The sequence below is a fragment of the Dendronephthya gigantea genome, unplaced genomic scaffold (assembly GCF_004324835.1).
Source record: "Dendronephthya gigantea isolate DGI-Jeju-01 unplaced genomic scaffold, DenGig_1.0 000166F, whole genome shotgun sequence".
NCBI classification, from domain to species: Eukaryota; Metazoa; Cnidaria; class Anthozoa; order Malacalcyonacea; family Nephtheidae; genus Dendronephthya; species Dendronephthya gigantea.
Genome location: NW_021163176.1, coordinates 2714 through 134550, shown reverse-complemented (window position 1 = coordinate 134550; position 131837 = coordinate 2714). Strand labels below are relative to the sequence as shown.

At 36.4% G+C, this 131837-nt stretch overlaps 8 protein-coding genes and 1 long non-coding RNA gene across 10 annotated transcripts; 8 read left to right on the top strand and 1 right to left on the bottom strand.

The window, feature by feature from the left end:
• The first annotated feature begins 20607 nt into the window (after positions 1–20607).
• On the top strand, positions 20608–31561 carry LOC114537872 (UNC5C-like protein). Of its 2 annotated transcripts, XM_028558982.1 has the most exons (14): positions 20608–20869; positions 22346–22684; positions 22922–23212; positions 23771–23821; positions 24253–24333; positions 24624–24671; positions 24996–25043; positions 25407–25508; positions 26264–26840; positions 27239–27519; positions 28909–29183; positions 29618–29761; positions 30237–30416; positions 30634–31561. In XM_028558982.1, exons 1-14 carry the CDS (start codon positions 20755–20757, stop codon positions 31042–31044), a joined length of 2943 nt encoding a protein of 980 aa, XP_028414783.1. In that variant the 5' UTR covers positions 20608–20754; the 3' UTR covers positions 31045–31561. The 2 variants fall into 2 exon arrangements, with proteins under 2 accessions (XP_028414783.1, XP_028414784.1); XM_028558983.1 differs by lacking the exon at positions 20608–20869 and having other exon boundaries at positions 22570–22647.
• A 24897-nt stretch (positions 31562–56458) lies between these two features.
• Positions 56459–60253, bottom strand: LOC114537850 (MAM and LDL-receptor class A domain-containing protein 1-like). Its single transcript, XM_028558959.1, has 5 exons — positions 60090–60253; positions 59292–59481; positions 58661–58803; positions 56788–56925; positions 56459–56497 (listed from the first exon to the last, which is right to left on the bottom strand). Exons 1-5 carry the CDS (start codon positions 60147–60149, stop codon positions 56459–56461), a joined length of 570 nt encoding a protein of 189 aa, XP_028414760.1. The 5' UTR covers positions 60150–60253.
• A 7680-nt stretch (positions 60254–67933) lies between these two features.
• LOC114537849 lies at positions 67934–68856 on the top strand. Its single transcript, XM_028558958.1, has one exon. The coding sequence runs from the start codon at positions 67934–67936 to the stop codon at positions 68570–68572; it is 639 nt and encodes a 212-aa protein (XP_028414759.1). The 3' UTR covers positions 68573–68856.
• A 697-nt stretch (positions 68857–69553) lies between these two features.
• On the top strand, positions 69554–81688 carry LOC114537867 (oxysterol-binding protein-related protein 11-like). Its single transcript, XM_028558976.1, has 23 exons — positions 69554–69681; positions 69850–69884; positions 70590–70695; positions 71460–71513; positions 71647–71728; positions 72105–72184; positions 73343–73579; positions 73877–73918; positions 74144–74173; positions 74448–74495; positions 74638–74720; positions 75059–75201; positions 75780–75919; positions 76239–76324; positions 76687–76768; positions 76923–77094; positions 77485–77595; positions 77685–77748; positions 78001–78223; positions 78700–78794; positions 79006–79075; positions 79444–79509; positions 80119–81688. The coding sequence occupies exons 1-23, from the start codon at positions 69577–69579 to the stop codon at positions 80230–80232; spliced, it is 2268 nt and encodes a 755-aa protein (XP_028414777.1). The 5' UTR covers positions 69554–69576; the 3' UTR covers positions 80233–81688.
• Positions 81689–84603: 2915 nt separating this feature from the next.
• On the top strand, positions 84604–86832 carry LOC114537868. The gene is made up of 4 exons (XM_028558977.1): positions 84604–84779; positions 85796–86182; positions 86305–86676; positions 86753–86832. Exons 1-4 carry the CDS (start codon positions 84686–84688, stop codon positions 86806–86808), a joined length of 909 nt encoding a protein of 302 aa, XP_028414778.1. The 5' UTR covers positions 84604–84685; the 3' UTR covers positions 86809–86832.
• Positions 86833–87253: 421 nt separating this feature from the next.
• Positions 87254–88818, top strand: LOC114537869. The gene is made up of 3 exons (XM_028558978.1): positions 87254–87427; positions 87908–88088; positions 88194–88818. The coding sequence occupies exons 1-3, from the start codon at positions 87383–87385 to the stop codon at positions 88298–88300; spliced, it is 333 nt and encodes a 110-aa protein (XP_028414779.1). The 5' UTR covers positions 87254–87382; the 3' UTR covers positions 88301–88818.
• A 13377-nt stretch (positions 88819–102195) lies between these two features.
• Positions 102196–114516, top strand: LOC114537846 (MAM and LDL-receptor class A domain-containing protein 1-like). Its single transcript, XM_028558955.1, has 12 exons — positions 102196–102312; positions 102463–102534; positions 104160–104241; positions 104762–104929; positions 105520–105752; positions 106178–106358; positions 106653–106807; positions 108811–108927; positions 108996–109092; positions 110096–110155; positions 113481–113686; positions 113918–114516. Exons 2-12 carry the CDS (start codon positions 102529–102531, stop codon positions 114086–114088), a joined length of 1476 nt encoding a protein of 491 aa, XP_028414756.1. The 5' UTR covers positions 102196–102312; positions 102463–102528; the 3' UTR covers positions 114089–114516.
• A 6806-nt stretch (positions 114517–121322) lies between these two features.
• LOC114537840 (MAM and LDL-receptor class A domain-containing protein 1-like) lies at positions 121323–124771 on the top strand. Its single transcript, XM_028558951.1, has 7 exons — positions 121323–121471; positions 122377–122493; positions 122572–122668; positions 123136–123204; positions 123588–123656; positions 124069–124286; positions 124625–124771. Exons 1-6 carry the CDS (start codon positions 121340–121342, stop codon positions 124272–124274), a joined length of 690 nt encoding a protein of 229 aa, XP_028414752.1. The 5' UTR covers positions 121323–121339; the 3' UTR covers positions 124275–124286; positions 124625–124771.
• A 3772-nt stretch (positions 124772–128543) lies between these two features.
• LOC114537841 lies at positions 128544–131174 on the top strand. The gene is made up of 4 exons (XR_003688648.1): positions 128544–128624; positions 129938–130016; positions 130635–130804; positions 131004–131174. It is a non-coding gene; the product is annotated as an uncharacterized LOC114537841 (long non-coding RNA).
• The last annotated feature ends 663 nt before the right edge of the window (positions 131175–131837 follow it).

Sequence of the window (131837 nt, the reverse complement as noted above, 5' to 3'; positions counted from 1 at the left end):
AAATAGACCGTTCTTTTCATGCTGTTCGATTAAGTTTAGATTGAATTGGGATAAGAATATATTTAATACATGTAGACCCGGTCCTATTTTGATAATATCGCTGCTATTTCGCCGTTTAACAAGATGATGTGGTCGTGTATGGGCGCGTTGACACGTCGCGTAGTTTGCACAGGATCGAAGATTTAATACAACTATATAAGCGCGAATTCCAAAGGCAAACTGTAAGACGAAGCGAATGTATCATGCGGTTTATTTACATTTTTGAACAATTGAACTTCTATACTGCGATGTGCTTCTGAATTTCGCGATCGAACATTTAGGTTCGCAAGGCATCTAAATGCGAATATGTATGCGAAACAATACGCGAACTGTATTGTTTATGTCCAGAAGCTCTATATTGAAGACTGGCACGTGCGCCGGAGTTAACGCCAGAACGGCGTCTTGTTTAATTTTGACTTATCCACCGTTTAAGCTAAACGGGCTTGACAGAACCGGCCCCATGCAGAGCTGCATATCTATAATCCGTAACTCATTCGAATTCCTGCATGCTCAGTGCTAGGCTGATTTTAATAATGGTTTAGATGACTTCCGTTAAACGTGCATTGTCCACTCAATCAAATAGTTGACAGGTTTCTTAGCGTTTTCGTTTCAAACTAAACTATCACAGTGACGTATTATACATCTGGGGATGCCGGGATCCCTAGCAAAAATTAGGCCCCTTCCATAGCTCTATCATGACCTAATAACCACACAAACTCTATATTTAGTACGGCACATTCTGGTCATGTACGAAGGAACGTATATACGTTTTTAATCGTATCCATAAAATTTATATGCAAGGAAAAATTGTGATGAATTTCATGAATCTGATGAGTGAGATGGATACGAATTAAAATTTTGATGTACACGTATTTGACGAATTTGATAAGTACGATTGACGAATTTCATGAGTAGGATTTTGGCTAAGCCTTGTCCAACAATTGTTCACAAAGGAAACAAAGTTACGCACATCGAAATATAGAAGGGACATTTGAGTGTATACTTGATTTTGGAAAGCTATATATATCTACGATTTTGCATAGCTACCATGAAAATTTTCTAGGGTGAAAACTTAAGCATTGCCTTTCGGGATTACTTTGAATATACGGGTATATAAAAATAAGCAGGCGCTATACACGGTGTCTCAAAAAACGCAACCTTAATAATTCTTAGTGGCCCACGATCCTTTGTTATTGAGTAGAAGCGAACATATATCAATATTAAGTGTTGCAGTTTTTTATACACCCTGTATATTAAACAGAATTTATACTGTTCTTTACTATATATATGCAAATAATAAAGCTCCACCTATTTAATGACTGGCATTGAATTAAGGCTATACTACGGGGGTTATCTCCTTCAAATATTAGCCGGCACTCCTCAAACAAAACCTACTATATTCAGTACAGTAGGCATTGTCTGGGCAATATCCGCAGTAATAATAAACAGGCTCTAAACCGTGTTCTGAACTTCGTCACAGCTAAAGGGCTTAGTGCTTTTACCTGGATGAACATCATCGCACTGCCAACCAGCCATGCCGACATCAATGTTTAAATTTGTTTGGATTTTGGCTGTTATGTCAATTTCCAAGAATGTCAATACGGAAGACAAATTAGTGGACGATATAGAGAAAGAGAAAGGTATAACATTCTTTTAGCGCGATCACAATATATTTAGACTTTTGTGTAGACCATATAGAGTACCACACGAGTGTGAATTGTACGTATATACCGTTGCACAGTTTTTTGAATATTCTTGTACTACAATTCGGCAATGACGAAACGTTATATCTATTTAATTGTTTAATATGATGAGTAAGCACATTATCAATTTCAACATGACGTTTTTTGATATTTGAGAGTACACGCCGAACACTCACAAAGGAATAAATAACGGTCTATTTTTTGAACAAGTATATAGGATTATGAGCAGCGAAATACGTGAAATTTCATGCGTAAATCCGACAAAAATCGCTAGTATATTATGACTTGTTTAAGGGGAATTCCCGGTTTCGTAATTTGGTTTGACATTGACTGAATTAAGAGTTTGAAAATCACAGAAAGGCTTATGACATAGTATAGTCTGGTTACTCTAGAATAACTATTGCTACTACTTCTTCGAAACACATATAAAATCAGTCCTTATATATGGCTTACATATATGCATATAATATTTCTAAATCCCCCCAGATTAATACGTACAGTTGACATCTGTTCGCTCTTTTAAGAACCATCTTAAACTGTAATTATACATGTACCTATATATACTAATTTTTCTACAGTTTTTACGACGTATACCTAGAAATACGCGCGCAACGTATACTACCCCACAATATAGGCTGCATATAACGTGTTATATTTAACACTTATTTACTGCGAACGAAGGAAACATAATGTTTCCTGAGTTATCGGTAAATAATTTTTTTATTATATACCACTTGTCAAAGAAAAACCAAACTACAAGGTAAACAACGAAATATCTATTCATAAAATACCTATATTCAAATGGATAAACAGTCTAAAGGTCGCACGATTAAAGTTGTTATTTCCCATGAGATAACACGTTATCTCACTCTGGAGGGGGTCGCCCTGGCCACATCAAAATTTCGTCACCCTCGCGTGATTCGCTCTCGACCAATGAAATGCTACGAACACCAAACTTTGACAAGTGGTATATAATAATATATAATACCTTATTATATATAATAACGCAATCACTTAGTATTCATGAATACTCGATCTTTTGTGATAGAATACACCCTGTATTTCGTCAGAATATTTAATATATTTTTGAAAGACTTTTTGTTAAAGCGTCGATCCCTCTACCCGTGCTAAATTAAGTATAAACATTTTGAATTATTGAAGCATTTGTCGTTTTACACTCGACCGTTTTTATGCGTGTGCATGCATCATTACTAAAAATGTTTTACCCCCAACTGAATATCGAACGCGCTCCTTAGCTCTTAAGTCAATCGCAATTCAATATTTAATTAGACACTTGAATATTTACGTATCTCAAACAACCATTTTATAGAAACGGCACAAGACTTGCAACTCGTGGAAATATCGTACATCTCAAAGCCAAGTGTATCTGCGATAGATGTCTCGTGTCGTGCGCAGATTGCAGCTCTCAGTTTCAAAATCGTGTGCCCGGCACTTGACGATGCACCTGCTCTCGCAAAATTTGATGGTTCAAATGTCGCCGGCGAATGCAACTTGAATAACGGCTATAGGCGAGGTCGTGGATGTTCACACAACCGCAGGATTCCCTCAAAGCAATTTAAACATCTCAAAAATTTCACCTGCTATTGCTTGATAAAACAAACATTAAAGAACAGTAAAATCACAGCGTCAGTTCAAATTATAAATGACGGTATGTACTAGATATAAAAGCAGTAAAAAATACTCTATTCTACAGCTATTCGAATTGAAGTTGTAAGCGAGAATAGTCGCATAAACAATGTTAATGAAAGACTGACGGATTGAAAGATATTTTGATAAATTTAGCATACCAGTCGTCTCATGGAAATACTTGTATGCAAATAAGGGCGTAAAGGAGGGACGTGGCCGAACAGGTCCCCCCACTTTTGGAGTAGGAGGGGTGGAATATGTAATTTCTCTTCTCCAACATGGATTTACGCCCTTCATTGTATGCAAATGAGGTTAAATAAATTCGTTGGATTGCAGTTCATTATGGAAGTGAGAAAAAGCATTCCCAGCGAATATCGCATCTATACTTGTGTAAATCCTTCCTGCGTAATTTCCCTTTAAAAATTTGTTTCGCAAAGGGAGTAAAGGAAACACTTCATGTCTCTTGACAGCCAAATTGAAGCGCATGTACAGGTAGGGTAAGCTTTTTAGTTAAAGACATCACGGAACATGGTAATTCAAGTTCTGCATGCATGTATATCTAGACTCTTGAACTCCATTCAGTTCGTCGCTGTTTGGTAGGAAATAACTTTGTTTCTTAACTTTATATATAAAATTTTTATTATAGGGGGCGAAAAATCCACAAAAACAATTTCTCGGAGAATTGACGTAGAAAGAAATATTCGCATTCCTTGTTCCATAACTGGCTATCCTCGTCCTAAAATTACGTGGTTTAAGAACAAACATCCGCTTAATATAAGCGCGGAAACCGTCATCAACAACGTGAGATATCGACAAAAGGGTCCTAGTTTGGTAATCAGTAGGACTGATGTGAGTGGTTCTGGAATGTATCAAAGTCTAGCCAGGAATACCGCCGGGATGGAGTGGGGAAGAATTTACAAAGTTAAATTTTATGGTATATGATTTATTATACTCCATTGATCTAAACATTCACCATTCTAATATGCAAACTACACAAAATGTAGTTGAGGCTTTAATACCACAGTTCGAGAGGGTAGCAATTTAAGCTTTGTTACATTTTATAGAACAAAAACGCATCTCAATGAATGGGTCTATGCGGCAAAATCAAAAGAAGACAAGTTATTTCACAGGTATAAGACAAAAAGGGCTGGAAGAAGTAATAAAATGTGGCCGGGTCTACCAATCATTGAAGTGAAAATCTCATGTATGCTCGAGAGAATTTAATGAATAATAATCAAACTTTTTTAGTCGTCCACGAAATTGAAACAACTAGAATGACGAATCTCCCAAGCATAGCTATTACTTCACAGAGCACATTTATTGGACCGGGTAAGCAGGTTTCCTGGTTTTGTAGCAAAAGTGCATTCGGATGCTGATCAACATCATACAGTCGCCGCCTCACTTCGGCTCACCTCGATCAGAGATTTTTATTTATATTTATTTACGATATCTTTTATTCAGAGTTTATTAAGAATTATCCAAATGAATCTTTAGGACAAGATAATAACAAAGGTAAGATTACTTTACTAATATATATAAGCTTAGATTACTTTGTCACAGGGCAAGACAAATCAGGTTTTTTTATGTTTTAACCAGGTTATTAAATTATTTTGGTCAAAATTTGCAAGCCGATTTTGTAATTTTTATTTGTATCTCTCAAAATAAGGGACGTTTTTTTATTTTTTTTTTCCTTTTAAACGTGCATTCCATTCAAATCGATACTTCATCTTTCCTTTTTTCATGACCAGAAGAAGCAGATGACAAAAGAAATACGAGAAACAATAACGATGGTAATATGCATGCAGTAATTTACTTTTTAAAATTTACTTTTTTGTCGCCAGCTGAAGTTACCATCTATTATTACCCAACAGTCCAATACTAATGTTTTACGTATTGTTTTCAAATATATTACAGGGGCGACTTATTTTGTGATGGCGTTTTTCATCGTAGTTGTTTTGCTGGCATTTGGATTGTTCATAGTCAAATGTAATAACTTTTTCAAGAAGGCGGGTATAACCCAAGGTAAGTACAACTATACGTTGGACTAATAGTTATAGCTATATGAGGGCTGCTTCCCATCTTCGCGTCTTTTACGCGTAACACACGCGAAAAAGTTTAAAATTAGTTAAATAAAACATGTAAAATCTGAAGCAGAACATCAGAAAAATATCTTCACCGTGTCCCGGACGTAAATTTATGTAATAAAGTATGAGTTCAACGAGTGTTTTGGTTCTTAATAAAACACGACAATTTATTGGATGGCTTAAGGCGACAACCACCCAGCTTGTTCTAAAATAAATAATAATAGCACATATTTCATCACGTGTAATATTTCATCACGTGTAATAAGTACTAATAGCAACTATATAGCACACTTGAAATCAGGACAAACCTTTATTTAAAATTAGGCCGATTACGCAAAAGGTGTAAATAATTTCTAACTTAGTTCATCTTTATTTCACGTTGACACAGATACTCAAAATCGAAGATTAATTACCTACCGTCGAGCTAATGACATCTTTTCTTGGCCAGCGCCGCACGCAACTGTTTGCAGCAATTCTTTTCCCGATGACTCAATTAACTCTAAACTTGTCACTTTTGGAAACGAGATTGAGGAACCAGATCGAGTCTTTCTGGAAAATATGAAGCCATCAGCTCATAGCGAGTGCTTGGGTTTAAATCTCGAGACAAAACATCGCGATCCTCAACTTGTCCAGGTTTTAGCAAGTTTTGATCCTTTGACCTCAAACGACACAGAAATAACCAGCATTTTTGATACACCACATGATGTTATAAATTCTACATTGTCTTCAGCCTGGTCCGAATCATTCCGTAATCAATATACCTTTACCCCTATTGTTGATCCTTCTACTGGTAGCGAGTTAAGTTTTGATGGGACGATTGATGGCAGGTGCCCACAGGCTTCTGCAACAATTGATAGATGGTCAAGAGAAACTTACTCCCCTAACATCTCTACCAACTCTAAGACATCATCATTATTAAATAGGCTGATCACGATTCCTCCGAACACGGATCAAAGGTAAATATAAATCCGCACTACCCTTTCTCAACAATAGCAGATAGTTATTTTACCAACAATTGGTCGAGTTTATACATGCAATGTTGAGAATATTTTCGTGAGGTGAAAGATGGAATGTTCCTGGCAAATCCGAGTTGAATGAACCATGAAAAATTATTACCTCAGCAGCCACATTATTCGGATTTGTGATCAAATCTGGAGAAAGCGACCGTGCAATCGAAAAAACTATTTTATTTAATGCCTGGTGATAAGAAACCAATTGAACACATTATATTAATAAGGTGCCAAGTATATTATTTTTCAATTTATACAATTTATCGTTTTTTCAGGTACATCGCAAGTTCTCTGATTGACCATACTGGTGGTGAAGTCGTCTTACCCCGTACGGGAATAAGACTGGTTATTCCAGAAGGAGCTCTAGATTTCGGAACAGCAGAAGTAATTCAAGTCGCGTTGGCAGGAAATTCCGATTTCATTCCAAAAGATTACAAAGCTAGTATGCTCACTCCAGTTGTAATGTGCGGTCCACATGGCTTGCAATTCAACAAGCACGTTCTCCTCATCTTGCCCCACTGTCTGGCGGTTGGTGATGAACTGCAGAGGGATTTTAAAGGTTTGAATTTTACTACTTGTAAAATACGAGCGGCCGATTATGTATGGGTATTCACCCTTATGAAATGAATAAATTAAGCTTAATGCATATTAGGGCATGTGTGTAACAAAGTTATGAATACTAATTAAGATTGGTTGTATCAAAGTTAATATATTAATTAACAACTCATGAGACCTTTATGGAGAATTACAGATGTATACATGTGACCAAAATAATGCGCAATGATTGGAAGTTGGTCTATTGTTAATTCTTTTGAATAAGGAGTTCGTAGACGAAACCACTAAATTTTACTATTTGTTTTTCCTTCTATATTCAAGCCATCCCTTTCAAAGTTTATTTTTATAAACACTGTAACAATTATAACCTGTATTTTTTAAACTTCAGGAAATTTAAGTAATAGCCGCTAAATCAAAGGTGTTTCTCGATTTAAGATTGAGTATAATTATACTCTTCCTTCTAGTTCATTGCAGTGACACAGCGCCAGGCGATGTTCCTGACTGGAAAGAGGTTTTCGACGCAAGTGAAGAAGAACAAAAAGATGTGTTCTGTCACATGGGAAAGCAGCATTTCAGTCTCTTTGTTCAACACTTCTCGTGGTACGTAATCGCGGGTAGAGGACGTGCAAAGAACTTCAAACTTGCAGCGTATCATACGAGCTTTCATCAACCAAATGAAGATTTTAAAGTGAGAATCTATTTCATTCCAAGTATAAAAAATTCCACTATCAATCAAGAGGTAAGTATAATTATCAAAAAATATAAAGCGATCAGAATATTTCTAAAAAAATTGCTTTTTCTATATAACGTGGTTTTGACAACCACATCAAGCACCACCGCGCGCTCGCCTTTTTTCAACTGACCTCCATACAATAACTGAATGCAACGTCAGTACATGTTTTACTATTTAAGTGCCCGGGTACGAGGCTGTGCACACACGGCAACGTACGTTTTCGAGCGTTTTCAGATTCATTTTTATGTCAAAACGGTGTAGCTAATTTAAGCAAATAGCCTTCGAGGATCGTTACGCTTCTAAATGAATATCAACTTGTTTTATGTTAAGAAACATTCAAAACATTTAAATTTATACAATTTTTAAGTCAGAAGATCTTAAATTGTTTAAGCAGAACCAATGCACAAAGCGAACTTGACTCTTGAAGGCTGCTTTCCATCAGAGTTCGGCCTTCAAAAATCTTCTAACGGGAGCGTGACGGACCTGAAATAGAAAGCGCGCTTCGCCCACGCAGGCGGAACGCAGGTAATAGGGACTCCCTTAATTTCCCAAACGAATCTGGAGGTCTCCCAAAATTGTAATAAAAAAAAAAGATATATCCGTTACATTGAAGTAACTAATGCATGGGGGCAGACCTGTGATTTATTTCTATTATTTGTAAGATTTTAGCAGTAAGGGTAAAATGTAACAGATTCTCAAAGAATTGTCTCGTCGCCTTTGGTCATTCCGGAAGACTTCCATTGCACATGGAAGTAAAGAACTTGTCTTATTTAATGACAGGACGTAGAAAAATGTGAAAAAAAGCTCAAAGGAACTCTCTGTGATGGCGAAAAAACAAAGATATTTTACGAAGACAGCGGTGATATTAAAATCAAGGCCCTTGAAGTCAGTGAAGGATGGAAGATACGGGGAGAAAATACACAGGTATTGTAACAAGGTGCAATATCGTTTTGGACCAATCAGCAAATGTTTTTCATTTTAGTTACGGGATCAGAATCCATAAATATTGACTACTTCTGGTAAAAAGGTGCAAAAAAATGCAGGCATTCTGATTGGCTTAGCAGGAAAAATGTAAACAAATGGGGCGATTAGATTAATACGAAATTCCTCCTCGTTAGGCACTGTACATCGAAAATATAACGTTAAAATTACTTAGTTATATAGGCGCAGTTCACTATAGCAAAAAAATTGAATTTCTCGAGAATTTTATGAGGATGAGAAAACAGTTTTGAAATGTTTATATCAGTTCAATTGAGCCGATCAGTACCTTGGCTTTGTCAGTTGGACGAATTTGTTACATAATCACCTGCATGCAGGAGAAAGATAACAGTATGTTCATATGAACATGCTTAGACTTTTACAATTCAGATGCAAACGTGAACATCATCTTGCAAACCTTGTCAGGATTTTGTATTTCTATACATTTTCAGATTGGAGGATATGAAGAATTGTGTCACTGTCACGAAGCTGCATCTCCTAACCTGACTTTTGTCTTTGAACACGTGGATGGGAGGCCGAAAAAAATCTTTTGCAAGTTCAGGGCTACTCAAGATGCTTGTAAATTTGATAAACCTGTTGATATTACCCTGTCGGTGAATTTTAAGGCGGAGGTAATCATTCTCATTTGAAAAATAAAATGAAATTGTTGAGGAAAAAAATTATAAATACTCAATAAAATATGTCTTGCATAAAAGATTTGAAGCTTGCATGTGGCAAAAGCGAATCGCCTGAATTAATTAATTCACTTCCCAGCATGTTCTTCCATGGCCATTTTTTATTATTTGTATGTCCTCATCTGTATATGGAGTCATCAACCCTAAGATAAATTTATCAATAATCATTAGAATTATTAGCAAGTCAAATCAGCCCACAAGGTTTCTTAGCATAAAGAGGAGAGATTCTCCTTCAGTTAGACCTAAAGCAACCACAAGCCCCAGAGCTGCAAATCTAGGAATTGCAGCTCATTGGAAATCCTGCTCAGTCCTTTTAAGGCTGATTTCAATAATGGCTTAGATGACTTCCGTTAAACCTTTGATGTTATACCCACTTTCGTATATAGACATATATAGAACATTCAATTTTTTGGCAGAAAGTCTTTAGTTCAAAATGTTCGAATTTCTTGTCTTTCAGGAATGAAATTAAAACTCGAATTTTCGCCATAATTAAAGAAGGGAACCGCGAAGAAGTTAGACTGTTTGTTGAATCCGGGATTGATGTCAACACAAAAATCAGGCAAAACATGACTATGCTTCATCTTGCTTCCCAATTTGGCTCTTTAGACATTGTCCAATATTTAGTTGCACGTGGTGCAAAGGTAACTAGCAAAGACGACGATTGTCAAGAGACCGTTCTTCATACAGCTTGTCGTGGGGAAATAACGAAATTGTTGAATACCTTCTTCAACATGGAGCTGAGAAAGATATTGATAAAGAGAATCATTCTGGATGTTCTCCTTTCAACATAGCATGCTCTGAAGGTCATACGGCCATAGTTCAAACATTGAAGAAACATCGTATTTTAGCACCAAAAGATGATGAAAAGGTGAGTCAGCTAGGTATAGTGCTAATATGAAATTTCTTCGAATATGGCTATGGCTGTTACTATTTTACTTGAAATTAGGTCGCTAAGCAGTACAGTACACTCGCTAAGGATTTTTTATGCAGATTTTCGTTTTATAGTAAGCCTTTTGTTTATCTGTAACTTGTCCATGCAGAGAGTTACTTAGAGGCTCTGGGACATGCTTGCCGGGATTGCTTTGAACATCTGAAATATTGCTAAACTTTATCGTTGACGTAAGAAAAGTTGACAAAGAGTTGGGTGCCAAGCTATGCGAGTTCAACAGAATACTGCTGCTAAGCAGAAGCGCCGTGAAAGAAAGACCCGTGCTGTTATAGTCCAACTATAGCTGCCACCATCCCATGCCCTCACTGTGAGAAAACAATTCATGCTCAAATTGGCCTGATAAGCCATCTGCGCACTTGCACAACCTACTTGCATGCTTCAACTCGGACGAAAAAATGGTCTTCGTCGAAGGCGTGGAAAAAAATTGGAAAGCATGAAAAAAAATTATTGACAAATGTTTTTTAAATGTTCTATGATGACATAACTACCATGAAAATTTTCTAGAGTAAAAACTTAATGCTAACTTTGGCATTGCCTTTCGGGATTATACTTTGATTATATAGGTACATAAAAATAAGCAGGCGCAATACACGGTGTCTCAAAAAACGCAACCTTATTAATTCTTAGTGGTCTACGACCTTTGTTATTGAGTAGAAGCGTCTGAAGCGAACATATATAAATATTAAGTGTTGCAGTTTTTTATACACCCTGTATACTAAACAGAATTTATACTGTTCTTTACTATATATATGCAAATAATAAAGCTCCACCTATTTAATGACTGGCATTGAATTAAAGCAATATGACGGGGTTTATCTCCTTCTAATATTAGCCACTCCAGACACTCCTCAAACAAAACCTACTATATTCAGTAGGCATTGTCTTGGCAAATAGCAATATCCGCGGTAATAATAAACAGGCTCTAAACCGTGTTCTCAACTTCGTCACAGCTAAAGGGCTTAGTGCTTTTACCTCGATGAACATCATCGCCGGGCCAACCAGCCATGCCAACATCAATGTTTAAATTTGTTTGGATTTTGACTGTTTTATCAATTTCCAAGAATGTCAATACGGAAGACAAATTAGTGGACGATATAGAGAAAGAGAAAGGTATAACATTCTTTTGGCGCGATCACAATATATTTAGACTTTTGGGTAGACTATATAGAGTACCACACGAGTGTAAATTGTACGTATTATACCGTTGCACAGTTTTTTGAATGTTTTTGTACTACAATTCGGGAATGACGAAACGTTATATCTATTTAATTGTTTAATTTGATGAGTAAGCACATTATCAATTTCAACATGACGATTTTTGATATTTGAGAGTACATGCCAAGCACTCTCAAAGGAATAAAAAACGGTCCATTTTTTGAACAAGTATATAGGATTATGAGCAACGAAATACGTGAAATTTCATGCGTAAAACCGACAAAAATCGCTTGTATATTATGACTTGTTTAAGGGGAATTCCCGGTTTCGTAATTTGGTTTGACATTGACTGAATTAAGAGTTTGAAAATCACAGAAAGGAAGTCTGGTTACTCTAGAATAACTATTGTTATTACTTCTTCGAAACACAAATAAAATCAGTCCTTATATATATGCTTACATATGCATATAATATTTCTAAATCCCCAGATTGATACGTACAGTTGACATCTGTTCGCTCTTTTAAGAACCATCTTAAACTGTAATTATACATGTACTTATATGAACTAATTTGTCTACGGTTTTTACGACGTATACCTAGAAATACGCACGCAACGTACACTTCCTCACAATATAGGCTGCATATAACGTGTTATATTTAACACTTATTTACTGTGAACGAAGGAAACATAATGTTTCCTGAGTTATCGGTAAATAATCTTTTTATTATATACCACTTGTCAAAGAAAAACCAAACTACAAGGTAAACAACGAAATATCTATTCATAAAATACCTATATTCAAATGGATAAACAGTCTAAAGGTTGCACGATAAAAGTTGTTATTTCCCATGAGATAACACGTTATCTCACTCTGGAGGGGGTCGATCGCGCTGGCGACATCAAAATTTCGTCACCCACGCGTGATTCGCTCTCGACCAATGAAATGCTACAAACACCAAACTTTGACAAGTGGTATATAATAATATATAATACCTTATTATACATATATAAGGTATATACAAGGACGCAATATTAAAAAAAAAACGCAATCACTTAGTACTCATGAATATTCGATCTTTTGTGATAGAATACACCCTGTATTTCCTCATAATATTCAATATAGCCTAATTTTGAAAGACTTTTTGTTAAAGCGTCGATCCCTCTTTCCGTGCTAAATTAAGTGTAAACATTTTGAATTATTGAAGCATTTGTCGTTTTACACTCGACTGTTTTTATGCGTGTGCATGCATCATTACTAAAAATGTTTTACCCCCAACAATATCGAACGCGCTCTTTAGCTCTTAAGTCACTCGCAATTCAATATTTAATTAGACACTTAAATATTTACGTATCTCAAACAACCATTTTATAGCAACGGCACAAGACTCGCAACTCGTGGAAATATCGTACATCTCCAAGCCAAGTGTATCTGCGATAGACGTCTCGTGTCGTGCGCAGATTGCAGCTCTCAGTTTCAAAATCGTGTGCCCGGCACTTGACGATGCACCTGATCTCGCAAAATTTGATGGTTCAAATGTTGCCGGCGAATGCAACTTGAATAACGGCTATAGGCGAGGTCGTGGATGTTCACACAACCGCAGGATTCCCTCAAAGCAATTTAAACATCTCAAAAATTTCACCTGCTATTGCTTGATAAAACAAACATTAAAGAACAGTAAAATCACAGCGTCAGTTCAAATTATAAATGACGGTATGTACTAGATATAAAAGCAGTAAAAAATACTCTATTCTACAGCTATTCGAATTGAAGTTGTAAGCGAGAATAGTCGCATAAACAATGTTAATGAAAGACTGACGGATTGAAAGATATTTTGATAAATTTAGCATACCAGTCGTCTCGTGGAAATACTTGTATGCAAATAAGGGCGTAAAGGAGGGACGTGGCCGAACAGGTCCCCCCACTTTTGGAGTAGGAGGGGTGGAATATGTAATTTCTCTCCCCCCACTTTTGTCCCCCCACTTTCCAACATGGATTTACGCCCTTGTATGCAAATGAGGTTAAATAAATTCGTTGGATTGCAGTTCATTATGGAAGTGAAAAAAAGCATTCCCAGCGAATATCGCATCTATACTTGAGTCAATCCTTCCTACGTAATTTCCCTTTAAAAATTTGTTTCGCAAAGGGAGTAAAGGAAACACTTCATGTCTCTTGACAGCGATATATTTGAAGCGCATGTCCAGGTAGGGTAAGCTTTTTAGTTAAAGACATCACCAAACATGGAAATTCGAGTTCTGCATGCATGTATATCTAGATTCTTGAACTCCATTCAGTTCGTCGCTGTTTGGTAGAAAATGACTTTGTTTCTTTACTTTATACATAAAATTTTTATTATAGGGGGCGAAAAATCTACAAAAACAATTGCTCGGAGAATTGACGTAGGAAGAAATATTCGCATTCCTTGTTCCATAACTGGCTATCCTCGTCCTAAAATTACGTGGTTTAAGAACAAACATCCGCTGAATGTAAGCGCGGAAACCGTCATCAACAACGTGAGATATCGACAAAAAGGTCCTAGTTTGGTAATCAGTAGGACTGGTGTGAGTGGTTCTGGAATGTATCAAAGTCTAGCCAGGAATACCGCTGGGATGGAGTGGGGAAGAATTTACAAAGTTAAATTTTATGGTATATGATTTGTACTCCATTTATCTAAACATTCACCATTCTGATATGCAAATTGAGGCTTTAATACCACAGTCCGAGAGGGTAGCAATTTAAGCTTTGTTACATTTTATAGAACAGAAACGCATCTCAATGAATGGGTCTATGCGGCAAAACCAAAAGAAGACAAGTTATTTCACAGGTATAAGACAAAAAGGGCTGGAAGAAGTAATAAAATGTGGCCGGGTCTACCAATCATTGAAGTGAAAATCTCATGTATGCTCGAGAGAATTTAATGAATAATAATCAAACTTTTTTAGTCGTCCACGAAATTGAAACAACTAGAATGACGAATCTCCCAAGCATAGCTATTACTTCACAGAGCACATTTATTGGACCGGGTAAGCAGGTTTCCTGGTTTTGTAGCAAAAGTGCATTCGGATGCTGATCAACATGATACAGTCGCCGCCTCACTTCGGCTCACTTCGATCAGAGATTTTTATTTATATTTATTTATGATATCTTTTATTTAGAGTTTATTAAGAATTATCCAAATGAATCTTTAGGACAAGATAATAACAAAGGTAAGATTACTTTACTAATATATATTAAGCTTAGATTGCTTTGTCACAGGGCAAGAACGATCAGGTTCATGTTTTAACCAGGTTATTATTTAAATAATTCTTGTCAAAATTTGCAAGCAGATTTTGTAATTTTTATTTATATCTCTCAAAATGTGGGACGTCTTTTTAATTTCTGTTTTTCTTTTAAACGTGCATTCCATTCAAATCGATACTTCATCTTTCCTTTTTTCATGACCAGAAGAAGCATATGACAAAAGAAATACGAGAAACAATAACGATGGTAATATGCATGCAGTAATTTGCTTTTTAAAATCTACTTTTTTGTCGCCAGCTGAAGTTACCATCTATTAACCAACAGTCCAATACTAATGTTTTACGTATTGTTTTCAAATATATATTACAGGGGCGACTTATTTTGTGATGGCGTTTTTCATCGTAGTTGTTTTGCTGGCATTTGGATTGTTCATAGTCAAATGTAATAACTTTTTCAAGAAGGCGGGTATAACCCAAGGTAAGTACAACTATACGTTGGACTAATAGTTATAGCTATATGAGGGCTGCTTCCCATCTTCGTGTCTTTTACGCGTAACACACGCGTAAAAGTTTAAAATTAGTTAAATGATACATGTAAAATCCGAAGCGAAACATCAGAAAAATATCTTCACGGTGTCCCGAACGTAAATTCATGTAAAAAAAGTATAAGTTCAACCAGTGTTTTTGTTCTCAATAAAACACGACCATTTTTTGGATGGCTTAAGCCAACAAGGACCCAGCTTGCTTTCAAATAAATAATAATAGCAGATATTTTATCACGTTTAAATCAAGTACTAATAGTAACTATATTACACACTGGAAATCAGGACAAACCCTTATTTGAAGTTTGATTACGCAAAAGTGTTTGTATAATTTACCTTCTTATCTTTTTTTCACGTTGACACAGATACTCAAAATCCAAGATTAATTACCTACCGTCGAGCTAATGACATCTTTTCTTGGCCAGCGCCGCACGCAACTGTTTGCAACAAATCTTTTCCCGATGACTCAATTAACTCTAAACTTGTCGCTTTTGGAAACGAGATTGAGGAACCAGAAGTCTTTCTGGAAAATATGAAACCATCAGTTCATAGCGAATGCTTGAGTTTAAATCTCGAGACACAACATCGCGATGCTCAACTTGTCCAGGTTTTAGCAAGTTTTGATCCTTTGACCTCAAATGACACAGAAATAACCAGCATTTTTGAAACACCACGTGATATTTTGGGTTCTACGGGGTCTTCAGCCTGGTCCCAATCATTCCGTCATCAATATACCTTTACCTTTACTGGTAGCGAGTTAAGTTTTGATGGGACAATTGATGGCAGGTGTTCACAGGCTTCTGCAACAATTGATAGATGGTCAAGAGAAACTTACTCCCCTAACATCTCTACCAACTCTAAGACATCATCATTATTAAATAGGCTGATCACGATTCCTCCGAACACGGATCAAAGGTAAATATAACATCCTTACTACCCTTTCTCAATAATAGCAGGTAGTTATTTTACGAATAATTGGTCGAGTTTATACATGGCACCTTATTAATATAATGTGTTTAATTGGTTTTTTATCACAAGGCATTAAATAAAAGAGTTTTTTCGATTGCACGGTCGCGTTCACCAAATTTGATCACAAACCCGACTTATATGGCTGCTGAGGTAATCATTTTTCATGGTTCATTTAACTCAGATTCGCCAGGAAATTCCATCTTTCACCTCATGAAAATACTCTCAACATTGCAAGTATATTATTTTCCATGCATCAATTCATACAATTTATCGTTTTTTTCAGGTACATCGCAAGTTCTCTGATTGACCATACTGGTGGTGAAGTCGTCTTACCCCGTACGGGAATAAGACTGGTTATTCCAGAAGGAGCTCTAGATTTCGGAAGAGCAGAAGTAATTCAAGTCGCGTTGGCAGGAAATTCCGATTTCATTCCAAAAGATTACAAAGCTAGTATGCTCACTCCAGTTGTAATGTGCGGTCCACATGGATTGCAATTCAACAAGCACGTTCTCCTCATCTTGCCCCACTGTCTGGCGGTTGGTGATGAACTGCAGAGGGATTTTAAAGGTTTGAATTTTACCACTTGTAAAATACGAGCGGCCGATTATGTACGGGTATTCACCCTTATGAAATGAATAAATTAAGCTTAATGCATATTAGGGCATGTGTGTAACAAAGTCATAAATGCTAATTAATATTAATGTTACTTATTCATAAGACCTTTTTGGAGAATTACAGATGTATACATGTGACCAAAATAATGCACAATGATTGGAAGTTGGTCTATTGTTAATTCTTTTGAATAAGAAGTTCGTAGACGAAACCACTAAATTTTACTATTTGTTTTTCCTTCTATATTCAAGCCATACATTTCAAAGTTCATTTTTATAAACACTGTAACAATTATAACCTGTATACATTGACCTTCAGAAAATTTAAATAATAGTCGCTAAATCAAAGGTGTTTCTCGATTTAAGATTGAGTATAATTATTCTCTTTCTTCTAGTTCATTGCAGTGACACAGCGCCAGGCGATGTTCCTGACTGGAAAGAGGTTTTCGACGCAAGGGAAGAAGAACAAAAAGATGTGTTCTGTCACATGGAAAAGCAGCACTTCAGTCTCTTTGTTCAACACCTCTCGTGGTACGTAATCGAGGGTAGAGGACGTGCAAAAAACTTCAAACTCGCAGCGTATCATACAAGCTTTCATCAACCAAATGAAGATTTTAAAGTGAGAATCTATTTCATTCCAAGTATAAAAAATTCCACTATCAATCAAGAGGTAAGCATAATTATTAAAAAATATAAAGTGATCAGTCTATTTCTATAAAAATTGCTTTTCTATTTCTATAAAAATTGCTTTTTCTATATAACGTGGTTTTGACAACCACCTCATGCACCACCGCACGCTCGCCTTTTTCAACTGATCTCCATACAATAACTGAATGCAACGTCAGTATATATTTTACTATTTAAGTGCCTGGGTACGAGGCTGTGCGCACACGGTAACGTACGTTTTCTAGCGTTTTCAGATTATTTTTTATGTCAAAACGGTTTAGCAAATTTAAACGAATAGCCTTCGAGGATCGTTACGCTTCTAAATGAGTGTCAACTTGTTTTATGTTAAGAAACATTCAAAACATTTAAATTTATGCAATTCTTAAGTCAGAAGATCTTAAATTGTTTAAGCAGAACCAATGTACAAAGCGAACTTGACTCTTGAAGGCTGCTTTCCATCAGATTCGGCCTTTGAAAATATTCTAACGGAAGCGTGACGGACCTGAAATACAAAGCGCGCTTCGCCCTCGCAGGCGGAACGGAGGTAATGAGGTAATGACTCCCTTAATGCCTCAAACGAATCTTGAGGTGTCCCAAAATTGCCAATTGCCAAAAAAGATATATCCGTTACATTGAAGTAACTAATGCATGGGCAGACCTGTGATTTATTTCTATTACTGTTAAGATTTTGGCAGTAAGGGTAAAATGTAACAGATTCTCAAACAATTGTTTCGTCGCCTTTGATCATTCCGGAAGACTTCCATTGCATATGGAAGTAAAGAACTTGTCTTATTTAATGACAGGACGTAGAAAAATGTGAAAAAAAGCTCAAAGGAACTCTCTGTGATGGCGAAAAAACAAAGATATTTTATGAACACAGCGGTGATATCAAAATCAAGGCCCTTGAAGTCAGTGAAGGATGGAAGATACGAGGAGAAAGTACACAGGTATTGTAACAAGGTGCAATATCGTTTTGGACCAATCTGCAAATTTTTTTTATTTTTAATTACGGGATCAGAATCCATAAATATTGACTACTTCTAGTAAAAAGGTGCAAAAAAATGCAGGCATTCTGATTGGCTTAGCCAGAAAAATGTAAACAAATGGGGAAATTAGATTAATAGGAAATTCCTCCTGGTTAGGCACTATACATCGAAAATATAATGTTAAAATTACTTAGTTATATAGGCGCAGTTCACTATAGCAAAAAAATTGAATTTCTCGAGAATTTTATGAGGATGAGAAAACAGTTTTGAAATATTTATATCAGTTCAATTGAGCCGATCAGTACCTTGGTTTTGTCAGTTGGACGAATTTGTTACATAATCACCTGCATGCAGGGGAAAGATAACAGTATGTTCATATCAACATGCTTAGGCTTTTACAATTCAGATGCAAACGTGAACATCATCTTGCAAACCTTGTCAGGATTTTGTAATTCTACGCATTTTCAGATTGGAGGGTATGAAGAATTGTGTCACTGTCACGAAGCTGCATCTCCCAACCTGACTTTTGTCTTTGAACACGTGGATGGGAGACCGAAAAAAATTTTTTGCAAGTTCAGGGCTTCTCAAGATGCTTGTAAATTTGATAAACCTGTTGATATTACCCTGTCGGTGAATTTTAAGGCGGAGGTAATCATTCTCATTTGAAAAATAAAATAAAATTTTTGAGAAAAAAATCGCATAAATACTCAACAAAATATGTCTTGCATTGCACAATGCGTATTCAGAAGAAAAATTTAACCTTTTAACTGAGTTATTCAATAGTTTTCTCGTTGACAGCGATACAGAAATGCACAATTGTGAAACAGTGGATAGATCCTCGGGATGAAATTTCACAACACTAGTCCTGAGGTGTTGGTTAAAACCTGGTTGATTCCATTGTTTTGAGGGGATATCGTCTAGGCTTCCAAATCTTTGAAATTTTTCAATAATAATATCAGAAAAACTCAGCACAACTCAATAGCTTTTCCAAACAAGACTTTTCTTATTTTCAGATTAAAAGAGCACAGATGAACGCGTCTACCGAGGCTGGATTTTCCTCTGTGTCTTCCTCAGGCTACGCTGGATCCGGTGAAAACACGACCGTGGCATTCATTCCGACAAGACTTCGTAAGGACTTGAGAGAGTTGTTAGATGTAGAAATTGTCGGGATCGAAAATTATACGATGTTAGCAGATCGCTTGGGTTATGACCTGCAGTTCATACGATGGTTGGGGTCGCCGAAAATACAAAGTCCAACAGATACGCTTCTCATGAAATGGGAGAATGATCAGGGAAGCAGAAGTCCGAGAGATGCATTACGTCATCTTCAAGAAACACTTTCCAAAATGAATAGAGTGGACGCTGTGGAGAAAATACAGGAATGTTTCGATGAATTTCTTATCGGAAAGGAAACGACAGTGTAAAGTGAAGGGAAATGACCCCCTATTATTTTTATGTACATTTTAATTGTATGGCAAAACTGCTAAAAAAATAATAATGTTTACATTGAAAAAGACTGTGTAAATAGGAGCATTAGCTACATTCTAAAATTCTTTGAGGATTCTGTTATATAGCTTCCCCGAGCTTCAAATAAGCGTGAGATGATTTTCAGGTATTGAAATAAGTCTTTAAAACAAGCGCATTCTCAGATGACTTGCTTGAAGAAAGTCTCATAAAGGCAAATATATATAATATATTCTCTAAAAGAGGAGCAAGTTTGCATTTGTCGTGTATAAGCCATATTCTCAATATAACATATTGTCAATGTTCATATTCTCAATATAATAGAATATTGACATATTCTCAATGTTTAAGACGTATATTAATGTCTATGCGGGGCAATGCCTCGCGTTTTGAAGCGTTGCTTAGAAAATGAGACATATCTAAAATTATACAGCCCGTACCTCAACTGTGAAAAAAATCAGTTCCTGAAGAAATGAAATGATAGAATATTTCGTCGTGACTATGGTAATAAAACAACAAATCATTAATTTAGGGCTTGTCCTCCTAAGCATTGTATTTGGCAATATCCGGTGAACATCGCTTATTAAATCCCAACGGTTATACTGTTAAAAAGTAAACACAGAATTTCAAACCAAACACTCTCAACGTACACAAACGGAAAGGCTGAGCCCGATTACTTCTGTGAACGTCGTCGCATTGCGCGTTGCTTTCAAGTCGCCTATATCCAGTTATGCGAACATCAATGTTTAAAGACTTTAAAGTCGTATGGATTTTTGCACTTGTATCAATTTACAGGAATGTCAATAGTGAAGACAACTTAGCGGTAGATATTGGGAAAGAGAAAGGTACCAAATCCTTTGTTTTTGCGCGATCACAATGCGCTAGAGTATACCCTAAATTGCCACGAATTGCGAGTATATTTTTGAATGGTTTTTACAATTTTTATACGGCAATTTGAAATTAAAACGATATATTAAATTGGAGATAAATTTGATGAGTAAGCATATTATAAATGCAACTTGATTTTTTTCGATATTTGATGGTATCTGCGATTATTTTCGTGAGAATAATTATAGGCCCACTCTATCAAGGAGATATAGCAGGTTATGGCGACGAAATACGTGATATTTCGTGCCAAAAATCCGACAAAAGTCATGGGTATAATCTATTAGTCTCAAGGGGAAGTCCCTTTCGTATCGTGATGACTGAATCGATTAAGTCGCTTTTAAAATCCTGTTGCACTGTGTTCTCAGTTTTTCGCAAAATGTTGTGAATTTCGTATACTATTTCTGTTGTTTCAATACGTTTGGCTAGTAGCTATATCTGATATAAATTGATAAATTTATTTTCGAATGAATTTTCATCTCTGCATTTTCATCATCGCTAATGTTGAAATCAACGAATTTCTCAATTTTTATATATTCGACCATATGTGCATGCTACGTTTCTGTATTCCTTAAAATCAATGCATATGAAAATCACATTTGTGATATTTTCTTACTATTTCTTTTATTAAAGCGATTCTTCGTTACGTCCGCTCCGCCTGCGCGGGAGAAGCGCTCTTTGTTTTTCAGGCAGGTCAAGGTCGCATGGGCAGATTTTCAAAAGGCGCGGATGAAGCAGTTCGCCCGCGCGGGTAAAGGGAACTGTAAAGGAAAATCGCGTTAAAAGCTTTATAAAACTTTATTTGAGCAAACAGGCCCGACTGAAAGTAACAAAGCCAGCGGTGGTCAGCAAGATGAAATTAGATCTAATAAATGTATAGGTTATTTTATACAAAATAAACCGGGAATAGTGCGACTTTCCATATAAATAATAAATGTATAGGTTATGTTGTAGAAAATAATGCGGGAATAGTGCGACTTACCTCAGCATGCATGGGATGAAAAGTTGTATATTTTATCTTCAGTAAGCAAAAACTAAAAAAAATTATTTAACCACCCACCAACGAACCAGACCAAAATGAGATAAAATGAACGAAGTATAAGAGTATATGTGAATGCAGTCTCGTGTATATACCATTATATTAATATTTAGAAACGGCTGTTTCTGGTAATCTAGGTCTAGATCGAGTTTCCGCATTCGAAATATATTTCTGCTTCCTATCACAGAACGGCCTATACTTATATAAATAACGTTCCCCGCTTATTGCCAATTTGAATATTTTATTAACATCGCCTTCATCAAAAGTGAACAAAATTTTACTTGCACTCTTCAACAAGATTGAGCAATTAATTGTCGTGGCTTTTTTTAAGTCAGTTACTCGCAGCTCAATTTTGAAATTCATCTCTATTATAGCGAAAACCTTATTTATTTTTTAGCACCTGCACAAGACGCGGAACTTGTGGAAATATCGTACATCTCGAAACCAAGTGTATCTGCGATAGACGTTTCGTGTCGTACACACGTTGCAGCTCTCAATTTTAGGATCGTATGCCCGGATCTTGACGACGCACCTGAACTTGCAAAATCCGATGGTTCAGATGAAGCCAGCGAATGCGACTGGAATGGCGGCTATTGGCGAGGGAGTGGATGTTCGCACAGGCGCAGGATTCTTTCGAAACAAATTGAACATCTCACAAACTTCACCTGCTTTTGCTGGATAGAACAAGCATTAAAGAACGTAAGAAGCCAAGCATCAGTCAAAATTATAAATGAGGGTATGTAAGTTCCACGAAAAAGCTGTATTATACAGCTATTTCAATTTAGGTTGTGAGTGAAAGTAATCAATTTAAATATACAAGATAAACAATAATGGTCCCTCAGGTTTTGTTTTCTTTTTGTATTCAGTCATTTATTTTCGTTGTCGCAAGTGTGTCTATATATGTGAGCAGACCGATGCATGCGCAGAACGACCTTGACTTCCACTTTAAGCTAACTTTATAACAATTCTCTAGGGGTCGAAAAATCTACAAAAGCGATTTTTCGGAGTATTGACAAAGTAAAAAGCATCCGACTTGTTTGTTCCATAACCGGCTATCCTCCTCCTAAAATTACTTGGTTTAAGAACAAACATCCAGTAATGAATAGAAGCGCGGAAAGCGTCATCAACAATGTGACATATCAACAAAAGGGTCGTAGTTTGGTAATCAGTAGAACTGATGTGGATGGTTCTGGGATGTATCAAAGTCTAGCCAGGAATACCGCCGGGGTGGAGTGGGGAAGAATTTACAAAGTCGAATTTTATGGTAATCTTATACACTTAATGTATGCTCCCGAGGGAAATAGTGAGTTTTGTTTTCCCGGGAGTCTGAATGTTTCCCGAGACGAATTCGAGAGAAACATTGAGACTCGAGGGAAAACAAAACTCACTATTTCCCGAGGTAGTGTACATTAAGTATTTTGTTATATAGGAACAAAAACATACATGTTACACAACAATTTCATTTAAAAAAATACCCACTTTACTTTGTTATGACCATAAGCCGGCGACAATTTTTCACTTGTTTCCCTGGCGGGAAACATTGCATTTATTTAAAGTCATGTGACTACGAATGAACCAATCACACTTAAAATACACAGCACCTATATAACAATACCTTTTATACTGCATATTAGATTTTGACAAGTTCTATACTAAGAATAAGAGACTTTATCAAGTTTATTAAGGGGCAAGTTATATAAAAATAAATAACAGAATAAATAGTTAGCGACGAAATTGTACATTTTGGCGGTTAACATGCAACAAAGGAAAATATGGTTAGGAGTTTTATACAATCGGCCTTATTATATACAGTCTATTTTAGAAGCGAAAGTATTCTCAATGACAATGAATGAATCTAAGGATCATTTTACAGGTACATGATTATTTAGGACAAAACAGATAAAGAGAGCTTAAAGATTATTAATTAATACTCTTTTGCAAATAATCCAGGAATTCTGTTTCCAGCTTTACTAAAGTGATTTGGAACTGTCAGTCCAATACATTAATATAACACCCATGCGCATGCATGAAAGAGATAAGCCATACAGAGGCTTGGTTTGGCTTGGTTTCCATTTAGTCGTGAGTGTCGTGAACAAGTTGTTTTTGCGGATGAAAAATAGCTCGGATTTTAATTTGTCTTTATTTCTGTATGCAAATTTCTGTATTGATTGGTCAATGTTTACTGCACGCACATATTCATGACCTTGACATATTCATGACACCCACGGCTACAAAATGGAAACCTATTTGAGAGAATTTGATGATGAATAAGAATAAATAATCAAACTTTCCTTAATTTTATAGTCAACCACGACAAAGAAACGACTAAAATGACGAAATACCCAAACATAGTCATTACTTCACAAAGCACACCTATTGTACCAGGTAGCTATAAGTGCATCAAAATACTATTACGTACAGTAGCTTAGTGGCTAAAGAATACCTTCGAAAATGCGGTCGCCTTTCGAGTTTAAGGTTCGATCAAAATTTGCTAGAGAAGTTGAGTTGCATTTATCGTCAGAGTTTCCTGTTTTCTTTTAAATTGAAGTATTCTGATCCTTAATTTGTTCTCCTAATATTTGTATTATTGTATGGATACTAATATAACAAGTCGATCGTCGATACAGTCCTTCAGATCATGTGTATCTTTCTGACCAAAGTTATTTTATATTTAGAGTTTATTAGGAATGGAAATGGCTCTGCAGGGACATATAATGACAAAGGTATGTATGCATTGCTAGAGAACATTCACACGGCCAAGACAAACTCAGACAGCGCAATTAAGATCGTATAAGGAGCATGCTCGAATTTTTCAACGGGTTCTCATGCGTTTTAAGTGGACAAATTTCCCAATATTTTGTCTTTAATTCCCAAAAAGTAATGTTAGCATGCACATATTTGCAAAATAATTTATAATTGTCTCTTAGACATACATGAGAAAAAATTATTAAATTCCAATTTCCTTTGAAGGGAAACAGTATCTGCAAACCTTAATAGATAGATGATCTTATGGCTGATAAAATTAATTTTCTTGTTGTTCTGTCCAGAAGAAGCAGATGACAAAAGAACAATTAAAGAAAACAATATAAACACAAGTAGGTAACTCTTGTTTCACCAAGATCTCCACATATTTCGCCTGTAGATTTCCAAAGTTATGGTATAGTCCAGCATGCACATGTCTTAAGGCTTTTGGGGATTGTTGCATGAAACTCTTATCGTACTGTAGTTGACACCATTAATACATTGTCATCAGTATCATGTGTCGTGCTTGAACGATGCAAGCCCCAGAACAGAGACAGATCTGCAGTTTCGAGGCAAACGATAGAACCGAAAGGTATCGACAGGACATAGCACAATTTCCCCTTTCTCAAACGTAAATAATTATTTCTAATACTTCTCTTTTCTTCTCTGTAAATTACCCCAGTTTCTTGTAATATTTTATTTAAAAAATTTTGCAGCGAAGATTGTTTTCATAGCGATAGCAATCGTGTGCCTAATTATTATAATTGGTTTGGTCAATATCAAATGCATTCTCCACAGGAATACGCGTGCATCAATGGGTAAGCAGATCTTTGAATAATACTAATAGCCAGCTTGAATATTTATGTCAAGTAAGTTCCCTTTCGTCAAGGGTACACGGCAAAATTGACGAGATTGCCACATCAGTAGTGAACAATGATGTGCTGCACCCCATCAAACAACTATTGTTAACAATGTTGTTGAACCTTGTTTAATCATCAATGTTCATGCAATTTAATTGTTGACATGATTGCCAACAAGTTGCAACGGTATTGATGGCTCAACAGCCATGCATTGTTAACAATTCTGTTCACTGGGTGCAGCACAATATTGAACATTGTTAACTCCGGTTTTGAACAACATGGCATTTATACGCATGTAGCCTACTTCATGCAAAGCCGAATGCAATAGTTGTCAAGGCATTCTGCAATCTTTTGACAGCTCATCATACAAACTGACAGTTGTGGAATGGCCATTTTGAGACTTAAAGTGTACACAAGTTTATTTATTCGGACGATTCGATTTACCGTGTGCAAGCTTCAAATCTTTTGTGCAACATATATTTTTTTGTTATAACTATTTTTGCTCAGCAACTTTGAAGCATACGTTTTAAGAATTGGGGCTAATTCTTACCAATTTCCGCGGTGTAATCTAACACTGTTGCATCATCGCGATCGTATGACTTTTTGGCACATGGCTTTAGCTAATCAAATGAAAAATATTAAAAAACTAACTTTAGCCCCTTTTATTCTCTTGAATTCTTTTCTTTTATTATTTCTATTCTAATTTTTCGTAGACATGGATCCTCAACAGTCAAGATTAGATTTTTTAGTTTGCTGCAAAGTTAATAAAAAATCTTCCTGGGCATCGGTGAACAGTATTGCTAGTGACATACATGATGTTCCAAATGATCGTGATTCAATTAACCATAAGCTTGGCGCCTTGCATGATGTGTTTGAAGAACCGATAGCCTTTCTAGCAGGCAGTTTCAACATATATCATTCCAAAACCGAGGATGCTTCGACTTCCTATGACCCAGAAATAACCAGAATCTTCTCTACACCACATATTGGTATTTTTTCATCTCAATGTATGGATAGAACATCATCAAAACAGCGTGACATGTTGGAGTCTACTGGGTCTTCGGCCTTGTCTCAATCATCCCGTAATCAATTTACCTTTACCCCTATTTTCGATCCTTTTTGTTGTAGCGAGTTAAGTTTTGATGCGACAATTGATGAAAGGTTTCCACACGCGTCAACAACAATTTATGGACAGTCAAAAGAGCTTCACACCCCTAACTTATCTACCAGCTCCCACACATCATCTTTATTGAATAGACTGATCACGATTCCTCCAAACACAGATCAAAGGTAAACTTACATATCTTTTCTGTCTCAACATTATCATGTATTTTAACGGTAAATCAAGAGATATACTATATATATATTATATATCGGTTCAAAATTTATGTCAGAGCTATAGCTCTCGAATTAAGCCCAACTACAAATTTCAACAAGTTTCATAAAGAATAACGAAATATATAACCAGTTAAATACTGAGAATCATCATCATCAATCAAACATCAATAATGTTGCAACTTGTTGGCAATCATGCCAACAAATAAATTGCATGAACATTGATGATTAAACAAGGCTCAAACTCCTGATGCGACAACCTGATAATTTTTTAATTCTTATTCCGGTGCCGTGTCATACGATCAGTGCCCAAAATCGATTAAACCTCTATCCTTTTCTAATTAAACTTTAAGGTACATCGCAAATGCTCTGATTGACCATACTGGTGGAGAAGTGGTCTTGCCCCGCACCGGAATAAGACTGGTTATTCCAGAAGGTGCTCTAGATTTTGGAAGAACGGAAGTAATTAAAATCGCGTTGGCAAGTTCAGATTTCATTCCAAAACAATACAAAACCAGCATGCTCACTCCAGTTGTAATGTGCGGTCCACATGGATTGCGTTTTAAAAAGCACGTTCTCCTCATCTTGCCCCACTGTCTGGTGGTTGATGATCAATCGCAGAGGGAGTTTAAAGGTTTGAATTCTACTACATGTAATATCGCATGCTAACAGTAACAGCAACCTTTACTAGCGAATTAAGTGAGCGATGGTTATATACCGTTTTACACAATAGAGAATAAATTCCTTGAAAGTAAAAAATGCATTAAGTATTGTTTTTTCCATCGGCATACTGTCATCATTTTTATTATGGCGAATAGCTTTCTCGTTTCAGAACAAAAACTGAAACCTTTTTGAAGACTTCCAAATCCGCCCAAACCTTCGTTTTCTTCTATATTTAAGCCGTCCATTCCGAATCCTTTCGAATAACATACTCAATATAGCAACTATAACGAAGGTAGAATTACTGAACTCCAGGAAAACCCAATTAAAAATATTGTGGCTATACCCGGTAGAGCACGAGATCAATGGTACAGATCAGGGGCCGCGGTTGTTCGAAAGATGGATAACTTATCCAACGGATAAGTCCTATCCAACGGATAAATCTGCTATCCAGTGGATAGTTATCCATTGGATAAAAACGCGTTGCACGAAGCGTGGATAGTGAAGTGGATAGCTATCCAATAGATAAGTTAAAATTTACCGGAAGAAAACAGGATTATCCTGAAATTTCGTACCACAACGTCAGCTGTTGCTAAGCATTTACAACATTGAATTCATAATCATTACGAATTCTCGAGTATAGTTACTGAATGGAAAAGACTTGAACAAGTGATTTGCTCGAACTTTGCATTTCACATCATAGTGATTTTATCAATTAAACATATTGCAATTTCATTCCTTGATCTTGCAACGCTTTGCCTTTCGGTTCCATAGCAATTTTAGGAACACTATTTTAATGTTCGTGAATGAAATTACTTAGATATTAGCAAGTTTCCTTTGAATAGGTTGAATCTTTCTTTGCATATTCGCGTTTATAAACTGATTAGAAGCGTATAGTAAATTTGCCGCCTGTTATAAATGCGAGGATATCTAAAAAATCGCCGCTCGGAACGGAATGTGTAGGCAACGTGAAACGCTGCTCCGGCAAATTGCACTTCGAAAACATTTCTAATAGTGAATACAATCAGGACGTGTATTAGTTTGTTGAAACACAGTAACAGGAATATGGCATTGTTGTCCTATTTTATATAAATGTTTACGGTGTTAGCTTGTATCTTTGAATTTATCCACTGGATAGTGGATTTAAACCACCTCCGGACCTTGGATAAATTTATCCGGTAGATAGCGATTTTTATCCGCTGGATAAAGTTATCCAAGCTTCGTGCAACGCAAATCACACGCTGGATAAAACTTATCCGTTGGATAGCGACTTATCCGTTGGATAGCGACTTATCCACCTTTCGAAGAACCGGCCCCAGAATTGTTACTAGTTGCATTATGATTAAGCCACTATTTCGTTCAGTTCTTTGCAGTGACACAGCGCCAGAGGATGCCCCCGACTGGAAAGAGGTTTTCGACGCAAGTGAAGAAGAACAAGAAGATGTGTTTTGCAACATGGGAAAGCAGCACTTCAGTCTATTTGTTCAACACTTCTCGTGGTACACAATCGAGGGTAGAGGACGTGCAAAGAACTTCAAACTTGCAGCGTATCATACGAGCTTTCATCAACCAAATGAAGATTTCAAAGTGAGAGTCTATTTCATTCCAATTATAAAAAATTCCACAGTCAGAGAAGAGGTAAGCAATATTCTAAAATCTAAACTATGGGCTCTGTATATTTCTTTAAAAAAATTATGCGATCAGCGTTTATAAACTTTTTGTGGTTTGGCGATAACCACTTTATTCATTTCGCAAAATACATGCATACCAATCAACGAGTTTGTTTATAGTAACCCAGTCGGAATTCATAGAAATTGACTACTTCCGGTAATAAGTTACCTTGTTTACCGTTTTACATGAAGTATGAAAAATTTAGGAAAATTTAGGCGGAGTGGCTTGGTCTGAAAAATGTACACAAATAGGTGGATCAGTTTAAAACGAAATTCCTTAATGTTCAGTTAGGGTAACCATTGACATATGAAGAATAAAAAAAATTATTGATTCATTGCTTTAATCATGCCAGGAGATCTCCATTGTACATTACCGCAAACACCTTTTTTATTCAACGACAGGAAGTGGAGAAAGACGAGAAAAAGCTCAAAGGAACTCTCTGTGACAGCGCGAAAACAAAAATCTTCTACGAAAACAGCGGTGATATCAAAGTCAAAGCGTTTGAAATCAGTGAAGGATGGAAGATACGGGGTGAAAATACTCAGGTATGTACATTGGAGAGATACTGTTAAAATTGCGAATTCAATAAGCGATATACAGGCGCCTTCGGCTAAAATAGGAAAGATGGCGGGTAGATCGAACTTGGAAACATGTCTGTATGTTTTCGCGAATATAAACCGTGTCAACAAAGGCGTTATTCTCTGCAAGCGAAAAGATTGCGACATTTAAATATCGACATGCTCTCTAGCAATTCATTCATTAAAACTCATTTTTCAAAATTTAGCTTTACCTTGCGGGAAAAGATCGAAAGTTCGACCAGGGGTAGCAAATTCTTGCTTTTGTGACAAATATAACATTTTAGTCTTTGATATAACGCTATTTTTTACTATCATAAAAAACGTTGATGTTTTTGCAACTAAAACCATTACCAAATTACATTTTCATCACAATTCGGCTGCAAACGTAAAAGTCTTCTCGTTAAATTTGTCATGCAGTTTTGCATTTCTACATTTTTTTAAGATTGGAGGCTATGAAGAATTATGTCATTGTCACGACGTTGCTTCTCCTAACCTGACTTTTGTTTTTGAACACCTGGACACGAGACCGAAAAAAATCTTTTGCAAGTTTAGAGCTTCTCAAGATGCTTGCAAATTTGATAAACCTGTTGATCTTACTTTGTCGGTGCACTTTGAAGCGGAGGTAATCATTCTCATTTGAAAAAATAAATCGTTATAGGTGATCATGTCAAAAGGATGAGGAGTATTCAAACAAATTAATATATCCAACCCCGTGCTGCTGGTTAAAATCTGGTTGATTTCAATGTCTAGTGGGGGAGATGGTCGGGACTAGTATAGAATACTAAAAAATTCAGCACAACTCGATAGCTTTTTCAAGCAAAAAGTTTCTTATTTTTTAGATAAATAGAGCAAAGATGAACGCACATGCCGAAGCTGGATTTTCCACTCTTTCTTCCTCAGGCTACGCTGGATCCGGGGAAAACGCGACCGTGGCATTCATACCCACAAGACTTTATAAGGACTTGAGAGAGTTGTTAGATGTAGAAATTGTCGGGACAGAAAATTATAAGTTGTTAGCAGATCGTCTGGGCTATCGAACGCCGTTCATACGATGGTTGGGGTCACCGAATGTACATAGTCCAACAGATATGCTTCTCAGACAATGGGAAAGTGATCAGGGAAGCAGAAGTCCGAGAGATGCATTACGTCATCTCCAGGAAGTACTCTCAGAAATGAAAAGAGTGGACGCCGTAGAGAAAATACAGGAATATTTTGATGAACTTCTTATCGGAAAGGAAACGACTGTGTGAAGTTCACAAGAGCTGTGGAAACGACGGTTGGGTGCCAAGAAAAGACTAACTTCAATTAATAATAGGTCACTCGACTTTTTATTTTGTCGTTGACAAATTTGACATACATAACAATAAGTGTAAAGCTCCAAAGCGTTGACATACATTGAATACAATAAGTATAAAGCCCGACGAGAAAAGTTCTTGGATACGTTTTCTTGACGCAACTCCTTCATCATACAAAAATTGAGCAAGCTTACAACTTTGCCATTATTTTTGAAGAATTAATTGGTGTGTTTAATTGTTTTACATTTCATCCTATAATACTTCTGATTATAAAATGTCCTCATAAACATGAACAAACCTTTACTATAAGACGTTACTATTACAATTAGATTTATGATATACAATTGAAACAGTGTTTTCCTAATCTAGCTTTCTATTGTCTATTACTAAAGTACTTGGAAAGAAACTCGATTAGAATTTAGAAACTTGAACGTACACGTGATTCCAGATCATAATAATTACATTTGTTATATAGGTGCCGTGTATTTTAAATGTGATTGGTTCATTCATAGTCACATGACTTTAAATATAAATAATTCCCGCCAAGGAGACAAGTGAAAAATTGTTGCCCGCATATTGTCATAACAAAGTGCTTTTTTAAATGAAATTGTTGTGTAACATGTATGTTTTTGCTTCTATATAACAAAACACTTAATGTACTCTACCTCGGGAAATAGTGAGTTTTGTTTTCCATCGAGTCTCAATGTTTCCCCGAGACGAACATTCAGACTCTTGGGAAAATAGTCACTATTTCCCCCGGGAGCATACATTAAGTGTATAATAGTGTGATGTGCGTTCAATGTTCGGGTTATATATGGCGCGTGGTTCATGTAACAACGAATTCGGGAACAGCGAAATATTCAGGTAAAAAAGGAATAATTAATTTCCTTTCAAAAATTACTTTAAAAAACATTTCTCCTTTGGAAAAAACGTTTTAACTTGGAAAATTTGTCAGTAAAGCTGAAAAGAGCAACCAAAATTTACTATAAACGTGCAAAGTTTTAAAGTAAAATGTAGTAAAATCTAACATTTTAGATCAAAAAAGAGCACTTTCACTTTTAAAGAAGCGCACATTTTCTCCCTCCACAAAACTTTGGGGTGCATTTGACTCTCCGGTTCCGCCGGCTCTGTGATCGTAAGGAAGCCCAACGAATGAAAATTGCTCTGAGATTTCTTCGTTTAATATCCAGAAGTTTTTCTTGGATCTGAGGCTCTCGGCGCTGAATTTCTCGGCAACTTTCCAAGCTGTCGCATTGCTTGACGTAACTGGTGGAGACGTGGGTCGCCCCGGGTTTATCATCCATGCCAATTCGGCAAAAAATGTCTGCAAGTTTAACCAAAGCGTCCACATACTGCGGAATGAAATCGTGCTCTTTAGCATACTCAGCAGAAATCATGTGGATGTGTATTAATCGGATATCTTTACTCGAACTCTGGATATTGGAATGAAAATCAGCAATGGCGTTGAAATATCTGAACTGTTGAACTAGAACATCCCTCTTGCCATCTTGAGGCGCTATAATACGTAAAAGCCTCAAAAGTTTGTCGCAATGAAGATCGCCAGCTTTAATATGTTCTTCGTGGTCGTCACCGTCCTCGTACTTTATCAACTTCTTTAGGCACACCAAGATTTGTCTATGGCAAACCAACTTGCTGTATACGTCGTCATTTGTCTTCTTTAACATTCCTCTTTCGAAGAATTGCCTTTTGTCATCGATCAACGCTTGGTAGAGTTTGATGGCAGTCTTCAAATCATTGCAGTGGTGTTGTTTTTCCTTCTGGACGAATTCGCCATCCTTATTCACGAAGTCGTCGTTGACCAGAAGATACAGAAGACCATTCGTTTGCGCCAAATACTCATGTAAAACTGCATCTCCAGGATTCATTCGTTCGCTTATCTTCCGTGCTAAGCAATAAGCTAGCTTTAAAAGGCTGACGTAAAAAGGAGGTGGGTGAATAAGACTGCGGGTGGTGGTCGAATTCTTGTAGAAATAATTTCGCCCCAGGGAGTAAGTTATCGACACGTACAGCTCTGGTAGAAACAACTCCTTGTAAGATGCCTCGCTGTATGCCACTCCGTGGGAAACAAGTAGATCAACATTTTCAAGGGAAAGCGGATCCGAGTATGCAATCTTTTCCTTCAAGGCCTGATTCTTTCTGACTTCTTCAGGAAACAATGCAACATCCTGTTCGTCGATAGTACGCAAGAAAACAAGTTCCTTTACATCATCCAACGGTAGCTCCGAGCTTTTCCGTGACAGCAAAGTAAACAAACGCAAGGAAACTGCCTCGTCGTCCTCGGTTATACCATACTTCTCTGGAAAGTTTTCAGAAAGTGATTTTTCTCCATTGCCTTGGAAATCGTTTGTTTGTATTTCGCACAGGCTGTGAAGTAGATTTCGAGCGCGTTGAAAGTGATCATCCGCGACTTTCTCGTTAAATGGTTTTTCCTGAGTGCAGACGAAACCGACGAGCTCCGACAAACGAGCTAATGCAATTGACGTGCGGGCGTCTTCATTCCTCGTGTTTCCCGACAGCTGCAGAAATTTATTAGCATGTTCACGCATGAGACGCTGCAGGAAATCTCCTTTTGAAAAGCGATTATCCTTGCTGAAATGCTTCGCGAGTATTCCAGCCAATCTGCAGGGGAGATTTGCACGCTCCTTCTCATCGATCAACTCACTGATCACATACTTTGTGAAACTGTTTAAAGAAAAGAAACGAATGCCCTTTTCAACAGTAATGCGAAGAAATGGCTTGAGCTGACTTTTGACATGGAATAGCTTGATCATATTCTCCTTTCGTGAGCCCGAGGACAACTGACCAATCAAAAGGAATTCTGGAATCATGTGATGATAGATCAGAGATACACAAGCAATAGTGCGGAGAATGGAGCCATCAACCTTTTCTAAACATGCGTACACGCTTGAGAAAAGTGTCTTCCCATGGTGGTCTAATTCAGTTCTACGAACATCCTCTTTCACTCTGTCATACTGAAACTCCAGATATTCATGAGCGAGAAATCCATACTCCATCATGTACCATTTGGCAACTGACAGACCAAGGATATTCCAACCAAAATGTTCGCAAAGTTTCGGGATATCTTCAGGGTTCTTAGTGTGGACGTCTTTAAGAAACGTTTCGGCCTCCTTAAACTCCTCCACTGCAATCCTTTTCGCTTCATCAGGTTCCAAAAAGACTTCCTTGCTTACGATTATAATGTAAATGGATTTCCTGATACTCCAAAGCTTCGTGAACCATCTTGGACGATTAAGGGCTGAGCCTTTTAGCTTGCTCGAGTTGTCCAACAGAAATATTATTTTCTTCTCCGTGGCTTGCTTGTTGATAGTTTCAAATAATTGATCATAGGATACACCAAGTTTTCGGGCTAAGTTGGTTAAAGAGGCGACGATGCTATCTTCAGCTTCAGATACATCTAAGAACCAGCGAATGAAAAATTTCTGCTTGTTCAACTCGATAAAATGTTCCGCTATTGAGGTTTTTCCCGTTCCTGTCGGACCATGCAGCAAAACAGGTTCACCTTTTTTAATTTCTTGAACTTCAGCGTCGATACTCTCTCTTTCAAAGTATTCAAATTGCAGATCTTCGCACGTGCTTATGGGACCTAAAATAGTTGATTGGGATCAAATTTTTAGATTTTGAGTTCAAGCTCAACAAATCCGGCATAACGGATCGCTCTAATTTGGACGTCAATGCATTATCTTTATGCTTTTACAAAAATCTATATAATTTTAACCCCAGCAACTTTAGTTAGCTCAGTATATAGCATTATATACTCCCACTGTTTGCTTATATTATATTCATACTTACTTTCATCCAAATCAAATGGTCCTGTCCCTTCGGATTTGGCCTCCGAGACGTTGGTACCTTTGAAAGAATTTCCACCGATGCTTGGTCGTGTGCGGGAAAAATCCGCTCCTTCGACCCGTGAATAATGTACATTTGTTTTAATCCACGCACTACATGTAAGACTTGACTCCATCAGATAACTGTGCACAATTGATGTGGAATTGAATGTTGAGCCAGACAGCTTTGCCTGCGATAGATCTGCAAAGAACATGCAGCAACTATTAAATATGCACTCTTTAAGGGAAGATCCTCTGAACACGGCGTGGCTCAAATCCGTTCTAGTAAGATCTGCTCCGGACAATTTTGAAACTCTAGCTTGTGAATGTCGACGAAAGACGGGTTGTAGGATATGATCTTCAGGAAGGGAGAACATGTTTTTCAAGAAGTTGGACAACGAGGGAACTGCTTTCAGATTGTCGGCAAAGGAATTCAAAACTTTGGGACATCGCACCAAAATATGGACTGGAATGTAATCCGAATGCTCTGGAGGATTATTCTCCCTGCACACTGTGCTATATTCATCATCGATACTTGATCCAACAAAATATATCCCTTGGATGAACTCCTCGTCCGAACATTTGCTACATGACTCTTTCAGCTTTCCCACTCTGCGATTTTCTTCAATCTCATCGACACCAGACTTCATTTCAAGAAACTCAGAGCGATATCCATACTTCTGAGCGTTACAACCTTTCTTGACTTTAAACAGAAATTTTCCATGATCCCCACGACGCAATCCAGGCTTTCGAAACAAACTAAAAGCTGACCATTCCTTATCATTTTCAATTTTGAATTTTTCATTATTCTTCAATTTTCCGTCTTGTAGCACCTTCCTTAGCAATGTATCCCTTTCAAACTTCTCATCACCCTTGAAATCCAACATCAATTCGACCGCACATTTAGCCAAGATTTTTACTTGGCGTTCACATTTCAAAACGTTTAACTGGTACTCAAAAATGCGAGAAAGTTCGTTTGCAGCATCTCTAACTATCGATACTAAATAGAAAGGGAATTCCTCGTGTGTAACCAGCTCGACCTTTTGAGCACGATTTTTTTCCTTTTTTTGATTATATTTTCTTACGGCATTGGAATCAAAATTATTATGGCTCCAGCAATTGAAATACCGCCCGAGAGTGCGGCACTCGCTGCAAAAGCGGTGCAACCAGCAACAATGCCCAATCCGGCAATTGAAATAGTTGCCCCATCTTCGAATTTCTGCACTAAGTTTCCACTTAATGAGCGCCTTGCCTCGTCGCTTACTTTTTCCAGTTTGTTCAGAAATTGTGCTTCAATCTCTTTCACAAATACTTCACAGAGATGCAAGACCTAAATGAAGACATTATGTTTGCTGCTTGGACAGAATTTTGAGAGAATGCACCTTTCCAGGGATTATTTTCCGAAACCAATTATAATTTGCACCCCTTATAAGGTAAAGCAAACTGAAAATCTAATAAATTGGGAGCGGAGGATAGAATGTTGATGCCCCAAAATACAGAAATGCAAATGATCTGCATGCATTTTAAAGTCTTCGCTTTCAAATAACTTAGCATCAAATGTGGTATAACAACTGCCTAAAATACACAAAATAGAAGTGTTTTTGTCTATTTTAGGAATTTTTATACCACATTTGATGCTAAAATGAATTTTAAAGATCTCAGAATTGAAATATTTCATGTAAATATAATATACCCCTAATTTTCCAAAACACATGTGCTTGGAAAGAGCACGACCTGGTTAAAGGGACATGCTCTTGTACCTCAAAGGACTCGCATAGTGATTTTCGATCGCCATTACTCATTTTTATTTAGCAGCTGCTATGATACAACGCTGTTGCTATGATACAACGCTGTTGCTATGATACAAAGCTGTTGCTATGATACAACGCTGTTGCTATGATACAACGCTGTTGCTATGATACAACGCTGTTGCTATGATACAACGCTGTTGCTATGATACAGCGCTGTTGCTATGATACAATGCAAAACTTATATATTAAATATTCAACAATATCTTATCGATAAGTGGGTAATTTTTTGTATACTTATTTACAAAATTGATTATTATAATTGTGTTTGTGTATAATCGGACTGTATCTGTGTATCAGATTGTGGTAGTTGTTATAAAATAAAAACAATCGCAATATCGTCTTGCTCAAATTGAGCGACTCTGATCTAAATAATGAACTGAAAACTGAACCGCATGAGCCCACACACCTCACCGCTTACCGGCGCCCTACATTTCTGGCCATATCATGTAAGCAATTTTTTGATGAAAAATTTACTGAAATTTACCCTCCTCTTTTGACGATTCCCTGGAACGTCCAACCACATATGGTGAGGATCAGGAGGATCGTTTTGTCCTGTACAAAATTAAAAGTTACAGCAAATAAAACAAACAAGAGAAAGAACAGCTCGCCTGCAGATAAAGCAAGGGTCAGCTTAAAGCTAGGAGTGTGTGGAGGATCGTGTATATGTTTGTGCAAAAGGATGGATGCTTACGTGCATATTTGGAGACAAACTTCATCTGTATACAACAAAGATTATGTACTCTTCTTTGAATTTTAAATTGCCTTCTTAAATTTTTGTTGCTGCATTATGACAATTAGTAGCTGCTGATGAAATGCATGGTTAAACAACGATTTCAATACCCACTTAGTTTTTCCCAAAATTTTCATTTAAGCTTGCAAATTCACTTAAAATCTGATCTTCCCCAAGCTTGTCATGGTGGCAAGGGTAAAGCAATCCCTTAAATTAAACACCATTCTCTTCAGTTCATCCTTATAAACCATTACCTGAAACAGGTCGACCGACATCCGGTAATCCAGCCATCAATGTTATGCTATTCAAACCTTAAAGCAAAAAAGAAGATGGTGCCAATCATCATCTATACTGCAGATGTGTAAATAACGCTCCAGATGTGATGTACAGAGTTCACTGATTGATATTGGTGCTCACTTTAACCGTTTTACACCAAAGCATTGGCGCTGATATTGTTGAGCTTATTGAATATGGCACTTTATCACCCCGCAATAGAGCATGCATGAATAGACAAGTTTGTAAAGATTGTAAACAACGTTTTGAGTTGCTACCTATGACGTCCCAATTACGCCACCGCATAATTATAATAGCGTATAAGCCGACATAATAGCAAATAAATAAACTATTTTAATTAGCAAAAACAGTGTGAGAGGAGAGCATTGATAGAGATTCTATGGTAGTTTTTTATCATAACAAATCAAGACAGCTACTAAATTATATAGAAAATAAGTACGTTTCAACATCTAACCAGAGAGGAGCGTAGCAACGTCTTGACTTCAAAGAAACGCTTGCAGTTTGCTATAACAACTGCCTAAAAAACTTCTCGAAGTCTCTGAAGGTTATACAAACCTTAGAAATTCACCACATTTAATGCACAGTTGATTTAAGCCAAAACTACCCTTTAATGCACAGTCGATTTAAGCCAGAGTTACCCAAAATTCGCATCTTTCCCCTTTTCCTAAACTACGAAACTCTAGTTTATATATTATATTCATTCAGAATCACATAGAGATCCAAAGTAGCGTTAATTATTTACTAGGTATGCAATGTAAACAAAGCGCCTGTCTACAATTACGTAACTCACAGAATTTTTGAAAATATAGACGAGAAAGTTATTAAGCCCAAATTATTCAACATTGGTTGAGGAAGAAAGCCTTTATAAGCATATTATCTGCCTAATAACTCAAAGCAGTAGCGAAAAATCTTGTCCTATCTTTACATAGCGATTTTATTCCGAACTTCAAGAGATGAAATTTTCACAACACGGTTATAAAGCACATTTACACTGTATATGCATAATATTTCGATTGCCCAAAAGTTATTTAAATTTTATATAAATACCAAGGCAATTTTCTCCGATTTTACTATACGTTCAATTTTAAGTTAATCGAACTGATAAAATGAGATGAAAAAAATTTGAAAAACCTGAATGATGTTCCAAATTTAACCGCGTATACCAAATCAATAATAAGTTTCCTACCAGAGTTGCCAAGGCAGAAAGTAAAACGATTACCTTTTGTAATTTGTAACTTTTCTTTTCCCTGGCCCTTATTTTGCAGACAAAACGAGAATTGATGACGTCTAGTGAATATGTAGATCGAATAGACTGGGTATTACTTCACACGCAAGCCACGATAGACAATTCCATGTCGGTATTCTGTATGCATTCGTTCTGAAAACCACTTTCATTTTGTTCATAGTTGGACAATGACAATATTTAATTGCATTCCAATCTCAGCTGTTATCCGGTAGATAACATCTTGTCCATATAAAGCCCACCCGCGTCAGCAACATAGCCAACAGGAAGATAAATGTTTTTTGAGACAATACGCACTACAGTTCGTCTCAACACGAAACGTACAATGTAATAAAACTTAAGAGGAGATATTTCAGTTTCTATGTCGCGTAATATATGCTCAAAACCTCAGTTATATCTTCATGCAACAGCACTAAAATTTTCAGCATTAAAAATGTTTTGCAAACCTGAAAAGCATCCACAAAGTATGTTTACTGTATAATCTCAAAATATTGTGAAAATGAAAAGAATTCTCGGGATACGCCGGGAAGGAAATGACACTTGAATCGAAGCTTCTTTTGTATTCATTTCAGTTATAATGGCGTTGACATTATAACATCGTTGATAGCCGCCGCATTTTATTTTTTAGTAACTCCTTTGTTTGGTGTTTTGCATTCACCAAATACAGTTCAAAACTTAGTTCAAATTTTTACACTAGTTTAAACTAGTAACAAATTTTGAGTGGTACGCCAAAAAGATTTTAGGTTTTGAGCGTTTTCCCGCCAAAATACGCGACAATAAAAATCTCCTCTTAATAATTTAAATTAGTTTTTAGCAAATCAGCACCGGGCGGAATCCTAGCCTTTCCTGCGAACTGATTGGCTGGAGCACCGGGCGGAATTTTACGGTTTCTGAAACCACAGTCCGGAATCCTATATTTTATGCTTGAGCGAAAGCGTATTTGTTTTGTTTTTCTAAAGATTTATTCGCAAACTTTTGACTTTTTTATTTTTAAATAATTTATAGACCATAATCATTATCACGATAAATTGAAGTTGATATGAAACCAATAAGGTTTTGATTGTGTATGTTTTTGTCGCCATTGCCGAGTCTACCTACACAATGATAATAGGACCGGACGCCGCTTTTTGTTAAAAAATAAACACGTTATTTACCTTTTTGGTCGGTCCGGATAAAAGAGTAGTTCTCCTCGGTCTCAAGACATTTTGATATATCGGGAAAATATTTCTCTATCCGAACCTCGCAGCCGATAAATGACATATATTCGTTAACCTTTATGGAGTATGTCAGTAATAACTTTATTTATTTCTAACAGCAAGATTGGAGGAATCATGTGCGTTTTCTTGTCGTGCTTCCAAGTTCCATCCCGGAAATCGTTTGTTCAAAAACAGTTGAAGGGAACCAACTATCGAAGCTTTTGTCACCTACAAAATGGTACAGTAAACTGAGATTGGGTAACACATTTACCTCATTAATATATTTTGGATATCTATCATTCAAATAAAATTATATGCCGCTTTGTTCCATGAAATTAGATGATATTCATGTTATATAGTTTGTATAACTAAAGGCGCGGTTACACTAATCTATACAATTTTTCCTTGCGACTTGCAATGCAATTTCAGTGAGGGATGTTAGTTAGTAAGGAGTGCTCGAAATGTTGAGAGAAGTCAGCAGAGCGTAATAAAAGGCTGTGTTTGGCAACTTTAGATGTCTCAGAAGATGATTAGATGAATTGCATTGCAAGTTGCAAGAAAGATTGCATAGTGTAAGTGCCTTTAAGTTGGGACCATTGAACTGTAAACAAACTGGAACAATAACTCTGGGGGGGGGGGGAATTGAAGCCAGTGCTTTTTACTTTTTCTGAGTTTTGAGCTGAAATCCTTGACGCCAAATGTTGAGCCGTATATGAAATTAAAGCTAATAAAACGTTATATTTCGTGTAGAAATTTCGAGACTTTAGCTTAAAGGGAAATATCTAAAAAATATTTGAAAATACAGTGCGCATATAGCCTATACTCCCACCGGTTCGAAACGCAGAGTAGATTTAATAAGTAGCGCGAAACCAAATTCGCCTAATGATAATGCAGGATATTTCTTTGGCATTTAGCGGGAGAGCAACTGCAAAGACGTCATACCATTAATTTAAATTGCGAGTAAAAGGTGATTTTTTAAAAATGTTTTGCATGTTTTGCAGACGTATACAAAAACGTAGGCTATACTAATTCCTCCAAATAAGTACTCTCCAAAGAAGAAATAGTATAAAAAGTTGAGTGAAGTGCCGAAAATCATAATTGGCTTACCCACAACTTTTACATGTTTCAATTTTGTTTGCTCGAACAACATCTTATACTGAGTAAAATCTTCAGATATTTGAGGATATTCACCATCGTGAGAAAAAGATCCCTATTTCAGCGTTTTATTACCGCTTTAGTTTCCGCTTTCAATTTCCATCTCCGCGAATCAGTTTCAGCGTTTAATCCCTACCCCATTATTTGCGTTTTTACATATATATTCTACCCCTACCCTATTATTTGCGTTTTTACATATTTATTTTACCATTATTTGCATTTTTACATACTCATTTTACCCGTTCCTCGTGCTGCAAAATAAAGTCATTCTATTGGATGAACACTCTCGGCCTGACAGCGCAACATTGCTTCTGATTGGACGAGCATAGTAATTTGAATAATATGATTAATTCTTTCCTTTCATTTCTGATGTCTAGGCTCAGGAGGAGAGAATTAATCATATTATTTAAATTAATATGAACATCCAATCAGAAGCGTTGTTGAGCTGTCAGGCCGGGAGTGTTCATCCAATAGGATGACTTTATTTTGGAGACACGAGGAGCGAGTGAAATGAATATTATGTGCTTTTGATTCCAGTTTGAGACATCACTTCAACGCTGGTCTTCGAAGAATAAAGATGAGTCTCCTCCATGCCAAGAAAATTTCAACGGAAATTGCTATCAGATTGCCATCGTCTTCAGCAGAAGAGAATTTTAATAGAAGTTTACTATCTCTGACAGACTGTCGTATACCAGGTATAGTATGTCTTTCCCTTTGCGTGTTTTATCAGCTTGTTTCATCGTGAGCTTTTGGGCTGAGGTTCCACGTGTCTTTAGTTCACGTCTTGTAATGCCTCTCTCGTAGTGTTCCTGTTGTGTTCAGCTTCAAATACAAACTTGTATAACACTAACGTTGCTTTTTATTCCTTTTGTGCAGAATTTTGACGAATTAAAACAAGTTAAACGATGAAATTTTTGAACAAGAGATGACGACCGATGAAAGGTGGCTGAACTGGTTCAAGATAACTCGCCTTTGAAGAAGGAAGCACGTCCAGGCTTTTTCTGGGGAATATTGATGATATAAGAAAGGTAATATACGCTAAATCTTACCGTTGAGCCGCTAACCTTCGCTCTAACCACACGCAAATTACGTTTGAATTGAGTTCTAAAGACCTCAGCAGTGAACTAATGGTGCCTTTTATTCTTCCAGGTGGAGTTTGAGAGCTTAAAACGAAACTAAATGAAGTGAAGTGAGCTAGAAGTCCGTTACCGTAGCTGAAATTGCCCGAGACGACTCGCGTTTGACGCGATGAATTGTGGCTGAAATGGCTCAAGATAACTTCGCCTTCGAAGAGAAAGCACGTTTAAGCTTTCTATGGGGACTTGTTGATGATATGAGAAAGGTAATATACGCTAAATCGTATGTGAAACGCTAACCTTTGCTCTAATCGCACGCAAATTACCTTTGAATTAAGTTCTAAAAACCAACTGACCAGTAAACTAAGATTGCCTTTTGTTCTTCCAGGTGGAGTTTAAAAGCTAAACCAAACCGAATATAGAAATAAGCTAGGAAAGAAAACCCATAGCTGAAATTCCCCGAGATGACTCGCGTTTAAAGAGACGGCAAGTCCAAAGCTGCTCTTCAACACTTGTTGCTGAAATGAACAGGTAATTTTGGGTCTATTTTATTCAAAATAGGATGAAAAACTTGAAACGCTTGATCAGGCATCATGCGCTCTCTCAACTGAATAATCACCGCAAGTTTTCTCCCGATATTTAAGCTCCCTTTATCGAAGGTAAATCCTTGAAATCGTTGTCTATAACAAGCATTCTTTTGGTTTTATTGCAGGTAGCGATTTAGCGGGTCAAGCTATTTAAAACGACGACAAAACCTGTTCATAATAAAACGTGAGTATTAAGCAATTAAACGTTTATAGATAAACCGAACAATGGGGAGTTTATGCATGATTCAGGTCAAGAACGACACCGACCGCCGCATGATAATTTAATGGCAAGGAAATACTTGAAATCCCAGAGGGATTTTATAGATTTTGTTTCGGATCTGTTTACAATCTCGATTTTACGCGTGTTTCTTCTCAATAACTGTAGTTTGCTTATTTCTTTAATTTTATTTCAGGTTGATGGGCTGTGTTGAGCTATTACCGACAACCCAAATCGACGGCAAATCTACGTCAAAAGTAGGCAATCTCGACGGTAAATCTACGCCTAATGTAGGCAACTTCGACGGCAAATCTACGCCTAATGTAGGCAACCTCGACGGTAAATCTACGCCTAATGTAGGCAACCTCGACGGTAAATCTACGCCTAATGTAGGCAACCTCGACGGTAAATCTACGCCTAATGTATGCAACCTCGACGGCAAATCTACGCCTAATGTAGGCAACCTCGACGGTAAATCTACGTCTAATGTAGGCAACCTCGACGGCACTCTACGCCTAATGTAGGCAACCTCGACGGCAAATCTACGCCTAATGTAGGCAACCTCGACGGCAAATCTACGCCTAATGTAGGCAACCTCGACGGTAAATCTACGCCTAATGTAGGCAACCTCGACGGTAAATCTACGCCTAATGTAGGCAACCTCGACGGCAAATCTACGCCTAATGTAGGCAACCTCGACGGTAAATCTACGCCTAATGTAGGCAACCTCGACGGCACTCTACGCCTAATGTAGGCAACCTCGACGGCAAATCTACGCCTAATGTAGGCAACCTCGACGGCAAATCTACGCCTAATGTAGGCAACCTCGACGGTAAATCTACGCCTAATGTAGGCAATCTCGACGGCAAATCTACGCCTAATGTAGGCAACCTCGACGGTAAATCTACGCCTAATGTAGGCAACCTCGACGGTAAATCTACGCCTAATGTAGGCCAATTCGACGCCATAACTACGCCAAATTGACGCCAAACAGCAACGCATCAGCGATGCCCGAGCATCGTACAGGTTAGAGTAGCCTGGTGGTCAAAAAATGTGCATGCAGGGGTTAGTCTGTGCATGATTAACTTAACGAAGTTAACTAATTTAATTAACGAACTTAAGTTAAATAAAGTTTTAAGTTCAGTTAACTTAGTTCTGGCCACCAGGAACATAGCTAATGCATGATGCATGTGAGCAAACGTTTTTTAAATTCGGTTGAATATTCTAATCGCGGTTTTGCGCTTATAGGACTGCTCGCTTGTGCTTAGGGCTGCGCTAAGGTTTAGGTGATAATTTGCTTGTTAAAACTTAAAAACATCACAACTGTTATATATACCATATTTCAACATAAGAAATGGCTAAAAAGCCATACACACTAACACAAATCACAGCCACCAATGGCAGACATAATCCCGTAGGTTCTTTTCCTCTTTCTCTATCTTGTCCTGATTGAAATCATCTTCGGCTCTTGAAATCCGGTCAATTGCGGCTTTCGGAATTAACATTGTAAAATGATAACTAGTATAGGGTCACTATTCGGTCTGGTTGTAAAATTATTTGTATGTAAATACGTTTTTGATTTCTCAGCAAACATTGTAAATATACGATTATATCTTGCCTTACTATATTCTGTAATTGAACATATAATATTGTGTATACTTATGAAAAAACATGATTTATATCAAAAATGAACAGATACAAAACATCTTGCACTATACCTCAAGTACTGTAGTTTCACATAAAATAGACACGCACACGAGTAAATACATTGCAAACCATGGCCTATAATGGCTTCTAGTTTATATCTGTTATCTCTTGCATTCACTAAAGGCTATACAGTTAATATTCAAGCCAGAAACATTGATCTTACATATCTTATACTGTCTTGCTGTTCTGAAATACATGAATTTATGCAATCAAAGTTAACACACAGTCACACACATAACACACACATGCATTTTATAACAATGTGTGCATATATAAAAAAACATGCTCTCAATTAATGAATTTGAATTTACTTAAGAAAATAAGGGGAGGAAGGATGGGGGGTGCATGCTGTTATATACCTTTAAACGATATGTGCCTTATTTCTACTATAGTTAGAAACCAATTACGAGACAAACATTGGCAGTGGCATTGTAACTTTATTATTTTTCCAAGGTCTCTGTGAGATTTCCAGTCATTTAGCTTCGTCGAGCAGTGCTTATGAGAAGTAAGGCGCCACTTTTTGTTTTTACTGTTTGACTTTGCTATGTGGTTCGAAGTGTTAGCAGGTATCTTGGGATATCTAATAACGTTGCAGTGTTATTTTCATCGCTGATTCTATAAGAGCAGCTTGCTTTGGCTTTATGCTTTAGCTCTAAAAGTTTTCAAACCAGTTTTTCAAAGAAAAGAATGTAATCCTGTGGCTGTTTCTATAAGAGCAGCTTGCTTTGGCTATATGCCTTGGCTCTAAAAGTATTAATCTGAATTGTACTCCTGGTGCTGTCTCTATAAGGGCAGCTTGCTTTGGGAATATCCCTTGCATGGTTCAAAAAAAAGTTGACTGAATTTCTTGAAAAAAAAATATTTACTTACACTCGATGCTGCCCTTGGTTTCGACACTTTAAATTGTTGCTTTGGCTATATGCCTCATGCAGCCTCAAAAATATAAAGTCAATATCTTGTATTTTTTTCTAAACCTTGTTTCTACAAGGGCAGCATGCTCTGGCTATATGCCTCGGCTCTACAATGTGCAATGAAGTTTTCAAGGACAATTGGTATACCTTCATGCTGTTTCTATAAGGGCTCATGAAATATCTTCAAGTTAACTCGATTCTTGAAAATGCACAGTTTGACAGCTTAAAACGAAACTATTAGGAACACTGCCTATGATTTGTCAGCAGAATAATTTTAGCTTTTGGACGAACGTAACTTGAATCTAAGTGCTCTGAACTCGGGCATTTTTGAGTATATTAATATATTAGGTCCTCGTTCTTATTTAAGCTTTATTCAGTACTCTACTATAGTAAGTGGGTTAAGTCTATAAAGAACAAAAAAACACATAACTTAGAAACACTAACTTACATGAATGCATGTTTTACTGATCAGTCTTGGCATTAAGAAACGCAATAGTACACTGTAAAAAGACATGCACAATTTATACAATTTATGTCGAACATTTAACCTGCACTGTTTTATAAATTTAAATGTCATCTTAAACGCACCTACTTTGTAACCGGTTTAAGATATAATAGTTTTCGTAAATGTCTTCGTATAATAATGTACTATGTGAAGAAAACACACACGCTTTGTAATACATTTAGTGAAGTATTAATAAAAATAGGGCCAAAATTGTCCGTCTCCTCTCTCTTGATTTCAATATCTTAAAACTCGCACACACACTTTGTTGTAATACATGACTTTGTTTTAATAAAATCTCAAACTTGTGTACTCTGTGTTTGATTTCCGGCTTTCGGTGAGGGTTTTTCTCCAGGCACTCTGGTTTCCCTCGTAAAAAAACAGTGTCCGTGTGTTCGGAGCCGCGTTTACGGTTGGTGTTCCATACGAAATATGAACTTTTCACGAGTAAAATTGCATGAACGCTAAACATTTCTGTTGACTATTTATATCCCATTATACTGGATAAAAAATGGAGAATGTTTTCGCAACCCAGTAGACTTTTTAACGTCTGACGTAAATGCCCTCAGAATAAAAAACATAATGGTCTAATGGAAGCTGACTTGTACACACGGTTACTGGGTTCAATTCCCGGAACACTGCTTTTTGTCGCAATGAACTGCATGTTTTCCAATTAAAGCATGCAAAGCTTCGTCTTTAGACTATAATTTCATTTGACGGGTAGTCGATGAGCACTTTACTGATTTTGAAAGACGCGTGATACAGCCACATGAAAATGCAATAAGTGTTCTTCAAGAGTTCAAGATGTTCTCTTAATCACCACCTCATCCGTATCATTTGGCTAATTCTCAAGATTAGGACGCCATGGTTGTATATCAATGCGAACGAAGAGACAATGCTAATGGCTATAAAGTGATGCTGGAGATTCCTTGGCAACAAAATGATGCGAGCTGTTAAATCCTTACCTTACTTCCTGCACCTACTGTGAAGGTGCTTCCTTCTACTAAGAACCAGCGCACGTACACTGAGATAACCGGCATTTTAACTTAATTTAAATAAATATTCTTTTTAAACTGATCATATTTGTACTGGTGTATGGCATCTTATTCCCTTTTCACGATCTCTGTTGCTGCCATGCTAGTCTTCCAGGACGAAATCTGACAAGCAGCCCAAGTTAATTCTGAAGATGATATGAATGTAATGTCATTGTTTCAGCAGTGATGTGCCCTACGGGAATCGTGTGTTTAAAGTTTTTGTTCATGAGGTTAACGAGTACTCCGGTTCCTCTTGACTCAAGGTTTTCAAATAATCACTCTGCACTTGACTGTATTGTTGTAATAAAAATAAACAAATAAGCCAAATTTTAAAAAAGCTTGAGGCGAATATTTGTCATTAACTACTTGTAAACTATTCCTTCAAAGGCTTTGCTTTGTAGTTTTCTAAATAAACATTTTAATGCTGTTGTATTCTTTGATTTGGGTGCCCTAAGGGAATGTTCTTGTTGGGTTGATTTAAAAACGCTGTCCACAAAAGGTAAAAGAAAATCGTAATTTAGCATAGTTAGCATTACTAACTGTTGAAAAAGCCTAGTTTGATAACGGTGTAAGTGTTCATGTACTGACATTACAAATACATGGCAATACCTGACAGATTTTTTCAGTAACAATGGACACTTTGTTTCATTTTGTTAGTTATTCTATCTAGTTTAAAGAATATAAAAAGGCAACTGAATTATTTCTTTCGTCTGGCCTAAGAAATAGGCTTTTCCCTAGCCTTTATTCTGACTTACGCTGTTCACGTATTCTCGTACAAATTTGAACGGTTTAATCTTTAAGATCAAATCAACAATAATCAAAATCTCACTGTTTTAATAAATATATACCTTCTTGAAAACTCATTAGTCGTTACCATGCGTTAGCTTTCTCCCCGTAGTAATAACTGCATGGCGTAGATGATCCATAAGTGCTTTGACCTGCAGTTCAACAATGCTTCTGAATAAACGATCAGAATTCTACCCTTAAATAAATGGGACCAACCATAGAAAAGTGATCTATAATATGCAACATTAGACAAGCAAATATTGAAAATAAAAATGTACAAAAATTTAGCGTGATGTTCGAAATGTTTACGAAAATAATTATCAAATACCAGTTTTGCACTGATGCATGAACATCACTTTTGTATGGTCTGACCGAAATACATATCAAACATGCATGTATTGTAATAAATCTTCATTTATATTTACTATTATTTAACGACTTATTGCATTGCATACACTTGCAGAAGTCGGAAAAATACTTATAAATTATAATTAATGTCGGAAGAAAAAATGCACTAATAATGCTAACCGTAGCTTGTGAAGAAAAATTTTAGGCAGATTTAGACAAACAATACCGGCGCAATTGTTGATGAAAATCATGAAAACTTCGCGGAGTTTATTGAAACGAAAATACCCTTAAGGCTTCCATGGAAAATGCGTGGCAGCAATCATTGAAACAAAAATTCATATTGGGTCACAACTTACATTTCGCGAACTTTGCCCACAATCGCGTTCAGGGAAGCTCGCACACGCTGGTTCCCAATTCAAGGGACTGTATCTTTCGTCTTTTCGTTTATTCACGTTTAATTCTCTATCTTATTACATTCAATTTTCGGTTCTAACAATTAACAATCTATTCACGATCAGTTCACAATCTATTGACAATCTACTCACAATCACAATCTCAATCTCTCTCTCATGCAATTTAGCTCTCTATTTATAACAACTGCATGGTGACTCCCTTTTGGCACATACAATTTGCAGTTCCGTTCTCTTTCGCCCACAAGGGAGCATTTTTGCGTTATCTTGTCATAGGTCCATCGTCTGTTCCAACATAATCTTGGCAAAAACAATCTTTTACTTAACAAACAAGTTTAACATAACATTCTACTTGGCAATAAGTCAATAACAACTATTTCACAAAACAAACAATCTAACGTAACATTCTACTTGGCAATAACAACTATTTTACTTTTACGCAACTTTTATGACAATCATCTGTTATAGATTGAATCCATACCAGCAATAGGTAAAACATATTAAACCGTGACATCATCTGTTATCGAATCCGTACCAGCAATAGGTATAACATATTCAACCGTGACATCATCTGTTATCGAATCCGTACCAGCAATAGGTATAATATATTCATCCGTGATATCATCTGTTTTAGAATCCGTACCAGCAGTAGGTATAATATATTCATCCGTGATATCATCTGTTTCAGAATCACTTTCAAAGCAGTTTGTATGAAACTCAGTAGTGCGAAATTTTCCGGGATTTTCGTAGATTTCTGACAATGGTATTACATCTTTCGGCTCCACAGTGGTTTCAATACCTGAATTTCCTGGCCAAGCGTCCTGTTTTAACAAGGCAAAAGAGAGTATATGTCATGACCAAAATTGCATGACATGCACAAACCAGTATAACACTCTTATATCACTCCTTTTCTCATGAACGTGCAAATCAGTTCCTCTTGCAAACGGAATGCAGTAATATATAGGAGCAAGGGTAGCGAATCAGGTCGGACAACAAAAAGAGAAACAAATTTTTGGTAAATTGGCGTTCAATTTTTAACCAAATTCGAATTTTTTCCTATATCCTGATACGAAATGCATTTGGAAAATTTGATAGGAATATATGACTCCTTGGAGGAGGTAATAACTTAAAACAATAGGAATAAAATCTAGCAAATGCAGGGGACGGTTGTTCGAAGGGTTGATAAATCGCTATCCACTGAGAGCCGGAGTGTGAAGCGAAGTTTTATCCAACGCATGCGTGATTTGCGTTCCACGAACTTTATTTATTAAGGTCCGGAAGGAATTTAAATCCACTATCCATGCAGTGGATAAATTCGAAGATGCAAGATAACACTCGAAACAATTACGATACAAAAGAAAATATAATTACGAAAAAAATGCAATATTCCCGCATTTCACTGTGTTTTAACAAAGTTTAACAAATGTAGCTACATGCGTGTACTTATTAGTCACTACTCAAAATGTTTTTCGTCTTTTCGAAGTGCAATCCAGCCATTCACCATTGCAATGCCATATTTGTGGCAGCATGGTGTTTCGCGTTATCTACACCTTGTGCAAATAAAGATTCAACCTACTCCAAGGGAGCCACTAATAGTCTTTGGGCAGGAGGATGTCTAAATAGGAGGTTCTGATTTCTAAATAGAAGGTTTATATATCATATATATCAATAACGTTAAAACAATTATAAATTTAATTCTGATTGATTTCAGTCAAATGTTGCCATACGCTATAAAGTAGCCCTCGCGCGCACATAATTTAATTACACCTGCTTTCAATGGTAGAGAAGCCTTGAAAACCTCATTTAAAACGTGTCGGGGACAATAACGTTAAAACAATTATAAATTTAATTCTGATTGATTTCAGTCAAATGTTGCCATACGCGCACAATAATTTAATTGCACCTGCTTTCAATGGTAGAGAAGCCTTGAAAACCTCATTTGAAACGTTTCGGGGACAGTGGCGTCGCCAGCATCGATAAGTGGTGTCGACATATTCATATATTCATGTTCACAGACCGTTTAAACAATCAATTTGAAATAATGTAAAACACGAATATATGTTAAATCCCTCCCTCCCCACTTATCAAGCTGGCGACGCCACTGGGGATAACGGGGATAACGTATGAACCAAAAGTTATTGCGTACGGTTGAGGTAGTTCTTTGTTTTTTTTCAAGTGAGTCTTTCTGAGTAGTACCAGGAATCTACGACCACAAATAATGTATACCTTATCAACTTCACATGATAAATTTACAATTCCTTCTGGTGTAATATTGACCGGATTTGATAATCTTCGATCCCGATCTTGTCTTTTCAACTTTACCAATAGATAGATAATCAGCCCGATGGTGATCAACAGACATCCACCCATTACATACGATGATATAATAATCATCTTGTTTGAGGTATCTGGCTTTTGTTTCTCTAAATATTATTAGGAATAAGGACTTAGTGAAATCTATACATGCAATTACTAAAATCTAATGATCTCCGAAAACACTAAGACAAGTTTTGGATGGCCGTTGGGTCATTCTATAAACTTTCATCTGCGGCCGCAGTTGTATTATAATAATGAAAACTTTATTTGACTTTTGTTTTTACATAGTACAATTGCAAATCTCACTTTATCAAGGTAATTTACAATCGGCTACTTGAACCACAACTAATATCCTAATATATAACAAAAACAAGAATTTATATCAAATAGACTATATATATATATATATATATATATATATATATATATATATATATATATATATATATATATATATATATACATTACTTTATATAGATAGATTTAGAAGTTCAGATATTTTAAAAAGTTAGTAAGTTTGGATTTTCCCATTCTTTATTGGAATTCTAATGTATAATCTCCTGCATACAAATTACGGTATTTGCAGTTTTTTGATACACCCTGTATTCATCCTGCATTTAAATTTACCTTTTTTAAAGACAGTGCGTATATATCATTGCACGAATCCATACTGAGACAGATGTCATCAATGGCAATATAACCATATGCATTGCCAAATAATTCACCCTGGATAACGAACTACAATTACAAGGTAACAAAGTTGAACCAAAAATATAGGTTAACACATTTTAGCCAATAGGATCAGGTAAAAATATTCAAAATAATAACGAATACATAGAAAACTGTCATCCTGCATCGTGTAAAAAAGTTTTGATCTAAAACTATGATAAAAATATTGCTGTATTTTGTAATGCCTAAAGCAGCTGTTAATCTTATTTCTTACGTGTAAGAAGTTCGCAAAATTATCAGATATTATATATATAGCTATAGTTTATGATATTTTTTATGTGTTTAGTATAATTGAGGTATTATATTTACGTGATTTCATAAGTTAGTTATTTCATAGGTAAGTTTCGTGAAGTTGAAAAGAACTGAATCCTTTACCAGCAGATAGTTTCAGTAAATAATTATAGAATTAAAGTAATTCATTTATTTATTTATTTATTTATTTATTATGCTTTGCCATTTGAATACAACATACAATATTACAAACACGAACAGCACAAAATCAATACAAATGCATGAATATTCACAATAATCGAGGCAGGGTATTGCTACAGCTCACGCCAATTACAGCAGCCCTTTCAAAACAAATAAAACAGACATCATACAATCTCCACACAATATATAGTTCACACTTAGGAAAATCTTCCTCGTGATAGGAGCAGTATAGAATTGTACTCCGAGAGTAAAATGACTGCTCACATCCCACAGGAAGATCCACCTTTAAGGAAATTTACGTGTAACAATGCTGGACATAACGAACACAAGGACACACATTTGAATTAATAGCAGCATGAGTTAGAATTAGACAAATTACGGGACGCGTTACAAGACAAACAAACAGACTTCCAAGTTCTAGGATTTTCGGCGTCATATATATTCAAGGCAGAATGGTAATAGTTATAAAGATCGTTTTTGAATCGACAAAGGCTTATGTTCTTCGTTGTCAGCCCTTTTGGAAGAACATTCCATACTCTTGCGCACCTAGAAAAGAATGACTTCTGGAATGTTACAGTCTTGCACTTTGGTGTGATGAACGTCAAACACGCGGGGTTGGCTGATCGTGTTGATCTCTCCCGGTTCTGAATTGATGGTAGAACACTATCTTTAACTTTTATCATCCCATTGATGCATTTAAAGTAGAACACTAGATCCAAAAATTCGTGCCAATAGCAGAGTGGAATAAGGTCTAACATTTCGAGTCGCCTACTGTAGGTAATGTCGCAGATAAATGGTAGATCCAAGATATACTTGCTCGCGCGCCTCTGAATTCTCTCCGTCCGTTTAATCAGTTCCACAGTTTGTGGCGCCCAGACTTGAGATGCATAGCATAGCTTTGAACGTACAAGAGACAAATATAGAGTACGACGAACCAAGATAGATTTTATATCCAGTGTAGACCTCCTAACGTATCCGAGCATTCTCGTTGATTGAGCACATTGGTATTCAACATGTTTGGACCAAGTCAAATTGGAAGAAGTCCATACTCCTAAATCACGCTCTTGATCGGTGCTTTCTAGGACGGTATCATGTAGTTTGTAGGGATATTCTATTTTCTGATGTTTTCGGGTTATTCGCAAAACTTTACATTTTTCAGCGTTTAATATCAGGTTAACGTTACTAGAAAGTTCTTTAAAATTTGTTAGATCGTCTTGAAGCGAGGATGCATCACACATATTGTCGACTGTTCTAAAAATCTTTGTGTCGTCTGCAAAGGTTGCAATGCTAGATTTGTCCACGCTTTCCGACAGGTGGTTTTCGTACAAGAGAAACAGTAGTGGACCGAGAATCGAGCCTTGTGGGACTCCAGATGTCACCGGTAATGGTCTTGATATTGCTCCACCAACTGCTGTCTGTTGATAACGATTGTTGAGATAAGATGAAAACCAGTTTAGAATGTTACCTCGAAACCCGAACTCGCGCAATCGGTGCAAGAGCTGATCGTGACTTACTTTATCGAATGCCTTCGACATGTCCAAGTAGATTACGTCTATTTGCTTACCATGGTCTAATTTACGGCCTATCTCTTCGAATACTTCAATTAGTTGGGTCACGCATGACTTTCGTCGGACAAAACCGTGTTGACAAGGGTTGATTTGTTGAAAAACGTGATGTTCGATGTTGTGGAACACGCAACGTTCGAGGACTTTGGAGACAAGAGGAAGCAACGAAATTGGACGGTAGTTTTCTACGTACGATTTTTCACCGCGTTTAAATACAGGCACGACATTTGCTAACTTCCACTCGTCAGGAAGGACACCACAACGTAGGGATTTGTTGAAGAGTGCGCATAGTGAAGCAGTGATTTGGAATGAGGTTTCCGTCAACAATCGTGCTGGGATTCCGTCCGGACCTTGAGCTTTATTGTTATTCAACTTAGTTAACACCGTTGACACCTCGTCGTTAGTCAGAGTAATGTCTTCGAGAATAATGTCCGGTTCCGGATGCTGTTCTGGATTGAAGTCGTTGGCGGTGTCGCTAGTGAAGATCGATGCGAAGTATTCGTTAAAAGTGTTTGCAATCTCAGCGTTATTATCGAAATACATTCTTTTGATTTTCGCTAGTTTTGCCGAGACTTTTAATGGAATATTGGAAACTTTCGACTTAATCTTGAAAAACGACCAGAAACGTTTTGGATTGTACTCTCGAGAAGAACATATGGAGTTGATATAGTCCAAGCGACCATCACGCAACATTCTTTTGATTGTCGTGCGGAGCTCTCGAAACCTTTTCTTGAGGTGATCACTTGGATGGCAGGATCTTTTAATCCTTGTTCTAATGGAGTTTTTCTTTTTGATGTAATGAAGTATCGTGCTGTTCATCCAAGGGAGATGGTTTCGATCTCGGAGTGTTTTTGTTGGCACAAATTTCGATACCGCTTCCAAAAACGCATTTTTCCACGCCATCCAATCCTGGTTGATATCGCCATTCTCTGATATGTGATGACTGAGATCGAGGGTTTGAAGATGCCTTCGAAGACCATCGAAGTCACTGCGTCGGTAATCAAACACCGTTCGTTTTAACTTAGGGAAAGGATTGTATGAGAGGAAGAGATCGAAAATGATAGCATTGTGGTCGGTGGAAATGTCTGAATCACTTGGTTTCAAGACTTCGATTATCTTCACACGGTCGGGATCAGTGGTAATAACAAGATCGAGAATGTTTTCGCCTCTGGTAGGAGATCTATTCATTTGTTCCAAGAAAAAGTCGTTTAATAATTTCGTAAATGGATTCTCATTAACGTCAGTGTAATTATCTCGCGAGTTCCAGCCTGCGCGCGCGAAATTGAAATCGCCTGCAATTACAATTTTTGAATGACGTGTGCAAACATCATGGAGAAAAGTTTCAAATTTATCGATCCAAGTTTTGTCAGCATCTGGTGGACGGTAACATGAGCAAATAAGCATTTTTATGTCTTTTGCAGTTGTTACTTCAGCCATAGCAATTTCGAGGTCATGATTGTGTTTGATTTCACGCACAGAGTTAAACATTGCGGTCTTGATTCCCAGCAAAACTCCACCACCTCGCGTTTTACGATCTTTTCTGATAATAGAATTCCAAAGGAATGTTGGCATATAGTTTATACAATTTTATTGTGCATATTTCGAATCAAGATCGATTCATCTTTAGCAGAATTTTTTACAAGGTTTTGCGCAATTTAACTATATAAAGCGCGTACAATTCGAAGTATGCGTGCATAGGCATAGCAAGCGTGAACAATTGGAACGAATTTTGTTTAACGAGTTCAATTTTTAATCGCTGTTCTTCTGTTCAGCGGTATCAGTTAAACAACTGCAGCTATTTGCTAGCCTTTAGTCTATTATTTAGCATGCATGGATTTGCGTCGCTCTTTATAAAGTAACAAGTTGTAGTTGTTTAAATATTCGCGATGATTTTAGTGTTTGTCAGAACAAGTTCTGTTAGTTCTTTGTTAGATTTGGAGTTTAAATCAGTGGTAGTATAACAAGGGCCAGTTGTATGAAATCCGGATAGTGTTTTTTCGACCGTTCTAAAGATGCTCGAAAAGCGATAAAATTTCATCTTTGGAACAAACAATCATTAAAGAGGATCCTTGATTTAGGAATACCAAGATTTAATAAAAGTTGTAGCATACAACAGGCTATTTCAAAGCGATTGAAAAGACCACCATCCGGTGAATAGCGGAATCCAACATTGTCGATACGAGTTTACATGTCCATAAACCTACATTAGTGTCCACAAACCTACAGTGAAAGACGAAGATAGCGCTATCAACAAACATCTAAACTCCTGTTATATAATTGCCATGCACTGATTTAATTAAACTCTAAGGCAAAAAAGAACTGACAGAACTTGTTCTGAAAACACTCACATCATCGACTACCCAAAACAACTGCGGCTGGTTGTACGAAGGCTGGATAGCGCTATCCACAGGATATTTTCAACCGTTTTAAAAATGCTCGAAAAGCAATAAAATTTCATCTTTTCAACCAACAAAGATTAAGATGGATTCTTGACTTAGGAATACAAAGATTTAATCAAAGTTATAGCAAATAACGGGCGATTTCAAAACGATTGAAAAAAACACCATCCGGTGGATAGCGCTATATATATCAAGCCTTCGTATACATGCAACCGGCCCCTGGAACTTGTTACTTCATCAAGAAGTATTGCACGTCAAACCCAAGTAAAGCCATGTTAAATAATAGACTAAAAGCTATAGCAGAAAGCTGCTGTTGTTCTAACTAGTTGAACTTTTAAAAACGTTAATTCGATTTAATAATATTCTGATTGGATGAACACTTACCTGATAAGCAGCACTTTGATTCTTTATAGCCATCATTGCTTTATACCACTCTCTTTTGGGGTATTTGCGGTAGCTTTTGGGGTATTCGCGGTACCTATGCTCCGGATATAAAACTTTTTCTCCAGACTTCACGTACACCTACAATTCGAAGGATATTTAGGAACACATTAGCAACAACCTGGTTTAATTATAGTCTTCGGATGAATCATCTTTTAAGTCGAACTTGTGGAAGGAAAGCGAGAAAGGTTTTGCTTCAGTCGCTAAGTTTCATTGGTCCATACGAATGATCCGTCTCTACTATGGATCCAGCTATTGCAACATAAAATATGAACCAGAAAAAGGCGTTATCGTCCCAATCAAAATTAGATCAGAGATCCATACAAGCAACATAGCAAGTCGAGCAAGAACAAAACAAAACCTTAAGGACAAAAAGTGGGGGAGAAGGCAAACTTTGTCATTTTGTTTTTCGTGGCAATGTTGTCGCCGACGCCATTTTTCTAACATTTATGTAGTCTTCAATATTGGTTTCATTTTTTCAAAATTCAAAATTCAAATTTACCCTTTCAGAAATCTTTTCTAAGCAAAGCGATGGTGTAATAACAAATAAACTGCACCCTAATAGCACATATAATTATACGACTAAACAAACTAGACACCGATCTTCACTTGTTCAAATTTTGTGCATTTTTCACAAAACAATTAAGGTGCAATTTTTTCAATAATACAAGAAAGATATGGAAAATATTGCCCAAAATGTCGTTTTACAAAGCGCAATATGATGTCATGCAACTTTTGAAATATTTTAGCGTTTTTGCTGACAAAATACTTGAACGGAAAACGCACATCAAACGGATCTTTTCTACTTGTATTTCCAGCTCAAAATAGACATTTGCCCCTTCATTTAGCGCAAAACCATTTGTTAGATGTTTAATTGTTTTTATATTTTACGAAAATAAGCGGTATTGTTTTGACTGAAAAATCGCGAATATCCACAAACTGCTAAACGGTGGCGGATAATAACTCCCGACCGATCACGATTTTTTTAGTCCTCGGAAGATATCGCACTACGTCACATTCTTATTTGTATTATAACATTTATAGTACGCGCGTGCTGATTGGTCGAGAAGCGTCTTTCTATTTAAGAAATAGAAAACATTTTCCGTGTTTCTATACAGTTATAGAAACACGCGTGGGAGTTTGGGAGAACGAGAAATAATCAGTGGGAAAACGAGCCCGTAGGGCGAGTTTTTCCACGTTATTTCGAGTTCTCCCAAACTCCCACAAGTGTTTCTATAACTGTATAGAAACACAGGAAAAACGTTTTCTATTTCTTTTATAATATAACGCGATAAAAAGATTTTGTACAAATATTATAATTCGATTCAATTACAAATTCTCATTACATCGCTTCGCTTGCCAAGTTCGGCGGGAAAATTCCCGTGTTTCTATACAGTAATAGAAACACGCTTCTCGACCAATCAGCACGCGTGTACTATAAATATAAATATAAAACTGTATAGAAACACGGGAATCTTAACCCACCGAATTTGACAAGCGAAATAATGTAATGAGAATTTGTAATTGAATCGAATTATAATATTTGTAGAAAATCTCTTTATGATTCAAATTATAAAGAAAACATTTTCCCTGTGTTTTTATACAGCTATAGAAACACTTGGGGGAGTTTGGCAAAACTCGAAATAACGTGGACAAACTCACCCTACGGCTCGTATAACTGTTTAGAAACACGGAAAATGTTTTCTATTTCTTAAATACTACCTATCTTACACATACTATGACATACAGGATTTTCCCTAATAAGCGAATTCTTAAAAAGTATAGTATTGGCTATTAGTATTTTAATTCTACCCACCTTAAGTCGTACATTTTTACCGTACAAATGAAAGTAGAATTGAAGGCATGAATTGGCTTTGGTGATCACTGGCGAGATGTATCGTGCTTTTTTCACCCCTGATTTCGTTGACCCTCCCATGTACAGGTACCAACCAGGCCCAGCTGTAATCCAAAACACTATTATGCTGGAAATTCATGTTGGTGGCTTTTACGTTCGATTTTAGTGTTTATGTTTAAATTTCAATTTCCCTAGCTTTTATTATGCTAAGATCTCCATAAAACAGTTTTTTCAAATTTCATAGCTTGTCATAGTTTGCCATTTTTAAATGCATGCATGTCTGATGTGGGGAAGGAATAATTTAGTACTCTACATATATAAAAAGTCAATGTTTTGGAATATCATAATTTTAACCTCCATGGAAAAGTCGTTTAAAAATTTATAACTTTAGAAGGTATTAAAAAGTCTGTTTTAGCTATAAAATGAATAGCCTATACGAAAATTGGAGTATCCTAAAGAAACCTTTGATTTTGTGCTGATTCAACCAGGTAGCAATACCTGAATGGTTGATATATAAGTCAAATGAATTTCTTACATGCGAACATCGGTTGGTTCATCCATAAGAACAGCATAAGAGATCAGTAATACTTACTGTCTTGAATAAATCTGAGACGATTTTGTGGCTGGTCACAATCATAACTAAGAACGAGCTCTTCGCTGTTATTTGGGTGAACTCGTTTACTCTTTGGTCCTAAACACATTTCCTTTTTGTACTGAAGTGATTTATTCTTTGTCCAGCTCCATGTTTCTGTATTTTTATCGCAATTTTGATAAACACCTAGCTAACAATACAAATATAACGAATTAGCAATATTTATAAAGTGATTATCAAATTTTCTGGCCTCTTGCCTCTTATTAGCCAAGCGACCTCGGATTTTTACGCGGCAAAGCGGATTTTTGAAAATCGCAGAGAATTTTTTTTGTTAAATAGCATGAATGATGAAGATATCTGCAATTTATTCTCAACCTAAAACAACGAAAGAATCGGGATAAAAGTTCCTAAAATTATCTTCCTCGTTTTGGTAAATTAATGCTAAATATAAAGGAATAAGGTTTACTCGATAAATTTCCGTCATATTCAGATCGACGTGTTTTATCTTTTTTTTTTTTTAGATAGACCAAATTATATTGCAGCTAAAGCGATTGTATGGAATTGTGCTGTAAAAAGATAGCAGTAAATCTGGTTTCGAATTTCCGGTAGATATAATACTTTATTCCAAATTTTCGGTGGATATTAATTAAGTTTTAAGATATTTTAAAGTTTTCAAGTTTTCGCCATTCACCGGTATAGCTTTAACTAGCTTTAAATAACGCACAATGCAATGCATAAAGTATACAAAGAAGATGGAAAGAAACAACAAAGTTTTTTAAAGGCAGCAACACAACTTACTGTTACTTCTTCAGTTACTGATCCTATTGGTTTAACACACATTTGATTTATGGTGTGCATCAATATTCCGTCTGACCTCAATAGGAACTGCAATCTTTCTGCGTTACAGCCCGTGTATACTACAAGTTTTTGTGCACTCTTTTGCTTTCTTCCACGAAAACGACCTTTTTTTATATGAATGCAACTTCCTCCACGAAATTGCAATGCACCTGGTCCTTGACTTTCACTCTTTACAACACCTACGACACAAATTTTGGTAACTAAAAATCGAACTTTATAATTGTTGCATATATTGTAAATTGTTTTTTAGCCGCATTGTCACGTATTGGTCTTCTGAGATTGGGACTTATCACTTCTCTTTTGAACCTGCTAGAGTTTTGTCATGACGCATGGCTTACTACGCACCAGTGTCGTTCAACTTTTCCCCACGAAAAAAGTTTCGAAATAGCTGGATATTAGGACAAACTGGACAAACAAACATGACAATCAGTGGCGTAAACGTGCAACAGCTAATTACAATAGAAATCCGTCGGGGAGAACTGAGTATATAACTTAACCCTCCCCTCTAATTATGGCTAGGTACGCTCCTGAAAACAATAAACTCTTCTCGTCGCGAATAGTTAATATATTTTTTTTACTTTAGAAGGAAAAGAATTAGCATCACATATAGTCCGTCAACCATCACCATCAAAATTATGAATACAGTTCTCTGGCCGATAATGTTTGAACATCTTAATAATGCCTTTCCCAATCTTTTTTGCTTATATTTTTTTAAAAGTCTCTAGTGTATTTTTGAAAACAATTAAGGTTTTTATGAATATCATTATATTTTATTTTCATTTGTTTTTTTCGATCTTGTAGTACGTTGTAGTACATTGTACAGTGTACTTATCCCCGAGCCGGTGCGGAGCACCGTGCGAGGGTACTAATTCCGCTCGGATATTTACACCTACGACGTCCGCCATTATGCAATGGACCTCACGCCATGGACGGTCTTCTACATTATGCGCATGCGCCAGCGTGAACTACTAAGCTCTTGATTGGTCGAGACAAAAATTTGTATTTTATAACGTCAATGAATAACTGTCATTTAGCAAAATTTTGATGAAATTTACGAATTTATATTTTCATAAATATGGAATATATGTATTTTTACTAAATTAAAGGGAAACTCGAATGAGGTCAGGACTTTACACGGTTTAACAAATAACAAGACCAAATTTTTGACCGAATTCACCGTTTATAATGAAGTCGGAAGGTTTTACATATTTCACCCGGCAAAGCTTCAAAAAGTAATTATTTTCTGGTAAAAACAACTTTAATATTCTCAAATGTATTTCATTATAAATCTGAATGTGTTATCTGATAAACGACATTGTAATTTCATTTATAAATTCCGTTTTCATAGTGACAAAAAGAAAAAAAAATCAAAACAACATTGCCGTGCAAAAACCAGTCGAAGAGTAACATAAAACTTCGGAAGTTGTATGAGACGTGTGATGTTATATTTCATGGTATTTAATAATTGAAATAATTTACCAAAACACTGGCTATAGATGAGTAACTTAGCTTCCAGAAAAAGGTAGGAATCTTGTCGTATTTTTGCCATTTTTTCAAAAAATGTGAGGGTAAACTTTGATTCTTAAAAAATATACGGCCGTTGCAAGTTGCTATGACTACAGTGTTTCCACGCGCAGAAAAATATTTCCATACTTTTCTCAAATTTCTATTTCTCACATACCATGTACCCTTCAAAACCCCCAACCCACATAAATTTTCTAACAATCATGTTACCATCCCTACACTTAACTAATTTCGTTTAACAGAGGCGAGGGGTTGGTGCATGCATGTATTTCTAGTATATTAACAATTTATCCTCGTCGCACTTTATATCGTAGTAAGCAATGTATAGAGAATTGCAGATTTGTGTTAAAATACCATATATCTCACTATTGTACGGTGACACACTGGGGTGGAAGAAAATGCAGTGAGTCAACAAGCAAAAATTTGGAATATAAAGCCCCGTTTACACTACACTCGATTTATTGGCACGGCACGGCTAAAATAGGTACCCGTACCCATTTCATCTGTGCTCGGCCTTTGTTTTGGTAGCCTGAACACTAATAAAATGGGTACGGGTACCAATTTTAGCCGTGCCGTGCTGATAAATTGACTGTAGTGTAAACGGGGCTTAAGTTTTAAAATTAAGTTTTCGATAATCTGGGGCATACATAGGCAAACGAAATAAAACGTTGTTTAAAGATTGGCCGGTATTTAGCGTTTTCAATTTTCTTTTTAATTATTCTGATTTTGATGACTCACCTAGACCTTTGGTATGATCTGCATATGGTCCATAACGAGCAAAGCCAAGGCCTTGTATACTACCTTGATTTCTCTTCCAGTTTGAATTACCCAGTTCGAAATCTTTGCCCCATGGACATTCATTTTCCACCTCGAAGTCGCAATAAGAAGTGCAATTTGCAAACGCTAGAGATGGATGAAACACAGCGTTTGAAACAACTTTGAAGGTTTAGGGCATCTCAATTTTATAACATAAATATATTATTTTTAAATCTAAGAAGCGTAATTAGTTGCATCAGCTATTTAAATTCTAATGTATGATCTCGTGCATACAAATTATAGTATTTGCCGTTTCTTTTCATACACCTTCTATATATTGGGATGTAAGAGAGTGTTACGACAGAAAATATAATGATACTATAATACTATATATAGGTAGGTTTTTTCGATCTAACGGAATTCTTTACTTTTTTACTCGGTGAAATACTACCTGGGGACTGAGGAACTGAAATTGCCATTTTGAGGAAACAAGTAAAAATAAAGGTAATATGGAGAGTCTTCTTTTTGACCTAAAAAAATTACAGAACCGGTTTAATAAACTTCAGCATTTATTTCTTTGGCAAGATTGTTGAAAGCCCCATGGACCTGTCTTATCGTTTCGCCATATTTCACGATTGGCAGCGCTAAACGTCTCCTCCGCCGACGTATCAGCAAAAGAAAAAGCAGAATTTGTTCGTCATCAGAAAATCACACTATCATCACTCTCGTTGCATGTCCATACCTAATTTCTTTTATTGTAGTGGTTCGCATTTACATAATATTGTTAAGGCCGGTTTTCACTTGCAAAGTTTCTGTGCGCACAGTGACGTCATTGTGCGTGACCACAGTGTTTGAGCAGAACCGCTGACATTTACACTGTCCAAAGTCAAAGCACAGTATTTCTGGTTGCACAGACAACAGGTCAAACATGGACGCCCGTAAACGGAAGGCGCTTTTTTATTAGCAGAAATGAATGAAACTTCAGTAGATATTTTAATTATTTTTTTTACTTTCCCCCCACAGGTACCGCTCTCATTTCCCCCACAATAGTCTCGCAAAAGCCACAAAGTGGCGGTTTCTTCGAAGTTCTGTGTTCAATGTTGAACACGATCCACTTGGGTTCAAAGCCCTTCAAAGTGCGCACAGAAACTTTGCTAGCGTAAACCTGTCTTTACTGGATGGTTTACGTGCATTTCTTCAGCGCACAGGCATCGGACAGATTTGTCACGCGTGATGGAAGATATCAAACATGTTTGATTTTACGACACGAATGACAAAATATCTCAAATTGGTCTCCGCAGACATGGACAGTGTTGGCGACAATTGCCACGAGTGACATGTGTGACAGGCCGGCTTCAAGTGCACCTGTGCGCGCTTTATAGGCTTTAAACCGGTTTTCCACTTGCAAATTTTTTCGCGCGAAGCAATAATTTTCGCATGCGCATAAGTCACGCATGCGCATCTCTCAAATGACGTCACATATGCATGGCGATAAAATTCGAAAGCTGTTCGCCACGGCGAAAGTTTTGAGTTCGAATGATTTCTACTTTTTCGCGGCGAAAAATGTCTCCAGCCAATCAGATTTCAGTGTTTTTGTTTTTGCATAATTAATTTGTCAAAATGGCGGAGGTTGAAGAGTTATCTGCTAACGATAGCAACTCAAATAACGAGTTTACTCATGAAAGGAATGCAATTTCCCAACCATCTACCCCGCAGACAGCCGATAATTTTGACAAAGGAATTTTCTTTGAAGAAGTACGAAGATATCGATGTTTATGGGAAGTAAACAGTGAGAGTTACAAACAGCAACCGATGAAACAGAATGCTTGTATTTCGCGCGTTTTTTGTCTCCTGTGGAAAACAATATTTCGCCTCGAAAATTATCGCTTCGCTCGAAAAAACTCGCAAGTGGAAAACCGGCTTTAATTAATCAACAGTTATTGTCGCCCTTTCGGTGCATTTTGGTGTACTATTATCAACTAAAGCTTGGATTTCTATTTCACTCAACTCCCCAAATCTTTCGGCTATTTTGTTTACTTTCTCTACTAGACAGATATGAGCTAATATCTGTCTAGTAGCCAACCAATGATATTGCAGCATACCCCATATCTGGCGCTTGTGTATATAATAACAGTATATGTAGTCCGTGTATACCCGCTGTTCGTTCATTCGTTGTGTCATCTGAAACTCCCTAAAATCTAACAAAAGTATCCCCACAGGCGATGTGATCCATTAAATATAATTCTTCTGAGCTTTCACATTTTATACAGTAAGTAAAAAAGAACTACAGATGCCTATTTATATGCAAATTTGTTGCGTAAACTGGCAGGATGCGCCAAACTTATGGACTTGCTAAGTTATTCGTCATTCTTATATCACGTTGTTTGTAACGTTTCTGTTTTCAGTCCCAATCTGCGTAATAAAACAGTAGCTAACTGTGTTCTATTGGACACAAGCGAATGGATCATCACGGTCGAGAGACTGCATGTTTGCAATGCAAAGGAACAGGTGAAATACTGCGTACTTGAGGGGGCTCCCAACAATCTTTTAAAATTATATTAAATACACATTAATTCGAGCAAAATTATTAAAGATCAAATTTTGGGCTAGAAAACTAGAATTGTCCTAACTCATACAGGAAACGGATTATCCGTATAGATGAACTCGGGCAGGCAAATTAAGTCAAAGATATATAGTTCGTCTTCCAGTTCGGTCTGTGGGTAAACACGCGTACGGGCAGACAGACGGATCATCTGCCACCACGAATTATCCGCATATAGTTTGTGTATTTCAACGAATTTTAGTCCTGACGCATCATCTGTCTGTTGGGTATAAATACAGGGTGGGGACGAGCTACGAAAATTCTAAATATAACAGCTCTTGGGTACTATTTCTCAACCACGTAAATTATTTCCTTACGGGAAACACAGCAATACAGCAATAACCAAAAGCTATATCCTAAACTTGTGTCTATAGTAACAAAGACCCTTTTCTGATAAAAAATTCGTTTTAGCCTCTAACATACGTTTACCATAGTTTTTGCCCCTATTTTTAACCTACAGATTCTACTGATAGAGCATCGTCATCCAAATCGCATAATTTTATGGAGTTGCGGTAATATTTAAGGTCACGTATTTTAAACTTAGCGCTTGGTTTTACTTAGTCTTAGTGACTTCACAAATACAGCTGTAAAACATCTTCACAAATCAATTAAACTCATACATTACATAACACTGTTAAAACAGGATTAATATATAGCTTACCAACATCTCTAAGTGCGATATTGGACTATAAACCAACAGCAATTAATAGAGTCAACTTCAAATACAAGGTGTCATCCAGTAGGCCCATGCACTCAAGTCAGAAACTCTTAGGCTCGCGCGTTAACTCCCATCACGTATTATTGTAGTGAATGACATGTTTTTGGCCAATGAATGCGCTAGCTGAACAAGTGCACCTAGCTTGTAAGAGATGAAACTTAGGAAATATTGACTAAGAGCAGATGGTATATCTGTTGCAACGCACATGCATGACTTCACAAATACTGTAAAACATCTTCACAAATCAATTAAATCATACATAACATAACACTGTTAAAACAGGATTAATATATAGCTTACCAACATCTCTAAGTGCGATATTGGACTATAAACCAACAGCAATTAATAGAATCAACTTCAAATACAAGGTGTCATCCAGTAGGCCCATGCACTCAAGTCAGAAACTCTTTGGCTCGCGCGTAACTCCCATCACGTATTATTGTAGTGAATGACATGTTTTTGGCCAATGAATGCGCTAGCTGAACAAGTGCACCTAGCTTGTAAGAGATGAAACTTAGGAATATACATATATATATGAACTTGTTGTATTAATGATTTCCTCAGATGCTAGTGTATATACAGGTATGTATGATTAAAAATTCATAGCTTATTTCTATTATAAACAGAAGTAATAAACATGCTAGTCACGCATTAGTGATAAGTTTTACTTAGGATAAAATTCTATTAAAATTCTATGGGTTAAAAAAAAAGGTTTCGATATATACAAATCTATATGTTAAAAATCGTTCTATATACAAATTGTTTTCCCAACACAACCGTTCAAATATTCGAAATGATGAAGAAGGAAGATATATAGAGGCCGATGAAATACAAAACCAATCTGAAGACATTATGAACGGTTGTGTCGGGAAAACAATTTGTATATAGAACGATTTTTAACATATAGATTTGTATATATCGAAACCTTTTTTTTTTAACCCATAGAATTTTAATAGAATTTTATCCCAAGTAAAACTTATCACTAATGCGTGACAGCATGTTTATTACTCGTTAATAATAGAAACTATGAATTTTTAATCATACATACCTGTATATACACTAGGATCTTAATATTGACTAACCATTCCACTGAAGAAGCCTTAACCGGCGAAACGTTTGGATATTAACACTGAGTGAAATAAATAGTTAATTTTATGTCTGAGGAAATCATTAATACAACAAGTTCATAATATACCAGACATGTTTCACAAGCATTCATATATATATATATATATTATTAATATATTATATATAATATATATATATATATATATATATATATATATAATATATATATATATTATATATATATATTTCACCATATAGGGCTCACTGTATATCACTATCCACTGATCTATAAATCTCCAACTAAGGGACTGCGGAGTAGTCAGGCAAATTGTTACGTAGTGTTTGATAGATAAAAGTAAAAAAAATTCCATTCATATGTATTCGACACCCATTTTTACTTGAGCCTGCGAACACGTAGGGAATAGCGGTTAACTGCATGATCGTTTGTACCATTTTGTGATCTGTGATTTTGTGACGTCTGCGTGCATGATCGTTTATACCACTTTGTGATGTACATGAGGATAGCGCTAGCATTTTAAGTTTTAAGACTCCGACCTACCTATTAAAACGGTAGCCGGAGGCCCGGAGTAAAGCTGGTTTTCCACCTGCGTTATTTTTCGCGCGAAGCGACTTTATTCTTTTGTATTTGGGCAATTTGTACCAGATGATTTGCAGTTGAGAGCTCTGAAACAAGTAGAATGTCGCTATGTGCGAAATATATCGCTAGTGAAAAACCGGCTTTAATAGGCCTAAATCATTCACTGGCCTAGATAGCCAGCTTTTCCCCGATCTTTTTATCTGTATCTGCTCGTCGTCGCTTCGGTGATTGCCGTACGGCATTCGGGGCAAGTAGATAATTAGAGAAGATCCATTGAAATAGGCACACGTAAACTTCAGTTGACAAAACCAAACTCTTTTAATAGCGACTGTTTTACAAATAACTCATCGTGTATCAAGAAATATGAAACGCAAAAAGAGCAACAAGTCTGAACAAGAAACAAATAAAAGCGAGAGCGAGCCTTCAAGATGGAAGTATCTAGCATTTGTTGTTCTTTTCAGCTTTCCTGGTGTTATGTATGTACTGGAAAGTCTCTCAGGTTTATCAAAAAATTTCAAATGTCGTACGTGTACGCCATTTGTACCGCTGCACTGATTATCGCAGTTTGGTTCTATTTTAGAGCATTCTTCAAGGGTTCTTATAAATATATTGCGATAATCCTTTTGCCATTTCTACTCTTCCCAAGTTTTAAAGTTCATTTATGTTCACCAGTTGTTTTGGTTAACAAAGACATAGGAACAAGGTACAAGCTTGCAACAACTGCGGAGGAAATCTTGCAAGATTTGGGTGAATCGTGTTTAAAACATTTTGGCAAATCTTTCTACAGTCTTTCTCTTGTTACGCCTCGGGTAACCTTAAAAGTGAGACCACAAGAGATTGTTGACTTGAATGCAACTACAAATTCAGCTTATGGTGACAACCAAGCAAAAACCTCGAGATTGTTTCTAATTTTCTCTCTTCGGAGTGTTCGTGGAAAGACTCACTCGTTATCGATGATAACAAAGGTGCCGTTTCGGTCAACAAAGATCCTTGAAGGGCTTCAGAAGAAACAAAGCATGGAACTGACAGGAAGGATAGTTAATATTGGGAAGGATATGTTGGAAATGAAAGCTGGTTTTGAAAGACAGAAACTGTTTGTAAGACCTGTTGTTTTCCAACCGTATCATTTTGAATTGAATAACGATGATGAATTGTAGATAAATTATGATGATTAATTTGACCTTCATGGTTTGTGTCACATACACATTGAAATTTTAAAGATGCCATTATTATAATGCTGGTAACTACTATATCAACCCCCTGAAAAGTGATTTTGAATGATTGCTCTCTCATAAAATGAGAAAGCAAATGACTGACATCATGTAATTTCATTTCAATTCAGTAGGAGGATGGTTTAATGATCCAAACACTGAGTTGATATTGCAAGGATCATTCTGATACACACATGTCAGTGATGTCTTCTTTATTCCATCCTAATGAACATTTTATGGCATAAAACAGATTGCTTATAAAAATATATTTTATTATATTAGTACAAGATAGAATAAAATAAAGAAATTTTATAAAGAATTGTTAAACAAAAATCTTTAATGTACAGGTGGTTGTATAGTCCTATACCATGTAATTCAGGCATTTTTTTGAAGGTGGCTACTCTGTACATACAGGTTGATTGATTTATTAAGCCATGGGGTCAGGAATTTGTAATATCAGCTTTGTATATACCCATGCTACTCGATAAGTATGTGTGCGTTAGCCTGAGTTGCAGCCGCTTGTATTACGGAAGTGTAATTTTACATAATACAAGCGGATGCAACTCAGGCTATGTGTGGGTGTGAAAAGCACCTGGGCACTAGTGCCTTCAGACCCAGTCTCCAATTTGAATAAGTTAAAAAAAATGGTTGATTATGCCTAATCACCTCAAAATTCAAACCTGATCCCACAAAAACAAAACCGACAGGATAAGTACAATGTTTGAGCTGCTGGGGCAGGTTGAATGTGATAATGTGAATGGTTTCAGGATTGGTATTAGAATGGGATAAGATGATTACTATATTAGATGTGAGAAATAATTCTTAATCTAAAAACTCAAACCATAATCCTAGAGCTAATCACAGTTAATCCATGAGAAAAGTAACAAAAGTCAGACCATTTCCTGGGCACTAGCTCGATTTTGTCACGGCCAATATTGCGAAATACGAAGATGGCGAAAGATTTGATACGAATGCCAACCTTATCGGAAGTTGATTTGTCTGGCTTGAGTGAGTGGGAGAAATCCAGCATTTCCTCCGTAATGGAGAAGGCAGAGGTTAGAAATTCTTTTGACATTATTGCTTTTGTGAGATAATGTAAAATATCGAACGAAATTATGCGATTTACACGTCAAATATTCATGTAAACCTTTAAATTTCGATGTTTCTGACATTGTTAAGGGTTGTAAAAAGTTTTGACGTATTCTGTTCTCAAATTTTGACAGGAGATACAAAAGAGGGAAGAGAACAACTTATTGAGGTATTGTAACACTTTTTCTTCGTTAATTTCACTTTCCTTTGACTACAATGTTTGCAATTATTGATAAAATCAATGTGATTTAATATAATAGGTTCCTTGATAATAGATCATCATTTTATATAATAGAGATCGAAGAGTGTGCAGAACAATAAACAATGTGGGGTGAAAGTTCACCTAAGGCAATGCTTATATTTAAAGCTGATGTTACTGATCTGACACTACTGGACCATATTCTACATTTCTGGGGCAAATATTAAAACCCCTACTAAATTAATCCAAACTTGAAATATCAAGAGGAGCAGCTAGGTGGGGAGGGTGTCCAGAGATACCTGGCTCCCAGAATGCCTGGGTTAAAAATACTCTGTGTTGTAAGTTGTGGTTCTGTCCCTGGCTAGCATTTAATCATCATAATAATCATCAATAATAATCATTTTGTCTGAATTTCTAACATGAACAGTCTAAATAAGTTAAAGTCTTGCTTAATCCATTTTAAAATACCAGGGATCAAGTACCACTTATAAACAAGCACACCAGGAAATTATAGCTATTATGTATCACTTTAAAAAGCAGTACTTTGAAGCTGAAATTGCCTATTTAATAATATTTATGTGGTTTAATTATTGTCTTACTTATGTTTATGAAGACTGTAAATTATCTAATATTAGTTTTTCGTGTTCACCGAGACACTTTGCTTTTTCAATTTAGGCAAAAAATGGAAGGTCAGCTAAGCAAGTGGACAAATCTGATGAAGGGTTGGCAATATCGATGGTTTGTCTTGAATTCTGAAACTGGCCATCTAGAATATTATGTGGTACTTTAACATTTATTTTTAATTTAAAGTATATTTGTGTACTGGTAGTAGGGTTGGATCACCTAGATCAACTGCTATTTTATCCAATGATGCATGTTCACATTCATTCCAAATGTAGTTGTATACAAGCCTCAGAATTAAGGAATAATTTAGTTGCAATAGATAAAATTGCCAATTGATCGAAGCACAAACAGTTTCGGATTTAAGATTGCTATATAAAAACCAAGCAGATCCAGACCTTCAAAGAGAAATTGGAGAAATGCTAATCTCACCAATTTGGCATTAAATATCACTAACAAGTGAAACTGTTATAGCTAGTTATTAGGCAGATTAAGATTGTTGGACCAGGAACTGGTCCCTAACCGCTGCTAATCTTCTTGTTGTTGTTGTTGTTAGGGGGTGACGCTCTTTAAAAAAACCCTAAGGCTCTAGCATTACTTGTTTGATCGGAATGAAACTTGGCACAATTATTCTAAGCAATATTCCGCATCGATTGACGGAGTTCGAATTTTTACCTTTTACCTTTGAAGCAAGTTACAAGCAATTCTTGATATATTTGCAGCAAATAATATATACATATCATTAATATTCAGCCTATATATAAGTAAACAGAAACGATTAGAAATACATTGTCCTCTCCATTGTTATAAATACAATGCAGTTCAGAAATTAAACTCGGTTACGCAGTTCCTGGTCCACTATAGTACGATCGTACTTGTTGAATTTAGTGGGGTTGCATCTAATTAATTGGCTTGCATTTTCAGGACAAAAGCAAATGGACTCATGGTTCAGAACCAAGGGGTTCAGTGCATTTGATGGTGAGTGAACTAAAAGAAATATAATTATTATATGTTAACTTATAATGTTATTATCATTATACTACTTAAAAAACTTATATTATGTCTGTGAAATATATTTAATTTGCATTGAGAATTGCCTTTTTTGTTGTAGGGTGCTGTAATAGCCCCAAGTGATGAAGACTCTGTAACGTTTAGTGTAAATGCAGCAAATGGTGATCTTTTCAAACTGAGAGGTGAGGATATGGTATTTGATACACAGTCCATAATACATCATGCAATGGTTAACCTAAGTCTCGGTGCAGAAGAGGGAGAATTAATTCAAAGAAAGTGTATTAGCTACATATGTATTAATGTATAAATGGTCTTTGGTACTCGATTAAGTCTGTAATCATAGATTTAGGTGAAATTGTTTATGTATTGTGATTTTGATTATGTCTATTCATTACGCTAATCATTGCTGGAAGGAATAAGCTGTTTTTAAATTAACTTGATTTGTCTTATACATTGAAACCTGGCCCCCCTGGACCTTGATCAGTTACTTACCAAAAATATGTTTTGGACCTCAGGGTCCAAAGCATAATTGCAATATACATAGTTTCTTTTTCCCAGCTTCTGATGCCCGAGAACGTCAACAGTGGATCAATAAGATACGAATGATTTCTGAGATGCATTCTACACAGCTTGTTAATGTAAGTTACAAAGGTTGTTACTGGCCTAATATATTATAATGAGGAAAAAAGTGAGCTTGTTTACTCGAAAGTCGCAATGTTTTCCACGACAAGATTTACGTACTTGAAGACAAAACACACACTTTCTCGAGGAAAAGATTTCTGCTGTATTGCAATGTTTCTCGTCGAAGAGAAATGAACTATATTAGCTAATATTTTTTTTATAAATACAACAAAAAAAGACAATATATATTCACACGGTAATTCGAAATTTTATTAAGCAATAAGTTGAAACGCAGCTTATACTAAACCTGTTAAAACTTCCTGCTGCAATTCTTGTCTCTTTTTGTTTATTTCCCTCTCAGTTACATATTCGATTCTGTTAATAATTTTGATCTGAATGTTGATTCACCTTATGTAAAAAATTTCGCCGCCATTTTGTTTTTCAAATTTTTAACGTTTGTTAACTTTTTGTCTGGCGGGAAACATTGCATGTGGATCAATGTGGATACAAAGACACGTGAACACGAGTCGGCCAATCACAATTGAGATAGGGGACACAAATGGACCAATCACTAATGTTTACGAAATAGCGGCTCATTAGTGACTCGACCGATCAAAATATAAAAGGCATGGGGTTGTAGAACCGAATATTTCAACAATTAAAACCGCCTGCAGTTTTCGATCGCTTTAGGTCACTTATTTTTTCGAAATAACTCCTTATTTTTCCGAAATAACTCCCTAACTCCATTAGGTTTTATATAATAAATCGAAAAATTTGATAAAAATACGGATAAAATAGTGCCTGCAACGAAAATTGCTTGCTGTACTGTAATCAGTAAGTAATATATCGAAATTTGTTTACTAAAATTTAATAGTTAATGTTAATGCTAAAGTCGAAGAATTGTCGATTAAAATTGTTCTCTGAAATGCTATTGACGACCGCGAAAATAGAACGAAAAGTTGAAACATATCATAAAGCTCTATCTTGCAGATTTTGGCTGTTGGACTGTTTAGCTATAGACAATCGAAAATAGTCAAAAGCCAGATATAGTGAATACATTTGATTTGCTCGCATTTATCCATGAATTTACACAGTTTTGAAACATGGTAGTGCTATGGTAACATTGCGTGTTTTAACATTACAATCCAAATAACCAATTTACTCCTCAAATTTAGAAAGTTCAACAAAGCAGCCAGACAATAGGTCAGGCGAGTGCAATTCCGTCGAGTGGTAAACAACCTCAAGGTCAAAATCTTGTCAATGCCTTAACAACGGCCGATAATACTGACTTGTCGTCCAGCAAGGAACGCATTACCACAATATCGTCTGAGGTGCTCGAGTATATGGAGGTTATCAATGAACTTCTAAATACCACGGAAGCGCAACAGATGGCATTCATAAACAAAATAGAGGTACGTGATTTTTTCACCAAAATCTCAGCACCCTATTTGCCTTGCGATAGTTGCTCAAAAACCGGTTAGCTTAACCCTAGGGTAAGCAAATCTTTACATCATCACATAAACTATTAGATTAAAATTTAACCCAGGGTTAGCGCTAATTGGCTTTACACAACAAGTTGAACAACTGGGCCAAGGTACTTAAATCTTTTCACCCTTGTACAAGCGAGAATATTAGTTAGCCGGTACCCCAAGAACTGAACTAGAGTAGAATCGAGGGATATATTGATTGAATATCATTTACTGTTGTAGGAGGCTCCGAATGATGGTGAAACAGTTAATCCTTTGAGCAAGGTATGGTAGCTTTGTACAAGGATGAAGCCGTCAAGCCGGCGAATAATTACCTCGTAAACCTAAAATTTAATGTAAAAACCACGCAAATGTAGAACAATAATAGAAAAGCTTGCATTAGGAGCACGTCATTTCTGACGCGCTTTAAAGTTCAAGTTCAAAGGTTATGAAAAGAAAACTCCAATCCAATGTTCTATACATACTAAAAGCAATTTTAATCAATTCTAGGATGTGTTGATAACGAAGGCTACCGCCCAGGTAACTACTGTCCTTATATTTGGTACCGACTTTCGACTTGAGTATCATAGTTAAAAGCCCATTCCACCAGGACCTGAGAAGTTATTGGGTATCAATTCAGGGGGGTCTACTATTAAGGGGAGATACTATTAAACAATTGCAGTGCTGTATTTTGACGTTTTATAGCTAGGGCATTTGTGGGTTAGCTTGCATAAGAAGCTTAACAGGATTTAGGAGAGGAAATGTTTCAGCATATTTCTAAATTTAGAGGTTTACTTTTGGTTTTTGTTTGTAGGCAACGCTTCACTGTCTCTATCAATGCCTGGCTATATTGCAGAAGCAGGTAAAGTAAATATACTCTATGTATTCAGGTGTTTTAGTAATGGTAGAATGGTGTCGTAATTTTCAACAAGTTTAGGCTATCAATATGCAATCTCATCGGCTTGCTATGAGGGCAGTCTTAGTATACTGTATATTCGTTCTAGATTGACGATACGCGTGATGTTGCAAGGAACTCTGGAATACCTGAAGACGCCTCAATACAATGGTTTGGTCCGCCTGATACAAAGTAAGTTCTGGACTAACGTCGATAACGTCGATTTCTATAGAAGCGAGGAATTTAGAGCCTGTTTTCAACTGGAGGCTAGCGATTGATTAAGCTTTGGTGTTTTTGATTTGGCGGACTTATTTTAACATTTTACTAAAAAGCCCCTTCTTTATGAAATTGGTTAAATTTTGAAACGAAACTCGCAATACTCGGCTACATTAAAAACACCAAGATTTTTAGAAACTGCATGTGCGAAAGCGAAAAATGTGTAACTATAACCTTGTCAAATATGAGATTTTCGTACACAATTATAGTTTATCATATCACATATGTTTAAAAAATGTGTGTTTTAAACTTAGAACAGTGCCATATTCACAGCATCCGCATCTACTACATTCGCACAGCATTCCATCAATACCGTCATCCTCCGGTAGCGTCAGCGGTGGTAAAAAGACTTCTCTGCCGTGTTGTATCGACAATTTTGTTGACGGTGTTGAACTCGGTAAGTTTTACTGACAGGTACGCTGTAGATTAGAATACCGACTTTATACTGATTACGATACGGGGAAGAAATATGTAAATTTGCTATTTATTTCAAAGCCAAATCGGAAACGAGGAATGCCTGTGTACCTGCAAGAAATGTAATAATAATATATTAATATATATTATAATGTACCTACGAGGTACGGTATCCCTAGAAAAGCAATATGCATGTGAGTTAATGCCATATTCAAAGAGATTGACAATCTCAAAGAGATTAACAGTGGACAATTGCTGAGTTTAGTGCTGAGACGAAAAAAGTAAAATACGCTGGCAATGTTTTTAACACAGGCGCGTTTGTCACCGTAAAGCTCTGTTCACACGATCCAATTTTGTCGCATCCAATTCACTTCTGACGTTTGGAATGTAATCTGTTGTTGACAAAGCAGTACTGCATTTATTTATTTTCAGTTGGTTATCTGCCCATTGCAAGTCAACAGTCCACAAAACATCCATCAGAAGTGAAATTGGATCGGATATAAACAGACAATAAATCTTGTACAATATAAATGTCACTGTACGTCACTTTGCCTTTTGTAGAGTCACATTTACATGATGAGGTAGACGACGAATCCGTGAACAATCAGGCATTTTCCTTGGAGAATGAAAATATGGAGGAGCATAAAAGCCTAATTCTTCATTTACTTTCAAAACTTAAACTTGGTATGGATCTAACCAAGGTAAATTGCACTAAATTCAATGTTTATAAAGGCTTTTGCGAATAGATTCATTGTGTTATTCGGAATAACCTTTATTTTCTATCTGCTGAAATTATCAGCTGAAAATGGTTTCATTGTTTTGTTAGAGGCAGTTATTTTGGTTTCGTTTCATTTTAAGTTTGCCGTTCAGTTTACTCTAGTTTAGATTTTAGATTTTTTGGTTCAATTTTTAATCAACTTAGTTTTTAAGCCGTTTTGGTAGGGTTAGGTGTTGTTCAATTTAGTTTAATTTAGCACGTATACACTACTTCATGTATATGTCATCTTATTTTCCCTGCAGGTTCCTCTCCCTACATTCATCCTTGAACCACGAAGCTCACTAGAAATGTTCGCCGATTTCTACGGCTATCCTGATCTATTTCTGAAGTATGTAACTCGTCGTGTATATTTATTGCAGTAGTTCCCAGCGTTGTAATCGTTTTGATTTACAGCCTGCACTCAGTGGCGTAGCCAGCCTGACGATTTGTCCCGCTATGCTAATATTTTGGTGTTTATTGACTGTGAAAACAATGAATTTCTGAAGAAATGATAATTATAATAACATGAAATTTACATAGCGGGATAAAATCGTCAGGCTGGCTACGCCACTGCCTGCACTGGGGGCTCTTGTTTAAAGAGTTACATAACAGCTTGTTCCAAATTAAGGGCTTAAGTCTTGAAACTTTGTACTGAAATGTACGATATGAATACTGTAATTGAATACGGTATAATTTCGTTTCATATTACAGAATATCAGAGGAACATTCAGCGGAAGAGCGTATGTTAGCGGCAGTTCAATATTATCTGACTTCGTTTTATGCGGCTAGAAAGGTAGGGAATGCCATATATACGAGTGACTTTTTCCTGAAATTTCATCACAATAATAATCAGATTTTAAGAATTTGAATCTTCATCAATGTGGTTTCATCACCCCGACGTCTCAAACACAGGTTCGATTGCTCGATATTTTGTCGCTTTTATATAGGGTCATTATTCTAAAAAACCGTACAACCCTGTTCTCGGTGAGATCTTTCAATGTTCTTGGAATACCTGTGCCAGGCAAACGCACGGTGACGTATCAAACACTGAGACTACCGAGGAGTCACGTGACTGCAGGCTGCGGTACGTCGCTGAACAAGTATCCCATCATCCTCCAGGTGAGCTGAATAAATAGCTTTTGTATTTACCTACATATGACATAAAATATGTTTTTCATATGACATAAAATAGAATCGTCATAATTCGTTCCTAATTCACATGTCGTAATTCGTTGTTACGTGAAATCATAATTAGTCCACTCCATTTCTTTATTCTTCATTTGGTCGATATTTTAGCGGGAAATCGAGTTGCCTCTTCCTGACACATTTAGTCGCCTATGCAGAACCATGTTTTGCGTATTACTAATGGCAACTGGATAGTAGAATACTGTCAGAATATTTCTCGTAATTGAATCTGAATTACGACGAATTATGTCATATGAAAACCAGCTTTAAACATTCATGACAGTTGTCTTCCGTTCACGGCATTTCTATTGTTTTTTGATGCAGTTTCGGCATTTTATGTTGAATGTCCTCAGAAGAATGTCTGCATGAACTGTCATATTTGGACGAAATCAAAGTTTTACGGAATGTCTATCGGAGTTGAGCTTATTGGAGATGGTGAGCCTGCATCTTTAGTATATCCTGTTTACATCCGAGACAGATTTCAGGCACAGGATGCGAGGAAATTATTTTGTTTGATTCTCAAGGTGTTTTGACCTTATTAAACCACGACGAAGAATATGTGTTCACATTTCCAAATGCATATTGCAGGTATTATGTTCGCATGTATACTTTTGTATTCACGATGGGTCGTTTGTAAAAACACTATTGTAAACACGACGATATTTTTCCATCTATTCAATATTTTGCAAATAAACTGTACTGATTTACTAATTTTGGGATTCCCTTTCTATCAGTACTGCTGAATATTCCTAATAGGAATGGTCTATGTTCATTTTTGAGCATATACAATGTACACCCTATACTTTTTCTATATAGACATCCTATACTTTTTCTATATAGGTCAATTTTAACTCGCCCGTGGACAGAACTTGGTGGTAAAGTGAACATATCGTGTTCAAAAACTGGCTATAGTTCCTCGATAACGTTTCATACCAAACCAATGTACGGCGGTGTACGAGATAATATCACAGGAGAAGTTAAACATCTTCCAAGTGGCCGTGTTGTTTGCAGGATCAATGGACAGTGGACAGAGAAAATAGAGATGATGTTTCCTGATAAAGGGGTAAGCGGTGTTTCTTTCCATGTTCTTTCTAATGTTTGCATGTAGAGCCATATCAATGAGCTGCTTCTATTAGTGCAGCTTTTTACACTTTAGCTGTCCTTTTTTCATCCTTTAGTTATCCTTTTATTACCCTTTAATTATCCCTTTTTCACCCTATAGTTGACCTTTTGCTACCCTTTAGTTGTCCTTTTGTTGCCCTTTAGTTTTCCTTTTATTACCCTTTATTTGTCCTTTTATTATCCATTAGTTGTCCTTTTCTTGCCCTTTAGTTGTCCTTTTATATTACCCTTAATTGTCCCTTCTTAACCCCTTTGCTGTCCTTTTGTTAGCAAATTTATTTCAGATACTATCTGCGAATTGTAGGTATAGCGAAATGTGAACAATATATAGTTCACAATAATTTACTTGATGATGGCATTCTTTAATTTAAGTGTTACAAATTGAGTTTACATATGTATTTGTGTAATTCACAAAAGGTGCAGCATTTAAAAGTGCTCGAACCGAAGGTGATGACGAAGACTTGTAAGAAACTACGGCCTCTGTCCTTACAGCAAGACAATGAATCCAGAAAGTAAGAACCGTCTCTTTAACATTTCAAGGACCAAGCTTTTGATATCTGACATGTTTTAAGCTTGTATTATTACAGATGGAGTGTACATTCTGCCGAAATATTGGCGTAGTCAGCCAGCTATCACAACAATCACTCCACTATATTTCCTGAAACACTTAGTTTCAAATAGAAACTCTTTACAAGCCCATATATTTTTGCAACGCTTTTCCAGATTGTGGAATCTCGTAACGGAGGCAGTGAGGAATGACGATATAGATAAGGCAGCTGAAGAAAAGCGGAAGGTACTTGTTACTTTACTTGTTCATTTCCTTCACTTCCTTCGCACACAATGATGAATACTTAAGTTACACCAAATTGAAAAAGTTAAACGAAGAAGACGCTCGTTTTCATTTGCTGTGGTAACTCGCGAACTATTTTTTCTTCTTCAACCGCCCACTTAAAACTGTCCGGCGTCCATATTTTTTCCTTGTCTGATGAAATATACTTGAAAAGCTATCTTTCAAGGTGGGATTGTTTCATTTTAACATTTTTTCAACTTTGATTAAATCATCGCCAAGCTTTGTTTTTTTATTAGATTGCGTTTACGTTAGTATATACCTGTTGTGGGAAACAGTAAATTAACGGTATAACATCGTCTTTGTTTTGGCAGCTTGAAGAGGACCAAAGAGTGGCAGCCAGGCAACGAGAAGAGTCAGAGACGCCTTGGAAAACGAAGGTTTGTTTATACTCACACATTGTGAAAATTTTCTGAAGTCCACCAGGTTTGAGAATATGCGCATTGACATGTCCCTGCAAAGTTTGCAGGTTTCCCATACTATACTTCTGTGTTTTGTGTGGGAATTATAAAATAACGCAGCCTTTAAATATTATAATGCCATAAAACGTGCTTATACATAGGTTCCTCCCAAAATTCTTGTGTAGCCTCAATTTTTCTCGGCTAATCTGTTTACTGGACGCTACACAGCGATTGATCATTTCCTCAAAAGGCAAACATAGAAATATTTTTGGGAGAAGTGCTGCAGTATGTCCAGAAGGTTGTGATTCTATATAAAGGCCATTTGAGTTTAAGCATAAAATCTAGCCCAAATTTATCTGGGCTGGAATCCTGACCAAGAGTCGTTTATTCGTGATCTCATTTATGGAATAAACATGAAGTATATAGAACACACCAGCCCTTTGCCGTCTGTGCAAACAATAGAATAATCATTTATTTCATGGTAAATACATATATTTATAAAGTATGGAAAATGTGCACTACGTTTCCCTCAATATTGTATTATTTTTGCTTCGGTATTAACAAATATTCTATTACCTGAAACTTCAGTTATTCCATCAACATGGTGAAAAGTGGCTGTACAATCATCATCTGAGCCTGCGACGAAAGAGATTACACAGCGCATCAAGAAAAAGGCAAGATACTAAGCCGACGACCACGTGACCCCTACAGGGGTAATCGATTTTATCCTCTTACAAATCAGCAATCTTCGTATGTAAAATGCGCACAGATTTAATCGTTTCCGGGTTTTTGACTCCTCGGAGAGCGGAATTGATGAAGTTCACATGATTCTACTTACGTTGACCAAATGAAGTAAATACACCTATAGAATGATCACTCTTTAAATTTTTAGTTGGATGGGCGTACACTTGTAAAATCTATGTAACCAGAAGGGTAACTCGGTCGCCATCTTTGAAGCAAATTTAAAATCGAGTTGTAGGATGCTTGTTATTGTCTTCCCATTTGACGATCGCGCTTTCCTACAATTGGGTTTCAAATATGGCGGGTAATAACCGTCACCTGCATCCCCAATTACGCGTCTTTGGACGGTCCAAATAGAACCTTGAACAAGATATCGTCATTCTTAAAAATTGTTAGTAAGTGAACTCCGTGAAAACTGAAATGATAACTAGGTCGCCATCTTTGAAGCCAATTTGAAGCTGAATTTAAGGACCATTGCTAGTCCGTTTCTATTGTTTTTTTTATCAATAATAAAAAGAGACTGGCTTCGGTCCTCAAATTATCTTCAAAGATGGCGTTTCAAAGATTCCTGTAGTTCACATTTCGGAAAGAATTCCAGTTGTATTTACTTCATTTCGGTTGGCTGTTGATTTTAATATGACACTGGAGCAAGATGTCGAATGGACTCCCGCTTGTAGAGTACGAATGACGTTTTACCGTACATTGCTTGAAATTTCTTGCTCGAAATATATTTGATGCTTCTTATGATTCAAATAATGCAGCAAATTAGCTGTAAGTCAGCAATGGTAAAAAAAAGAAGGGCAATGTCTGGGGAAGAAAGGCGTTTAACTAGCATGATTAAGTGTGGAGAAAGGAAATACTTAACAATGAATTGGATATACATTGACACATCGTAAAACGAGCTATCGAAAAACAAATACTTTAAAAAAGAAATTTCACGCCGAATAGCCTGATAGGAACGAGATCTTCCTTTAACGGGCTGACATGAAACTAAACCTAATCCTGGCTAAACCTTCTCAAATGAACAAGCCCTTAGAGGAATTCACTGGTCTGAATTCACTGAAGTTCCTCCATTGAACTTTAGTATATATCTAGGAGCCTATACCTTGAAAGGCTAAACAAGCTCAATATATTTGTCAGGAGCCTAATCGTCTGGAGGTCAAATTCGCGTTTACATCGCGCCGAAGAACTTGGCTCTAGAGTCTAGACGCTGGGTAGCCTTGCATCTATCTCTTAGTTCAATTAGTTCTTCCATTGCAGTGAACTACACAACTTATATAGTTATATTGTGATATTGTTCTGTGATCAATTTCCGTGGCGTCATACCTTTGCTGGATGCCTCCCACTGCATTCAAAATTACGCCGACTGGCGTTAGAAGAGCAATAAAGCTTGGCTCTCGTAAACATTCGCGGTCTTTGCTTGAGAATAAAGTGCTTTGGTATTTTAAATATATTTTCTGCATTAATCACCGACATGCAGTTAGCGTTGGAATGTCAGTCCTAATTTTTTTTCTTTCTCATCAAATATGTCCGAACGTGACATACGAATGCTTGTGTAATATTCCGAATGGAAGACACCTGTCAAAAGTGTCAACACATTTTTATTTGCGGATCACAAATATTCGTCAACTATAGGTTTAAGAACACCTCATAATGTGGTATTAATGATACTGTGCGATATACTGATTTATTTGGGATGATTCAAGTGTTTTCTTCTGAATTTCTTCGCTTACCATTTTAAATTTGGGTAAGTTGCGTTTAAATTTATAGTCTAATTAGTTTAATAGTTTTACGCGGCGTTCGACGGAATATAGGCTGCAGCTTGACATCCTAATTCGAACAAGTATTTAAATACAAAATTTTGATTAGACTTCGCTTTAGTTTCGATTTTTTTGCGATAATAATACGAAATGATGGGTTAAAAACTCTACAGCTGTAACTGAACTGTTTAGATATTAGCATGCAACATGCTGTTAAAGTTTAACGGTAACAACGTACGATATCCTATGGCTATGTCTCATTTTCAGTACGTCACGAGGTAAAACTTCAAAACTGCTAATAGAGAATATATCAAACAGAATAAAATGAAATATTTTCAGACAGCTTATGCAAAGATAAATGCTTCCTATAGAAAGATTTAACCATAATGTAAAGCCCGGGTCAAACGAGAATGAGAGTTAATGAGAGTTGCATCTCTCGCCTCCATTTGACTGCGAACTCTCGTGCACTCTCGTCGACTTTAAATAAATGGGTTCAAATTTTGATGAAAGTTCGTGTTTCTTTGGTCGGTCATGGAAGTTAGAAGAGTTGCAAAATAGCTAGCGGTTTGTACTTTGTTGTAGCAGGCTCAGAAAAATAGATACAAGCTACAATACATACAAAATAGTACAAATTAGTCCCTGCTACGTGCGTGGTGACACCCGGTGAACTCTTGCTTCTCAAAACTCATTCTCGCTTGACTATCGCACGAGAGTTTGGAAAACTCTTGCTTCTTAAGTCTTATCAACTCTCACTCGTGACCCGGACTTCAGTTACAAGATGCGTGCTTTTGATTGTCCGATATTGTTCTATATTTCTGCAGAGGCAATTAGCAATTTAGCAGAGGCAAATTAAAGGAATGTGTATAGTCTCGTGCCATAGTACCAAATTCAAACCTTTAGATTGTTTTATCAGATTATAGACGATAAACTACAGTATTTTAGATAAACAGGAATCTGGATAATATACTATCGCCTTAGTTAACTTAACCTGTTGACTATTGAACTTATGCATAATGACGTCAAGCCGTGACGTCTGCCGAGAATACTGGTTTTATTAGTTACGACTTCTACAACCAGAACTGATTCCTTGCCTGCGTCAAAACTTGTTACTATGCATAAGGTATATTGCACCTGAAACAACAATTAACATTTCCTTGTCGATGGCACTTTATCGATAATCCACGAGAAGTATATTAATATTTACAACAATTTTGCAAGCATGAATCACAAATGATTGAAATTAAACGTGGCGAAGTAACTTCTAAGTAATTCAAATTCTAACATAAAGAAAGAAAATAACTTTCTATGAATTATTTCCTCTAAAATCTCTTTTCAACGATTTCTAACAGCATTTCATTCCGTATACTCGATCTGTTTTTTTTCTTTTATAGGTCATCATGCAAATAACTATCCGGATTGCGGGCATATTATTGTGTCTGATCATCGAAACGCGTGGCCATGCCAATTGTATGCTTAATCGTTTTGTCAATTGCATGTGTTTAGACTCGATGTCTGTCATATGGCAGACTGATCAGGGCTAGGGGTAGATCTGATGCGATTGATTTCACAAGCACCAAAAATGAAATACAAAGCTTAAGCTTGGTAATAAACTGAGACCTAGACGCTTACCTCCTAAATTCCTTATTAAAGATACCAATGTATAGTATAGTCGCGGTCAGGTTAACGTTGACTAATCTATGGAAAGGTATAAAACAAACTGGCAGGATGAATAGTGTAGACCAAATATACCGGAATATGGTATCGTTATAAATTATTCGACATGGGAAAGGTCGAATATACCACAAAGTCAAAAACACAGCGAGCAACAAAAATCGAAATTTACGCATCAAAACATATTTATTACCGTTCAGTTTCTTTGCGATTTTGTTCAATAGAAGTTAGATATTCTTTCTGAAAGATTTGATAATGTGCTGAATGTTAAAATATCTTGAATATGAGATTTATGTTTTGAATCTTCTATATTTCGACGCCATCTTGAAAGAAAATGTAAACAAATTAATTGCCGCCAAAATTGCATACGACAATCTTTCACTGTGAAGAATATCGTACGTCCAATCAAAAGCCGTGTATGGCATTTTTTCCACCCATGAAAAACATCGTACGTCCAATGAAATTGCATAAAATTAATTTACACGGTCAAATAGGATTTTTATTTCATCATTTTGCTGTGCATAAACGTCTATATACACATATAATAAACCGGAATACTGTATATTCCACCTTGGTGGGTTTGAGTATACATGTATATATGGTATATCTTCGATCTTGCATGGTTAGGATATGCCCCTGAGACTGATCATCCTACTTCGAAATAGCGTGTTAGTTGTTAGTACCAAATTTTGCGTGGTGTTGGTTCAGAATAAGGGGAATTGCACTGAGTGAAGGGCAATTTGACAGAATGAATTAATGCTATAATTTATTAATACGCAAAAATCTCTTATATCACAAAAGAACATATACTTGTAGTTGCTGATAATGTTAGTTGGCCAACGGGTGCATATGGTCTTCCTAAGCCTATAACGGAGTGTCCAAATTGTGAGTCGGAAGTATGGCAGCAAGGCTGGATATATCAAGATTTGGAAGACAATCCTACCTATTCGAATTCCACTTCAAGAAAGTCCAACGGATCACATATGGAATTTGCTTTCTTTGACTATGGAAATAATATTCTCAGGTTTTTCTGCATGAAAAATAGCACTACCGCTCATTCAAGGCCATGGCCTAAAGGTAGGATGATTTTTATTATACAGCATATGCACTTTCTTGACATATTTTCATTTCTTAAACCCAAAGACTCGTATGTGTAGGTTGTGACATAATAGGTGTATAAGGTGATATCAGTTTAACCCCCAGGGGACAATTTCACATTCACTCGATTACAGAATGCACCTATGTTATATAAAAAATTATGATTTTTGGCACTTCACTCGATGCAGGTAAATTCTAGAGGTTTAAGGATCTTAATTTCGAGTGGAATTATACACACTTCAAATTCAAGCCAGGAACAGTTGATGGAAAAATTAGTCAACTATAGGTACTCAGGCAGGAATCACTTTTGCGTATGTCGGTGCAATGCTCAGTGACAAGAACATTGCACCGGATTCGCAAAAGCGTAGGTTCGATTTCTGCCGGAGGAACTATAGTTGACTAATTTTTCCATCAACTCTACCTGGCTTGAATTTGAAGTGTGTATAATTCCACTCGAAATTTTATGACCCTTAAACCTCTACATTATATAAACGGATATATAGGTCTAACAACACATGTATCTCCTTTCAGCCTATTGGTTATGATTTACAACACTCCCTGGTCTCACACTCATGGAGTGGAAGATCTCATTCTTCTTAACTTTTCCATGGCAGTATTTTCAGTCAAACAATAGCTTGATTTTCAATGCCACCTTAAATCGACAAAGTGATAGCAAAATTTCTATATATTTTACATAAATTTCTATGTCAAAAAATTTCTATGTCACGATAGAGCTAAACTATCGCCTGTATCCATGCACCGAAAAATTTTTTACACGAGAGCTATATTTAATTTTTTTTTAGTGGGACTCCTTCACGGTATGAGTGTGTGGTACATGTTATTACTGATCAATGAGAAAGTTCTTTCTTAACCAATGAAAAAATTTAAGATAAAGTCAAGCTCTTAATCGAGTAGAAATCCCGTGAAGGAGTTCCCACAAAACTGAAATTAGCTCTCGTGTAAAAAATTTGCCACTGAAAATGCTTTTTTCACAGGTGAATATTGCGTTTACAAGAGTAACAACCAATCTTGTCCCCCGGGCATGACGCCAGGATGGGTGTTCTGGGATGATGAAAATGAAAGTCCCCAAACTAAAGTTGGAAGAGTTTCGCCGGATGGCTCATATGTCAATAATACCAAGATTTTTTACTGTTGTCAGAATGATGGAAATTACTATGATTCGATCGAACTACCAGTCGAAGAACCGTTTTATTTATTAACAACCAACTCCACCGAGCTTCCTAAATGTCAGATGGTCAAGTGGGCGTTTAGTTACTTGGAGTATCTTGTTTTTGATACAGAGAATGACAATAATAGCGATAGTCAGGGTGGCGACCACGTGTTCATTGAAAATAATACCGTGTACTATTGTTACTACAAAGGTAACTCTGTTGTTCTTTCTTTTGATTCTTATAACTACCACGCCCAGTGGAATAATCGAAACTAGTAAATGACTGAAATTTCGTACATGTATCGTGGTCATGATAGTCCGTCTTTATTACAGATTGCCGTCATCGAATGACCGCTTCCAGGGATTCCTTTTACTCACATAAAGCATCAGGCAGTGAAATGGAGCGACACTCGCAATATTGCTCCTGGTTAATTACGGTTGCTGATCAATACGTAATTTCTTTGGAATTCAAAAGTTTGGTTGTACTTAGCTGTAATGATACATTTCTAAGAATATACGATGGTGCGAACGAGTCAGCTCCGTTGTATGGCACATACTGCGGGTCAAATGCAAGCAAAGAAGTCAAGGTTTTATCACATACAAATAGTTTGTATATCGTATCAAATTCTGGAAACCCTGAAAGAGATGCTAAGAACATCGCTACAGTAACTTTTAAAGCCAGCTACTCTTCCGAAAACCGGACAGGTTAGTAAACTGGAAAGGATTTCAAGCAATAAGGTTCAATATTTTACCAATTAAAAAATGAATTGATTTTCTTTAGAAAAATCTACCAAAGATAAAAGTTCACAAACTTTTACTAATCTTGAAGGCAAGTGAGATTTTTTTCTTTACAAACGTATTTAAATGTTCTCGTAGAATGCTTTGGAACCCACCAATTCTAAAATCCATTCTAGATATTATTCTATCCAAATAATTTATGAGCTGCAATAATTTATTTCGACTCCAAACGGCTGAATACAAACTTTTGATTTAAAATGAGAAATTATTGTGAGAATGTGAGGTCAAATAAATAAAGGACAGAGAAAACTTCGTAGAAGAGTTATAAATCATTTGAAAAATTGAGCGATCACAACATCTAGAAAAGGTAGCTTTTTATTATAGTGCTAAATATCTAAAGCTATTTCATGTTCCATCTAACCAATGTTCAAAGTGGTCCAAAAGAAAGAATTTGTGCTAGCCATTCTATGATTATACAAGAGTAAAGGTTTATAATGGCATTTTTTCTATATTCTTTTTAACGCAACGACAAACAGTGCTAGCCTTTGCACTTGGTGGATGTCTATTACTGAGCATTTTACTAAACGTCGTTTTTTTATGCGTAAAATACAATCATCGGAAGAGGACACCAGAAGCACCACCTCAAAAATCACCGAGTCCTGTCAATATTCCAATGGAAGAAGTTGAGCTGCCACCAGAGCAATCGCCTCTATACCAGGTAATTCTTACTATAGTTTTGCCATTCATAGGTCTAGAAATCTACCTAGGGCTGCTCCAGTGACTTTTTCCAATGAAAATAGAATTTAAGGATTAAAGATTAAAGATTTTGCAATCAAGCCTGCAGCAGAAGCATGCTCATATCATCGCCTTTATGTACCTTCGGGTATATTTATTTTTTTGCTCAAATTAGTTTGTCGGTGAGCACTATATAACCGATATGGTATATACTTGAAATACGAGTATGCACTTTGAACGTGAATGCAGGCCATATCAAACCTTGTTTCCAGGGACAGAATATGGTGAAAAGTGAATAATCGACAGTCTATTAGTGTACTACGACAGGAAGTTTATATAATTATGTTGGGAAGTTCAAAACGAAATTCCGAGTGATATATTTATAACACCTTTGACGTTTTCTTTATCATTAGCTTTCTAGTTCGCCATGAAAATGAATTTTCTGTTTTTTTCCAATTTCTAGGAACCGCGTTATCCGGATTTTGAAGTTTTCTCGGAAATAGAAGAGGAGGAATACGTCATACCCCCCACGTCACAAACAGAAACCGTAGAGGTCTACGGTGAGCCTAAGACACCTTCACAAAATCCTGGGGATGCTGATTTTCATGAGAATAAACTAGGGGATCCTCAAAGTAACAGCGAAGGTAAAGTCAGTACGTTTCTTTGGAAATAATGCGGATCTATCCCAAAAAAAAGGAAAACTATTGTAGACGTCAAAGTCACTACCAGGGACTGCTTTCTATCTTTAGGTATGGATGAAGATCAGTATCCGGAATACGAAAATATGGAAAACAATTCTTTACCAGCGATTGCTATGACTCCACTAAATTCCACTAAAGACCATCCACATGAATGATGTAATTTCTCGTTAACACATCTCAAGACGAACGTGGATGGCATCCAGGTTTAATGAAACGTTCGTGTTAGAGTGAGCCTTAGTGTAGAAATCATGCGGAGTTTAGTTCAGAGTTTAGTTAAAAGTGGTTAATTAGTGTCGGATTTTATTGTTTTAACTATCTACAACTAACATTCTACATACTGATGCTAGCCATATTGAAAACCTCTCTTCAGTGCCAGCTACAACAGTTTTGACAGTCTCAAACATGCAAGTCCGTTAACGAACTCCCTTCATGCTTGACTATAACTGTTTAGTGTTTGTCTGGGGTTCGTTGTACATTACACCGTTGCCACTACCTCAGACGTGTTTGAATCTTCTTTACCAAGCTTAAGCAGATGTACTACGAGGTGCTCGTCGTTATGTTTAATTTTCCTTAATTATACTTATGTAGTTTTTTGGGTATATGGGTATTAGAATAGAAAGTACAGCTCTTTAAAATCAGATGTTCTGGTTGGCAAATGTTTTTTGAATAAAGATTAAGGTGATTTTATTTTGAACAGCGAAAGAAACCTAGATATGTTTAATTGATTAAGATTGATTTCTTCATGCAACTCCTTTCAAAATGGATGAATATTGGTCTGGTTTATTTTTATTTGGTTTATATTTGTTCGCGCTGATACGAGCCATGCATGTGCTTTCCTATGTTTTCTTTTCACATCAACTCCCCTGGCGAAAGTCCTTGCGTCGAAACTTCGAGCATCGCTTTTGTCTATTGCAGTTGTTATACCACATTGGAAAGATATTAAAAGACGCTGCCGCTCTGCTTCCTGATTATATTGAAACACTAATCAATATCTGTGATTTAATTATCCGAAGCAATTGTGATTGATTCGGAAAAATATTTTATTCAAATCAGGGTCGAAAATATGCGAGGGCTTTCTCAAGCAGAGCTAGGATGTAAAACTGTAGATGTAATCGTTGATAACTTTCGCCACATTTTTAAATTTATTTTGCAATCTCGCCTGTGTGCGTAGTCCTCGCGAGAGGTCGCGTGAGATGTAATTAAAATCGCAGCGTGATATTTTTGATATCACACCCCCACCTTTGAAATCAAATACAGGATTACGACAATGTGAAAAATCAAACAGTCATGTGGTACGAATACTGTTTTCCGATTGGACAAATTTAATTTGAGAAATATTTTGAGGGTATATACATGATTGATGCATATTCCTCCATCGTATTGTTAAACCAGACGCATTGTATTCCGTTGTGATTTGGTGTTATATCTGTGTAGCATGAGGGTAAGTGCTTTGAATATGTGATATTTCCAATAATTTACCGTTAATTTACTGACCAATAGTTTCCTGGTAGTTGAATACTCCGGCAGAAAGGCAAAACCCAGGTCATAATCACTTATACCACTGGCATTTTCCACTTCCTTCGTGATATTATATGGGATGTAATTACGAATGTTGGTGGTGTGTAAAGAGAACGAATTCATAAACATCTACAATAATGTCAATTATGTTCATAATATTGAGATACCAATAACATTTAATTTGTGTAACGGATAAAATAAGTTCCTGTGTAAACCGAATCGGTGATTAGCTTAAACTTGTTAGATTGTTTTTTTGACATGTCGGTTGATATATATGGACTATATGCCTTGCCTGAAGTGTGTCCGGTTTAACTGACGAGAATTATTCTCCAGATATGCGAGATGTTAGCTCTATGTAGATGTGAAAGTCTTAACTCTAGCCTGTTCTCTGAACTGTCATCCTCCGTGCCTGAATCAGGCATGCGCACATATTTGCCGAGAGACACAAATTGGCAAAGCTATATGACAAAACAAAGACCGGATTTGGTCGCGCTACAATATTCTGTTCGGACAAAATAAATGATTTCTTTGTTCAAATATATTTGTTTTCAATTCTGTCTCGAATATATTACTCGAGATTTTTCGTTTTTCAGAGGATAGTGATCATTGACTGTCATAATTGACTGTCATGATTTTACAAAGGGAGAAATGATTTCAGAGTACCTATCAGAACGACAACTCCATTGATTTTTTTTGCGTTAGCGGATTCGTCACTCACCAAGTACCGTAAATAGAGGCGATCACCCCCCCCCCAACTTCCCAATTTTCAATACGGGCAGGGGGGGGGGTGATTCCTGCCATTAAGGTACTTGCTTAGTCACTTACGCGGAAAACAATTAAGAAATAAATGTCATATTTACATCATTTCGAAACCAAAATCTTTAAAACTGTGGTGCTGGATTTTGTTTATTTTCTGTAGATCCAAATGTAATCAGCAGTTGGGATCATCCAATACCCTGACGACTACGTGTCAGTGAGTTTTATTTCTCCACTTTATCATTAGGTTATGAAGAGGAAGATATTCTGCATCAGCTGCGTGATATTTTTGGCTTGTTTACTTGATTTGGCTATTTCTTTTGTCGAAGCCCAAGGTATGCTACTCAATACAAAACAATCTTATAGCATGAGGTGGTATGGAAAATCTGATTTGTGATATTCCAAATAATAATGATGATACACATTTACCAAAAGACCTTGTCAGCTTTTAAAACTGATTTTCTTTTCGTGATAAAGAAACTTTAAACTGTTTTTTTGACCTTGGGAAATATTTCCCTATACGGACCTCCAATCTGGTAAAAAACATATGTTTAATATATCCGCCGATTATATTGCAGATGATGACTGGCCAAGTGGAAAATACGGTTTTCCTAAGCCAAAGTCAGGTTGTCCAGAAAGTGAGTCAAGCGAATGGCGTGAAGGATGGAGGTTTCAAGATATGGAAGACGATAGAAAATATGGATCATCATTGGGCTCATCGAATTTGGACATTCAAGTTATAGGAAGGAAAAAAGATATATTGAGGAGTTTCTGCATGAAACAAAACGACGGAATGCAAACAAGATCCTGGCCTCAAGGTAAAATATTCTATTTTTGACAAGCGGAGAGTATGAAAGATCTGATGACTGATGTTGCAGAATTTGTTACAATACAGGCCCCTTAGTCAGTCCCTAACTGAACTGTCCGGAATCCATGTTATTATATGTGCAGCAGAGAAAATAATATACACAGTGGGCAGTTACAATATTTGTTAGAAATCTTTGCATGATACTTTCATTTAAAAATAGGCATTATTTTTTTACAAATCTGCAGCGGGCGGAATCCTAGCCTTTCCTGCCATCTGATTGGCTGTAGCAGCGGGCGGAGTTTTACGACATCTCGCTACGGTTCGGAATCCTGTATTTTATGCTCGGGCGAAAGCGTATTTGCTTTGTTTTTCTAAAGTTTTATTCGCAAACTTTTGACTTTTTTATTTTAAAATATATGGACCAAATCATTATCACGATAAATTGAAGTAAATTTATATAATAGTAAATTAATCGAACGAGGTTTGTTTGATTGTTTATATTTTTGTCGCCATTGCGGAGTCTGACTACACAATTATAATACGACCTAACGTCGCCATTTTGTAAAAAAATAAATACGTTATTTACCGTTTTGGTCGTTCCGGATAGAAAAATATTTCCCCTCGGTCTCAAAACGTCTCTCGGCCTGCGGCCGGGCCCCGGGGTCGTTTTTGATGCCACGTGAAAATATTTTTCAATCCCGGCCGGATCTCGCAGCTGGTAAATAACATATATTTACTTTTCTCTTGTCTCTCGTTTCAAGTAGTTTAAAGTGAAGATGCTGTTGCATGAAGATTGACGTGTCATAGTCACCGCAAAACTTATGTTTGGGACATATAAATCTGGGTTCGTGACAATCTTTTTTGTCTTGAAAGGTTCCTATTGTATTTACAAGAGTAAAGACGCAACATGTCCAGAAAATATGAATTCAGGCTGGGTGCTTTGGGATGATGAAAATATCAATAATCACAACAGGAAAGGAGGATGGTTACCTGATGGTGAATATAATCATGATACCAAAATTCATTACTGTTGTCAAACTAATGGTAATTGGTATGACCCGATTGAACTGCCAGTCAGTCAACCATTTTATCTCATGCCAACCAATTTTAAGTATGATCGATGTCAGATAGTCAAATGGGCGGTTAATTACTTGGAGGAGATTTGGTTCGATACAGAAAATGACGACAATAACGATAGACATTGGGGGAGTCATGTTCCAGTAACAAGCTCGACTACATTCGGTGTCCAGTACTGTTATTATGAAAGTATGTCAGTTTTTTTCTTTCAAATTGATTCAATTAATAAATTCTAATCAGTTCTGTCCGACGGATTTCTTTTGTGTTTACAATAGCTTACAATAGAAATCCGTCGCGCAGAATTGAATATATGAATAAACACACCCCCAGTCCAATCATCGCCCTGTCGTTACGCCCCTGGAAACAGGGTGGGACATCGACTGGCAGTCTGGGCCACAGCTATAATAAATTCCCCACTGCGCCTCTCCCTGGCTGATGTTAATTTAAAAGTATAACTATCAGTTGTCGTTCCAATCTCGGACAACACTTAAGTCCATTTCCCATTTTTCCTACCATAGAAATTTATTATTGTTTTGACGTAGTGAAGTTTGCCGTTGCAGTTATATGCATGCATATAACGTCTAGAAGTCCATCTTGAAGTAACTTTAGGTTTTCAAGATCTGGATCTTACGTGGTCACGATTTTGCAAGTTTGGTCGTAGATCTTGCTAAATCATGACCACACCGACAGCCAATACCTGATAGTTCGTTTCTTTTTTAGATTGCCGACGTACAATGGTTGAACCTAACGGTTCATTTACATCGCATAATTCAGAATTAAACTCGCAATTTTGTTCCTGGTCGATTACTGTTGCTAAAAATTGTAATGTCCTTTTGAGCATTTAGCAACTTTTGACATCAAGCTGTAATAACACATTTCTGAGAACATACGATGGTTCAAATGACAAAGCGCCTGTTCTTGCCACATATTGTGGTTCAAATGGGAGCAGCAATATCGAGATTTTATCATCTACCAATAGTTTATACATCCTGTCAAATTCTGGAACATATACAGGGAATCCTAAAAGACTTTTTGTGTTGGATGCTAAATATACTTCCATTTGTCGAACAGGTTTGTTTCAATGCAAATGTATAATGTTCCTATATTACATAAGCTCAGATTGCATTTCTCATACCTCTATATATCTATAAAGTTTTAATTTAGATTACCATGTTTGAATCTACACTATGCAACTTCCTTGCAACTTGCAATGCAATTCTAATTTTGGGGGCTGTTATTTGTGAAGAGTGTTCAAAATGCTAAGAAAACGTTAAAAGATTGTAAGAAATGTTCGTACTGCATGGAAAACTTTACATGCCTTAGGAGTAGAATTGCATTGAAAGAAAAGTTGCTTTGAGTACCACCGCCTTCATGCTTAAGGAAATGTAGCTACTAAACAATTTTATATACTCAGATTTGAAGGCATACAGTATGTAGCTATACTAATGTATTCCAGCACTCGAGCGGAGAAGGAACTCGCAATTTTATTGCGATTAAAATTTATTTAGATTAAAGCGTCCAGGCAGTACACTCTAAGTGCATGCATGCTCATTTATTCTCATGCAGAAAACGATGACGATAATGTTTCAAGCAAAATCAACGGTGTTGAGGTGGCGATTGCAGCGATCTCGTGTGTACTATTTATTATCTTGGTGATAAATATCGGTGTGTTGGTGAAATACAGACGAAACAAGGAAGCAGAGTTTTCGAGTTCGAATTCCGTAAAAGCGATCAGAAAGACGCAAGCACGATTGGAGGTTATTGAGGTAAGGTTTTTTCTGTTGCCACATTTATCCCTTACACAGTACTATGTAGTCATACCGGATATTATAAAACAGATCGACTTGTAACCTTTCCAAAGTCTCAATAGTACGTAACACGGATATTTTCATTGCTGAAACTAGATGCGATATCACTACATCGAAACTTTACCTGTAGTATAATAACCCGCTAAAACAAGCATTCTTAGAGCCGTTTTCCCAAACACGTATACTCGGTGCAAGGTCCTTGAAAACTTCATGATACTGTATAATGATTATATATAAATAGTGATCATATCATATAAATCATAGGGGTTAAAATAACAACAGTGTCACGGATAATATTATCGTAGGGGTATCCCTAGGGCGGACATTGCGAGGGGGTGGTGTGGGGATTGTAAATACAAATATTCGCTTTGATCACAAAACGTAAAACCAATTGCTTCTATATAAAAGAAACCAGTGTACACAAGACGAACACTTTAGTTTTTTCTCCTGGGATCAATCTTTAGGCAACGGAAATTATTTACGTGTTGAAAAATACAATGTTTTACAATATTAAAACAGGATCCAGTCGTGGAGGGTGATGACCCGTATGTTATACCGATAGAAAAGCAAAGAAAGTCCTACGAAGAACCCAAAGTGATATCGGTCCAAGACTCTGGCTATGCTGAGCTCGATAGGTCCAGGCTCGAAAGACGAGACGGAACAAATTATGGCAATTACCAGAAACTATTGAAGCGAGAGAATAATTCAGCAGACTGATAAGAACACAGTGCCGCACGAGAAGGTCATGGAATCAAAATTCTTGCCAAAATTCTCGTAAACAGTAATTAAATCTAAGTAGCAAATTCCATCACGCATGCAGGTTCATGGAAAATAATAAAAAAAACTTAAGGTTGCCCATGTTCCACAGTATCAATTAAATTTGTTTTGAGATGTAACTAAATAAATTATTAAAGTAGATTTTATGATTTTTTTGACGAGAAAAAGGTTTCCACACGTTGCTATTTCTTGTCCCGTATAGTCTATGTGAATAAATCGTGTAAAAACATAGTTTTCCACTTATTTTAGTATGCATTTGTTGATTTAAAAATGAACATTTAAAAACAATCAAAATTTTTCGGCGTTATACTCGCGCAAAAAAACGCGTCATTTTCGCGCGAAGCGATATAATTTTACTTTTATTTCATTTGCATGCTGCTTGTTGCTGCTGGCATATATAATATGCAAAAGCTACTTTCCTTAACGTCTGTTGATTATGCGATCCGATTTTGTCTGATCTAATTCACTTTTGTCGCATGAAATGTAGCCTTGTATATTTTTTTCGGTTAAAAATGTTCTTTCAAATTGCTCGCTACCATTTTTGAAAAATTGCTCAGTTGACTATCACGTTAAAATTCCTCAACCAATCAGAGGCTAGAATTTTCAATAGACGCATTTTTAATGAAAGACCATTGTTTGTGAACAGCTTAGAAATCTGTTGCTGTACTGCTGTTGCTGTTCTACGTGAAATTGAACTTTGAGTTCATGTTATTTTCGTCCGATAATCACACAAACGTGACAAGAAAGTGTCAAAGTGTTCACAGGTAGCCATACATGCTGAATACATGCCATGTAAATATTTCTTTACATTAAAGAACGAGTGTTTGTTGTATGAACTGATTCAACCATTTGCTGATGGATTTGGAGTATCATGTACATATCGATCATGCTGGTAAGTTACATGTGGTTCTTGTCTTAAAATCAATGAAAGCGAGAGGTTTATTAATGATTGTATACCTTCAGTATAAGCAAGCAGCCAACAACAATAAACTTACCGTGTGAATATGCTTGCATAGTGCTTTAATGAAATTGATTATAAGGTATTCGAAATTAGGTACATATTTATGGTTTCTCAAGGTATTAATGGCTTCGAAATATACCGGCGGTTACACTTACCTTCTGTGCAGATTTAGGCATTCCCGACGGTCGGTAACTTAGCAGAACCAGGCCTAAAACTGTTGTTAAGACTGGTTGTTTGATTCATTGGACTACGTTGTATCGAGCAGATAACATGATCCTGGCAGTCGTATAATCACCACAACAATATCATGTGCTTGTTTGCTGTCATAAAGACTGATTTCAATACCTCAAAGTCCTCTCACGCTTCGTTGAATCTCGGGTAACTGGGCACATGTAAACAGCCCCTTAGATCAAGCTGCATGCAGAATTCTGCCTAGTTTTACGCAATTGAACCCCTATTTTCTCGTTACTGATGTAGAACATTAGAGAGAGGACGTTTCAGTTCACCTTTATTTCTGCCTATCTCCTGGAAATTGCGACTTTACTCGTCCAATCCCAAGGTATGTATGCCAGTCGGCCGCCGTTGCTGTGATTGTCTGTACACCTATATATACCTAATACAGTTAACTACAGTTGTACAGCTGTAACTTACACAGCTTATACGGTGCAAGTGGTGCAATTTTTCTTGCAACTTGCAATGAATCTTGTAATATCATCCTTAAGCATTTCGAATATGATTGTTGTTAGAATTTGGGAACTATTTTTTGTTTAGTGCTTACAAACTGCAATTCCTCTTGCAACTTCGAAGTCAAAAACAATTGTCTTTGGAGAGAAGACCTCAGTGTCAATCTGAGATGGTTGAGACATCAAGGCGAAATACCAAGATTAACTGAACCTGGACCATTTCCAGATCATACCAAGGGACTTGGTAAGCGTTATTTCTTGTTTACCAGAGTATTACTAAACCATAATCAAGTGACTTTCGGATTAACTTTAAACGGAATGCAAAATAATGTTATCAAATGCAGTACTAAGGCTCATCTCAGACGTCGTTTCATTAGATTCAGGACATGAAAAATTCTACGTCCGAAACAGAAAAATGCGTCATTCGGTTTTCCATCTATATATCATCTATGCAGCATATTACCCATCTCGTTCTATTCATCTCGATACAAGTTAAACATTTTGTTTGCGGGTTTATAATCGCACTCAATCAATCAGCAAAGTTTCAATCAAGAACAAAATCTGTTTTCCTAGGCGTTCTGAAGAGCAAAAGTCAAGGACCTGGTGCACTTCAATTCCGTGGAGGAAAATGTATTCATATATTTAATGGTGGTTTTACCAAGCCAGAGGATGGAAGAAGACTTGTAATTCACAGTGGCTGTGGTGAAGAAAGGCTGATGTTCCAGTTAGCATCAAACGGGATATTGATACACACCAAACATGGTATGTGTGTGAAGCCAAAAGGACCGGTGGTTGAAGGAGTGAAGGTGAGTTAACATCATTGTAAAATATGGGCACCCTCTGTTGAAATCAGATCTTTTTTGTGAACCTGTTTTATATAAACAAGGGGGATTTTGTAACCCCAACATAATGATTATGCACCTGAAGAAAACAGATTGTTGTCACTTGTTCTTTAGATTGGTGTTTATAGAAATTGCACAAAAACTGACTCATGGAGTTGGACAAGAAGAGGGTCGCTTCAGTACAAGAAGAAAATGTGTCTTGCTCCAGAGAGTGGACTGGACCACAGTGATGGCGACAGTCTTGTGCTTACTTCAGTTTGCGGTTATTTACAAAATTTCGCGAAGTTCGTTCCTGGCAAGTAACCCTAATCTCAACTTTATATATTTTATCCGAAAGGCATAGTGTCTTAACCAAATTCAATTGCTCTATATACTTTTTACTCATGCAAAAGTTTATTTATTTATCGCAGGAATTCTAACGGTTCTTTGTATATAGAAATTCAGCATTACGACGTGGTTTACGGGCAAAGCATGCTTCTGATTGGTCATCCTTTATCTGAGTATAAAAAGTGACAATTTCACTCACAAATAGGATTCTCAGTGAATTTACTGGAATGTAAAACAACTTTAAGATGATTGATAGCACGGACAATGCTGGATAACCTGTTTAGTTTACTGGATGTATAATTTACACTTGCGAGATTTACACTTCATTTTAGTCGCGCTTGGCTGGTACCGGTACATGGAAGATACCAAATCATTGCGAAGAAAAGCAAGCGACGACCGAGCACGATACATCTCCCCAATGATCACTAAAGCCAAATCGTGTCTTCAATTCTTTTATCGCATGTACGGCCAATACACAGGAAAGTTGCAGGTGTTTATTTTTTTTAAATGTGCATTTCGTACTCCCTAGTTTCTATTCTGTTTTAACGGATCTATTTAACGATTATTTGCCGATGGGGAGGCTATATCGCTGAGTAAAAACCGTGAAGTCACTTTTTTGTGCTTTTAAGAAAATACTTTTGATGGAATTACTTATCTCTTCGTCTGTCACTTTGAAAAAATAACTCGCCGCCATCTTGAAAAATCCGCTCAGCCTAAGGTGATTATCGTGTAATAATCCGAGGTCGGTCGGCCAATCACTGGCCAGAATTTTCAACAATGATCTTTGTAATTACACTAAAATTTTGTGTCCTTTTTGGTTGCGAAAGTATATGTGTGGGAATGTTTGGGAATAGTCAGTAGCGTGACCAGAAAAACTTCAAGTCAACGAAGTCATTAGATTGTTTGTAGAGAAACTAAATAATCCGCGTATGATTGCCAATGTTGAAATTACTAATTACCAGGGAAACGCAATTCAAGTTATGTTTCACAACATATAATACCAACATATCATAATAATTATATAATACCTATCATCTAATTTATCACCAACGCATAAAACGCTAGTTTGCTTGATCAATATTTTGCTTAGTCAATTGTTAGAGACAATGCAACAACACCTTTCTTAATCAAATTATTTTTACAACATCTATGAATTTGTAGGTGTACGTGAAGTCTGAAGGCAGGTTGGAATTCCTCTTACGGAGTTTCAATGGATCCCGTTGTGGGGACTGGTACCAAGCTCAGGTTGCTGTAAACAACCAAAAGACTGTATATCAGGTAAGTCTTTATGCCGTCAGGAAACACCAAATCCACTGTTTCTGTAACAACAATTCACTTGCTTCCTTGCAGTACGTTATCGAAGGTGTTCGTAAAGTCGACGACGTGGGTAGTGTCGCCATTGATGATATCTGTATCAAGGATTTCTGTACTGAACCGGGTATGTATAAGAAAAATTTAAACTTTAACATGCCATAACTGGAGATTATATGCCGTATAATGACTAGAAATTACCACAGAATCATTTCCTAAAATTTCCTGCAACAAAATTATGCCTCTAGCTGGAATTGAATGGGCATTCTTACTGGCGAATAGTGACAGGATTCAAGCACACAATAGATTCATATTTGCTTTACTTTAATCCAATTAGACAAGTTTGTTTTCTATCACTAATTTTCTACCTCAATCATTGATCATTCTCAGGTACGGTTAATAAGAAAGGCAATATTATAGCAAATTATAAAATCATGCACTGACCATTGTTAAAATTTGGTATATCGTACTATCCCTTCCTTTTTCCAAACACACTTCTCTGTATTTCTCTTTATCCCTCAAGAACTGCTATACAGTTCATTCCGTCGCAAAAAACGTTGCCCTATTTGTAAAGCTCGAAAACCTCCCGACCTCAACCAATGTAAATCATCGTCTGCAACTAAAGGGGGGAGGGAGAGAATTGCACACTCTCAATCAATACCCTACTCAACGCTTTTCATAAATACACACTGTAATCACTTTCAATTGCTCGGAATGTTTGAATAACTGCGATGCACCCCTTCCTGAAACATTACTCGCTCGTCTATTATTTCGTCGTTAGTTACGGCTAGCTTCTGATGATGATTTTCACGTTTCAGAAACTGAGCAACCAAACCTTCGGTTAATTTTACAACTAAATGCAACGACACCTCCTTCCGTGCAAGGCAAGTGCGCAGTTAATTCTAAAAACTGAGCTTATACTCGTGTCTTAAATACAATGCTACTCGAATGACATCAAAATCTTCTGCTTGTAAACATAGATAACTATGAAAAAGTCATAACGTGGTGAAGAAAAATGATACAATATCTTATTTTCTCCATTCTCATTCCTTTTAAGTCGACGGTAAAGCAAATACTTCGGGCAAACTCCCCATTTTCATAGCAGCGAACACATGCGCACTACTTTTGATCGTGGTAATCAATATCGTTGTGCTGGTAAAATGCCGACGACGAAATCAAAAACCAAAGTTATCAACTACAGATCCGGTCAATAATTCACTAAATGTAGTCGAAAATTTACAAGGTCCGTCGAAGGTTACTGAGGTAAACTACTTAGTATTGTTACAGTTTCCTCTCAAGATAATTATAGTTAAGACATTATGAAGTGTTATGAAATAAGCACCTTAAGCGTGTAGGACAGCAACACATCGACTACGCGGCTGAAACACTCATTTAAGTAAATGGTATAATGGTATAAATAGATGTTATAAATTAATTATCCATCGTATCAAAGAGGAGAATATAAATTAATTCCTCCCCTCCTAATTCACTTGGTTGCAGCCCCATAGTTTTACTTTTCCTCCTCTTCCATTCCCACGTTTCTATCGTTTCGAATAATGAATACAATTCTACAATATTAAAACAGGAGCAAATCATAGAAGACGTTGAGTTGTATGTCATACCGCTCGAGAAAGAGACAAACACGCACGAAAAAGATTTAAATTCTGGTTACGATGAGCTTAATGAACTCAGACTCGAAAACAGGTATGGAGCAGATGATGGCAGTTACCAGGAGCTGGGAGCAGTTATGGAGGTCGATGAGAAGGATACAGGGACGTACGAGGATATCATGGTATATCAAAATTGTCGAAACCCTTAAGTAGCACAAGCCATGCATGACAAATTGGGAAGTTGAAGGATGCAAGATAAGATATTCATGAGTTCCAAGAGATCATAGAATAGTTTATGTTAAATTTTTCTTACAAGAAAGTTATTTTCGTTAATGTCTCTTCTAGTTCTAGTTTTCTATTTTGGGAATAAGTCCGATGTTTCGATTTATGATACCTTCCATGACAATCAAATGCACATTTCAGAACGTTAACACACGTTAACGAAGCCGTTTTATAGTGCATGCAGCCAGTTGAATACAACTTAGAAAATTCAAGTGTCGTACTTTATTTTTATATGTCGAAGGAGCTTCGACGAAAAGAAAAAAAAATTCAAAATCTTCAATTTTTCGGAGTTTGTAATTAGAATGCTATTGCATGCATGTCATTATTTTGTAATTGTTCCATATTTTATCAAATGCTCAGTGCTTACTGTAAGACAGTGAGAGTAAGTGGTTTGGAACTTGACAAACCTTTAATCAACAAGGGGAGATTGCTAACAGTGTGAAAATACTACTTACATTCACTAACAAAAAGGAATTTCGTTTCAGTAGACCAATCAGGAAATTTGTTTATATTTCTAACAAGCCAACCAGAATGCATGAACATTGACTAATTCCGGTAAAAAGACATAGTCATATTACCATTTCACACGAATTTGTAAAAATGTAGGCATTCTGATTAGCTCAGCCTAAAAAATGTAATCAAATTTGCCAACTGGTTCAAAACAACAGGTTTGCTTGTTTATACATTCACTTCTATTTTAACTCGTATATTATACACTCTAACTCCACTGACACTGTCGCGTTATTTTTTTTTCGCGGAAAAATCTAAATACTTTCAAATTTTTATTATTTAGCACATGGGTCGACAAATGCATATTAAAATATGCGGAAAACTAAACTCTTTCGAATTATTTACCTGGGTTTTTAAAATAGATTATGACATGTATAAGGATTTTGACTTTAACGTGCGTGGACGTGCTTATGAAAACTTGCAAAGAAAGGTTAGAGTTCGCTTGTGAAATATTTCCATATTTTCTTTTGAATTTAAACAGAATAAAAAAAATTAGTTCGGCTTGACTGTGCCGGATTTGCATATTTGCTTCAACTTGATCTGCGAAATGAAAAACGTTTGGGGGACAGAGCTACCGTTGAACAACAGTTAAACTGTTGTCGTCTTTGTGAATCCGGTGTGGTTAAACGGGGTCTCCCACATGCAGAAAAAGAGTTGGCTTGCGAAATATTTGCATATTTTCTTTTGAATTTTGTAGAATAGATAAATTAGTTCGTGGAGAATAGATAAATTAGTTTGACTGTTATCATTTCAAAAGAAAATATGCAAACATTTCGCTACGCCAGCAGACCATTTATCAGGAAGACTCTAGCCCACAAAAGTGGTCTCAAGGCTTCAAAGGAACATTCACCCTGGTAATTCGTACAATAAAGTACAAAAATTCAAAGATTATAAAAGGTAATCTTCCTTGCAGCTCGCAGAAGTGTCTTGCAGCCCGCTGAAGTCGCACTTCGTTTGTTTTGATTCCGATACTTAGAAACATGATATATAAGGAAGACGAGACAGGATGTGTTATGAATGCATGCCAATATTTACCTTATTTTATAGGCTATAGCACCAATTATTGTCAATATCATTCTGTTGGCGGCGGTGCTGCTGGATTTAGAGTATACTATGCTGGTAAGTTAAGAACAAACCATTATATTAGCTCAATATTTCTTAGCAAAACATGTCACAGCACACACACTAACTTATCTATCTTTTAAGCAAGTAATTCACCCACAATAGCGCCCTGCACGCGAATTGAGCAAAATCCCTAAATACACTACATCATAGTGCAATGCTGCGATATTTTTCGATTTCCTAAACAAAGAAGTGTACATTAACACAAGCTTTTGGATAAACATTACGGTTACGTATAAATATTTCCCTACGAATAAAATAAATGCGGTGGAAAGGAGTTATTGTATTATCAATCTTATCAATTTAATGAGGCATATGTGGACGTTGAACAATCATAGGTTTATGTTTAGGAACAAACGTTTTGGGCCAAAACGAAGTGGCACTCGCTGTGTCTTGAAAATTCAGTGGCGTGACTAGAACGATAATTCGAGGGGTGGCGTGTTTCGGTTAAATGCTTCGTCCACGTTCTGTTTACAACGGCAGATCTGAGATTCTCACTACAACGTCTCCATTTCAAGACACATGCTGCGAGCGTCAGGGTTGCCAGATTACTGAAAAAAAAAGCCCTTTGTCTTCTTTGTTTGAGACAAAGAAAACAACGATTATGGTAATAATATTTGCCTAATTTATTCAGCAATCAGGCAACCCTAGCGAGCCTATATGACTAGAACGATAACATATTGGGGGAGGGGGTAAATATTCATATATCCATTTCTATCAGACGGACTTCTTCTGTAAGTGCAATAGCTTACACTGATAAAAATCCGTCGGGCAGAACTGAATATAGGAATATTAACACCCCCCTAATTATCGTTCTAGTTATGCTCGCAGTGTCTTGAAGTGCAGACGTTGTACACTAGACGTGAGAATCTGAGATCTGCCGGCGTTGTAAACAGAACGTGGGCGACGCGTCTAAAACTTTCATAGCCCTTCATTAATTTGGCAAAACCCACACGATGCCGGAAAATTTTTTACGGCTACAGTTTCTGTCTACACGCATCCACTGTTTCCGCCCACTGAACGACCGCTGAACAGATACGTGTGGACGGCTATGTCGTGTATCTGGACTGTATATGGGTGATGACATTATGCTCCCGAGGGAAATAGTGAGCTTTGTTTTCCCAAGAGTCTGAATGCTTCCAGAGACGAAGTCGAGGGAAACATTCAGAGACTCGAGAGAAAACAAAACTCACTATTTCCCCAGGTAGTGTACATTAAGTGTATAATGTCATCACCCATATACTGTCCAGATACACGACATAGCTATACATGTTTCACTTAAATTTCACACAACAATTCCATTTAAAAAAAACACACTTTACTTTGCCATGGCAAGAAGCGGGCAACAATTTTTCACTTGTTTCCCTGGCGGTAAACATTGTATTTATTTAAAGTCATGTGACTACGATGATGAACCAATCACATTTAAAAGACACAGCACCTATATAACAAAACGTGATAAAATTATGTAATCATATGAACATACAAACGTTCACTTTTTGGACTACAGGAAACTTGCTGTTTCATATCCTGTTTATTCGGCTACCTGCGTGTCAGTTTAACCATTAAATGTAGTCTGAAGACTCATCAAACAAGTTAGTAACAGTTGTCAACTAATGTAGGTTACAAGACAGAAGACCTCACGGATCACCCTCATTTTTGCATGTCTGTTTGGAATGACGATTTCCGTCGTTCAATGCCAAGGTATGTACGGCGGTCAGCTCGTCTGCATGGGGACAGTATTTTTTAGGCGACATTTTGACAATGTTGTGTTGGCATGCAGCATTACCTATATCTAGTTAATAAGGTTAATACCTATCAAAGCATATCCGCGTGTATAATTATATATCTTCTGTAATCAAAAGATAAAATTTATTGAACGTAAATATAATTGTTAAATTTTATCACAACAATGCTTGGTGAGTAGTACAATTTGGAATACTTAAAATTCATATTTTCTATCCTGAATGGTGATTTGCTAGTTGTATATACTACAGTGATTTTTATTAGCTATGAGCATGCAATTACAATACGCAAAGGGTGCAATTAATGCGCAAATCGCACTCCTTTTAGCCAATTGAATTGCAGCGTTTCCCAAAGATTACAGAAGATATAAAATTAGATTCCTATATAATGTAACGAACGGTTAATGATTCTTACAGAATCGACGGTGATCAGCAGATAATTATAGGCTAATTTGCGCCCTCTATTTCTATATATTTAGCGTTCGCAAATCGAACTTACTCTTGCAACTTTGAGGTTGAAGGCGAATGCCAATGGAGCCAAGATCGTGTTAGCGATAATTTAAATTGGGTAAGAAAACAAGGCCACATAAGAGTACCCGAGGGAATAATCTATGAAGGTCCATTTGCAGATCATACGATGGGTTTAGGTAAGTGGTATACCTGCATTTGAGGAGAGTATGAGAAAGTGGCGACCCTGGTAGTTTATATCATTATGATTGCCCAATAGACCTTTTTCATAATGATGTCAAACGCGGAAAGTCTGATGTTACACGAAGTTTGATTGGCTCGATAGTTTTGTGGAGCCAATCAAATTTCGTGTAACATCATACTTTCCACGTTTGACGTCATTATAAGAAAGGTCTATTCTTTCACAAACTATAACGGAGTTAGTTGTACAGATTCAGCAAACTTTAAACATAAATAATCGGGTTTCACAACGGAATATTCAAAAAACCTTTTCCAGGAGACAATTTTGCGAAATATAAGAGAAAACATACTCGAAAATAAACATCTTGTAAACTCAAGATATGAGCTGTTAAAAAAAACAAGACACAATATTCAAGATGATTATTCGACTATTTACAAGCAAATAGTTAGGTTTGAAAACGACTTTGAAAATTAATAGAGTCGAAATATCACCTTGAATACTGTGTCTTGTTTTTTAACACCTCGTATCTTGAGTATAAGATGTTTATTTTCGGAATATTCAACATCCAGATTATTTCTCTATATATAGGCGTTCTGAAAAGCAAAACTCAAGGACCAGGTGCACTGCAATTCCGCGGAGGAAAGTGTATTCATATATCTCACGGTGGTTTTACTAAACCAAATGATGGAAAAAGACTTGCAATACACCGTGTCTGTAATGAGGAAAGATTGCAGTTCGAGTTAGGATCAGACGGAATATTGAGGCACACTAAACATAACATGTCTGTGAAGCCCATAGGGCCAGTGATAAATAGAGTGGAAGTAAGTTAATGTTACCAGTTACCTTGTCTCTTGAAATATTAGCGAGTTTAAGATGCACCAAATCTGCGATGCGGCAGTGACGTATTAAAAACAATAGTAAATCTGTTGAGGTGCATGGCTCTAATCCAGGAACCCTGCATTGAAGGATCACGTCGTTAGGGCAGGGGCGAAAATGAGACTTGAGGGGCACACATATATATATATATATATATATATATATATATATATATATATATATATATATATATATATATATATATATATATATAGGATGAGAATTAATAAAAACAAGTGAAAATCATAATCAAGGCCCCCCCCCCTTTGTTCGGCGTCCCTGCTCTAATCTATATTGCTGTTACATATGGTTCGGCACACACGAAGAGTGACGTTTGAACCAGGCCTTAGTCAACATATGTCGTCTTTAGGTTGGTCTTTATAGAAATTGCACAAAAACTGACACATGGAGCTGGACAAAAAGCGGATCCCTTCAGTATCAGAAAAAAATGTGTCTAACAACGAAGAATGGAGTGCACCATGTGGATGGCGAGAGTCTTGTGCTTAGTTCTGTTTGTGATCAGCTACAAAATTTCATTAAGTTTGTACCCAGTGAGTATGAACATGCACTTTGTAGAAAATAAAAGATGGATAGGAGGCTATAGTTAGCCCTTTTGATGACACAAACTCACTCGTTCAAGTATCCCGAGAACTGCGAATATGGCGATGTTTCTAAATTTTTTGTGTGTTTTTTCTATATTTCGCTATATTTTTTCATTTAAACCATTTTATCGAACCGTCAATTCCATAGTCTTTATGTTTTACAAACATGTACGCCACGACAGAAGTTTAATGTCTAGCTATAAATCAGCTTTTAAGATTTACGCCTAGTGTTTTTTCTTATAGTTGGACTAGGTTGGTACCTATACATGGAAAATTCTCCATTATCCGGAAGAAATCGTAGTGAAAGTGCACGATTCATCTCCCCAAAGATTACTGAAGCAAAATCGTGTCTTCAATTCTACTATCGCATGTTCGGCCAGCCTGCTGGAAGTTTACAGGTGGGTATTTTTCTATACCTTGCAAGGCCATTCCGGTCCTTTTTCATGAAATGAAAACCATTGTGATCTTATTCTTTCAATATACAGGGTGTCCCAAAAAAAACGAAAACTATTGAAATCACTCATTGTTAAAATTTGAATGCCGTGCTAACGAATTTCAGTCCGTGGGGATTTAATGCAACTTATAAAATGCTAAATGCTTTGTGTTGCTAGAGAAAGGGGACATGTCGAAGGTCATGGTCCTTGAGATGCACATCTAAATAATGTTATTCATATTTGTAAATTGTAAATATTGTTAATAAATATCATTTTTGCGAACAAGCAAATTTTACTGCATCATATGCATGCATAAAAATGAGTATGGTATACATTTATACACCTGTGTGTCCCAACAGAGTGCTTAGGCATTCAAACTCTAACAATTGCATTGTTATGGGTGATTTCAATAGTTTTCTTTTTTTTTGAGACACCCTGTACAGGGTGAGTAAAAAAAACCTGATACCTTTGCATTGAAATTCAAATTAGCTGCATAGCGGCTATAATGTGACAGAAGTGCTTAAATATTTCATGGGTATACGAAGCATATCATATTAATTAACATAAAACATAAAGTTTGTTCCCATTGGGAGTTAAAATGCATTCTAAGCTCTGTAAATACAAAAGAACAGTTTTATCAAATCGTTTTTGTTAATTGTACATAGGAATTGTCATATTCCAGCCATAAGTTTTTTTTACTCACCCTGTATACTCATCACGAATTGAAGTTAATGAGTTCACGGCAACCAGGTGTATAATACATCGTAATTATCGCCACTCTGGTTTTAACAAATGAAAGTAATCACCACGCAAAGATTAACTTTCACGACCCAACGTTTCGACACTCCGGTCTAGTGTCTTCATCAGCGGTGATCTGATGTTTAAACTCGGTTCCTTATTATACTCTCAAAATGACTTCATCTATCAATCAGGGGCCGGTTGTTCGAAAGGGTTTAGCTTAAACGGTGGATAAGTTCAAAATGGAAAACCAAATTATCTATTTATTGAACAACTGAGCTGAAATATTTCGATGTAAATAGTTTAATTGTCGTTCGAAGTACATATTAAATGCATAAGATACAGGTTCAGTCATTCACAAGATGTACGAGAGTATTTTTAAACTTTGGCTTATCCACCGTTTAAGCTAAACGCCTTTCGAACAACCGACCCCAGATGTAAATATTCTTTTGGCAAATAGCTTCCGTCATCCCTATCGCCAGGCTTCCAAACAACGCCTTTGTCCATAACGATCATTAGTGGTAATGACTTTTGAATCGTTCCACGCAATGTTATGGTTAGTTTGACACACGTGTTCTGCCAAGGCTGATTTTGAACTGTCTAAGTTCGAAACGGCCTTTTGATGTTCTTTTAAACGTGTGCCGAACTGGCGTTTTGTTTCACCTAGATATTCTTTCTCGCAATCACCACATGGTATAGAGTATACAGCATGAGTTTTCTGTTTAGTCGCTACGCGATCCTTGGGTTTTGCGAAAATATGTCCTAGTGTCTGAAAGGCAACTTTTATATCACAGTTATTCAGGATCCTCCTGATTGGTTCTGCAATTCCCTGAATGTATGGAACTAGAGCAAAACCTGTTTTTGAGGAATCACCCTCTGAGGAATTGCATCTAGTCAGGACAGGGAAGTCATACATGGAAGTCAAAAGTCTGAGTCCAGTCGATATGATTTTTGTTTGATTGACATAACGATCATGTTATAGGTTTTATTATAAAAATTGGTGCTGTTCTGATACTTTGCAAGACCTCTTTTACGTTTCAAAACAACTTTCTGGCAGAGTTAACAAGTTGTGTTAGCACATTCAACTTTTCGCTGAGATATCCCTTTATTGTTGAATTCGATTATCTAGCTTCTCTTTTCTTCCTTAACCTCTTTTTCCATCTTTGGTCCACAACAAAATAATACGCATTTCTTCCCATGCACTGTATATATGCTCTTCAAAAATCTAGGTGTATGTGTCGTCTGAAGGTGGTATGGGATTCCCCTTGAAGAGTTTCTATGGTCCCCGCTGTAGAGACTGGCATCGAGCACAGGTCGCTGTAAACAAACAAACGACTCCATATCAGGTCAGTGCTTAGGCTCTTCGAAAAATGAGATTAAGTCCAAAAATAACAATTCACTTGCATTCTTGAAGTACGTTATCGAGGGTGTACGTGGTGTCAATGACGTGGGGAATATTGCCATTGATGATATTTCTGTGAGGGATTCTTGCAATGAACCATTAGAACCAGGTATGTACATATAGTCGAATTCAAACTTTAACATGCCGTAAGTATTTAGGTTAAATAACCATTAATGATATTAGGTCTAACGATATTTTTGTACATATAGAATAGCTTACATATTCAGTTTTGAGAATTTTTTCACGTCACATGATTTATAAAGAATACACACCCCCAATCGATAAAGAGCACGTCAGTGTAGTGTCGCAGCTTCTCGCAAGAATGCATGATTTTCACTGGCTGAACTTTACAGTACATTTCTGTTTCAACCAATAGCAAAGCTTTGTTCTTTAGAAAGCATAGAAAAGCATTATCCAATTGGACGAAAGATTTCGAGAGCTGCGACATGTCCCAAGAACACCTCACCACTATTTTTAAACACTGTGAAGATAATTTATACAATATCCGTTTCATTTTTCTGAGACATTCTGCTTGTATTTCGTTTTTCGCTTTCCTGCATGCAAGGACTATTATAGCCGGCTATAGTTCGCTCTGTTGTAAGAAATCGTTAGCCTGTTGAGTAAACCTCGAGAACGCCCCGACCTCATCATATCAGTGTAGTTTACTTGGCACTAGATAGTCTGCATGTAAGGGGGGGGAGGGCTACCGACACCTCCAATCAACTCTCTAATCATGCAGTTTCTTCCAAAAACAAGGCGAAATTTCGTTTTAGACCAATCAGCAAGTTTGTTTACATTTTCAGTAATCCAATCATAATGCATAGATTTTGATAAAAAGTACAAATAAAAAAGTACAAAAGTAAAATACAATATATAATTTAAAATGAAGTATTAAAAAATGAGGTTTTCTGATTGGCTTTGCCTATAAATGTAAACAATTATGTTGATTAGTTCAAAACGAAATTACTCATTGTTTCTTCCAAATACATGGGATCTTTGGATAAATGTTATACATTCCTTTCTGAAACATTACTAACTCGTCTATTGTTCCGTCGTTATTTACAGCTAGCTTCAGTAATAAAGATTTTCACGTTTCTAAAATTAATTTTCAGAGCACCCGCCAACCAGTAGCATTTCACAACTAAATGCGACGACACATCAGCCCTTTGAAGGCAAGTGTTAATCCAAATGTGTTGAAAGACTAAAATTTAGGTGCAAATATAATAACAGAAATCTTGGCAAGGCTTTGTGAGACCCCCTTTCAAACACACAGTCTCTATATTAATAAATTCGCACAAACGGTGAATTACATTACATATTTACATAAGACTTGTGTAACTATTATTAAGAATTTTACTAGGAATTTATTTACAAAAGGTATTTAATGATATACAAGATACAAGTTAAAATAGGACTTAACTATCTAAAAGTGATTTGTTATAAAATTCAGTTATAGCCGGTAAAAGAAAATATTCTTAAATCTATCGCTCCAGACATAGGTACCCCAATAAATATTCCCCGAGCCGGTGCGGAGCACCGTGCGAGGGTACTAATTCCGCTCAGATATTTACACCCACGATATGCAAATGCAAAATCAAAGTCGTCCGCCATTATGCAATGGACCTCACGCCATGGACGGTTTTCTACGTTATGCGCATGCGCCAGTGTGAACTACTAAGCTCTTGATTGGTCGAGACAAAAATTTGTATTTTCAAACGTCAATGAATAACTGTCATTTAGCAAAATTTTGATGAAATTTATACATTTATAAATATGGAATATATGTATTTTTATTAAATTAGAGGGAAACTCGAATGAGGTCAGGACTTTTCACGGTTTAACAAATAACAAGACCAAATTTTCGACCGAATTCACCGTGTATAATGAAGTCGGAAGATTTTACACTTGATAATATTTCATCCGGCACAGCTTTAAAAAGTAATTCTTTTGTGGCAAACACAACTTTAATATTCTCAAATGTATTTCACTATAATCGAATGTGTTATGTGATAAACGACATTATAATTTTATTTATAAACTCCGTTTTCCTAATGACAAAAAGAAAACAAAATGAAAACATTCCCGTACAAAAACCAGTCGAAGCGCTGTATGAGACGTCTGATGTTATATTTCATGGTATTTAATAATTAAAATAATTTACCATAAAACTGACTATAGATGAGTAACTTAACTTCCAGAAAAAGGTAAGAATCTTGTCGTATTTTTGTCATTTTTTTACAAAAATATGAGGGTAAACTTTCATTCTTTAAAAATATACGGCCGTTGCGAGTTGCTAACTTGCTATGACTACAGTGTTTCCACGTGCACAAAAATGTTTCCACACTTTTCTCAATTTCTATTTCTCAAATAACCTGTACCCTCCAAAACCCCCAAACCACATAAAATTTCTAACAATCATTAACTAATTTTGTTTAACCGAGGCAAGGGGTTGCTGCATGCATGTATTTCTAGTTTTGAAATAATAAGTAAATAGTCCAGTTACGTTGCGAGTTCAGTGACGTCAGTGATCGCGAAGCGTAAGATATAGTTATTGAGAAGGATGGAAACTCTTGTAATAATATAAACATACTGTACGAATTTCATTCGCAAAATTTCATATCAAAACAACGAAAATCCCTCAAATAAATTATCGCAAATACATTTTAGATATTCCAACAACATTATTCCATAAAATATTTTAAACAAACAAATGAAAATGCACAAAAAATGTACAAAACTTTTGCCTATTTGCCGAAAAATATCGTGGGACCATGCCAGACATAAAATACGGTTTGTGGAACGAATCTGATTGGTCAAAAAAATAAACAAACGACGTGTGCTTGTCAAGCATCCGGGGGGTAAAGTTAAAGTTTAAGGCAAGTTCAAAAAACCGGTTTAACCTTTGCAGTCTTCTTAAAGTTCTAGCCCATTTGCGTTTAAAACGTTCGCATAGAAATGGCATTTAAATTATAAATTTTCAACAGGTATTTATACAAACTTAAATTTTTTTGGGTCTTCACGTTTTTTTTCAACTTGCTTTAAACTTTAACTTTACCCCCCGTATGCTTGACAAGCACACGTCGTTTGTTTATTTTTTTGACCAATCAGATTCGTTCCTCAAACCGCATTGTATGTCTCGCATGGTCCCACGATATTTTTCGGCAAATAGGCAAAAGTTTTGTACATTTTTTGTGCATTTTCATTTGTTTTTTAAAATATTTTTAATGGAATAATGTTGTTGGAGTATCTAAAATGTATTTGCGATAATTTATTTAAGGGATTCTCGTTGTTTTGATATGAAATTTTGCTAGTGAAATTCGTATGTATGTTTATATTATTACAAGAGTTTCCATCATTCTCAATAACTATATCTTATGCTTCGCGATCACTGACGTCACTGAACTCGCAACGTAAGTGGACTATTTACTTTTTCTTTCAACAATATTTATTGGGGTTCCTATGCTCCAGTCTCCAGACAGTACATTTAATTAAGAGTAGATTTTTATTATGTCACTTATTTTGGCGGGAAAACGCTCAAAACCTAAAATCTTTTCGGCGTACCGCTCAAAAGTCGTTTTACAAAATATAATGCGGCTATCAACAATGTTATAATGTCAACGCCATTATAACTGAAATGAAAACATAAGAAGCTTCGATTCAAGTGTCATTTTTTTCTCGGCGTATCCCGAGAAATCTTTTCATTTTCACAATACTTTGAGATAATACAGTAAACATACTTTGTGGATGCTTTTAAAGTTTGCAAAACATTTTTAATGCTGAAAATTTTAGTGCTGTTTCATGAAGATATAACTGAGGTTTTGAGCATACATTACGCGACATAGAAAAATATCTCCTCTTAAACAAGTCCAAACTCTTGTTATTGAGTATTAAATGTCCATGTGAATTATAATTCGTAGAAGGCAGGAAATGAGACAATTTTGAACTTGATTGAGTTTTAAGATCATTAGGAAGTTTCACACACAAGCCATGGCGGTTATCTTAAGCTTCGGGATTCGAGCACTCAGTTAGAGCAAGAGCTTGACGATAAAGTCATAAGATAATTCTGCGCAAATGATATAAAAGAACCTTTTTTGAATACGTTCAATCTTCTCACGACTCGATCCGACCCATAGTTTTTGAGATACGGCTTTTTCAAAAACCAGAAGTGACGACATAAAACCGGAAGTTGATCTCATACGACGTAAAATCGCGCGCTGAACATTTTAAGCTCCGCTCCGCGGACGCATTCCGACCAATAGTTTTCGAGATACGGCTTTTTCGAACACCGTTGGTCCGACAGACGATTACGTTTCAAAGTGCGCTTAAATTTAAAAAAAACGTTAACGACACTATAATGTACATGCAGGATTCCACTGAGAAGTACTAGCTCGAATTAAATCAAAATTTCCTGTTTGTAAACATAGATAAAAACATTTCACAACTTAAAAAAATTAAAAATACAATACCTTATCTATTTCCTATCTCATTCCTTTTCAGTCCTTAATGAAGCGAACATTTCGAGCAAAGTCTCCATTATCATAGCGGTGAATTCATGTGCACTACTTCTGTTATTTGTAATCAATATTTTTGTGCTGCTAAAATGCAGACGACGAAATCAGAAGCCAAAGTTATCAACTCCGGACCCGGGCAATATTGCACTAACGGTTGACGAAAGCTTAAAAGAGCCATCGAGAGTCATTGAGGTAAATTTTTCTGTTCCAGTTTTCCCTTAAACTATAGTGCAGATTTATGAGGTATTAAGAAGTTGAGGTTTTTCAACATTTTCAAATGTATCAAGAATGTTTCCTTTCTGCAAATCTGCTTGCCATCCTACCATCAACGGTATTCTAAAACAATTATTTACAGCTTCAATGAAATTTATTAGGTATTATAAAATATTTTGCATAATGCAATATTTTACATTATCACAACAGGAATCAGTCTTGGAAAGAAGTGACTCGTATGTTATACCGGCCGAAAAGGAAACAAATACGTACGAAGAAGTTAAAGATGCTTTGAATTCTGACTATACTCAACTCGATCAATCTAAATGCAGAGATGAAACAGATGATGGCCAATACCAGAAATTATTGAAGCGAATATAGGGCCGTACTAAGACGTGGTTGCGTCAAAATTACCAAGAGCTTAAGTCCCCGTTTAAACTATACCAGATTCACTCATTGCGTTAGAAAATTTTTCACATAGGCTTGATAGATCTCTGTTTCAGTTGAAGTACCCAAAAGACACTGAAATCACCATCAAGGTTTTCCACGGACTGCACGGGAACGTAAACTTTAATTCATATTTAAAGGGATATGGCAACAAGAAATATTTCTGTTTTGTTGAAAAGAAAATTTACACTTCTTATAAAGCCTTGCTACAAAATTTGTTTATCTTCCTTACTTCGCAAGTGTTGGCGATCAAAAGCAACGCCTATCGCGATACATCCGCCATCTTGTTTTATATTGAGATCTAATTACGTGACGTCAAAAACAGCGTTGAGCCTAAAAAATAACAACTACGTGTTTATGTTTTCCGGTTTAGAACTCTTACAATTCAAACGTTATAATTTGAGATACGTGCGATTGTAATACCATGAAACTATTACTTCGTTATATCGTTAATTTGAAGTTAGAAAACGAATTTTCACCCAGCTTATGACGTAACGCATATCAGACCAAAAATATGCATATCCAAAATGGCGAATTGAAGATAATTTCATTCGAAAATATCTTGAGAAGTAATAAAGATAACAAAAATTCATAAACGAATTTTGTAAATAATCATGACGATCTTTTAAGATAGACAAAGATAATTTTTATTCCGGTTCCTTTAATTTACAATTTCGTATTACTGATGTACTAACCGCTTAATTATTGATGTAAACTTGGTTAATTGCATCTTAAATTACGTCAAGAGGATTGACTTTCTGTCAATGTAAAACCTCGCTAATCTTAAATTAGAAATAACTAGAAAACATTTGTATTTGCACAAATAATCACAAAAGTTTGAACATTGTTCTCAACCATTCATTCGACGATGGATAGGGGAAAGTTAATGGATCTTAAGTGCCAAGTACAAAGTACACAATGTTGCTCAATTTGCTTAGAAAGGCCTTTTAAAAGCTTTTATCTCTCACCAATTAATAAACCATCCCTTCCATTTAGGATTTTATATGGCTGGCTTATTAAAATATGGCTATTGAGACGGTAGATTCAAGGTAAGATTTCGAGGTACGAGATTCGTTTGCAGACGATTAAGCAGAATAAAATTTTCCTGTATATAACATTCATACCTCTCAAGAAAAAAAATTTCCTTGAACGGAAAACCTTGGTTGGCCTTTGTCTTTAAGCCATTCGAGAATGACAGAATTTCTACGTCACCTGCACTTAATGAGTGTGAGTGAGCTTTTTGAATACAGGCGTAAGGCGCCTAGTGTTGCTGCATTTTCGAAGTTGAATGGAGTTTCTTCGTTGTATATCGTTTATTAATATACAATCTTCGTGCATTGTCAAAATCAATCACGTGGTTTCTTGTTGCCTGGCGACAGATAATGGGAATCATAATTTATTCGCAATAACTCATGAAAATCGTGGTTTATTCGCAATAACCCATAAAAATCATGGTTTATTCAAAAATAACAGCCTGCAAGTCTACAACTTGGATCTTCAATGCAGCAATCAATGAACCCAGATTGTATATTAAAAGTGTTAAAGACTTTATGTTTGTGTTGTTTACAAATAAACGCACTTGCTGACCATACAATGAACTCGAAATTTCGCAAGGCTTTGCGAAATGTTGTTCGTTTCAAGGTCAAACGTTGATTGGTCATTTTAGAGATGTCAACGATTTCCGATCAAGCCCGAATTTTTGAAACGTAAACAAACATGAAAAATTTAGCACGTCACATGGTAGCTTGGAAACAGCAGTATGTCTATACCATGGTTTCCGTTATTCAAGCTGATTCTGCTATATTGATTTTTGCCAGAAATTTGACGCATTTGCTTGAAATAAAGACTTCAGTTAGTCGACCTTAGGAAAATATGTAAAAAGATCAAGCGCGACTATTTGGCCAAACATTTGAATCAAGTAATACAGAACTCAGAATGCAATCTTTTTCTCCACGAAGCTCAGGAAATGATAAATGTTGGTCTAACTGCTAGCTTTTGCTGACTGCTGTATACTATGAAACTTGTCCCCAAGGTCAAAAACACTGTAAACATATACACGTTTAGGTTACGGAATGAATTAGTGTATTGATAATAATAATAATAATCAATTTTAAAAGGATTTCACCAGGCTGTCAAAACTCTCGAAACTTCGCGATGTAACATAATTGATCTCACGTGATCTCCTTGTCACGTAGCATCATTTAAAGCAGCATTCGTATATAGCATCATCGAATTATTTGCCTGGCTTTTCAAATATGACATGGATAAGGATTTAGACTTGTGTGCGTGAACTTGCTTATGAAAGGTTACAGTTCGCTTGCGAAATATTTGCATATTTTCTTTTGAATTTCTAAAAACAGAATAAAAAAATAGTTCGGCTTGACTGTACCGGATTTGCTTTGTCACGGCATTTCAAGGCGAGTTTAACACAGAAATTATGATAGCATGTTTGCTTCAACATGATGAAGTGAAAAAGTTCCAATGAAAATGTTCTGGGGACAGAGATACCGTTGAACAAAATTGAAAGATTACAAAAGGTAATCTTCCTTGCAGCCCGCAGTGACACTTTTTTTTGACTGACAGTTTTATTTTCAGAAACATGATGATAAGGAAGACGTGACCGGATGTGTATAATGAATGCAGCCAATATTTATCTTATTTTATAGGCTATAGCATCATTTATTGTCAATATCATTCTGTTGGAGGCGGTGCTGTTGGATTTAGAGTATATACTATGCTGGTAAGTTTAGAACAAACCCATATATTAGCTCAATATATTTTGGCAAAACACGTCAAAGCGCTCTAGTTATGCTCACTGTGTCTTGAAATGTAGACGTTGTACACCAGACGTGAGAATCTGAGATCTGGCATTGTAAACAGAACGTGGGCGACGTCTAAAACTTTCATAGCTCTTCATTGATTAGGCCAAATCGACACCATTTACGGCTACAGTTTCTGTCCACACGTTCCAGCATTTCCGCCCACGACGGCTGAACAGATATACGCGTGGAGGCTATGTCGTGCTATGCCTATGAATTTGCGAACTGTATAAGGGCGATGACATAACGTGATATATAATCAAATGATCATTTACTTTTTGGCTCTGGAAGCAACAATTAAACAGATCTTTGTGACAATGATCTGTATCAGTTTTGGCACTTGAAGTATGTTGCATGTTGCATGAAATTGTATTCAGTTAAGATTAGAAACTCGTTTCATTTATCCGTCTAAATGCGAATTTAAGACAAGTTTCTCGTCCAGACGAGATAACCGTCCGACTTATACCCGTCTCTTTAGACGGGAAAGTTACGGGTAAATACGGACGAGAAACCCGTCTGTGACCGGATTCACATAGTGTCCCGTCTCTAATATGAATTCGGCTATTTTCACACGAATTTGTAAAAATTTAGGCATTCTGATTAGCTCATCCTGAAAAATGTAATCAATTTTGACGATTAGTTCAAAACGACAAGCTTGCTTGTTTACATTTACTTCTATTTAACTCGTACATCATAATCATTTCCTTTTCTTGTAAGCTCCTAATATCACATCTAAGAGCTGCTCTCAACTTCGCGTTTTTTATACATGCATATACGTACGTACACGCACGCAAGCATTTCTAAATCCTTATATATGTCATATTTGAAAAAGCTAGTTTTCCGCATATTTTAGTATGCATTTGTTGACCAATTCGTTAAATAATAACAATTTGGAAGCATTTAAACTTTTCCGCACATAAAAAAAACGCGACAGTGGATTTCAATAGAGGGAACTTCAGTTTGATTTCAATAGAGGGGACTTTTTTGGGACTCTATGCATGCATGTATACCACACTTGTATTGTCACGAACATATAATTAGCCATTTCTCTTTTAACCCGAAAATTATGATAGCATGTTTGCTTCAACATGATCAACAAACGAAGAAGTTCTGGGGACAGAAATACCCGGTTAAACAACTTAAAATGATGTCGCTAGCACGGGAATCCGGTATGGTGTATGTTTATTTTGCATATTTCATTTGAATTTTTACAGAATAAATAAATATTTCGGCTTGACTGTTCTCATTTCAATAAAAATTTGCAAATATTTCGTTCGGTCGAAATATATTCCGCCTAGTGGAAAAGACTCCAGCACCCAAAAGTGGTCTCAAAGCTTTAAAGGAAGATTCATCCTGGTAAATCTACTCATTCGCACAATAATAAAGAACAATCGTTCAATAAAATGCAAAAGCTCAAACATTACCAAAGCCAAAGGTATATAATCTTTCCTTTCAGCCCGCAGAAGTGGCACTTCGTTTCAAGCGTTTGTTTCGTTTCTGGTACTCGGAAACAGGACAAGAAAGACGTGACAGGGTCTGTTATGAATGCATGAATGCCAATATTTACCTTACATTATATAGCACCATTTATTATCATTTTCATTTATTATCAATATCATGCTGTTGGCGGCGGTGCTGTTCGATTTAGAGCATACTATGCTGGTAAGTTAAGAACAAACCCGTATAATAAATTATTAGCGCTTGGCCTTGAATAAACATTATATGGTTACGAAGAATATAATCCTGTAAAACTTTTTTTTCCTACAAATGAATCTTTTAGTAAGGAGTTATTGTATATTATCAATCGTACGAATTTATGAGACATTGAAAACATCATAGCTTTATGTTTAGGAACAAATTTTTTGAGCCTAAACGAAGCAGGGCCCGCTGTGTCTTGAAATGCAGACGTTGTAAACCAGACGATGCCGTTAGTAGCGGTAGTTCACTATATTTCTAAATGCAAAATATACGATGTTTGAGCAATTCCTAAATCATGGAGTCCCCCAATGTTATGAGCAGAACAAATGCGCAGAAACCGTTGTAAGTTGATGAGAAGAAGATTAGAAAAAAATAACTACAGTAAAGGGACTACGTTGGAAATGAACTACAGGGACTACCTGTCTCATATTCTGTTTATTCTGCTAACCAGCGTATCAGTTTAACCATTAAATTTAGTCCTGAAGACCGCCAATAAGAAGTAAGTGACAGTTGTCAATTGATGTAGGGTACAAGACAGAAGACCTCCAGTATCACCCTCATTTTTGCATGTCTATTTGGAATGGCGATTTCCGTCGTTCAATGCCAAGGTATGTACGGCGGTCAGCTCGTCTGCATTGGGACAGTATTTTTTAGACGTCATTTTGACAAATGGCGTGTTAGCATGCAGCATTACCTATACCTACTTAAAAAGTTAGCTAATAGGCTACCTATTAAGCATATCCGTGAGTATAATTATATATCTTCTGTATATTCTATATAAAGATACAATTTATTGAACTTCAATATAATTGTTAAACTTTAACACAACAATGCTTAAGGTGATTTTACAAGTAACAACTTCCAACATCAACTCACAACAATGTTTTGAAAAACGTTTACGCGTCGAGTATGATATATATGAGCTAGTTTGTAACACAGAAACCGTTTTGGAAACAATGAAATGTTCATTTATTCCATACAACATTGTTGTTTAGATTTTTGCCTTTTGTTGCGTTGCGAGTTTATGTTGACAGTTGTTTCGTGTAACATTATTAATTTAGGATAATTTAAAATGAGTATTTTGCATGATTGGCTTTGTATATACTAGAGTGCCTTTTATTGGCTATGAACAAGAGTGCTATTACAACTCGCAATGGGTGCAATTCAAATAGGTTGATGAATCTTACAGAATCGACGCTGATCAGCAAATATTTATAGGCTAATTTTCGCCCTCCGTTTCTATATATTTAGCGGTCGCAAATCGAACTTACTCTTGCAACTTTGAGGTTGAAGGCGAATGCCAATGGAACCAAGATCATTTTAGCGATAATTTAAATTGGTTAAGAAAACAAGGCCACATAAGAGACTCTCAGGGAATCATGTATGAAGGTCCATTTGTAGATCACACGAAGGGTTTAGGTAAGTGTTTTATACCTGCATTTGAGGAGAGTATCAGGGAGTGGCAACCCTGATAGTTTATATGATTGTGATTGCCCAATTCTTTCACTAACTATAACGGAGTTAGTTGGTGCAGATTCAGCAAACTTTAAACATAAATATTCGGACTTCACAACAACGGAATATTCAACACCCATATTATTTCTCTATCTATAGGCGTTCTGAAAAGCAAAACTCAAGGACCAGGTGCACTGCAATTCCGCGGAGGAAAGTGTATTCATATATATCACGGTGGTTTTACTAAACCAAATGATGGGAAAAGACTTGTAATACACCGTGGCTGTAATGAGAAAAGATTGCAGTTCGAGTAAAAATCAAAAGGAATATTGAAGCACACTAAACATAACATGTGCGTGAAGCCCAGAGGGCCGGTGATTGATGGAGTGGAAGTAAGTTAATGTTACCAGTTACCTTGTCTCTTAAGATATTAGCGAGTTTAAGATGCACCAAATCTACGACGCGGTAGTGATGTCAGTATTAAAAGCAATACTAATAAAATCTGTTGATGTGGCTCTAATCCAGGGACTCTACGTGGAAGGATCACGTTGTTAGGGGGGGGGGTGAAAAAGAAACTTGAGGGGCACTTACAGGGTAAGAATTAATAAGAACAAGTGAAAATCAACTAATCAAGGGGCACCCCCTTTGTCTGGTGTCTGACGTCGCTGCTCTAATCTATATTGTTGTTAATGTGTTCGGCACATACACCTTAGTCAACATATGTCGTCTTTAGGTTGGTGTTTATAGAAATTGCACAAAAACTGACACATGGAGCTGGACAAAAAGTGGATCGCTTCAATACAAGAAAAAAATGTGTCTAACAACGAAGAATGGAGTTCACCCTGTGGATAGCGAGAGTCTTGTGCTTAGTTCTGTTAACGTTTGTGATCAGCTACAAAATTTCATTAAGTTTGTACCCAGTGAGTATGAACATTCACTTTGTAGAAAATAAAAATGAATGGAAGACTATAGATGAGCCCCTTCGATGACATAAACTCACGCGTTCAAATTCGAAGTATCACGAGAACTGCGAATATGGCGACGTTTCGAAACATCTTTTGTGTTTTTCTATACTTCGCTATATTTTTCTTTATGTTTTACAAACATGTACGCCACGATCGAAGTTTAATATCTTGCACCTATGTATATCATCAGCTTTTAAAATTTACACCTAATGTTTTTCCTTATAGTTGGGCTAGGTTGGTACCAATACATGCAAAATTCTCCGTCATTCCGAAGAAGAGGTAGCGAAACAGCACGATTCATCTCCCCAAACATTACTAAAGCCAAATCGTGTCTTCAATTCTACTATCGTATGTTCGGCCAGCCTGCTGGAAGTGTACAGGTGGGTATTTTTCTACACCTTACAAAGTCATTTTTTTCATGAAATGGAAAATCATTCTGTTTAGAATATGCGTTCATATCAACATATGTGTTTAGAATCATACAATAGTAGAATAAATTTGACTCACTTCTTAAGATTTTTTTCATACAATTATACATACTCATCAGGTGAATTTTAGCTTATATATTATTATGCATTGGAAATCAAAAGTCCGACTCCAGTCGATATGATTTTTGTTTTATTGACAGAACGATCATGTTATAGGTTTTAACATAAAAATTAGCGCCGTTCTATAATATTTCGCATTACTCTTTTACGTTTCAAAACAACTTTATGGCATAGAGTTAACCAAACCAGCTTTGTTTGCACGTTTGGTTCAATTTCGACTTTTTAATTACAACATTGACTTTTTCTGGCGTAGAGTGAACCAGCTTCAACCAGCTTTGTTAGTTATTAATTCTATTCCAAGATTGGTTTAAGAAGGGTCCACTGGTTTTCCTTATACATTCTTTCAATCTTCATTTGCAGGGGTAGCTCTCGGTATCCCAGATCTTCATTTGATTGAATTCGAACCTGATTCACGAAACGTTTCCAACTTTTCATTCGACAGATGTAACTTCACCTCAATTTTTTCCCTAATACATCCCTTCGTTGTTGAATTCGATTATCTAGTTTCTCTTTTGCCATCTTTGGTCCACAAAAAGAATAATCCGCATTTCTGGTAAAACTTAAATACCACGAGAATTAACGAGAAAACACTGTTTTGATATGGAAGGCATAACTTGCTCGCAAGTTCAGATCAACATATCCAATTTCCATCTAACAAGATATAATTTATTGTAAATTAAGAAAAATTATTAACAGATGTTTGACCGCCGCTATATATATGCTCTTCAAAAATCTAGGTGTACGTGTTGTCTGAAGGTAGCATGGGATTCCCCGTGAAGAGTTTCTATGGCCCCCGCTGCAGGGACTGGCGTCTAGCACAGGTCGCCGTTAACGACCAAACGACTCCATATCAGGTCAGTGTTTAGGCTCCTCGAAAAATATAAGATTAATTAATTGAGTCCAAAAATAACAATTCACTTCCATTCTTGAAGTACGTTATCGAGGGTGTACGTGGTGTCAATGACGTGGGGAATATTGCCATTGATGATATTTCTGTGAGGGATTCATGCAGTGAACAATTAGAACCAGGTATGTTCATATTGTCAAAGTCGAACTTTAACATGCCGTAAGTATTTAGGTTAATAGTAATGTAATTGTATATTAGGTCTAACGATATTTTTGTACATGGCATAGCTTATTTAGTTCGGAATTTTTTTTCATGTCACATGATGGTATAGAGAACACACACTCCCAATCGATAAAGAACACCTCACCACTATTTTTAAAAACGGTGAAGATAATAATTATATACAATATCCTTTTCATTTTTTATGAGACGCTCTTGTTGTATTTCGTTTTCCCTCAAAAGCTATTATAGCCGGCTATAGTTCGCTCTGTTGTAAGAAATCGTTTGCCTGTTGAGTAAACCTCGAATATATATAGTTCAACTTGGCTTTCAATCGTCTGCGAGTAAGGGGAGGGGGGGCTGCCCCTAATCCACACTCTACTCAGTTTCTTTTAATAAAGATTTTCACATTTCTAACATTAAATTTTAGAACATCAACCAAACCATCGGCAGCCTAACACTTCGCAACTAGATGCAACGACACCTCCGTCCGTTGAAAGCAAGTGTGCAGTTGTTTCTAAATTACATCTAGACCTATTTTTCATGTCACAAGATGGTATAGAGAACACACACTCCCAATCGATAAAGAACACCTCACCACTATTTTTAAAAACGGTGAAGATAATAATTATATACAATATGCTTTTCATTTTTTATGAGACACTCTTGTTGTATTTCGTTTTCCCTCCGGCAAAAGCTATATTATGGCCGGCTATAGTTCGCTCTGTTGTAAGAAATCGTTTGCCTGTTGAGTAAACCTCGAATATATATAGTTCAACTTGGCTTTCAATCGTCTGCGAGTAAGGGGAGGGCTGCCCCTAATCCACACTCTACTCAGTTTCTTTTAATAAAGATTTTCACATTTCTAACATTAAATTTTAGAACATCAACCAAACCATCGGCAGCCTAACACTTCGCAACTAAATGCAACGACACCTCCGTCCGTTGAAGGCAAGTGTGCAGTTGATTCTAAATAACATCTAGACCTATTTTGGCGGTGTTAACCCAAATGTGTTAAAAAGCTAAAGTTTAGGTGCAAAAATTATGGCAGAATTTTTGCATGGCAAGGCTGTGTAAGACCTCCTTTCGAACACGCAGTCTCTTTTTCCCCGAAGACCCAAGTGATTATATTGAAGTGTTTTTAAGTTGTGGTTATAGATTCTGCTATTTGTGCTTAATTTTTCAAGTGATAAAAATTGAGCTTCATATTCACGTCTTAACGTCAACACTATAATGTACAGGATTCCACTGAGAAATACTATCTCGAATGACGTCATCTTTATGTAAACATATATAAAAACATTTCATAACATATAAAATACAGCATCTTATTTATTTTCTTTATATTCTCATTCCTTTTTAGTCTGCAATAAAGCGAATATTTCGAGCGAAGTCTCGAGCAAACTCCCCATTTTCATAGCGGTGAATTTATGTGCACTACTTTTGATCGTTGTAATCAATATCGTTGTGCTGGTAAAATGCAGACGACGATACCAAAAACTGCAGTTTTTAACTCTGGGTGAGGACAACATTTCACTACCTGCGGTCGAAAGCTTACGAGGACCGTGAGGAGTTATTGAGGTAAACTTTTTCTGTTGCAGTTTTCCCTTAAACTATAGTGCAGATACCTTAGGTATTATAAAATGTAAATACACTTTCAAAAACCAAAGAGGAAAAATCGCTACACATACAGCTAGTTAGCCACAACTTTAAACTCTATGACCCGCGATCAGAACATATTAGAAACATGCAATCACATTTAAAATACAAAGCACCTATATAACAAGAGCTCTTATTTGAACATGAGTAACTAATTCAGTCGTTTACATGTATCAAAAGGAGAAAATCGCATCAAAAATTGAAAGCGTAAACGGCCTTGATAGATCTGGTATATTAATTTGATATCTTTTTCGGTTGAGGTACCCAAAGACACGGAAATCACCACACACCAACCTTTGGAGGACTGTCCAGAAACGTAAACTTTTAATTCATATTTAATTTACAATTTGACATTACTGATCTAGTTCCTGCTTGATAATTGATATGAACGTCGTTTACCTTATTAATATGCGTCTTTATTGAAAAGAAATTCTCTGTCAATATAAAGCCTCGCTGATCTTAAATTAGAAATTTAATTAGAATTAGAAATTTAATTAGAATTAGAAATTTAACAATAACTATAGAAAACATTTAAAAATATTATATATGCACCAATAATCACAAAAGTTCGAACATTGTTCTCAACCATTCATTCGATGATGGATGAGATGGATAAGGCAAAGTTAATGAATTTTAGGTGCCTCACCAAGTACATAATGTTTTTCATTTTGCCTTTTATCTCGCCAATCATGCAATAAACCCTCCCTTCCATTTAGGACTTTTTATATGGCTTATTAAAATATGGCTATTGAGACGTGCGTGTACGCGATCAATGCCAAAGGAATTCGAGTTAAGATTACCCTAGCTTGCTGACTATTAAGAATGATAAAAATTTCCTGTATATAATATTGATTCCTCTCAAGCAAAAAAAATGTTTCCGCTTTCCTCCCACCTTGGCTGAGTCAGGCTGACCTTTGCCTTTTAATTAAGCAACAAGGTTGCAAAAAGTGTGGTTTCACACAATACCAAAACAATAATAGGAACAAAGATGTTGACGTAAGAATAGTAAGTTTCATTCCAAAATACTGAATGACATAACTGACAGCACTTAACTGGCTTTACCAACGCAAGATTTTTTCTTTTTAGGTACGCCATCCTGTCTGGTCGGGATCATATAAACACTTCTCTAATTCTAAGAGCTTACCAGTTCACACTCAAACGTATTGAGTGGGAGATCTAAATCACGTCGTAACGATTCTATTAAGGGTAATTCCACTCGAGTAGGAATTTGATTTTCTTTGATTTACCTGAAGGCTTTCCATTGATGAAGAAACAACTTTCAAATTGCTCAGAAATAACAGAGTTCCTACGTCACACACACTGAATGTGAGCGAGCTTTTTGCGTGAATACAGGCTACATTTTTGAAATTGAATCACGTATCTCCATTGTATGTCGTCTAATAGTCTGTTGTCATATTTCGTTACAAAACACTAGTTCTACGTTCAATTCAATTGTCAATTTGATTCAAAGTACAAAATATTTGCATAAACTAATTAATCACGATTAGTACTATATTCAAAATTCGGTAGATGAACAAAATTCAGTAGAAAAACAGTTGATGAACTTTGTAGGAACATTCTCACATCTTTTCTTAAGGTCAACTAACTCATGAAGTCTTTATCTTAAGCAAATGAGTCAAATTTCTCGCAAAACAACTATTAGCACTACGTAGCACGATTAGCTTCACTATAACGGAAACCATCGTAGACGCATAGATATATCGGAACCTGAATTTCCAGTATATTTCATTACTATCGCCTTCAATCAACCCTTTCAAAGATGTCATTTATCAAAATTTCACGGAAATTTCTTAGTGCCTCTAGGAAACGAGAAAGCTGTTAGAATTGAAACAGGCAGGGAAACTTTTGAAAGACTTTGTCAAAAATTGAACCTAGTTAATAGTTAGCTAGAAAAACCGTTCCATATGATTAGCAAGGATCAGCGTGTTCTAACAACCGCGCATTGAATGTCATGACTACCTATAACAGACAAAAACATTTCTCGAGGCTTCGAAAGGAGAATTTTCTTCAAGAAGAGTTTTTTGTCTATTTTAGGGCGTTAAATATTGCATGCTAAGTTGGGTCAGGAACCTGGCTTACGGTGAACACTTATACTCCTATGCTTAATGGGATGTCGATTGGACCAGTACGGAAATACGGGATACAGCATATACCTGCAGCGTGATGTGGCCGTTCCGTTCCGCTAACATACAAACGCGAGAAACTACGAGATCAACTCATAGAGCTCGTGTTATTCTTGTCACGAAATATGTATGTATATCTTTCATCAAATCCTTTTAAAGGGGATTCTTTAATATCTTGCGTCTCAAAGAAGAGAAGAGCCCTCTTACGGAAGAGCAAAGCCCTCTTACTATGTGTCACTCGATTCGACATGCAATATTAGGACATCCACCTACACTACCATGGTAAGTATTGCCTCTAAAGACGTCACATTAATGATCGTCGTTTGAACGTGCTGCTTTGAAATGTCTCGTGAGAAAAACACAAGAAATATGTTCTACATAATAGCAAAACAATTATTAAAATGCAAAAGTCGTCATCAAATCAATTGATGCAGTTCTGAGTTCTGTACGATTTCTCCGTGATCTAGTATCCTCGGTATTTAACTTGTACCAATGCTACCACAACAAAACTTTCTGGATGAATTTGTATCGTTTTAATTACAAGTTAATCGAAATTTTAGTATATAATTTCTGGTGGCTATGACTCATAGCCCATGACGTTTATAGTCTTCTAATATAGGAAATGACAAATGTTGGTCTAACTGCTAGCTTCTCCTGACTGCTGTATATACTTGTCCTCAAAGGTAATTGAAGTTTCGTATAATTTATGTCTCGAGAAAGCGCCGCCGAAAATGAAAAAAATCAAAATGCTCACTTTTACGCAGTTTGTCATTACAATGACACTGCATGCATGTCATTTGCAATTGTTCCATATTTTAGCAAATGTTCAGTGCTTCCTATATGACAGTGAGAGTAAGTGGTTTGGAACTTGACAAACCTTTAACCAACAAGGGGAGATTGCTAACAATAAGAAAATACTTATGTGCTTTCACTAACAAAGCAGGATTTTATTTTAGACCAATCAGCAAATTTGTTTATATTTTTAAAACCCAACCTGAATGCATGAATGAAGATTGACTACTTCCGGTAAAAGGATACATGTTGCCTTTCAAACGAATTCGTGATAATTTAGAATAGCCTGAAAAATGTAATCAAATTTGCCGATTCCATCAAAACAACAAGCCTTCTTGTTTACATGTATTCAGAGGTATTCAGTTCTATTAAACTCGTGCATTCTAATCATTTCCTTTTCTTTTAAGCTCCTAATATCAAGTCTAAGAGCTGCTCTCCACTGTCGCGTTTTTCATACATGCATGCATATACGTACGTTCCCCCACGCACGCAAAAGTATAAATCCTTACAGATATATATGTCATATTTAAAAAAGCTAGATTTCCACATATTTTAATATGACTAATAATTTGACCAATTCGTTAAATAATAACAATTTGGAAACATTTAAACTTTTCGGCGCGTAAAAAACGCGACGGTGGAAATTAAGGGTGTATTATTCCGACCCGGCTTACACTCTGCCGGATTTGCATTGTCACGCATCAATATTAGCCATTTCAAAGCGAGTTTTAACCCGAAAATTATGATAGCATGTTTGCTTCAACATGATCAGCCAAATGAAAAAGTTCTGGGGATTGAGTAGCGTTGAACAACTTAAACTGATGTCGTTCGTGTGAACCGGTATGGTTAAATCGGGCTCTCCCACTTTTGCATATTTTCTTTTGAATTTTGACAGAGTAATTAAGTTAGTTCGGCTTGACTGTTCTCATTTCAAAAGAAAATATGCAAATATTTCGTTGCGTCGAAAGATTCCGCCCAGTGAAAAATCGTTTCCAGACTGCAGTGGTCTCAAAGCTATGAAGAACACTGATTCAACCTGGTAGACCCACACATTCGCACAATGAAGAACAATCGTGCAATAAAGTGCAAAACTTCAAAGATTACTAAAGGTGATCTTTCCTTTCAGCCCGCCGAAATGGCACTTCGTTTGTTTTGTTTCCGATAGGCTCTGGAACATGGCAAGAAAGATGTGACAGGGTATGTTATGAATGCATGCATGCCAATATTTATCTTATATTACAGCGCCATTTATTTATCATTATCATTTATTATCAATATCATGATGCTGGCGGCGATGCTGTTGGATTTAGAGTATACTATGCAGGTAAGTTAAATACAATAAAAGAACAAACCCGTATATTAGCTCAATATTTTTTGTCATTTTAATATGTCATTTAAAAGCGCACAAACTGATGTAATTTAATTTTACAAAATTCTGCTCGTTGAACAAGTAATTCACCTACAATAGCGCTCTGCAGACTGCAATTAGGTTTCCGGATCCCTTTTTATAGAACCTAGAATTTTGCCCTTGGTTTTACTATAATTACTAACAAAGTAGGCAAACTCATTAAATACTTTACTTCATAGTATACCGTACCGCGTTAAGCCATTATTTTTTCTTACCCAAAGAAGTGTATAATAAGACAAGCGCTCGGATAAACTCTACAGTTACGTATTAGTATATTCCTGTAATACATAAATTTTCCTACAAATAAATGCTTTGGTAAGAACAGGGGCGTAGAAAGCGTCCAGAGATGGGGAGTCAGCCTCCAGGGACACTTATAGTTAGTGAAAAAGGCAGCTGAAAATATGTATGTAGGGACGGTTTGATTGCCAAAGCCGTGCACGGACATCACAAGTGTGGTTTATATTTATGCTCTGCAAAACGATTTGGGCGCGTGTAAGTAGGGATACGCAGTTTCTCCAAAAAGGTATTTTTCATCCCAAAAACGGCACTTTTGGCCCTATTCAGGAACAAATTTTTTGAGTCCGAACGAGGTTTCGCTCGCTGTGACTTGAAATGCAGGCGTTGTACACCAGATGTGAAAATCTGAGATCTGCCGTTGTAAACAGAACGTGGGCGACGTCTAAAACTTTCATAGCTCTTCATTAATTGGGCCCCATGCATCCACACGATGCCGGAATGGTGATGATGGAAAAATATTTTTACGGCTAAAGTTTCCGTCCACACGCATCCTGCGTTTTTGCCCACTGAACGACGGCTGATCAAGTACATGTGGACGGCTATGTCGTGCTATGAATTCGAGAACTATATTGGCTACAACGTTTGAAATTCAGTCCACCCACGTTCACTCGCTACAACCGTTTGAAACATAGTTTGAAGCGACAAAACAAGACATAATCGTTTACATGTTAATGTTGGTTTGCTTACTTTTTGGTTCTGGAGGTAACAATTAAACAGATCTTTGTGACAATGACCTGTTATCAGTTTTGGCACTCCAACTATGTTGCATGTTAGAAATTGTAAGAATGAAGACTAAGATTAGAAAAAGGAACTACTGGAAGAGAACGACGATGAAAATGGACTGTTTATTCTGCTAACCTGCGTATTAGTTTAACTATTAAATATAGTCTTGAAGACCCGCCAAAGTGACAATTGCATGTCAATTGATGTAGGTTACAAGACAGAAGACCTGCATTGCCCTCATTTTTGCATGTCTACTTAGAATGGCGATTTCCGTCGTTCAGAGCCAAGGTAAGTACGGCGGTCAGGTCATTTTGATGGGGTCAGTATTTTTTAGACGACATTTTGACAATGAGATGTTGGCATGCAGCATTACCTACATGCAGGGTGCACAAAAAGCCCGCAACCTCAATAATTCTCAGGGGCCTGAGATCTTTTGTTATTGAATAGAAGCGAACATAAATTATGAGAATATTAAGGGTTTTGCAATATTTTGACACACCCTGTGTCAACTAGATAGTTTATAACGTTAATACCTTAATTCAGCATATCTGTATGTGTATAATTATATCTTCTGTAGTCTAAGGATACAATTTATTGAACTTCAACATAATTGTTAGATTTTATCACAACAATGCTTGGAGTAATTTAAATTTGACATTATTTAAAATTCATATTTTGTATCCTGAATAGTGATTGGTTAGTTGTATATAATTGAATGATTTTTATTAGCCATAAGCAAGACTTACAACATGCATGCAAAGGGTGCAATTAATGGCCAAATCGTACTCTTCTTAGCAAATGAAATTGCAGCATTTGCCAAAGATTACCAAAGATATCAAATCAATTTCATGTATATAATTTGTTCAGCAATAGGCTAATTTTCGCCCTCCGTTTCTATATATTTAGCGTTCGCAAATTGCACTTACTCTTGCAACTTTGAGGTTGAGGACGAATGCCAATGGAGCCAAGATATTTTAAGCGATAATTTAAATTGGTTAAGAAAACAAGGCCACATAAGAGGCTCTCAGGGAATCATCTATGAAGGTCCATTTGTATAGACCATACGAAGGGTTCAGGTAAGTGTTATAATTGCATTTGAAGAAAGTAAGAGAGGTTGCATCCCTTAATTTAGAAAAACTAGATTATGATTATGACTAACTCTAGTTAGTCGGAGACCCTGGGTTAGTTAGTTGTTACGGACCCAGCAAACTTTACACATAACTGTTCGGATTTCGGAAAAGAATATTTAATATTCGCATTTTTGCCTATATATAGGCGTTCTGAAAAGCACTAGTCAAGGACCAGGTGCACTGCAATTCCGCGGAGGAAAATGTATTCATATATATGGAGGTGGTTTTAAAAAACCAGAGGATGGAAGTAGACTTGTAATTCACAGTGGCTGTAGTGAAGAAAGACTGAAATTCGAGTTAGGATCAGACGGAATATTGACGCACACTAAACATCACATGTGTGTGAAGCCCATAGGGCCAGTGATTGATGGAGTGAAAGTAAGTTAATGTTACCCTGTCTCTTAAGATATTCGCGAGTTTAAGATCCACCCTATCTGCGACGTGGTAGCGACGTAAGAACACAATAGTAAATCTGTTGAGGGTGGCTCTAATCCAAGAACCCTGGAAGGATCACGTTGTTAGCGCGGTTGTGAAAAAGAGACTCCATGGACACTTAATGGGGGACATAATAAGAACAACTGAAAATCAACTAATGAAGGGGTAAGGGGTACGAATGGCCTGTCGTGCTTCCCCCCACCTCATTTGTCCGGCGTCCCTGCTCTAATCTATATTGCTGTTACATATGGTTCGGCACATACGAAGAGCGACGTTTAAACCAGGCCTTAGTCAGCATATGTCGTTTGAACCAACCTTAGTCAGCATATGTCGTCTTTAGGTTGGTGTTTATAGAAATTGCAACAAATCTGACACATGGAGCTGGACAAAAAGTGGATCTCTTCAATACCAGAAAAAAAAGTGTCTGACAGCGAAGAATGGAGTGCACCCTGTGGATGAAGAGAATCTTGTGCTCAGTTCTGTTTGTGATCAGCTACATAATTTTATTAAGTTTGTACCCAGTGAGTATGAACAGGCACTTTTT

Excerpts from the sequence above, each read along its gene's own strand:
- LOC114537872 (XM_028558982.1), top strand. The coding sequence starts at position 20,755 with ATGCGAACATCAATGTTTAAAGACTTTAAAGTCGTATGGATTTTTGCA. Across the intron at positions 26,841-27,238 it reads CCTCCAAACACAGATCAAAG|GTACATCGCAAATGCTCTGA; the intron begins GTAAACTTACAT and ends TTAAACTTTAAG. Across the intron at positions 29,184-29,617 it reads ATTCCACAGTCAGAGAAGAG|GAAGTGGAGAAAGACGAGAA; the intron begins GTAAGCAATATT and ends ATTCAACGACAG.
- LOC114537850 (XM_028558959.1), bottom strand. The coding sequence starts at position 60,149 with ATGCACACCATAAATCAAATGTGTGTTAAACCAATAGGATCAGTAACT. Across the intron at positions 58,804-59,291 it reads TCTCAGATTTATTCAAGACA|CTGGGCCTGGTTGGTACCTG; the intron begins GTAAGTATTACT and ends TTTGGATTACAG. Across the intron at positions 56,926-58,660 it reads GTAAAAATGTACGACTTAAG|GTGTACGTGAAGTCTGGAGA; the intron begins GTGGGTAGAATT and ends TTCGAATTGTAG.
- LOC114537849 (XM_028558958.1), top strand. The coding sequence starts at position 67,934 with ATGTCGTACGTGTACGCCATTTGTACCGCTGCACTGATTATCGCAGTT.
- LOC114537867 (XM_028558976.1), top strand. The coding sequence starts at position 69,577 with ATGGCGAAAGATTTGATACGAATGCCAACCTTATCGGAAGTTGATTTG. Across the intron at positions 69,682-69,849 it reads CCGTAATGGAGAAGGCAGAG|GAGATACAAAAGAGGGAAGA; the intron begins GTTAGAAATTCT and ends AAATTTTGACAG. Across the intron at positions 78,795-79,005 it reads CAAGACAATGAATCCAGAAA|ATTGTGGAATCTCGTAACGG; the intron begins GTAAGAACCGTC and ends ACGCTTTTCCAG.
- LOC114537868 (XM_028558977.1), top strand. The coding sequence starts at position 84,686 with ATGGAATTTGCTTTCTTTGACTATGGAAATAATATTCTCAGGTTTTTC. Across the intron at positions 86,183-86,304 it reads GTACTATTGTTACTACAAAG|ATTGCCGTCATCGAATGACC; the intron begins GTAACTCTGTTG and ends TCTTTATTACAG. Across the intron at positions 86,677-86,752 it reads CTCTTCCGAAAACCGGACAG|AAAAATCTACCAAAGATAAA; the intron begins GTTAGTAAACTG and ends GATTTTCTTTAG.
- LOC114537869 (XM_028558978.1), top strand. The coding sequence starts at position 87,383 with ATGGAAGAAGTTGAGCTGCCACCAGAGCAATCGCCTCTATACCAG. Across the intron at positions 87,428-87,907 it reads AGCAATCGCCTCTATACCAG|GAACCGCGTTATCCGGATTT; the intron begins GTAATTCTTACT and ends TCCAATTTCTAG. Across the intron at positions 88,089-88,193 it reads TCCTCAAAGTAACAGCGAAG|GTATGGATGAAGATCAGTAT; the intron begins GTAAAGTCAGTA and ends TTCTATCTTTAG.
- LOC114537846 (XM_028558955.1), top strand. Across the intron at positions 106,359-106,652 it reads TTTCATTAAGTTTGTACCCA|TTGGACTAGGTTGGTACCTA; the intron begins GTGAGTATGAAC and ends TTTTTCTTATAG. Across the intron at positions 109,093-110,095 it reads CAATGAACCATTAGAACCAG|AGCACCCGCCAACCAGTAGC; the intron begins GTATGTACATAT and ends ATTAATTTTCAG.
- LOC114537840 (XM_028558951.1), top strand. The coding sequence starts at position 121,340 with ATGCAAAATTCTCCGTCATTCCGAAGAAGAGGTAGCGAAACAGCACGA. Across the intron at positions 122,669-123,135 it reads CAGTGAACAATTAGAACCAG|AACATCAACCAAACCATCGG; the intron begins GTATGTTCATAT and ends ATTAAATTTTAG. Across the intron at positions 123,205-123,587 it reads GACACCTCCGTCCGTTGAAA|AACATCAACCAAACCATCGG; the intron begins GCAAGTGTGCAG and ends ATTAAATTTTAG.